A 121,896-nucleotide genomic window follows, 5' to 3' on the forward strand; every position below is an offset into this window, starting at 1 on the left:
TTCTGGGGGCCCCGTTGTATATTGCCTGGAAAGATGTCTTCGCGAAAAAGCCTCGGATGCATTTGAGAATCTCTCCAATATGACAGTGCGTCCCTAAGAGTGCCTGTGAGTGTCTGACTCTTACTCGGCGAGTGCCTACATCCAGGAAAAACATTTGTTAATACCATTTGCAACAGTTTTGAAGGACCATAAATGAATTAGTACGGTATAATTTTATTTTTCATTGTAAAAATGTCCATACAAATAACAAATGCCAAAAAAGACAAAGGCTCGGGAAGGTAAAACTGAGAAAAATCATTTCTCTCGCCCTTTTCTCGTACTATTTCACTTTAGCTTGTTTCCTATGTTTCTTTCACAAGGTAAGCTCAGTAGAGACATACTATGACAAGCTTTGGAAATAGGCACAGTCGAACAAAACATCTAAAGTTTTTACAAATATGCATTGATGAACTCCAAATATAGACCTTTGTTATGATTAAACTATGGCTATAGCCGAGCTATTTTCAAAATTCATATTTTTAGAAAGAGTAATTTAAAATCGCGCGCTTCTCCAAATGCATTCCCAACAAAATTAATATCTATTCGCCTTCTTTTTCTCCCTCCATAAGTTGTCGATTTCAGATGCTTCAATAGTGACAAAAATTCGGAGGTCCTTTGTCGTCAGTCTGTTTTCGAAATGCTATTACGGATGATGGTATCAACAAACATGACAAAACGTTTATTAGCTTAATTGGTGAGTTTCCTCAATGGTTTGTTTGTTGTCACTCCTTGGTCCGTGAACGAATCTTAAAAAAGTTGTACGAGCGTTAAAATTGGTACATTAGGCATCCAATGAATTTTACTAGCATGAATGGAACATTTGTCAGCTTTATTTTTTCCAATTCTAAATAGTTGCTTTATCTCACCCCTTGGTCAATAATAAAGTTGTACAAGCAGGCAAAAATGATTGGCAAAACAGAGCTCAAAACATATTTATCATGAACGGCACATTAACACCATCTTTTCAAGTGTTGCTCATTTTTTCAATTTGAGTGTCTCAAATACTTACAATCATAAACAGTCAACACGCGTTTCCTCTCTTTTCAGCTTAGATAGGAAGTTTAATTCCTCTATGAGCATGGCGTGTTAACTGTATGGCAATATTAAACTTGCTTAAGTAAGAGCACAGGAATTAGATTGTCCCAAGATTTCAACACAGTGATAAATTTCCTTCCAAATCTTACCGAGGTGTTTTTTTTCCGCTCTCATTCTATTTTAACAAAGTTGATATCCTTCACAAGATTTGAACCCTAATTGCGTCAGATTGGGATAGTTATTCTACTACTTTTACATGAACACAATCATAATGGTAACTTTTAAATTTGCACAGTAAAGTAGATAACAGATTAAAACAATCGTTTTATGACAACGTATGTCTTGAGAAAATAAATGACTTGCTTACACTTGCAAAGAACTTTACAGTAAAGGGAACATTTTTCAAATTGGTAATTTCCAAACCTTCACTTCTTTGTTTTTGAGCAAATTGAAAAGTTCGTGCAGGCGATAAAATTGTAGGATCAGACTTCAACTATTTTTTTGTTGTCCTAATCATGTGTCACCTTAGCCATTTATCTTGCTGAATAGTAGCTTGTTTTCGCACTTTAGTCCGTACACGACATGAGGTACCAAAACTTAACTTGTCCTGTGTTACATTTGACCTTTATTCGGCCGAAAACGCCTTCTTGCTCATTCTATTTTAACAAAGTTGATATCCTTCGGAAGATTGAACCCTAATTGCGTCAGATTGGGATAGTTATTCTACTACTTTTACATGAACACAATCATAATGGTAACTTTTAAATTTGCACAGTAAAGTAGATAACAGATTAAAACAATCGTTTTATGACAACGTATGTCTTGAGAAAATAAAGCACTTGCTTACACTTGCACTTACATCCGAAGTCGCAATAACTGAGAAGTAGTCACCTGAGTCACCCTGGTTATTGCCTGACACAATTGAAGATCATAATTGAAAATCCTAACAAATCATAATACTTAATGAAGTACTTGTTGGCTAAGAACGGAAAAATTTCTCCAAAATATCACCAGCTTGCCAACTTTTGACGGCACGCGTGATAGTACGTCGCCTATTGCACAAGTTCGGGGGGGGCATTGTATTTTGCGTAGAAATATGGCTTTGCGGCAAAGCCTCCGATGCATTTGAGAATCTCTCCACTATGACAGTGCGTCCCTAAGAGTGCCTGTGAGTGTCTGACTCTTCCTCGGCGAGTGCCTACCTCCAGGCAAACATTTGTTAATACCATTTGCAACAGTTTTGAAGGACCATAAATGAATTAGTACGGTATAATTTTATTTTTCATTGTAAAAATGTCCATACAAATAACAAATGCCAAAAAAGACAAAGGTCCGGGAAGGTAAAACTGAGAAAAATCATTTCTCTCGCCCTTTTCTCGTATTATTTCACTTTAGCTGTTTCCTATGTTTCTTTTATGAGGTAAGCTCACTAGAGACATGGTATGACGAACTTTGGAAAAAGGCAAAGACAAATAAAACATCTAAAGTTTTTACAAACATGCATTGATGAACTCCAATATAAACCTTTCTTATGATTAAACTATGGCTATAGCCGAGCTATTTCAAAATTCATATTCTTAAGAAAGAGTAATTTAAATCGCGCGCTTTCTCCAAATGCATTCCCAACAAAATTAATATTTATTCGATCTTCTTTTTCTCCCTCCATAAGTTGTCGATTTCAGATGCTTCAATAGTGACAAAAATTCGGAGGTCCTTTGTCGTCAATCTGTTTTCGAAATGCAATTATGGATGATGGTATCAACAAACATGACAAACGTTTATTTAGCTTAATTGGTGAGTTTCCTCAATGGTTTGTTTGTTGTCACTCCTTGGTCCGTGAACGAATCTTAAAAAAGTTGTACGAGCGTTAAAATTGGTACATTAGGCATCCAATGAATTTTACTAGCATGAATGGAACATTTGTCAGCTTTATTTTTCGAATTCTAAATAGTTGCTGTATCTCACCCCTTGGTCTATAATAAAGTTGTACAAGCAGGCAAAATGATTGGCAAAACAGAGCTCAAAACATTTTATCATGAATGGCACATTAACACCATCTTTTTCAAGTGTTGCTCATTTTTCAATTCGAGTGTCTCAAATATTTACAATCATAAACAGTCAACACGCTATCCTTTTATTTTAGCTTAGATAAGCCAGTTTAATTCCTCTATGAGCATGGTGTGTTAACTGTATGGCAATATTAAACTTGCTTAAGTAAGAGCACAGGAATTAGATTGTCCCAAGATTTCAACACAATGATAAATTTCCTTCCAAATCTTACCGAGGTTTTTTTTTCCACTCTAATTCTATTTCAACAAAGTTGATATACTCCACAAGATTTGAATCCTAATTGCGTCAGATTGGGATAGTTATTCTACTACTTTTATATGAACACAATCATAATGGTAACTTTTAAATTTGCACAGTAAAGTAGATAACAGATTAAAACAATCGTTTTCTGACAACGTATGTCTTGAGAAAATAAATGACTTGCTTACACTTGCACTTTCATCTGAAGTCGCAATAACTGAGAAGTAGTCACCCGAATCACCCTGGTTATTGCCTGACACAATTGAAGATAATAATTGAAAATCGTAACAAATCATTATACATGGTGAAGTACTTGTTGGCCAAGAATAGACACTTTTTTCAAAAATATCACCAGCTGCAACATTTTGACGAACCGCGTGATAGTACGTCACCTACTGCACACATTCTGGGGGCCCCGTTGTATATTGCCTGGAAAGATGGCTTCGCGAAAAGCCTCGGATGCATTTGAGAATCTCTCCAATATGACAGTGCGTCCCTAAGAGTGCCTGTGAGTGTCTGACTCTTACTCGGCGAGTGCCTACATCCAGGATAAAACATTTGTTAATACCATTTGCAACAGTTTTGAAGGACCATAAATGAATTAGTACGGTATAATTTTATTTTTCATTGTAAAAATGTCCATACAAATAACAAATGCCAAAAAAGACAAAGGCCCGGGAAGGTAAAACTGAGAAAAATCATTTCTCTCGCCCTTTTCTCGTACTATTTCACTTTAGCTTGTTTCCTATGCTTCTTTCACAAGGTAAGCTCAGTATAGACATACTATGACAAGCTTTGGAAATAGGCACAGTCGAACAAAACATCTAAAGTTTTTACAAACATGTATTGATGAACTCCAAATATAAACCTTTGTTATGATTAAACTATGGCTATAGCCGAGCTATTTTCAAAATTCATATTCTTAAGCAAGACTAATTTAAAAACGCGTGCTTTTTCTAAATGCCTTTCCCACAAAATTAACATCTATTTGATCTTCTTATTTTCTCTCAATAAGTTGTCGATTTCAGATGCTTCAATAGTGACAAAAATTCGGAGGTCCTTTGTCATCAGTCTGTTTTCGAAATGCTATTACGGATGATGGTATCAATGAACATGAAAAAACGTTTATTTTGCTTAATTGGTGATTTTGCTCAATGGTTTGTTTGTTGTCACTCCTTGGTCCGTGAACGAATCTTAAAAAAGTTGTACGAGCGTTAAAATTGGTACATTAGGCATCCAATGAATTTTACTAGCATGAATGGAACGTTTGTCAGCTTTATTTTTCTAATTCTAAATAGTTGTTTTATCTCACCCCTTGGTCAATAATAAAGTTGTACAAGCAGGCAAAATGATTGGCAAAACAGAGCTCAAAACATATTTATCATGAACGGCACATTAACACCATCTTTTTCAAGTGTTGCTCATTTTTCAATTTGAGTGTCTCAAATACTTACAATCATAAACAGTCAACACGCGTTTCCTTTTATTTTAGCTTAGATAAGCCATTTAATTCCTCTAGTAGATAGTAGATAACAGATTAAAACAATCGTTCTATGACAACGTATGTCTTGAGAAAATAAATGACTCACTTACACTTGCAAAGAACTTTACAGTAAATGGAACATTTTTCAAATCGGTAATTTCCAACCTTCACTTGTTTGTTTTTGAGCAAATTGGAAAGTTCGTACAGGCGATTAAATTGTAGGATCAGACTTCCAACTAATTTTACTTGTGCTAATCATGTGTCTCCTTAGCCATTTATCTTGCTGAATAGTAGCTCTGTTTTCGTTCTTTAGTTCGTACACGACATGAGGTACCAAAACTTAACTTGTCCTGTGTGACATTTGACCTTTATTCGGCCGAAAACTAGGTCTTACTGGAGTGTAAGACATTGTTGAGCTTTATCTAAAAGGAGTGACAAAAATTACATTTTCTTCACTTACATGTTGCAATAAAACAGCAAATCTCAACACATCTATAACAGAGGCAGTACATTTACGTTCTCTGTTGTTATTTATCGACTGCCGACATGATGACATGTGCACAAGAAGGTAGAAAAACAGATAAAATTGTTCTAGTACGAAAAGTATGTGTCAAAGAAAATGAATAATATGCCCATCCTTCTTCATGCCGGGAGAATAGGCCTGTCACCTTAGCAATCCTTCTAATCACGGAAAAAGTCAGAAGATATGGCGTGAGAGGTCCTCACTGTTCCATATTTTAAATGTCTAAGAACGCGTACATGGTAGAACATAAGTGTAGGGCCTCACAAGACATTCCTTTGCAATTAATATTCTTGGCGCCAAATTTGGTCGAAGTCGCAATAACTGAGAAGTAGTCACCCGAATCACCCTGGCCTGACAGAATAGAAGATCATAATTGAAAATCCTAACAAATCATAATACTTCATGAAGTACTTGTTGGCTAAGAATGGACACCTTTTTCCAAAATATTTCCCGCTTTGCGAAATTTTGACTACCCGTGTGACAGTGCGTCGGTTACTGCAGAAGTTCTTGGTGCCCGTTGTATTACGCGTCGAAAGGTCGCTTCGAGGCCCAGCCGGCGATGCATTCGAGAATCTCTCCAATATGACAGTGTGTCCACGAGTCTGTTGAGAGTAAGTCTGCCTGTGAGTGTCTGACTCTGCCTCCGTGAGTGCGTACCTCCAGGGAAAAATATTCGTTAATACCATTTGCAGCAGTGTCGAGGGACCATAAATAAATTTGTGTGCTCCAATTTTATTTTTTATGGATAAAATTGTCCATACTAATAACAAATGACAAAAAAGACAAAGGCCCGGGGAGGTAAAACTAAAAAAAAAATCATTTTCTTGTACTATTTAGTTTAGTTTGTTTGCGAGGTTTCTTCTATAAGGTAAGCTCAGAATAGATATGCTATGACAAGCTTTCGAAAAAGGCAAATTCGAACAAAAAATCTAAAGTTTTTACAATCATGCATTAATGAACTGCAAAATAAACCTCTGCCATGATTAAAATCTGGGTATAGCCGAGCTTTTTAAAAAATTATCTTCCTGACCAAGACTTATTTCAAAAACGCGCTTTTTCGAATACTTCTTCCACAAAATTCATATTTATTCTGTGTTCTTTCTCTCTGTCAATACGTTGTAGATTCAGAAATACGCAAATATTGACAGAGACGGAGGTCCTTTGTCATCAGCCTATTTTCGAAATATCATAACGGCTGATAGTTTCAATGACCAGAACGTTTGTATAGCTTAAAGTTGATTGATCTTGCTCAATGGTTTGTCTGTTGTCACTCCCTGGTCCGTGAACAAATCTTAGAAAATGCACCAGCGTAAAAAGAACTCAAAGGATGTTTATCATGAGCGAAACATTTGACACAGTAATTATTCATCGTTTGCTGTAGTTGCTCTGTTTTCGCTTTTACTCCCTGAAAACGTTACAAGCACAAACAATTAGCATGTCTAACTTTTGACTTAGATAAACTAAAATGATTCCTCTACGAACAGGGTGGCCTAACTATATGGCAATATTAAACTTGCTAACGTACGAGAACAGTAATTAGATTTTCATAACCTTTGCAAACAGCGACAAATCTACTTCCAAATCTTACAGGGAAGGTATTTTCCATTTTTGTTTATTTTAACAAAGTTTATGTCCTTATCATTTTAATTCTAACAGTGTCAGATTGGGTTGTTATTTGTATATTGTTACATGACCACAAGGATATATTAACTTTTACATATGCGCAGAAAAGTAGATAACAGATAAAACAGTCGTTATAATAATAATAATAATAATTTATTCATTTATAAAGCGACTAAATCCACACGAATAGTGTGATCAGAGACGCTGGGTAAAATACAATCAATTTTAAAAAGGTTACAAGAATTAAAAACAAAACAAAAACAAAAAATACAATGAATGAGTTCAGTTAAAAGCAGAATTAAAAAGAAATGTTTTGAGACTTGATTTAAAACTTGGCAGGCTTGGGGAGCGACGAACCTCAGTTGGAAGATTGTTCCATAAAAAGGGGGCAGCAATACTGAACGCACGGTCCCCATATTTCTTTTTGCGCGACCTGCTTTGACACAGTTTAAATTGGTCAGCGGACCTTAGATTACGGGTTGGGACGTACAAATTAACCATGCTAGAAAGATAAGCTGGACCGAGTGAATGGATACATTTATAGATGAAGATAAGAATCTTAAAAACAATACGTTGAGAAACAGGCAGCCAATGCAACTGAAACAAAATCGGGGTGATATGCTCAGTGACTCTTGAGCGAGTTACAATTCTGGCAGCTATATTTTGGATACGTTGAAGGCGATTAATTGAGTATTTTTGAAGACCATAAAGAAGCGAATTACATGAATCAATGCGTGATGTCACAAAAGCGTGAATCAACTGTTCCTTGTCTGATCTAAAAAGATATTTGCGAATATTTGCAATGCGTCGTAAGTGAAAAATAGCTGAGCGGCAGATATTGTTGACATGAGAACGTTATATGAGAACGTATGTCTCAATAAATTAAATGACATGAGTACACGTTCAAGGAATTTTACAATGAATGGAATTTTTTTTAATTCATAATTGCCCAGTCCTGTTTGTCTTTGAGCAAATTAAAAAGGTCGGACGGTCAAAATAATTGTAGGACCTGACCTCCAACTAATTTTACTGTGTCCTAAAGAGGTGTCACCTTAGCCATTTGTCTTACTGAATAGTAGCTCTGTTTTTATTCTTTATTCCAGAAACGACATGACGTCTCAAAACTTAGCGTGTCCTTTATGACATTGGGCCGATAGTCAGCTTAAAAATCATTCTTGCCGGAGTGTAAGACATTATCGAGCTTCGTCACCGAGAAGTAAAAAAGTCACATTTTCTTCACTCACTGATGAAGCGGTAAATTGCACAGGAATGTATAAAGCAGATAAAATTGTTCTAGTGTGAAAAAGTAGGTGTCATAGAAAATGAATACTATGTCTGTTCGTCCTAATGCGGGAAAACAAGATAATCACCTGTTTAATCCTGCCAATGAAAGAAATCAAAGAATATGGCGTGGAAAATTCTAATGTCCTAAGACTTTTAACTGCTCAAGAAGCGCATACACTGAAAAACTGCAGTGTGTCACAATAAAATTGCGGATGTATTCCCTAAATGAAAGACCCTGAACGAAACTAGTTCATATACAATTTATAGGCCGCGATAAACAGCAAAATCTGCAACATTTGATGATTTTAATAATTTAAATACTAATAGTTTCTTGTACTATTTAGTGAAAAATATCGAAAATGATATTTCAGTGACATGCATTTCATGCAAAGAAGGTTTAGTAAGCGCATTAGGAAGGGACTGAGAAATTCCTTCGAAACATAAGAAAGCTCACATAAGGTGTAAGACAACAGTATTCTGATCAATGTTAAAAAAAGAAGAATTCACAACATTCTTTTCTCGCAGCCTACGCCTGCGTTCACAGCTAAGTCTTACGCCTTGTCACATCTCGCTTTGCAAAATAGAGTACGCCCAAGGATAATACTCAGAAGGCATAACCTACAACCAGTCGCTACGCCTTCTTAAGAACACCTACGCTTATTGACGACGAAATCCCAACACAAACGCACCGGACCAAAGTGGTAAAGTCTGGCATACAAATTCGTAAAACTTCCTATTCTACACACCATTAACAACGATGACAATGTGGTAATGCGAATCCATTATTTGACCCAAACTGTATTATTACGGAATATTATATATGTTTGAAATAATCACTTAATGCGAACTGCGTCTGCTTGTCTAGTGAGATAACAGTCGTCTCTTTCAAAAATCAATATATTGTTTTCACAACGTACCCCGATAATTTCGGCAAGAAAAATGTAACTAGTCATATACAGAAATTTTGAAGTAAGTTTTGGACAGAAAACAATGTATAAACTTAAAAGTCTTACAATTTTTATAAAGACTTTGAAAGTATGCGTTCGTAAAAAGTAATATATGATTTATTTCATGTTTAATGTCGTAAGTAGTGCTGTTAAGGACATATTCCTTTTCAGCCTCGAATGGACTAGATTTCAAAATATGTATTATTTGATTTGATCTGTCCCCTTTACCATTTCTCATTCTTGATTCTCTATCCTTATTTTTCGAGTTAATAGACGAGATGAGAAGACATGAGAAAAGGCGAGACGAGAAAAAATACTAAATTGAGCATTTATCGTGTTTGAATGCAATCATTGTCTTTTACCGTTATTGTTCAGTACACTTCAGATGGGCGGTTCGATGAAGAATTTTACCAAAAACGGAACATTTCTTCCCGCCCACATGCCCAGTCCACCTATCTTTTTTATTGCTTAGATTTGGCAAGGACCATTCAATTTACAGGAGGCATGGAGATCTATTTTTTCATAGCCTTCTTTCGGAGCGATACATCTTTCAAAGCGATTCTAATTTTGAGGTCTTATTATATCTCAAAAAAGAGATGTAAGTAATGCTGAAAGTATTCTATAAACGACGAAGTCCATGGTCTCTTTTATGACAGCAACTTTCCGGTGTTTGTGCTAACTTTACTCCTGTGTCAGGTTATATTCAATGGAAGTTTCCCCTCCGATGTAAATTATGCCCGTTTATACAATGGTTGGACCTTTTGTTTACGCACGGTAAACCTGCATTGTTTGATTGTTGTTGATCCCTCCCACAAAACCTTTAAAATCTAGCAGAGACACATACTAGCTCACTTGACTGAAGAACAGTACAACTGAAGTGATTGTGGTTCCTGTAAGCTTGTCCTCCGGAACGTGCCGCATTTCCTTCGATCGCTTGAAAATACTGGTAAGTTAAAGTTATGTGCTTCAAATCTGGTATACAGTGAAAGTCATTTGTTCTACATTTTATATATATATATATATATATATATATATATATATATATATATATATATATATATATATATATATATATATATATATATATATATATGGAAAACATAATTACCATTTGGTCCAGGAACGGCATTAAACAGAACGTTGACGATCTCAGAAATGATAAAAACATGTGATTGCCGTGATCTGGATATCAGTGATCGGGAATTCCTATTTATAATGTCGCATAACGACGGATGACTAGTTATGGACGTACGATATGTCTGGCCTGACTTCGCGATAATACTACAGCACAAATGTGTCACTTTAAAAGATAGATAAAAAGTTTACAGAAGAAAAAGAAAGTATCGATAGATTAAGTTTGAGTGCATGGGCGAACGACCAATTTTGACATTCTGAAAATGCATAAATCATAAGGAATGTATATATTAGGGAAACCCAAAAACAAGAAAGGAATTGGATTCCCGTATAACGTATTCGGGATGCCTGAGTGAAGAACTTTTTTATAATACGCTTTGCTGGCTTTAGCAACTGGATTGGGCAATTATGCAATAGTTTTATTATTTTACAATTTAAAACTACAATAACTATTTGTAGGCTTTTAATTTGAAAGCATAGGTAACATCACAGAAGTTGTTTTACCGTAGCGCGAATGTTAGTTCAGTTGTACGACAGACATCATTAAGTTAATAGCATTTTGAAGAATTACAATGATCTGTTTCTTTAAAAGTGTCGCATGCATATGTACACAGAAAAACCTGAATTATCATTATGTAAAAAGAACAAATATTCCATGCGCAATAACAAATTTTGTGGCAATACCGTAGCCAGAGTTTGAATCACATTGTTTACCATATGAAACAGTTTAGTTGTAAATTGTAATGACAATATCATAATACATACATGCCAGGAGAAATGTTTGTATTTGATAGATACAAATTCAGCAAATTTCGATAGAATTCGAACCACAATGTAGGCATCTACTTACCTAGCGAAGACGCCATATATTCTAAGATTGAGTCAGCATATTATTTGGTGTACTCATAAGCCCATCTCAGCCATCAAATTTCTCACACAACGAGATAAGCGTGAATTTTCACAAAAAAATGAAATGATAGCCTTAAATCGTAAAATGTTCGCGATTTTTTCGGTGGGTCGGAGAGGGTTTTTATACTACTAGTGATAGGAAGCGGCGAAATATTACTTTCACCCGACAACTAAATTAGAAGAAGGCAAGCAAAATGTTGCTAGGGGAAATATTGAGTTTCGTATTAGGCTTTGCTGAGCCACGAGCAAAATAATTTTATGGCGAGAACACGATGTTGATCTTTTGTTACTGAGAGATTAGTAGCATGAAGTTCCCTAGTGTTCCCAATAGGGCCGTCCATAATAAGGAGAGGTAAACGTGAGGTAATGTCGCAAAGAAGGAAAAAAATTGAAAAGTTCAACCCTAAATAGCCAATTTGGCAAGCACTATTGCCATAACTTTTCTTCATTTCGTTTTTTTTCCAATCTGTATTTTGCAAACACTAAGATTCGGAAAAAAAATTAGTCTAGTTGTACTGGGGTAAACAGCAAAGTGAAAAAAAACCCGGTAACTCCATCTGCGTTACACGTAAGTTTTCGAATATCGTCTTCAATCCATTGCAGTTGTTTTCTCATTTCTTTAATAAAGTTAATTTTTACTTTCTTTCATAATGTACAGTTTTTGTAAAAAAAGATACAGGTTGCAATAGAACTTCACGTTTTTATCCGCCAAAATTTGTATTTTTGTCCAATAATGTAACATTTTGAACATATATCCAGATCGATTGTTCAAAAGCGTCGCATGCATATGAAGAAAGGAAAATTCGCAAGCAAGGCAAACTTTGTGTTTTTTATCAGGTGGAAACTCTACCGAATATGTACAAAAGAGCTGGTGGGAAACGCTGCGAGCTTGGAACCTTTTAAGACCAAAAAATTGTCAGATATCCTCAAAGACCAGACCAAGTCTGATCGGTCTTTATTCATGACAATTGAGAAAAGTAGTTATTCATTGCGATAATTTTGTTTTGATGAAAATTAAACTACAACTTCTCTGTATTTGGATATATCCTAAATACCACACAACGTTAATAAACATAAATTCAGTGCATAAGCAGTACAGTAACTTCATGTACATGAAATTAGCAGCAGTGAAAACCCAAATAGGAAACGAGATTGGAATTATTGAAGTCTACACCGTTCATACCTTTCTCAGATTTAAACGCTATTGTCATTTTGACATCAAATGTATCGAGAGTACTACAAACCTTGGATGACCTTGCTCGTTGTGCCCTACAAAATTTTCCTTTAACCCGACAAAATATGTACATTCATTGAACAAAACGTGTTTCATTTTATCCATCAAAAGTTTTGTATTTATCGGACAAAATTTGTTTTATTTTATAAGACAACTTCTTTTTATCCGCTGACAATATTTGTATTTTTTATTGAACAAAATGTTTTTATATCCGGCTTATATTGTTTTTTATATCAAACAAAATTCGTTTTTTTTTCATTCGACAGATTTATTTTATTATATTCAACGAAATGTGTACGTTTCTTGATCCTACACGACGTGTTTTCTGTCCTACAAAACGTGCATTCAGATGGAACAACTTGTTTTGAATTGATGCAGTGACCGTTTGCAAAAACTCTCAGCTGCCTGCAAAATCCTCTGAGGGAATATGGATGTGGAGCAAACAAACTAGTTGGTTCAATTCGTTTGTCTGTGGCATTTTCAATCTTGGACTGGCTACGGCGCGCCAAATGTTTCAAAAGTACTTATCGAGTTAGTGTCAAAAAATGCCTCTCTCAATTTAAATAAAAACTCGGTGCCATTACGGAAGGAAAAAAGCAATAAAAGTATAATTTAAAAAACCTAAAGACAGAAATGTCATGATTTAATATTTAACTGTGACTTCAGAATATTCTTTAAAGCGTAAATAGGAAATAAAGTTTTCAACGATTTAAAAAAGTCTAAGATTCACGTAGAATATCACGCAACAAGTGCAATGAGTGCTGATTTAACAAAAAAATGAAGTATCTTCAAGTTAAAATGAAACGTACACAAAAACACAAGAACATAAAAAAACACTACTACCACTTGGAGAAATAAAACAAAAGATAAAAAAAATGAACCACATTTGGCTTGACTGTGAGAAAAGACAAAAAATCATTATATAAGAATCAAACAGACAAAACATGTTATGGACACAGAAAAATATTTACGTAATTAAGAAAATTACAAAGTACTACTAACATCTCATAAAAAAACTATTATGGATTATTTAAAATATATCATGTACCGCCAGCCGCTTTGACAGTACAGGGAGAAAATCAGAGAAAAGAAGCGACATTGATGTCCCAGACAAAAGTGGGCATCATCTTCTCAAAAACCATTTAAAAAGACACGCACACACGCAAATACAAAAAACGCGTGGGCCCCTTGAGGGAAAAACAAACAGAACACGCAAGAGAAAACCAGATATGAACTGAATATGCTCACGTGTTTTACAACAGGTTCATTAATAGTAGTACGCTTCACAGAACAATTAGATATATGTTATCACTATATGTAGCAGGTTTTTTTCAACTTCGCACAGTACTCTCAGAGTTTAATCACTAATTACAAAACTTTATTTAATATGCAAATGAGCTGTTCATTAATTTGACACTGCTCAATGCTTTATGGGACAATTAGATATCCATCAGATCAACATTTGTAGCACGTTTTATTTAATTTAATGAATTAATGCTATAATTTTAGAGTAAAGTCACTAATTATAAAAATCATTAAATATGCAAATAAACCCTAAATTAACTTGACACTGTTTAATGATTCATAACACAATTAAATATTTATTAAATCAATATCTGCAGCACGTTTCACAAAATTTTGATGCCGAAATTTCAGAGTTATATACCTAATTACAAAGTTTATTAAATATGGAAATGAACCCTTAATTAACTTTACACTACTAAATGCTTTACAATTCAGTTAGATATCTGTCGTGTCAGTATGTGCAGCAGTTTTCATCACATTTGATACAGTTATTTCGGAGTTATATGACTTATTTTAAGACTTCATGAAATATGCAAATAAGCTAATTATTAACTTGACACTGCTCAATGCTTCTCAGTACAATTGGATATTTATCAGATCAACATCTGTAGCAAGTTTCATCAAATTTAACGCTGTAATTTTGGAGTAATATCACTAATTACAAAATTCATTAAATATGCAAATGAACACTTAATTAACTTCACACAACTAAATGCTCGACACCACAATTGGATATATGTCGGATCAGTATCTGCAGCAGATTTCATCACATTTGGCGCAGTTATTTTGGAGTTATATCACTAATTACAAAACTTCATAAAATATGCAAATGACCTATTTGTTAACTTGACACTGCCAAATGCTTCTCAGTACAATTAGATATTTATCAAAACAATATCTGTACCCAATTTCACTGACTTGGGTGCCGTAATTTCAGAGTTATATACCTAATTACAAAGTTCATTAAATATGCAAATGAACCCTTAAATAATTTCACACAACTAAATGCTCTACACTACAGTTAGATATCAGTCGGATCAGTATCTGCAGCCGATTCATCACATTTGATGAAGTTATATCGGAGTTATACGACTAATTACAAACCTTCATAATATGTGCAAATGAACTATTTATTAAATTGACACTGCGTAATGCTTCTAAGTATAATTAGATATATATCAGATCAATATTTGTTGCAAGTATCATCAAGTTTGGTGCAGGAATTTCAGAGTTATCTCACTAATAACAAAAGTTCATTAGATTGAACTAGATTGTCATCTGTGAAAAGTTTCATGAAATTTTGTGCAGTACTTCTTGATATATGTCTACACTGTCATTACCGTCTCCATGGGGAAACCATTGTACGGAAAAAACGATATTGCATAACTTCATTAATATGCAAGCCACACTAAACCAAAATCTAATCAGTTCTTGCAATTAGCATATGGTACCTGTGTACAAAATCTGACTTGAATCTGTTCAGGCGTTTATGAGTTCTTGTGTAAACAGACAGACAGACACACACGACAGACACACACACACACACTAAAACACACACACACACAATAGAAACTGCACTTAAGCGTTAGAGAGGACTGTTTCACTCAAAAAACTCTCGAAAGTTTTTTGACAATTCTAATTTTGAGTGGAATCCCTGTCATTTCTATGGAGCAACGCGAAATTCTCGACATGCACAATAAGACTGCACTTAAGCGTTAGAGAGACAAACTTCGTTTATTCTAATCATATCACAGATTTCTGTGTGACAGGAAATGTGATGATCGATTTAATTTGATATCAGCGACAGTAGGATATGAACTACAGTATTCAAAGGGGTCGAATACTGCTAAAAATATGGGGAAATATTCCAAGAGTATGGTATAATGTAACATATTCGGTTTTATCCCGCCGTAAAGCCGTGATTCGATCAGCCGCTGGAGCTCGCTAGTCTTAAAAATGTGGAGACGAATCTGGACTATTTGTCAAAATAAAAAAATAAAATTTTTCTCTGGTCGGCGTTTGATTTCTTAGTATTTTTAAAAACTTTCATAATGAGAACGTCCCTCTTAACCGAGAGTTTAAATGAAACATATTTACTTTGCTCACTGTTCACTTTACCCAAAGGGGAATGAAATCTGAATATCTCGTGGTTGTTATTAGAAAAAATTAATCTAACGCATAGGTTTTACATATCTCGAATGATTAATGACGTTGTTGTTATTAAGACTGTATCGCAGTAGGGGGTTATTCGACCTTCACGTGTCGTTTATCGATACGTTACGACGTCTAGTTAATGAAAAACAAGCCCCGAGACGGAATATAAGTTGTAAGCCTGATGAGAGAATGTTTGCCTTACTTTCGCGCTAGTTCCGTTTCCTCGAGTACCATAAATGTCCGCCAGCTGGTGCATAGCGGTGGCTGAGTGGATAAGATGCAGCGCTTAAGCTCGCGTAATGTCACCGAGTCCAAGGTACTGGGTACGAATCCCAGTGGCGTATATTAGATCTAACGGCCTCGTTGTCTAGGTAACGGGTCGTTGTATTCAGAGAAGATTACGTGATATTTTATACTTTACACTTTTACATCAAATTTTATCTTTTCTGGAACGTTTAACGACCGATCGATCGACTTTATCGGGGTCTAAATGTGTGATATTTAAACAAATTTTTTTACTCGATGATATTAGGCAGTTGAGACGTTTTACTTTTAGCATTGTTCTCCTAAGAGTGATCGCTAGCAAACTTTAAATACGAATCTTTTTAATAATTACGACGTTCGTTGAAAGAATGACTCTTTATTACTACGGAATTAAATCGATCAAAACTGTTACCCCGTGCGGCGTCGAGGAGGAAGCTGCACAACAGACCATCGCTGTTCGTGAGCTCTTGTAATCACATTGCTCTCACGAAGGATGCTACGTGTTAAGGAGCATGTTTTGAGCTGTAAATTTAGGCGAAGGCGTTACAGTGTCGAATTCAGTTCGACAGAAGCTTTATAGACGATTCTTCACAACACTTGTCTCGCTTCGACATACCACTCTCTGTTTTAACTCGAATGGGTCACTCACCATGCCAAGCGTGGGCACAATTGAGGAGGAAGATGACACTGGGGTTACGATACGAGCCCGCAGGAAATCCCGCTGATTTTGGCCAAGGCCGGGTTCGAACCCGCGACCTTTTAGCGATTCCAAACGCTCTGTGTCATAGCCATCGGGGCTCGCGGTAAGCGAGGCTTAAAAATGCAATAGGAATCTTGAGTATTTCGTCGAAATAGAGAATTTCGATTATTGTATTGCAGTAGTGGGTTATTCGACCTTCCCGTGTCGTTTATCGACACGTTACGACGTCTAGTTAATGAAAAACAAGCCCCGAGACGGAATATAAGGCGTAAGTCTGAGAGAATGTTTGCCTTACTTTCGCGCTAGTTCCGTTTCCTCTAGTACCGCAAATTTGCGCCAGAGTAGTCGCCTCGAGCAGACATACTCACGAGCGTCTAAAACGACGGCTCAAGTCGCGTCGTATAGGTTTTACATATCTCGAATGATTAATGAGGCTATTATTAAGAAAAAAATATTCGTAGGCCTATATTAGATTTAACGGACTCGTTGTCTAGGTAACGATCAGAAATACTCACAAATGATCATTCCCCAAAGCAACCCAACCCTGCTAGCATGGATCTAACCAGCGCAAATTAGCACGACTGATTTGTTTTGGTAAACCCACCCCCAGACGTGCCCGGACACGTTTAAATGAAACGTCCAATTGGATCCTCTCAAAATGTCACGCATAACTGATTACTGGGAATATATTAGATTTCTTTACACTACACGTCCGTGGATTATTCGAACGGTTCTAGTCGAAGTATGTACACCGTTTACTTCATACAAAAAACTACGAAAAAATGTAAAACTGACGAGACTTCTTATCGAGTAAAATGTCGACCTTTTTCGCGTATATTATTCGAATTCAGAACTCAAATAATATACGCGAAAAAAAAAATCCACAGTTTACTATACAACAAAAAAAAACTGGCTAGAACCAGTCTGACGTTCCATTCGAATGGTCACCGATCAGTCGAATGGAACGCGTGACCCAGAAATCCCCCTTCCCCCCCCCCCCCCCGAATAATCCCTTCACGAATATTCGTAATATAAAACTTGACGAATAACTATCCGCCTCGAATGTGGGTGCTATATTTGACTACTTATGTTGAGTCCTCATACTTTCTGGAGGGCTCACGTCCGGGGAGTGGGACGTTAAAAGGGCTTCCGTGTGCCTGGCATATCACAGGGCACGTTTGAAGATCCTACTGGTAGGAGGGACCTCTGCGTTCGCGTGTTCACCCTTGGGTGATCCCCGAATACCATGTAGACCAGTCATGTAAATTTACAACATTCATGACATAGCTCAAAAAGAAATTATCTATCTGGCCCTTGGACCTTCCATACTTTACCCAAAATCCAAATTATCTTACATCTGATCCTACCTTCCAAACTAATCCAGTCTTATAATCATTGAAACTTTTCCCACTTTCAAGACCCGGTTTGGTCTCAACAGAGACGTAAAGGTGGTCGTTAAAATCAATCAATCATAGCGACTGCTCCAAGATGCTGTTTATTCAAATGTATGCAGAGAGGCTGTACAAAATAATTGCTTATCTGACAGAAGCCATACATTTTTTGGGGTGCTTGACCGAATTATTATAATTGTCACCCAGATACTGTTTAAAGTTCATCTGTCCTTGTGCTTTGATGCTCCAGCTACATGTAGGGGCCATTTTCACTATGTAGCCTAAGCATGTCGAATTGTATTTTGGAGTTATTCTCATCTGTTAATTTTGAAAACGGGTATGGAAAACATTCTTGGGCTTTAGAGTTGGTGTTTTGAAGTAAATTAAATCCACCGACAAATCAGCCTATTTATGTAAATTTGCAATAAACTCAGTCTTGGTATCATAAACCATGAGGTGCAGCATACGTACTACATACTGCTTTTCAGCATTTTTCCTAAACACCCTTACTTTATTGTCAGTCGTTTGCTAAGTTTCTTAATGTAACGAATTTTGGTGACAAATAATGCGTTGGAAATGAGTAAATTGGTGTCCCGAGATTGAACATATTTATGTCCACTTCTGTTAAATTTCAACTAGAGAGAAACAAGACTGAACGCTCCATTTCCCATCCACAATGACCAGATATAAATACCCAGGTATAATAAAACTTCCTTGCTGTAATGGTTTGAGCCTTGTCCGGTCTTTCTAGCAATAGTCGCGGTGAATGTTTGGGCTCGGAATATTGTTGATTTGATATAAGGTATGTTTGGAAATTGATTATGATTTGGACATTATTAACATTCCTACATGTGTACCGTATGTATAATAAGGTGAAATTTGTAAATTTCTGAAGCTATATATATATATAGAGAGAGAGAGAGAGAGAGAGAGAGAGAGAGAGAGAGAGAGAGAGAGAGACATAGTATTCATAAGTATGCGAACACTTTTGACAGTGTCGGACAAATAGCTGTTGAAAAAATTCTAGTTTTCATTTCTTGAAAACTTGGTATTCCTCCCTATCAGTTCTTTATAACCCAGGCTACAAGATAAGAAACCAGTCCTAGATATCAAATCTCTTCATAAATAGTCATAAATGTCCATTATGGTGATATAGTACCCTGCTTCGCATCGGGCATTATATGGTTTTTCGGGCAATTTATAAGCGGGCCGTTGTATGAAATACCGTACATTATCTACTACATTTGATTTACATAATGTGAATCTCACGTTTGTATTCAAATATTAAATGTTTCAGAGGGAAATCAAATCACCACTTTTCGCTGACCATATCCTTATATCAGTGTAATCTAATTTGATCATATTGCTTTGCATTTTATTTGCATCTCCACTCTTCAAATGTGTGACATATTTTGTGATTCAATCATCTCTCCAACTGTGTATAGTAACGTTTTTCCTTGCGCCACTTTTTGCAGAATCATGGTGTCTTGTCGTTTCCAAGTAGCGGTCAATTGCCCGGAGATAAAAGGCATAAAGATCGTGGGTGAGGCTACCAAGAAAGACTATGAATTGCATGAAACTTCTAAACTCAAATTAACGGCTAAAGAAGGGGATAACGACGACATCGTCCTAGTTCCGGTGAGCGGCATTTTGTGGATAGAATGCGGTGTAGGTTGTAACTTCAAGCTGCAAGTGTACGTGCTTGAGGGGACGGAGCGCCAGAAGCATATCGGGGAAATCTGCGGCATGATAGACCTTCCAGCCAGCGGCACTGGTATGTTGGAAATAACCAAGAACACAACGAAGATTCCTATTAAGATTGAGTATTTGGGCAAAGGCGGCGAATACAATGCTCACCAGTACAAAATGTCAGTGAGCACCCAGCTCGGGAAACACGGCTGCAAGACGGCAACTCTCATCACGGAGGACGGGAGGCTCAACAAAGTTGAGAATATGGGGTGGAATGCGGCCGAGTTTGCCCAGGAAACCGTCAAGGGTATTTTCAAATAATAGTAGTAAGAAATAATTACCAAAGCGAGGGCCTACCTACTAGAGGTTACGAATCAAAATAAAATTTTTGAACAATTTTCACTTCATATTATTAACATAATATTTGTCTATTGTAAATTCGCATCTACTCATCCTTCCTTCCAAGGAAAAAGACTGAAAATGACAGCTCCTCTTCCGGGTCTTATTCCTCCTCAGATTCTGATTCTTCCTCCTCAGATTCTGGATGACGAATGACACTTCAAACGACTAAAGACGGCATTGTGAATCTTTCATTAAGCGACTTATTTTTAAAAAAGTAATTATGAATTGATAATACATTAAATACTTACTTGTTATTGTCTCGATATTACCATCTTACATACTAGTTGTAGATGCACATTATTTTAAAGAAATTAGGTTTGAACATTTTGATATTAAAATATCGAGATTTTATTAATGATCTATTTCAAGTTAATCTACATGTTCTAATTTCGAATATAATCTGACTTGGCAGCGCTGTTTTTTCAGGTGCAAATGTATGGAATAATATTCCAGTTCATATTAGACAAATTGTCTCACTGTACAAATTTAGACAATATCTCAAACCCAATCTTTTGTATGGAATTTGATTGGTTCTGTGACAGCTATGTAGCTTTTGTTTGATAGACACCTTTGCATGTTTTCCATACTTTTTTGTTTTTGTTTGTTGTTTGTTTGTAAATTATTTTTTATTTCTTAAATGTATTCATTCTGTGAGCCCTCGTTATGTATTTTTTCACCACAATTTTCACATGTCGGGGTTCAGGCTCGACTAGCTACCAGCTATATCCTGTTTCCCTTTTGCCCAGATCGTTTTTGACTTATTCAAACTTGTTGCTGTCTTTGATATTGTATGTAACTTTTCTGGGTAATAAATATTGTATTGGTTATTGGTTTATAGCTGACTGCAATTGCTGTGTTTGAAACACAGTTATAGCAGTACTGCTATCTGACTGCTAATGACTGTGATTCAGCCTTTCCTGTACCCTCCATTCGTAGTTACTGCAATTGCTGTGTATGAAACACAGTTATAGCAGTACTGTTATCTGACTGCAAATGATTGGGACTGAGCCTGTCCTCTACCCTCCATTCACAGCTACTGCAATTACTGTGTATGAAACACAGTGATACCAGTAAGTATAGCTGACTGCAATTGCTGTGTTTGAAACACAGTTATAGCAGTACTGCTATCTGACTGCTAATGACTGTGATTCAGCCTTTCCTGTACCCTCCATTCGTAGTTACTGCAATTGCTGTGTATGAAACACAGTTATAGCAGTAGTGCTATCTGGCTGCTAATGACTTGGACTGAGCCTGTCCTCTACCTTCCATTTACAGCTACTGCGATTATTCACAAGAAACTCAACATGAGCCAGCTGTCTTTATATTAGAAAGGGACTGATTTAGAGTTGAATTAATTTCAGCAAGCTTATTCATTTTTGGCTCATTCAATTCAGATATTTCATATTTTCAAGGTAATAAAGAAGTAATCTTTGTGACTTGGATGCTGTTTTCTCTGACTCAGATATGATGCAACTGGCATCCATTCAAATCAATGTGTACCAAGGCAAATATTAAATGTGTTGTTATGGTTACATACTGTACATGTACACTTCATTGAGATACCAAATACTGTGGATAGCCTATCATTGATGTCTTGAGAAGCCATCGATTATGCTAAATAATGGCCTCTTCTAATTTACATACACAAAATGGCTATCCATGTCAAAGGTCGGTAAGTGATGAATACTCATATCAATCTTGTAAGAGTATAACCTCTTTGCCAGCTAGACATTGTGGTATGTTGTTTCATCTCTGAAGCACACAGTCAGTTTGAACGGGAAATCATCGGTAATACTGTTAGTGGTGTTCTATTTTGTGGTACATTGTTCAAATAAAAAGATGCCAAGCACTTAATCTTTTTGAAAAAATGTCTAGAATTATTGCTCTCTATTTTGATATTCACTTTGCAATTGAAGTGAAGTACTGCTTGACTGGGTGCATGGCAATCTTCAGGACTCAGTGAAGTAATGTCTCTATCCAACTGATTTTCTATTGTGTATTTTCTTGTTTATCGTGATTGCAATGTTTCAGGCAGTTGTTTTTCACAGCAGCTTTCCAGGATTCTTGATAACAATAGACATGATAAAGGTTAAAAATCAGGTTGTATATAGGGCCTAGTTTACAATCATCAATATTTATCTGAGTCAGGTGTTATTGTTTTATGTGTACCATTGAGAATCATTAAAGAATAGACAGGTGTAATTTGATGGTAAAGCACTCATGGGGACAAGATTTATCCCTCTAGGACCAGTAATTTCATTCATCAAACAGACATACTTGATTGTTGGAGAGAAAAGTATGAGAAGCATTAACTGATGAATAGCATCACTTGAAATGAATCTTGTTTGCCAAATCGTGTCAAGCCCCGAGTTCATATGTAGGAATTTGCCATTTAGCTTCTGAATATTTGAGTGATTAGATTGTTGGTAATTGCTGAGTATGATAACGATGATAATGATGATGATGATGATGATGATGATGATGATGATGATGATGATGATGATGATGATGATGATGATGATGATAATGATTCAGTTGGTAGTGATAGGTTTTACTTTTCTCCTTAGATTTTCCTTTGAAATTAAGAAGTTTTCCCAGTTTAATATTTGGAACGAGTTGGTAAATTTATCATTATAAATAACACAAAAATTTGAAATCCATTTGTGCCAGATAAAGTTTAATATTGAAATTACTATTAAGAAGATAAAATATTTATGCCATTTTTGTTTGGTTATCAATTAAACCTAATATTGACAACAACTTGAAAGCTCTCTTCAAGTTTTTGCCGCAAGTATTAAAGTGAGTCAAAATTTTCACACCTACTGGCATACATGCTCTTAAACTTTAATGCCTGTGAGCTTAATGAGTGTCAACTGAGTTCCAAGTAGAGGGCGCAAGCCAATATCCAGTCAGCATAACAAAAATTCCAATGACCTGGTTAAAACTTTGCAAAGAGATGGGAGTCTAGAGTGAAGTAACTTTATGAAGAATGTGACTTTTACATTGGAAGATACTATCTGCAAAATTTCCTGAATCCAAGTGGATCCTTTAGGATTGTATTGATTTGTACAACTTCTTGGCTTCCCTTCTGTGACTGCTTTAACATGTTTGAACATGTTTGTAGAATTCACCTGCACAGATATGATATGTGTTGACATGTATACCGTACTAGCACTCCATTTATTACAAAACAGATCATCAGGTACTCAGCCAGTCAGGGTTTTTTATCTTTGCCAATCTTCACACTATATTTCCAAGAGATTGGCCAGGTAAATGTGAAAAATTGTTCTTCAGCATCACCACTTCTCTCCTTTTGCGTTTTTTTTTAAATTTTGTTTTCAAAATTCTATCAAATCAATCGTATATACGTCCACATTACAATTTTTTGTTGTGTTGAATTAATAACGGTGTTCTTTTTGCTCTAGTACATACTGAATATCTCTCATTTTGTTGGACAGTTTCCGTTCCATGACATAGCTTGTAGTACTGACCAAACATTTTTTTTTCTTCCTTCTCATATAAACCTTTTCCCCAGTCGGTCAGATTTCAAAGTAAGTCTCGTGCACAAATGGGGAAAATTGAAACCGATTGACTGTTTTTTAAGACTACTCAAACTGCACTTACAGTGTACATTATAACTATCATACAAATCTGGTTCTTGGAAAATGTTGAATGACAGATATGATTGTACAGATGATATGAGATGAAAATAAGAGGTATTGACGGCCCAACATATTACTATCACTTCCCATTAGTCATAGTACATAGCTGGCTATGTAGTATAGTGTCACTCACAGAACTGGCTGTCAAGGGGGCACCTGCAGGGCTTCCTGAATTATCAGGCTTGCTTACGTCATCATCCCTTTTAAGTTATAATCATAACGTGATGCCATTGGTTTTCTAAAATGCTTTTACAAAAGGAAATTAAAAGGCTGCAGGAAAGAATATCCATTTCCTGAGTGAGTACATGTACCGCTATTATCAAATTATTACAAGTGGTTTTTGGAAAATTGAAATTTTATATTTCATGTTTGTTTGCATGATAATCATTATTCTTACTGCTATTTTAAGGTAAAGGGCGACGAATTCGGACGCGCACACGCTTTAGAACGTTTCTGCGCAGATTTAACTCCAGCTTGTCGCAAATGGGTTATTTTGTAGCGCTTGTATTTAACATCACCTGTCATTGTTGAAATTGCGCTTTTACTTAATTTTTTGACCCAGTGTCTTAGAAATACATGTGACCTATAACCTTGTCATATTTTGACCCCCTAGGAAGCTGGTTTTTATTCAATATGAGCGAAAAATTAACATTTCTCTTCCATTTATATGGCGCAAATTACCCATTCACCTGGAGATATTGTAAAAAGTAGCGTGGTGACACCCTTTTATTAAAGTGTAAACTAAATGGTATTATGTCAGGAGTTTATTCGCCAAGTTTGGTCAAAATGACACCATTCAAAGCGACAGGAAAAAAGTTCGAAAATTATGTAGTGATATAATTTCGATATCGTCACTTTGTAATTGATACTTATGTTAAAATTTCTTCACAAACATCATGAAAACTATACATTCGATAGATATGGATCTTAAGTCTTGGTATTTATTAAATTAACTCATTTGCTAAGCGTTTTATAATTGCTTTCTTTAGTTTCAGTAAATTATATCATTTTTATTTATTTCTAACGACGCCATTTTCACGTCCGTTTCCATGGAAACGAGCGTGGTGACCCCCATTTTTTATTTCATTTTTGCACTTGCAAAACTTCCAAGAATATTTGTGTAGTATTGCTTGGATCGAAGTCCCAGGATCGAAATGCGATGCCGAACCTCACTAGTGGTTCAACGAATGGAAGGTCTGATATACCAAATCGGCGAAAAGTCTAAATTCACCAAAACAATCCCACCCTCAAAAATAATAACATCGGTCGGTCAAAAATACCTTTGAAGATAAAATCTTTACTCAGGTACATGTATTATATTTGACTGATACATGCAAAAATTTAGGCGAAAATTTACTGTCAGGCAACTTTATAGTACTACTACCATAGGGGAGCCAAGAAAAAACAAAACAAAACAAGCATACAAACAGAAAACCAAATAAATAATCAAATAAACAAAAAATATACAAAAATACAAACAAGCATACAAATACATTTAAATAATAAACAAACATACGTACAAACAGAAACAAATAGATAAACCAACGAACAGACAATATCATCGAACATTGAATAAATAACACATACAAATGCAAATGTATACACACACGCACATAATATAGATTACACACACAGATATATATATATATATATATATATATATATATATATATATATATATATATATATATATATATATATATATATATATATATATATATATATATATATACACACACACACACACACAATGTATGTGTGTGTGAGTGTAAGAGACAACGGTATATTGAAACAATATTGAAATGATTGACCGAACAGCTCATGCAACATATTCAAGTTTCAACATGTGACAGCAGTACCTATATACCTTTGAATTCACTGAAATACAAATTTGTATCATGCACCACAGTCCACTGAATGGTCTGTGAGCAACAGTGTTGACAACTGGAGCTCTTCTCAATGGTCTGCTATGCCAAAAAAAATTGTGCTCGCTTGTATAGCACAGCTGAAAATACAATTTTTACGCTCCACAACATGTAATTGGCTGCACATAATCAATGGTGGAATAGTGCATCCTAGATGAAATACTGCTATATCTCTTGTTTCAAATTTTTGTTGATGCAAGAGTTCAATTCAATTCAATTACTTTATTGTCCACAAATACATGTAGAAATTTGCCTTTGGACCCATCAAATACAAATTAAAATAGTAGTACAAATAGCAAGAGCATTCTATAAAAGGGACACTATAGTACAGTGAAAAGTTTTAAAAAACAAAGAAAATAGCGATATCGATACAAAAATTGAAACAGAAACAACTACTGGAAGTTTAAAACAACTACATGGAGTTTGAGTTTTAAAAATTGACACTGCTGATGAAAGAAATGGTTTTAGTTGAAGATGTGTTTCTTTGCACGAAGGACCCGATAACGTCTCCCTGATGGGAGTTTCTGGAAGTAACTATGAAGAGGGTGGTCAGAATCATTGACAGTGTTGTACGCTTTCCTTTTCACTGCCAGATGGTGAAGGTTTATGAGGGAATTTTGACGACAGCCAATAATTTTTTCTACAATCTTCGCAATGCAATACCTCAGTTTTTTTGACACTCAACTTGTCATACAACAAAATAATATTATAGGTTAAAACACTCTCAATGAGGATCTGTACAACCCCAGTTGTATAATATTTTGACCCACATTGTACGATTTGAGTTTCCTGAGAGGGTATAATCTTTGTTGGGACTTTTTCACTGTATAGTCAGTATTTTCATTGAACGTGCGTTTCATCTTGAAATAAACCTAGGTATTTAAAACATAAAACGACTTCATCGTCGATTGTGACAGGAGTAATATCCGGGCAAAACTTTATGACCACAAATAAGCTCTAAAGTAACTCAACAACAGCCATGTCATCAGCAAATTTAAACAAACAAGATATTGCAGTTTTACACTTCATGTTAAATGTGTTAAATAGAAAATAGAGTAGGTGATAACGCACAACCTTATGGAGCACTGACATTCAGTACAATTTCCTCTAACATGTGGCCATGAGTTGCCAAACTTTGGACAGCAAGTCTTGTCAAGCTCTCAAACATTTAATGCATATTTAAACTATTTATCATGAACCAGTAAATGTCTCTTCACTTTTGCAGGAGATTTGAATCCTTTACCGCACACATGGCAATGATGAGGTTTTTCTGATGAATGGATGTTCCATCGATGACTGTTCAAATTATTTGTACATCTGAATGATTTTCCACAGTGTTCACATTGGTAAGGCCGTTCACCTGTGTGAACACGTTTGTGGATGGCCATGTACTTTTGTTCAGGAAAGGATTTCCCACAGATATCACACAAATACAGTTTTACCTTAGCATGTACTCTTTGGTGTGTTAAGAGATTACCTTTCTGTGTAAATATCTTATCACATTCAGAGCATGACCAGGGTTTCAAAGTAGTGTCACCACTGTGGTATACTACTCGGTGTTTTTCAGCTGAGTATTAGACTTGAAACACTTATGACAGACAGGACAACTGTACGGTTTGATACTTGAATGAGTACGAAAATGCTTTTCAAGGGTTCCTTTTCTATTAAAAACTTTCCCGCATTCTTCACAGGGATAGGGCCTCTCATATTTGTGGCGTTTCAAATGCCCATCTAAGCTTTCTTTCCTTCCAAAAGTTTTGCCACACACATCACACGAATACAATTCTTCAACGCTCCCACATTCTTTACAACTCAATGGCTGTTGAGAATGCATTTTCTTTTTGTGCCATGAAAGCTTATTCTTGCTGTCAAAAATTACTTTGCAATTTACACAGGGGTAATCTCTTAACTTATGCACTTTCTGTCTGTGCTGATACAGTTCATCTTTTGTGGGGAATACTTCATTACACAATTTACACTGCTCCAGGACTGCATGCATCTTTGTGATGTGAAGTTGTAAACTCAAAGTTTTATTGAAACTCTCATCACATTCTGGGCATTTGTACATTTTTTCAGTGGTGCGGGATGTTTCTTTATGTTTCGACAAGTCAACTTTAACTGATGTCTTCCTTTCATGCATGTTCATGTGTGCAACATATCTGGCATTCACATGAAAAACTTTATTGCAGATTTTACTCTCAATGGATTTCTCTAATCTGTGCCTCTTCATATGGCCTTCATAGCTTTCCTTCCGGCAAAACCATTTCTAACATTTCTCACACTGATAGTTTAAATCTTGATCATGCGTCTCTCTGTGCTTCTTCAATGATTTGTAATCATTAAATTCTTCACCACATTCTCCACAGTTCCACACCCTTTTCTCATGTTTCCTATATCTGTGATCCTTAAGTAATTTCTTGTAGTGAATGACTTTTCACAAATCTGGCATTTGAATGGTCTCCTATTTTCATGTATGTTCATGTGCTCAACATAGCTGGCTTTCAAACGGAAAATTTTGTTGCAGATTTCACATTCAATGGATTTCTCTAATTTGTGCCTCCTCATGTGGCCCTCATAGCTATCCTTCCGGCCAAACCATTTGTTACACTTCTCACACTGATACTTTAAAACTTCATCATGTGTCTCTCTATGTTCCTTCAGAGATTCATAATCACTAAATGCTGCACCACATTCTCCACAGTTCCATACCCTTCGCTCATGTATCTTATATCTGTGCTCCTTGAGGTATGCCCTTGTAGTAAATGACTTTTAACAAATCGGACATTTAAATGGTCTCCTACTTTCATGCATGTTCATGTGTGCTACATAGCTGGCATTCACATGAAAAACTTTGTTGCAGATTTTACACTCAATGGATTTCTGTCTTCTGTGCCTCTTCATGTGGCCCTTGTAGCTATTGTTCCGGCCAAACCATTTCTTACATTTCTCACACTGATACTTTAAATCTTGATCATGTGTCTCTCTGTGCTCCTTCAATGACTTGTAATCATCAAATGCTGCAACACATTCTCCACAGTTCCAAACCTTTCTTTCATGTATCCTATATTTGTGATCCCTTAGTAACCTATTTAGAGTGAATGACCTTTTGCAAAGCTGACACTGGTGCTGGTTTGGATGTTTGTCCTTTACATGTTTCCTCAGCTGCAACCTTGAGCAGAGAGTTTCCTTGCATAAAAGACAGCAGAGGTTATCTTGCCTTGAGCTACGTGTATGCTTAGCAATTTGATGATGTCTTAAAAGACTACTGCTTGAAAATCTCACTTTGCACACTCTGCATGACAGATAACCACCGGTCGAACCATGAACTTTCTTTTTATGAAGTTTCAGTGTACAATATAGCTTGAAATCTTTCTCGCAGACATCACACTGATGCAGAATCTGTCTTATCCATGTATTGGCTGATTGTTCAGTGAAAATTTCTTGTGGACCAATGATAGATGTTGTACTATGTTCTTTTGTTTGCTGATGACTCTTATTATGAACTGAAAGATGGTCCTGCAGAAGACCTTTGCTTCCAAACTCACATTTGCATTCAGTACACAAATATTTGTGTTTCTCATCACAGTCACTGCTACTATGACCTAGAATTACATCACCATGCTCTCGATTTCTGTGTTTCTGAAGCAGATGATTCCTTGGAAAACTTTCTCCACAAAATTCACATTTGAATGATATAAACTCTTTCTCTTTGATGACCTTCGACTTTTCCTTTTCAGCATGTTCATTCTGGTCAGTGTGAAATATGGTGTTGTGGACCACAGCATCAGAATGATTGATATTGCCATTTAAGTCAGCATATTTCTCCCCTAATAAACTTTGATCATTCTGAATGGGACTTTGTGGTAAATTCATATCTGCAACAGAGCTACCTGTATCATAAAGGTGAGGGCAAAATAAATTCGCAGGAGTCAAGGTTTTTACTACATCAGCCATGTTGCCCCTTTCATCGTTCCCGAAAACAATCATATCATTACTCCCTGTTAAAAGTTCTGGAACATCTGTTTCCTCCTGTTCTTCGTTTTCTATCTTACATTTGACTTCTTTTATATCAGGCTCTCTATGTTTATTGGTCCACGCACTTCCTTCATTAGCCATATCTTCCTCATCCAGGTCATCATCATCATCATTCCCATCACTACCACTATCAAATACATCAGCGTCATCACTACCTACAGTGATATGTCTGTCTTCATCATGTGCATATTTCAACAACTTGCTAGCATCACGTTTGCTTCCACATTGCAGCCCTTGTCTAGTGTCTACCGATATCTGGTCAGCTTCACTTGTACAGTGTTGCATGGGTTCACCTGCCCATTCATTCCTTCTACAGCTAGTAGGTAATGTGTAAACAGCCTTGTTCGGACAATCATATGCACTGTAAAACTTCTCCTGGCACTGTGCACAGCCAGTGGCAAGCTCCTCAATTTTCAGTTCACTTGATACTTTCAGCAATTGCTCAACATTTTGCAAGGAAATGGTTACTTTACCGGTACGGTGTATATGAAGTCTAGCAGATCTTTCACAGTATTGGCATTCAAAACACCTAAAAATTCCTTGATTTTGTCCTTGTGTGCATCTGAAGTTAGAACGGAGGTCAACATCGGACTGCAACTTGCTAGGACTGCCTGGTGACAAGCAAAACTTTGCTCCTCTGCGCAAAACTCAATGTCTGTATTCAGGGACTGTTTCCTGAATTCATTCATTCTCTTCAGAATTGATGAAGATAGGTTCTTTATTCTGTAATCCATTTCCATCTGTCTTGTTGTCATGGTAACAGAGAACACTGATGTGTCAAGCTCTGGTTCTAGCCTATTAAATATCAAAGAACATTCCTGAGTTACCATATTTTTTATTACCCAGCACTGCTGCAAGGAAGCATTCACAAGTAGCAAAGTTCTAAACAGGGGAATCTTTGGGGTGGGCCACCCTTCAGTTTTTGGAGCAGTCTATTTATAATATACGTGCACACAAGAATATATTTCACAACAAAAGAATATGCAAATTAGCAGTGTTAATCAACACTGCTAAATTGCATACTCTTAAGACTGATAAGTAAATTGGCTGCCCCTCTGCACATCCAAGCACAGGGTTTTATTCAGGGACAATAAATACTAATATGATAAAAACCAAATAAGTTTCGTTGTCTACAAGTTTTTATTTTTGTAAATGTTGTAATGTTGTAAATAACATAAAACATTCAGTGTTTATACTAAGGTTGGGGAACACTGGTAAATGATTTGGGAACCCTGGGAACATTCTTACTGTCACCTAATCTAATTGATATACCAGGAGGAACCCAGTAAAATGACTGGGGAACCCCGGTAACATTTACCAAGGTACCAGCCTTAACAAAAATACCGACATATAATAGACAACATCACTATATGATATTGTCAATGATAGCCGATAGTACATATATTATATATAGTACATATGGCCGTCTGCAAAGTGTCCACTCACTAATTGAGCTCCCCGTAGTGGCTTGATTTATTACTGTTCCAGGCATTTATTTGCATATAGTTTAACTTTTTTTTTATTTCTATAACTCTGTCTATCATGGGTAAGCGCAACAAAAGAAGAAAGAGTGACCCGGATTTTGTCTACGGAGACTTTGTTATCTCCGATGATGAACACGTGCAGCGAGACAGCGAGAGCAGCAAAAAGGTCACGTCGTCGTCTATCAAGAAGAAATCCCGAAAAAAGTTCCATGCCTTCGCAATCGGAAGACAAACTGGTGTCTTTTCTAAGTGGAATGTTTGCCATAAGCTTGTCGACGGCTTCTCTGGTGCATGCTTTAAAGGATTTAACAATCGCGAAGAAGCAGAAAATTTTTTGAAGAATTTCCAGAGTCAGAGCTCAACAGGCGGGAACTCGGACGCTGAAGCCATACAAAGTTGCAATTCTACGCCAAGCCCAGACAACATGCACATCCCAGTGGAAAATTTTGTACTGGAAAACGACTCAGACCCATACACTTCTGTTTCCATGAATGAAGATAGCATCTGTGACTCACAAGAGACTTGTGTTAAAGTTTTGAAATTAGATGCTGATTCTGTTGCCGCGGCATCGTGCGCGGAACCGAACGATGCAGATCGTGTAACTGTTGACTCGCGTGACCGAGACAAGACAATAGTGCAAAGTATGTCAATTTATTGAGTTCCTTCGAAACCCTCCAAGACAACTTCATTTTTGTTGTCTGATCGTTTTAATAACCTCCAAGATGTGGTGGACAATATGAAAGTGGATTTGCAGTGTACATGTGATGAATTCTACAGAAAGTTGGTGGCGACTCAAACAGCTGTTGAATCGCAGTGTAAAACTCATGTCGATGCTCAGGTCAAAGATTTGAAAATGCAGATTTCGTCAATGAAAACTACCTTCGGAAAGAAGTTTACCACTATTGAAGACAAGCTCGATACTGCAAAGTTCACCACAGATGATAACATTAACAATGTTTCTCGTATTGACGATAAACTATCATCTGTTCACACGGTCTTAGAAAAAGTTTCAGCAACCATTGTGACGTCATCTGTTGATCAGAGTGTAGACAGCAGTCACGCAGCTGGTCATGCTAGTGTAACCCGAGACTAGCATCACCTACCGCTGATCGTCGCTACAGTTTGAAGGGTAATTCTCCGACCACGGTAAATGCACCCAATGACAAGACTGTGTGTCCTCTGCCTCCCGCGGCCGCGTTGAATACTCCATTGAATCAGGGTCCAGCGAAACCCATGTATGGGACTATGCCCTCCATTCCATCAAGTCCTACCGATATCAGCGATAGACAGCGCCATGAGTATGGGGGCCCGTTCTAGTCAAAGTTATGTTTTATTAATTTTAGTACGTTAGAATTAATTTTATGTAGACTGGAATTAATTTACTAGCACCTCGAATTAATTGCATGTTTCTTTTAATTATTTTTTATATCCTTTAATTAACTTTGTGAAGTCATGCCGAATTAATTTTATGTGTTCCAATTAATTATTTCTGCTTATCTTTGCTGTAATTAATTTTATGTAGTCTAGAATTTATTTTGCTAACATTTCAAATTATTTATATGTTTTTATGTGCCGGAATTAATTTTATGTAGTCTAGATTTAATATATTAATTCCTTCAATTGACTTTTGGGTTCAAAATGTTTTCACGTGCTGCAATTAGTTCAAGCGGTCTCTTAAATTGAGAGTCTCAAATATTGATGAAGCCCATGCGCGTATTAGAAATATGAGAAATGTTGATGCGGGGATTGTATTATTGCATGTAGGATCAAACGATGTTGGTAGCATGCGTGATGATATGATAGTTGATGGTCTTGTTTCATTGTGTAATTAAATTAAATATCTCTGCCCCAAGGCACTTACTGTAGTGTCAGGTATTTTACCTTTTCATGGTAAATATGAGTTGTTGAATAATCAAATCCAGGTTATTAATGGAAAGGTCAAGAATGCATGTTCCAATATTGACAAATGTGTTTTTGTGGAACACCACAGATTGGGTAATAATAGTGATATGTATCACCGGGATGGATTCCACATAAATTCACGAGGCACTTGTCTCTCGGTGGGTGACATCAAACAGTGTGTAAGAGCATTTCATAGAGGTGATTACGCTTCCCCTTCACATAGGTATAGGTCCACATCACATTTCAGACCAGTTGATGTTCGTGATTACCAGATGTATAGACCATACCGTAACAGCCCATACAACTATGGCAATTACATTCATACTGATTACAGGCGCAATGAGAATTTTCGTGATTGGTAATGTTGTCAAAATATCATAGATATTAACTGCATTACTTAACTGAATTAATTGCATTACAACCTGTTGTACGTAGTTTCAGAACTTCTTTCTTTCCAGGTTGTTTATGTTTTTGTCCTGGAACTGTTTTTGATAAAAGCCACTACGGTGTGAAAGTAATGGAGTTACTGGTTGATTAACTGCTTTTTGTCCTGTTACCTTTAATACTGGAATTTTTCCTATTGTTAAACTTTTGCCAAATTTCTATTGAGTGGTATAGTGTTACTACATCTCTATTTGGCTACAAACTGACACTTCGTTTTTGTTGGTGTCATGTGTTTTACTACTCAAAGGCATATAACTTTTGATAGTGTTGTATTAAGAAAAAACTCTTATTGGAAGTTGGAATATTCAAGGTGGTTAATCAAACAAATGCAGAGATGATGATTTCATTTCAGTTATTAATAAGTTTGATGTTATGTGTATACAAGAAACATGGCTTTCTAAGTCACAGAATGTTGCCCTAGATGGCTATTGTTATTTCAGATCTGATAGAAATTTTCAACATAAGCGAAGTAAGCGTGCTGCTTGGAGATCAGTTGTTCATTTTAAATCAAGCCTAAAGGCTGGAATTACAAATCTAAAGTCCAATATTACTGACTTTCTCTGGTTTAAACTTGATGAGGATTTTTTCTCATTCAGAAGAGATTTTCATATGTTGTGTATACTTACCTCCACAAGGATCTGTCATGCATATACATAATGATTATTTTGAAACTCTACAATCGGAAATTCTCAACTTTTCATGTTAAGGCGACATAATTCTTGTAGGAGATTTCAATGCTTTATAGGATAGGTAATTTGCCAGATTACATTCATTACGATGATATTAACCACTGTCCTACATCAAGTGACTATATGCCTGACTTCATAAAGGATAGAATTTCTAGAGATGATGGTACATGTAGTGTCAATTCTTTCGGCAGACACCTTAGTAATTTTTGTATTCAAAATGGTCTTCTTATTTCAAATGGCAGAACTACAGGTGATCTTTATGGTAAGCCAACTTGTTACAAAAGAACCGGGTTCAGCACTGTAGATTATGGTATTGTCACAAAGAATCTCACTGTCCTTATTGATTATTTTAAAGTTTATGATTTCACACATTACTCTGATCACTGCCCTGTAGGTTTTTCTATAAATGTAAGAAATATTTTAAAGCCTGCAATAGATGTTGAATGTAAACCATGTCCTAACAAATACATTTGGAATGATTCTGCCAAACAAAAGTTTTTAGAAACTTCTTAAAGTCCATCTATTCAAGAAGAATTTAGAATGTTTCGCAATAATTGTTCTATGTCTCAAACTTGTGATGACATTCTGGAAAAGTTTGAGGGTATCATTCACAAAGTTTCAAATTGTTGTTTATGTAAAGTTACTCCCAAAGTGAAAATTAAGAAGTCAAGGCGTATTATACAGCCATGGTTTGATAAATCATGTCTTTCACTTCGTAAAGATTTTAAGGATTCCTGTATATTGCTAGGCCGCTATCCAAATGACCCATTTATTAGAGGGAGATGTTTCACACTGAAGAAAAATTATAAAAACTGTTGAAATATAAAAAAGCAATTTTTAAACGTGATCAACTTGCCAAATTAGAAAATGCTCATTCTGAGAACAGTGATCAATATTGGAAATTGTGGAAAGATATTTCAGGTACTAAAATTGAGATGAAAATTGACTCCTCTATTTCTCCAAGCGAATGGTTTGCTCACTTTAAGCAATTGGGAGACTTTTCTATGGAAGAAAACGACAATTTTTCTAGACATATCTGTAAAGACTTGCATAATATGGAGGCAGCTAATGAGGAAATGAAGATGTTATTCTTAATTCTGCTATTAATGATTCAGAATGAAATCTTGAAAGCCTTACGTAAACTAAAATCTGGGAAGTTCAGGTACAGATGGAATTTTAAATGAAATGTTAAAATATGGGGGTTCTCGTTTACTTACTCCACTTTGCATACTCTTTAATACCATTCTCAGATCAGGTAGATTTCCAAATGCTTGGAAAAGGGCATTTTTGGTCCCAATTTTCAAATCTGGAGATACAAGTGATCCATCTAACTATAGAGGGATATCTGTCAATAGTTGTCTAGCAAAACTTTTTACTTCAGTGTTGAATAATAGGCTTATCGATTACTTAAGCAAAAATAACTCTCTTTCACCTTTCCAGTCTGGTTTCAGATCAAAGAGGAGAACTGCTGACAATCTCTTTGTGTTACGTTCTGCTATCGAAAGACAGGTATATTCTAAATCCTGTCATTCGAGCAGTAATCCCAGTCATAGATATCTTCACTGTTGTTTTGTAGATTTTCAGAAGGCGTTTGATAGAGTTTGGCGTACAGGTTTACTATGGAAATTGAAGAAATATGGAATTGATGGCAAGTTTTAAAACAATATCAAGTCAATGTATAGTAATGTTCAATATTGTGTGAAAAGCAATAATTGTCTTACTGGTGATTTTGAGTCCAAAATAGGTGTCAAGCAAGGTTGTAATTTAAGTCCAACTTTATTTAATGTTTTTGTAAATGATCTTCCTTGCATTTTTGGTGATGATGAGTCTGGACTGTCCTATTGATTTGAATTCACTCCATTTAAATTGTCTGATGTATGCCAATGATCTCCTGTTGATGTCAGAAACTAGAGTTGGCTTGAAAAGTTGTCTTAATAAGCTGCGTGATTTTTGCTGTAATTGGAACTTATCTATTAACACAAAGAAGACAAAAGTAATTGTATTTAAGAAAAGTAATCATCTTGTAAAAGGAGTTACCCTTACTTACAATGGAATAGCGCTTGACTTAGTGAAAGAATACTGTTATCTTGGTTTTGTCATTACTCCAAATGGTGAATTCAAAGGTAATTTTCGTAATCTTAAATTGAAGGCAATGAAAGCACTTTTTAGCCTTCGAAAGGGTCTATTTCAGAATTGTTCACTCTCTGTAAAAGTAGCATTAGCACTTTTTGATACGTTAATTGTACCTATTATGACTTATGGCTGTGAAATATGGGGGCATGAAATTAATGACAAAGTTAATTTTCTTGATGATGTCAGTATCTCTTTCTATAAATTCATTCTATGAGTTTCAAAACATGCCTCAAACGCTGGTGTTATTGGAGAGCTTGGTAGATATCCAATTCGGTTTACATTATAAAACACATGCTCAAGTACTGGCATAGACTGGTTTTGACTGATGACATTTTACTTAAGTTTGCATACATATCATCGAGGTTTAATTAAAAATGGTCTGATTTTGTGTATAACATTTTGAATTCTTACAGTGAAAGTAATGTATGGACTTCCGTATGTAATATAAATTCCACAGTAAGTGTTGTTGTTGATAATTTTTGTAAGAGTTATCATCAGACCTGGCTCAGAAATTTGCATAATGATTCACGAAACCCGGATTCAGGAAAAAATAAACTCAGAACGTATAGAGAATTTTAAATTTCTTTTCACTATGAAAATTATTTATTGGATATAAGACATGTTACTTATAGGAAGGGGCTTACAAAACGTCGAATCTCTTATCACAACTTACAAATTGAATTAGGTCGGAGATCAATCCCAAAAGTCCCTGCAAATGAGAGATTTTGTAAGTATTGTCAATCTTCAGTAGAGGATTAATTCCATTATGTAATGATCTGTCCAGAATATAGCACTTACAGAGAGATGCTATTTTCCTCAATAACTATGTGCAGTCCTGGTTTCGTTGACTTAGACCAGAAAGAGAAGTTCATTTACATCTTTAGTCAGTCAGATAAATTACCCCTTGTTAAGTATATGTCAAGTACTTTACTTTCTCCCCAGCAGCAGCTACAACCAGTGTTTGTTAATCCTTGTAACGTTTAACTGTAAAGGTATTTTTGCCTTACCACACTTCGTTGAACTGTACAGGTATTTTTGCCTTACCACACTTCTTAAGTGTGTTGTTGTGCAATAAACATTATTATTATTATTATATCAGAGGTTTTTCATAGTTAATATGGCATTTTCTAGGAGAGTTGAGTCAAAATCTGAGATATTTTTTTTGATATGAGTGTGGTCATAAAATATTAAACATATATGATACTTGACAGCACCTTTAGGTATTTAATATCTTGCATGTGCAGAATGACTGTCTAGTCATAAAATTAAATTCTGTGCATGATACGAGACAATATTACAGAAGGTACATTATTGAGGGTGATAGTCTTGAGATTAAATTAAATAAACAATACTAAATGATATGTTTGTTTACTTCTGATAGTATTGATGAGCCATTTTGCATAACTGACAATTTATCTACGTGATATGACTCAAAGTGACATTTTGTGAAACTTAATTGAGAGCATCAATAGTACTGATAATTTCGAACACTACACAAGATTTTTTCCAATATTGTCAGCATATTTCATGTGCCTCCCAACTTTCAACCTTTTGCCTTATCCCTCTAAGCTAGCGGATTTGTAAGCACAGGTGCAGCATCGTTCTACTTTATATACTGCTCACTAGAAACTTTATGACTGAGTGTCTTTTCCTGAAAAGTTCATATTTCACCATCAGGTCAGGTTTGTTGAAAGTAGTGAAGCACAATATGTCCAATTTTGGTGAATTTCAACAAAAAATGAACATTTGACGGCCCCTGAAATCACAGATACTGTAAACATGATTTTTATGGACTAAAGCTGTTTGAACACACCAAGCCAAAAGGGTGGAAATACATATGGATGTAGCTCAACACTATTTTTCACTGAGTTGGCTGATTAGTAAGTGATACTGTTTGGCATGAAGAGGGTTGATGGCTTGTAGCAAACATTCAATTTGCTGCCATCTGCAGTCCTACCACTCCACTCATGTTCACCTGTGTTTGCTCCCTAAAGATCAGACAACACTGCAATAAGCTGCAAAATAGTAGTACTTAGTAGGGGCACTATCGCCATGGTAATACGAACAGAATCTGTAGCATACACTTCACAGCAAGCTGCCATATTGCTAGCCTGCTGTGTCACGGGACCCCTCCGTCCCCACCACTCCCTAATGCTGTCTATTGCTGGAGACTGAAACCAATATTGGTTATGATGGGGTGTACTCCCAATGACACAAAACAGTACTGGGGCACAGCAAATGGACTCTCTCTTAGTCCCTTATCGGCTACATGCAGTGTAGCTGATGTAACCCAGCTCAGGGTCAGCAGGTAAAGTTACTATTCTATTGTGGTATTTCATAGGTTACCAATTGTTGACCCACCCTTAACTCTTACACGTTGACAGCTTTTTGGTTCATGCACAGTCCCTCCACCCATGGAGGGACTGTAGTTCATGTCTCTTAATTATCAGATGAACTCATCTTCAAATAAGTTGTGTAGCAGAGATGTACTGCTGTTATCACAATAGCACTAAATAGGTAACATTTGATAAATATTATGTAATCGCCTATAGGTTGAATAATCAGTGCACCATGGCCTGCACTCAAATGACATTGTCGAAATGCCAATATGTATAAAATAGAGGAACTCCAACAGTTTTCAGAAGATGTGATCATCTTTCACCATAGCTGACATGTACTTTTTGTCGATTTTGTGGTTAGATATCTCACCATGTTGTACAGAATACAACTGATTGTATAGTAACCGTGACTACAAATACATACATGTATCTTCACTGGAGATCAATGGAGTTCATCGGCTTCTGGGATGCCATATAAATAACTGCTGTTGCTACATTTTTCAGCACTTTATGTACTTGTCAGGAGTAGCCGGTCAGTGTTTGTTCTTCAAGAGATATCGTTATTCTTATACCAAGCGCCTAATCATGTTTACACCTACGAGCACGTGTGGTTGGAAATTCAACGGCCACCAGCCACTGCACACTCAATTAAAGTTATCTTGCCGAAAACTGGGAAGCCTGTGGAGACTCCATACTCCTGTGATAAATGCAGAAAATTCAAAGGCTTTATAACCAGTTACTCATTGGCGTGCCAGCTAATTGAGCAAGACTAGCCAAGTACTGGTCAAGCCTTCCTTCCTTCCTTGTGATACGGTGAAGGCTCCTGTGTAAACATCAGAAAGATTTGCCAATCTTTGTAATGCTTACAGCTGTTTGGCCAATCTTTCTAACGCTAACAGCATGAACTAGGGCCAAATTCCATGGCGTGTTTAGAACCAAACTTAACTGTGAGGAACACCAGCTAATGGTACGTAGTCGGCGCGGGGCTTTGAGAGAGTATTAGCGCCAGCGGCAAAGGGGAATGACGAACATGGCCATGGCATGGCTATCTCCTTCAGCTGGCTTACAGGTGTGCCCACAGGCGACCCAGTCACTATTAATAAGCTTATTTTTGAGTTTTTCTCACTGTTTTCTCTATCATTTCCTCTCCTTTTCTTCGTACAGTCCCTATATGGATAGAGGGACTGTGTTTTCAGGCTCTGACTGATCGGAGTAAATAAAATAAATGGTTATAAATATGTAACGTAATCTAGCCTTTTGACTCTTTATTCATTTCCCATTAAAAGGAGGCTTATCTCTCATATACACAAAAATATTAATATCTGTGCATTTGCAGACGTTTTATATCTGATATAAATGTACATGGTAAGATTAAGGTTGTTACAAGTACATATGGCTACAAGAGATTTGAATTTAGAATTCCACAAAAAAATGTCGTTCGACATACATATAAGCCTATGAGAAAAATGTGAATGATATTTTACCGATACAAAATTTGCTTAAGCTGTGCACTTATAGACGTTCGATTATTGCATTAACATGTATTAGGATTAGACTAGGTTGGTTACAAGTAACTGTAATAAAATGCACCCATAAATGTAATATCACCCATAAATGACACAAAAATCAAACATAAATGTAAAAAAAACACCAACCACAATTGTAATAAATGGTAACCATAAATGTAATAAAAAAATCACCCATAAATGTAATACATGTCAACCATAAATGTAATAAATATATTTTGTCAATGCAATTGAGGAATTAGCCCTTAAATATTTATCTCTTTAATCGGGAAAGCAACTCTACACATTATTCATATCTTAATTGTTTGCGTTTAGTGTGTTTTGTATATTTGAAAGTGTATTTTACGTTTCCCTATTCTGTGTACAAAACTGATTGGCCATGGCGAGACACAGCTGTAATCTGAACGTCAGAGCAGTCTGTACTCAAGAGCATAGACCCTCGAGAAAAGTGGGTCCAGCTTCATTCCGTCCCCGACCCATTAACACCTCTTAATTATTCCAAGTAGGATCGCACGCTGCTAATCCCATAGACCCTTTGTTCTTTATCGCAGTTGCCTGTCCCGTTTTTCTCGAGGGTCTATGTCCAGAGTTGGGGAGACTGTATAACACTACGATCCTTTCACGTCGTTTTTTCGAAATTTGCCGTACTTTCTTAATCAGTCGCCTCAGATTCATCTTCAGCGTATAAATAATCGATAGATTTTCTTTATCCCTATGTTGTCCCACTTGAAGTTTGATCCTTCACTGGGGATGTTAGGATGTCTTATTTTGTTCTACTATGTTCAAGGTAGTGTTCGATTTAAATATGGATACACATTCTTGTCAACATGCTTTGTGTCGTAAGTTTCTGTTATAAGGTTGTATATTTCTCTGTTATTTATTCTGAGTCATGTGTCATAAACTTTGTGTTGTATCACTAGTTGACGAGTTATTTTGACACTTCCTTATTATGTAAAACACCAACCACTATTGTAATAAATGGTAATAAATGTAATATCACCCATAAATGTAACAAAAATCAACCATAAATGTAATAAAAACACGAACCACAATTGTAATAAATGGTAACCATAAATGTAATAAAAAAATCACCCATAAATGTAATATTTGTCAACCATAAATAGATAAATCTATTTTGTCATTGCAATAAGGAAAGCAACTCCATACATTATTCATATCTTAATTGTTTGCGTTAAGGGTGTTTTCTATATTTGAAAGTGCATTTTACGTTTCTCTATTTTGTGTACTAAACTGATTGGCCATTGATATTACATTTATGGAGATTATTACATTTGTGGAGATTATTACATTTATGGAGGTTACAAGGGCCTATAACCTCCACAAATGTAATAATCTCCATAAATGTAATATCAACCATCAATGTAATAAAATGCACCCATAAATGTAATATCAACCATAAATGTAACAAAAATCAACCATAAATGTAATAAAAATATCAACCACAATTGTAATAAATGGTAACCATAAATGTAATAAAAAAATCACCCATAAATTTAATACTTGTCAACCATAAATGTAATAAATTTAACTTGTCGGTGCAATTGAGTAATTAGCCCTTAAATATGTATCTTTGTAATAAGGAAAGCAACTCCACACACTATGCATATCTTAATTGTTTGCGTTTAGTGTCTTTATATATTTGAAAGTGCATTTTACGTTTTCCTATTTTGTGTACAAAACTGATTGGCCATGGCGAGACACAGCTGTAATCTGAACGTCAGTGCAGTCTCTACAGTCTCTACTCCAGAGTGGAGGAGACTGTATAACACTACGATCCTTTAACGTCGTTTTTTCGAAATTTGCCGCACTTTCTTAATCAGTCGCCTCAAAGTCATCTTCAGTGGATAAAATGTGTGGAATAATCGATAGATTTTCTGTATTCCTATGTTGTCCCACTTGATGTTTGTTCCTTCACTGGGGATTTTAGGATGTCTAATTTTGTTCTACAGTGTTCAAGGTAGTGTTCGTATTGTTTTTACTAGATTTAAATATGGATATATGTTCTCGTTAACATGTTTTGTGTCGTAAGTTTCTATTATAAGGTTGTATATTTCTCTGTTATTTGTTCTGAGTCATCAGTCATAAACTTTGTGTGGTATCACTGGCTGACGAGTTATTTTGACGCTTCCTTATTATGTAATTATCAGTTTCTAGAACTGCTGTGCCACTTCCATTATCTAATCTATTACATTTGTGGAGGTTACAGGGCCACTGTTTCTGAATGAAAAGTTCATCTTGGATAAGCACCTTTCATGCTACTTTTTCTGTATAATTTATAGAACAGAATACAGCAGTGCAATTTACATTCCCGATTTATCTACATTGATAAATCCCATAAGGGCTTCAACAGCGCCTGTCGACGTCGATGATTGAAGTAATGACCTACGATATGGGTTTACAATTTCTACAGTAAGGGACAGGGCAGAATTTCAAGGGAGAGGGGCCAGTGTTTCCGAATGAAGAGTACATATTTCTTTCGGAGTCTAATATACCTAGAGAAATAATGTCTTGATTAAGCACATTCCATGCTGTTTTTTTTTTATAATTTATAGAACAGAATACAGCGCGAGATATCTAAGTGCAGATGGGCAAGCCTAGAAATAGACATCCATATAGCCAATGAGGTAAACGGAGAGAGTGTGATAAGATGTTTCATCCCATAAAGTCCTTCACTTCACCAAGAATCGATGCTGCAGTATTTGCAGCTACTGATTAATAATATTTTATGCATATTTGTGATTCGAGGTAAAAGATCATTCTGGTCACTTGAGGTATTTGCAGCAAATTGTACGTTCCATAACAACAACTGACCACCAAATATCAGACCTGAAGCGCAATAGGGTAGCCCAGAATTAGATAAACACAAATTAATGTTTTACAGGATGATATGAGTGGCAATGGTCGGCAGATACCCCAAAATTCAGCAGCGCATCTTGGTCCCCTACCAGCCATCGTTAAATAGATACCAGCCCTCTCGGACACTTACATAGGATAAGAGATTGGCAAAGCTTAGTTGCAGAGGTGTAAGGTAGGTCAAAGGTCATAAAATCTTTAAAACAATACTTTACAAATCATCCTCTCAAACTTGACTTGGCTTAAGGCTTGATGTCGACAATTAAGCACCTGACCATATGGTCTTCTAGGTTATAGTACAGAATTTTGGTCGATCAATTTCTTATAATAAGATCAATTTTAAAATTAAAATAGGAGATGGACACAAGAAAAAGGCTTCAAATATTATTTATGTAAACTGTTACACACAGGAGGAGGGTCACTGTTTGTTGCTCGTAAAATTTGGGAGGGTCATTGTGTTACTTTGCAAACAGTTTTGAAAGGACACTATTTTACGTCATTTTGAAAAACCAGGCCCTTCCTCCCTGTAATTTCTATCCAGTCCTTTAGTGTAGGAGCCTTGGCCCCAACATGTAGGAAACACGTACAGCAGGTTATCATTTTATGCATATAGAAGGCGCTGAATGGTGATTTATCAGCGTAGATGAACCGATAAAGTAAATTGGAGTAAAAATGCATCCGTTCGTACCTTAACGTTGCGACTCATGTTAAAAGGTCAATTTTAGCAAGTTTTTATTAATTTCAAAGTTAGAACCCCTGACAATGGTCTTTCTTTTGGCAAAGATAACGGGTCACATCATCACACAGCGTGCTACTGGTTTTACCGACCACGATAGTAAACGTGCAGAGATTATGTATTCTTCGCTGTTCAGTGCGCATGCGTGATTTCAATGCAATACTGAGTGTTCCTAACTCGGCCGGTATCGGCAGGAGGCATTGGCAAACAAGTCCAGCATACACACCACAACCGACGCTCGCACTCAAATCCGTCGAAAACAGTCCGACCTTGACTCATACTGCGACAACAATCGAGAACGTACTGAGAAGCCTGATTTTGCCAAGGACGTCTCATAGGCAAGATCGCAGACACAAAAGGATACGTGTCCAATTCAACAACAATGAAAGTATATCATAAAGTTGTGCTGTCTGAATTTGTCAATTACCCACACACTTTGCAGACTTCTGCTTGATCTTCACCCGAAGCAAACTAGAAATTCGAAGTGCTGAAACTAGCATATTTGCTATAAACATGATTGGATCTAATTTGGGATAATTGGATGGTTAAGCGATGCCGATTTAATCTACAAATGTAATTTCAACTGCTTTTTACATTACACACTTGTCTATATGAGTAATTTGTAAGATTGCAACATTCAGCTATATATGGTACCTGACACTTTTTAATTTTAATTTCAAATTTGAAAAATATGTAAATCCAATCATTCTAAATTAGTTCCAATCGTGTTTATTTGAGGTCAGGTTCACGTAAGGTAACATATACTCAAAAATATTTGTAAGAGTTTTGTATTCATGCTCTGCGGAACTTCATTAACTATTTACGTTCACGTTGACCGCTAGACAACGATTGGTACAGTCTGCATTAGTTGACTTACATTAGACTTAGCTTTTCATTTATTTTAGCTGTTGCTGTTCGTACGATGGTGAGATTAGTGGTGCAGAGAATTTCAACTTACGACGAATAAAGAGTTGGCGATAAAATATAGTCGGACATTCAAATTTCGATTAGGAGTAACCACGAGAAAAATCTCAAAAATGGTAATGTGAGCGCTGGTATTGCAAGCCCTGGGCATAATTCCGATTGAGTCACTCCCACTATAGACTGCAGACGATGCCCTCTCGAAACACACCATCAATGACAGCCCGTGCCTGTCATCGAATGTTGCAGCCCTTGCCGTTCATCGTGGCTGAATTGCATTTGAACTAGTTTTGTTCAAAGTCTTTCATTTGAGGAATACATCCGCAATTTTACTGTGATACTCTGACGTTCTACAATGTACGTGTTCTTGGACAGTTAAAAATCTAGGACGGTAAGGACCTCTCCCGCCATATCTTCTGATTTCTTGCATTTTAGCAGGATCGCTAAGGTGACAGGATTATTCTCCCCGCATGAGGAAAGATAGGCATACTTTTTCATACAAGAACAGTTTTATCTGTTTTTCTACATTCCTGTGCACATGAGGTCATGTCGGCGTTCGGTTAATGCAGAGAAAGTACTATCCGTGTAAAAGATGTACAAAGATTTACTTCTTAATTACTACATGAAGGTGAAGAAAATTTACGTATTTTTTGTCCTCCTTGTGAGCAAGCTCGATAATGTCCTATACCCCAGCAAGAATGATTTATCGGCCGAATATAGGCCAAATGTCATACAGGACACTTTAAGTTTTGCGACGTCATGTCGTTCATGGTCTAAGGCATGAAAACAGAGCTACTATTCAACAAGATAAATGGTAAGGCGACATTGAGCTGGCAAGCGTCCCATTCATTCAAGCAATGATATATACTTATTTATTGAATACGGAACCATGACCACGCCTAACGGCGCAGTCAATGATACATGAATCTGCCTGTGTGTCAGTCGGACCAAGTTAGTTTGTCCTCTGTTGAGTCTTGGTCACTCCACAGAGGAGTGACTGTGGTCCAAGTTCTTGTTTCGGTCAAAGTTCTAGTTTCTGAGTGAATGTCCTGTCTCGGTCACTTTACAAGAGAGTGACCGTGGTTATCGGTCCTCGTTGTTTCGGTCACTCCACTAGAGAGTGACCGTGGTCCAAGTTAAGTCCTCCCCTAGTTTCTGGGTTAGTGTGTCCATTTATACAGTATCTTGGCTATGTCGGATGCCGACGCCATAAAGAATATAATAAGACAACACTTTGACTCACCGACATTAGAAAAGACCACAAAAGTAGAAATCATCACTTGCCCGTGCGTGGCCTGCCACAATTCCCCTGTTTCAAACCCACGCCATGAATAAATTAAAATGATAACAACGGCTCAATATTACGATTGGTTGAAACAAAATAGAACATGGGGGTAGTATGCAGAATACCTCCATGAGAAAAATTAGTTACTGGGTAATTCTTTCAAATGTGTAAATGAGCGAGATCATGTTGTCGATACTGTGCTGGTATTTCGTGGCGCCAGCATTGTCAGAGTCCAAACAAAGAAACGTCAGCTTGATCACTCGCGTCCCAGAACGCTAATGTATTTTGAGCGTGAAATATTACTATTCTGTGCGCCAATTTGGAAGATTATGACAGGTGCCTAATTCCAGGGCGAAATATTTCTTGGTACCATTTGCATTAGGGTCGATGGCCCTACGTGAATGCCCTAGTAAATGACAAAACATTTTAAAAAGGCGATATATAGTACATAATCTAAAATTTTCACAAAAATGCATAATCGAACCCCGAAAAATAATCTCTGTCATCAGTAAAATCTGGCTGTTATCGAGCTTTGTTTCTGTTTTTCAAATTTTTCTTCTTGAGTAACACTTATTTCAATAAACGCGCTGTTTCGAAATGCAGCTTCAACAAATATTTGCTCTTCTTTCTCTCCGCCCGTAAGTTGTTTATGTTAGATGCTAAAATATTGACACACATTTGGAGTTTTCTTTCTCATCGGTGATGTATAACATGTAATCAAACATTTTCTAATGGCCGATAGCTTCAATGTAAGGAACGTTTGTAAGCTTAACTGATGGAATGTTTGTCTGCTCATTTTTCACTTTGTAAACAGTTGCTCTATGTCCACTCTTTGGTCTTTACGTGAATTACACATGCAAGTCAAAATTGTTGGCGGATCAAACCTCCAAATATGTGCTTTTGCTTTTAACTTTTTCACGGACACATAGTGAAAATAGAGCAATATTGGGGCGAAATAATTAAAAATGGAGGCAACTGTTCTGTCCTTGGTAATGATTAGAGAGCAATGTGTCAGATTTGGCTTTCATTAGGCTGCGTTCACAAATAACGCTGGGGGGAGGGCTGGAGGAATCGTGATTGAAATCTTATTTTATTTCCCTTCCCCAATCACCTGCAGTCTATTAAGGGAGTAACGGAATGGGAAGGTTGCGCTGGGCTTGTAATATCAGCGCACATATTACTTTTTCGGAGATTTTCTCGCGGTTACTCCTAATCAAACTTTGAATGACCAACTATATTTTATCGTCAACTCTTTATTCGTCGTAGGTCGAAATTCTCTACACCGCTAATCTCACCACTGGATGACTAGCAATAGCTAAAATAAAAGAAAACCTAAGTCTAATGTAAGTCAACTAATGCAGACCGTACCAATCGTTGTCTAGCGGTCAACATGAAACTTACAGATAGTTAATGAAGTTCCGCAGAGTATGAATGGAAAATTCTTGTTAATAATTTCGGAGTATATGTTTTCTTGCGAGAAATCAATCTCATACAGTAAATATGCTAGTTTCGGAACTTCTCGAAGTGTGTGGGCAATTGACGAGTTCAGATAACACAACTTTATAAAATACTTTTATTGTTGTTGAATTGAGCACGTATCGATTTGCGTCTGCGACCTTGCCTAATAAGACATCCTCGGCCAAATCAGACTTCTCAGTACGTTCGTGATGGTTGCCGTAGTATGAGCCAAGGTCGGACTGTTTCAAATCGACCTTTGCGCACTGCTTTTATGGCCATCGATTGCGTTTTCGACGGTACTGAGCGCGAGCGCCGGCTGTGTGTGCATACGGGAAATGTTTGCCAATGCATCGTGCCGATTCTGACCGAGTTAAAACACTCAGCAGTGAGTTGAAGATCCATGCGTTTTTCAGTATAATTTATAGTGCAGAATACAGCTGCATGGCAGCGCCGGGTTTCGAGATATCTAAGTGCAGATGGGCAAGCCTAGAATTAGACATCCACATAGCCAATGAGGTAAACAGAGAGAGTGCCATAAGGTGTTTCATCCCACAGGTGTCCGGAGTTGCCGGTGTACAGGCATAGAGAGAAGGGGCCCCTTCTCTCTACGTATACTACACGGCAACTCCACGGACCTGTGTTTCATCCAATGAAGTCCTTCACTTCACCAACAATGCATGCTGTAGTATTTGCAGCTACTGATTAATATGCATGAATGTGATTCTAGGTCAAAGGTCATTCTGGTCACTTGAGAGTTTTGCAGCAAATTGTCCCTCCCATAAGAATCACTGTCCACCAAAAAATCAGACCTGAAGCTCAATAGGGTAGCCCACAATTAGATATACACAAATTAATGAGTTACAGGATGATATGAGGGTCAATGGTCAGCAGCTACCCCAAAATTCAGCTGTGCATCTTGGTACCCTACCAGCCGTCGTTAAATAGATACCAGCCCTCCCCATTCCAGCGCCGCAATCACACAAAAATTGACCCATTCGGGATTATGGCCAGTCAACCAATTCTATTGTTCCTGATGTTTTCCGTCAAATGTTGGGTTAGTTCCATGTACTTGACACCTTTCGGGAAACTTGTACCTGTTTTGTCTGAAGGGCTCTTCCTGTAATTTCGTATCGCTCCTTGTACTGTGTTTATAGTGATTTAACAGTACCTAAATAAATTACAGAAAAAGGAAGGTCAACAAAAATTCTTAAAAGGATCAAACTGGATGACAAAAATAGAAAAATCAAACAAACAGTAAAAAGTCGCAACCGAAAGGAAATGGCACGAAAAATAGAGGATACAAAATTTAATTTTCGTGAATCACACATAGAAATGCTGGAAATGTGAGCTCTGAACAAAGGCCACTATGCATGATGATTGGTCTTCCTATACATATGTTGCACTGGGAGGGGGAGCTTTGTTTACTGTAGGCGATAGATACCAATGTGGTGTTCATGTAGTTATATTTGTAGGATCAAAGTCCATGTATTTGTATGTATCGCGAACAATGTACTCTTTTTTGTACAATTCTGAAGCCAGATTAAGTTCTTCCATGTTATAGTGTCAGAGTTGATCGCTGTTAGTCGCCTGTAGTATCAGAGACGACATTGTCATCTTTTACGGATCCGGAACACAACAGGAACTAGTCGAATTCATTGCAAAATCAATTATCTACGCCAAACATTCGAATCTTCATATGGAAGTTCAAATCGACACAAAAGGAAACTTATCTTGATAAAGTCATTTTGAAGGGCCAGAGATATAACAGCAAACAAATTCTTGACACAAGGACGCACACAAAAACAACCGATACATTCCAGTTCCTACAAAAAAGATTCATGTCACCCTACAACCACGTGATGTCGTAAATATGTAATTAGGTTGACAGTGATCGACGACAGTGGCGTTGTTGAGTGAAACTGTAATTAGAACAGCCTATCGTTTTGCAAAGACAACCAAAAGGTGCCAAGTACATCTTCCATTAAAGTAGTAAAGGAAAGGATGTATAACTAATTGACGGGGTGCAGAACGTCGTTTCAGGCCAAATCAACGGTTTGCACACCTACAAGTTCTGTGTGAGCGCACGGCTGTCATGTCGGACACTTACATAGGATAGGAGATTGGCAAAGCTTAGTTGCAGATGTGTAAGGTAAGTAAAAGGTCATAAAATCTTAAAAGTAATACTTCACATATCCTCCTCCCAAACTTGACGTGGCTTAAGGCCTTGATATCGACAATTTAACAACCTGAGCATATAGTCTTCTAAGTTATAGTAGAGAACTTTGATAGATCGATTTCTATTTAATAAGATCAAGTTTACAATTAAAAGAGGAGATGGCCGAAAGAAAAAGAATTTAAATATTAATGGTGTAAACTGTGACACACAGGAGGAGGGTAACTGATTTCTGTAATTTTCTCATTTGCTGTAAAATCATCTTCTTAAAAGGGGCATGGGCGTGAGATTATGTCCCGTATATCTTTCGAAATTGGCGCGAAGATGCATTTTCACAATTCTTTGTTTTAATTAAATGGTGGCGCCATTCAGGTACCCGTATAGTATGAATTCTTATGATTATTCTAGTTGCCTTTGTGTACAAAGTTGGACAAAAGAAAGACGCTGGTAGGGTGCTTTTCATACTTTCACGGCTTGGATCTTAAACAATAGTGTTATGTGGGCAAACTGATAACTTGTACATTGTTTCTTTTCAAAAATTGGTAGAACTCAAAGCTATATTTATTGTACTTTCTAAGACGATTGAGCCGATAAAGAACTGTAAATGTATAAATTGAGGTTACTTTCGTGATAATGGGGATGCACTCGAGATTCTGATTTACACAGAGCCCCATCTCTCACGGAGGCCTAGGGTCGGCCGAGATAGGCCATGCCCGCAAGGCACAACAGTCAATAGACCTGGTCAAGTTCGAACCGTACATCTGTTGTCGCCGTATTTCTACGTTCTAGCTGCATTTGCCTTCATTTCAAAATTATTACAGTTTGTTGCTCGTAAAATTTGGGAGGGTCACTGTGTTACCTTGCAAACACTTTTGGAAGGGTACTATTTAAAGTCATTTTGAAAAACCAGGCCCTCCCTCCCTGTAATTTCTATCCAGTCTCTTAGTGTAGTAACCTTGGCCTCAACATGTAGGACACACGAACCGCAGGTCATTATTTTATGCATATAGAAGGCGCTGAATGATAATTTATCAGTGTAGAGTAGATGAACCGATAAAGTAAATTGCAGTGAAAATGCATCTATGTGTAGCTTAACGTAGAGACTCATGTTAAAAGGCCAATTAATAGCAAGTTTTTTAATTTCAAATTTAGAAAACCTAACACATGGTCTTTCTTTTGGTGTACCGGGAAATTCCTGAAATATTATTAAAATGGCAAACTATCAGCTACACAGCGTGCTATTGTTTTGACCGACCACGATAGTAAACATGCAGAGATTATGCACATTCTTCGCGGTTCAGTGCGCATGCGTGATCTTCAACGCAATACTAAGTGTTCTGAACTCGGCCGGTATCGGCAGGAGGCATTGGCAAACAAGTCCAGCATACACACCACAACCGACGCTCGCACTCAAATCCGTCAAAAACAGTCCGACCTTGACTCATACTGCGACAACAATCGAGAACGTACTGAGAAGCCTGATTTGGCCAAGGACGTCTCATTAGGCAAGATCGCAGACACAAAAGGATACGTGTCCAATTCAACAACAATGAAAGTATATAATAAAGTTGTGTTGTCTGAACTTGTCAATTACCTACACACTTTGCAGACTTCTGCTTGATCTTAACCCGAAGCAAACTAGAACTTCGAAGTGCCCAAACTATCATATTAACTATATAAGGTTAAGTTCACGTAAGGTAACATATACTCCGAAATTAGCAAGAACTTTGTATTCATGCTCTGTGGAATTTCATTAACTATCTGTAAGGTTCATGTTCACCGCTAGACAACAATTAGTACGGTCTGCATTAGTTGACTTACATAAGACTAAGGTTTTCTTTTATTTTAGCTGTTGCTGTTCATATGGTGGTGGGAATAGCGGTGCAGGGAATTTCAACTTACGACGAATAAAAAGTTGGCGATAAAATATAGTCGGTCATTCAAAGTTTGATTAGAAACAACTGCGAGAAAAATCTCCGAAATAGTAATGTGTGCGCTGGTATTGCAAGCCCAGTGCAACACTCCGATTATTAAGTAACTCCCATTATAACACGCCACATGCTCATTCCGTGTCGCGATTCGCCAGAATACGTCACGTGACGAGAAAATAGATACGTCTAGTCCCCATTGAATCGACAAAAGTGACGTCAGAGGGCATTTTTTGAAAGACTATTTCCCTAGGGAAATAGTCAACACGAAAGTGTCACGTGACTAAGTCCGAGGTGCAGGTGTCGTCTGCGCTTTTTGAATGATGGCGGGCGGTCACAGTGACGAGCCTTTAGCAAAACAGGCGAGATTTTGCATTCCGTCCGCAGAGGAACTTGAAGAGCTCATCAACAACAAAGATTCAAGTGCAACCAAAGATGTCATTCGGTATGCTAAGGACATTTTCGCTTCTTTCTGCGAAGAAACTAACACCACTATGGCCGCTGTGGAAAAATCGCCCGGTGAACTATGCTCGTTCTTGGGAACTTTCTATGCAGGGGTTCGGCAGAGTAACGCAGAGCTGTATTCCAGAAAATCAATGATAACTATACGGTGTGGCCTACAAGATACTTTCTGAGACAGTGTGGCATCGACATTATCAATAACGAGAATTTCAAGAAGGCGAATGACGTGTTTTCTGCAATGCTGGTGAAACTGAAAGTTGAGGGAAAAGGAGCGACTCAACACAAAGAACCGATAACAAAGGAGGACATGACAAAAATTATGCTGTCGTCTGCTCTTGATCGTTCAACACCACGGGGACTTCAAAACAAGGTATTTGTTGACATTATGATCTACCTTTGCAATCGTGGACGGGAAAACCTGCGCAACATGACCAAATCTCATTTAACCATCAAGACTGATTCGGTAGGCTTGAAATATGTATCATTTTGCCGAGATATGCAGACCAAGAATCATCGCGGTAGTGTCGAAGACGGAGAATTTAGCCAGTGTGGACGCATGTACGAGACGCCAACAAATTCGCTTTGTCCTGTCAGGTCATTCGAGCAATATTTGCAGAAGCTCAACCCCGACTGTCAAGCTTTGTGGCAACGGCCAACATCGTCGTTAAAAAAACCAAGATGTTGATATCTGGTACGACAACATTCTAGTCGGTAAGAATACCCTTGCGAACAAAATGAAAAAAAATATCCATGGAAGCCGAGTGTTCTCATATCTATACCAACCACTGTCTACGCGCTACCACTGTGACAACATTGGACGACCAAGGATTCGAAGCCAGACATATCATGGGAGTTAGCGGTCATAAATCAGAATGTAGTATCAGGAGCTACAGTAGAGTCAGCGAGCAGAAAAAGAGACAAATCAGCCAAGCACTCTCAAGTAACTTCCAAGATAATTCGCCTGTAGAGCAGGAACCGTCCTCGAGTGACCCTGTTCAACACCCAACCCCGTCTCTCGCTTCCTCGCCACGACGACAAAGTATTCAAGTCACGGACATGAATTCACCTGTCTTGCCGATCAATGTTCTATCTCAACTAGAAGTAACCCGTAGAAAAAAGACCATTAACTATCATTTTCATGGATGTGTTGTAAACATCCATAATAACTAGACATTCATGGATAGCATTGTCACTGCACGAAATAATACGTGCGTTCACTAGCCCGTGTTGGACACTGTTTCGGTCCCCAGTTCAATATTGTAAGCCTAATTATTTTAAAATTTCATGACATGTTACTGTTTAGAATACATTAAAGCACATAAAAACAATGATAACGTCATGAGCATGTGGTGTGTTATAAAACACCTATAACCTGGTCTTTATTCGGGCTATAGCGCCCGTTTATTACCCCTCGCGGCCGTGCGTTACCAGATTGAAACACATCGCTATTCCCCTCGGCCCATCATCGAATGTTGCAGCCCTTGCTGTACATCTAGCGCTGAATTGCATTTAAACTAGTTTTGTTCAAAGTCTTTCACTTTAGGAATACATCCGTAATTTTACTGTGATACTCTGAAGTTCTACCACATACGTGTTCTTAGACAGTTAAAAATGTACGACAGCGAGGACCTCTCCCGCCATATCTTCTGACTTTTTCCATGATTAGAAGGATTGCTAAGGTGACAGGAATGAGGAATGATAGGCATACTTTTTCATACTAGAACAGTTTCATCTGTTTTTCTTCCTTCCAGTACACATGACATCATGTCGGCATTCGAGAAATAACTACAGCGAACGTAAAAGCAATATCTCTATAATACATGTATAAAGATTCATCGCTTTATTACTACATCTAGGTGAAGAAAATGTAATTGTTGTCCTCCCTAGCGAGCAACCTCGACAATGTCTTACACTCCAGCAAAAATGATTTTTCGGCCGAATATAGTCCAAATGTCATGGCGATGTATAAGACGGAATCTAAAATTTTCTAAAGGCCGATAGCTTCAATGTACGGAACGTTTGTAAGCTGAACTAATGATCTTGCCAAATCGTAAAAAAGTTTTACAAGCGTAAAAGGGGTGGATTGGACATCTAAAGAAATATTATCGCTGCCATGAATGGAACGCTTGTCAGTCCATTTTTCACTTTGTTTATAGCTGCTCTATCTATACTTTTTGGTCTTTACGTAAATTGCACCTACAAGTCAAAAATGTTGGCGGGTCAAACCTCCGAATATGTGTTTGTGCTTCTAACATTTTTCACGAACACATAGTGAAAATAGAGCAATATTTGGGCGTAAAATGTTGTTAACTGTTCCGTCCTTGGTAACGATTAGAGAACAATGTCTTACATTTGGCTAACATAAAGCTGCGTTCACAAATAACGCTTGGGGGAGGGGCTGGAGGAATCGCGATGGAAATCGTATGTTATCCCCAATCATTACCCTTAGAACAATTCAAATTCCACCTTTATATGATCCAAATTTTTCAACCCCCCTCCCAACTAAATATCCGAAAAGGATGTGTGCGCAGAAAAAAATAAACATGTATCGCGCCATTCCGCTCCCAGATGTTAAACACTACCTGTTATTAGCAGTTTGTAAGGTCATATTTCGAAGGCGAGTTCTTAAACTGATTCATTTTTAAACGCATCAAGTAACTTTTCGAATTTATAAGTCTAAGCAAACCTGAGTCAATCCAATGATGGCCTGGTCCCTTGCTCCTGCCGAAATCGGAGCACACACTTTACAATCATGACAGAGTGGGGAAATCGTGAATTCTGGCTAGCTGTCTTATTGTAAAAAAAAAACTGAACACAGTGACACACCAAAACTTTGTTTCAAAAGTACAAGACATATATGAATTCGATGCTACTAAAATTGATAATACTGGAAGGTTAAAATATTCCATCAAATAAAAGTTTTAATCTTTGAAATTTTGGGTGTCACAATGGCAAATTTGGTTAAAAAAATAAGTAATTCCATTTCGTCATATATGTTTTTATTTAGACTTTACTGTTCAAAGTTTGCCTTTGTGTTAATTTATGATGAGAATGTGAAAATGTAGAAAATCAAGTATGGTGACCCTATCTTTTTTCTTTGATATTTGATTATTCTCATATACAATAATTCAAAAATTCCCGATAACTTTCCAAGTCTCCTGGTCTTCCATGTGTTGCTCTTTGGCTTGACATTGGGTACAAGTATGTTTCACTGTCAAGAGCGTCATTTGCCCCAAACTCTTCTTCAACTACCATGTACATCAGAGTCAGAGCTATCTCTATCACCGCTCAGGTATGCAGTTACAGTGACACTGCAGTAGCAGGGCGGAACCTGACAGTGACATTGCCCGCAGGGAGTACACTACCTGTATAAACTTTGTAACAAGATTTTTGTTCAGTTTATCCAACTGTGTTCTCGTTCTACTCCCTGCAATATGTTGAACTGTCAAGTATTCCGCTTGCTAACACAGCCTGTGTATCACTGACAACTGACTGTCAGTCTGGATTGTAATTAATTTCTCACCTAACACATATTTGTATATACAGGCTTTGTTGACAAAATGAATATTTTGTGTTTGAGGATGCTGTACGGAAACAGCAAGAAACTGTAGTTGATATATTGCTCAGAAATATTGCAAAGTCATCAAAAATTGGAGCTTCTACCCTGTTACTAGGCTCAAGTTTTGTTTTTTACGACAAATCATACATGTTTAGATTTTTTCAAGATGTGACAAAATGGTTCTATATTTTATTAAACATTACAACAATTGGATGACATAACAATGGTATTCATTTTTTACTCATTGAATTACCTAAAAAAACTTGGAAAATGTAAAACGTAATCGGGAACCAAAACATTTTTAAGTCACCCCCTGCAGGCAGAGCAAAATTTTCAAGTGCCCCTCTAATATTTCCGAAATTTTCTACTCCCCCTTGAATTCCTTCCCTGACCATTTTTTGTGAACGCAGCCTCAGGCCAGAACCATTCTTTTATAAACAGGGTGTGCGGACTATATGGCAATATCACACCTGTTGACGCCGGAGGACAGGAATTAAATTTTCACAAGCTTTGCGCAAAGCGATAAAAATCCTTCCAAATCCTACCAGGTGGTATTGATGTCTTTTACAACAGTTACGCCCTAATTGCGTCAGATTTAGATCGTTATCCGATTACTATTGAAATGAGCACAAGGGCATAGAAACTTGCCATGCTTACACTTGCGAAGAATTTACAATGAACGGAATGTTTTTCAATTGATAGTTGCCCGACCTTCCTTTTTTGTCCCTGAGCAAATTGAAAAGGTCGAACAGGCGCAAAAATTGGAGGACCAGACCTTCAATAAATTGTACCGTGTCCTAAACATGTGTCACCTTACCATTTATCTTGCTGAATAGTAGCTCTGTTTTCATGCCTTAGACCATGAACGACATGACATTTCAAACTTAATGTGTTCTATATGACATTTGACCTTTATTCGGCTGAAAACTCATTCTTTCTGGAGTATAAGACATTATCGAGCTTGCTCACCAAGGAGGACAAAAATTTGTCTTCACCTAGATGTAGTAATAAAGCGATAAATCTCCGTACATCTTTTAAAGGTATAGTACCTTTACGTTCTCTGCAGTGATTTATCGAACGCCGATATGATCTCAAGTGCACAGAAAGGTAGAAAAACAGATAAAACTGTTCTAGTGGGAAAAAGTATGTGTCAAAGAAAATGAATAATATGCCTATCCTTCATCTTGCTGTGGGTCTATAGCTGTGGAGTTTTCAGACGGGATTTCTGCCTTTTACTGGCTGGTTTTGACTTTTACGACTTTAAACCTCACCCTTTGCGCAAGTTTGTACGACAATATTTCGGAAAACTTCGATGATCTCCAAATTACAAAATGTAAACACTCATCGACAGCTTGGATATTAGGGACTCACCACGATCAGAAATCCGCTCAAAATTCACTGATATATTACCTTTTTTCTAGCTTTACCCGACTTTACTACCCGGAGACCGTCATTTTGCTAGCGTAAAACTGTTGGTCGAGGCTAATTGCAGGGCGTAACGATAAGTTGACCTCTCAACTTATAAACACAAACTGAGAGAGATTATGGCCGGCATCTGCGCCCAATGAACAACCACAGATCCTAGGACTCACCTTTTATTCCCAAAGTAAAAGTTTGACTTCAGTTATGTGAGTCTGGCAATGTCCAGAAGACGAACAATGCGATGGTCATCGATATCACTCGTTGAATTTATACTCAGTTTGTGTTATAAGTTGAGAGGTCACCCTTAAGTCATTGTAGCCAACATAATCTCATGTGCACAGAAAGGTACAAAAACAGATAAAACTGTTCTAGTGTGAAAAAGTATGTGTCAAAGAAAATGAATAACATGCCAACATGGGGGCGAATAAGCCTGTCACCTTAGCAATCCTGCTATTAACCATGGAAGAAATCAGAAGATATGGCGGGATAGGTCCTCACTGACGTAGATTTTTAACTGTCTAAGAACACGTACATTGTAGACCTTCAGAGTATCACAGTAAAATTGCGGATAAACTCCTCCAGTGAAAGACTTTGAACAAGACTACTTCAAATGCATTTCAGCCCGCCATAAACGGCAATTGCTGCAACATTCGATGACGGACACGGACTGTCATCGATGGCGTGTACCGAGAGAGTATCGTGGGAGTTACGGAATCAGAAGGTTGCGCTTGGCTTGCAAAATCAGCGCACACATTACTTTTTCGGAGATTTTTCTCGCGGTTAGGGGGGATGGATTATTTTTTGTCGACGTCAAAAAGTGGCTACCCCCCCCCCCCCCCATTCCAAATTTCAAAAACAGAGTGATCCCCCTATTCCAACTTTCAAAAACAGGGTGACCCCCTGCACGCGATAAAGGTAAAACAAAAGGTGGAAAATAAATTTAATAATTCAGTGTGTGTGTGTGTGTGTGTTTATGTGTGTTTATATATATATATATATATATATATATATATATATATATATATATATATATATATATTGGTCATTCGGTGTTTCAATATAACTGTTGCCGTGGCAGTTGTATGATAGAAACTTAAAAGTGTCAATTGTAAGGTTCGAACACTGTATTTTGAATGAGCTGTGAATGTACTCCACTCTATTTATGGATAACCAGATGTCCAGAATTTTTGTAAGAAAAATATGATTGTAAAATATTAGTGCATATTGCTTTCTAATACTGAATTCTCATAGAAGAAATAGTAAACTATCAGTTAAATTGTCATGCTTTTCATATGAACTGCAGATTTCATAATGCAAGGTATCAGTTATACCTTGCTGGTGCGTTCGTTGTTGACTTTGTCAAATTTAATCCGGTGATAATCTGGTGAGAGCGTCCACAGATTAGTAATTTACCCTTGATTACTTTGGCTAATTAGGCACTCAAACTCATCAGATAATAGACGCAGCATGTCGATAAAACGTATACGCAAGATTGTCAAGGGCAGTGCTAAGTTAAGACCGAAACACCAAAGGTTGGTAGAATATATCTTTATTAGCGATACAACGAAACACCTACCCACCCCTGGGGACGGACATGTAGACAATCCCCTGTGACTAAACCGCGAACAATAAACATAATCTCTGCATGTTTACCAAAGATATCAAGGTCAGTAATCCGGGATTGTAAAGAAAAAAAAAACAATAGCACTTGGTGAAGCTGATACTTTGCCATTTTAGTAATATTTCAGGAATTTTCCGGTACGATGTGAAACAACTCTGTTCGCCAAAAGGAAATCTATGTGTCAGGGGTGCGAAACTTGAAGTTAAAAAAATTGATAAAATTGACCTTTTAACCTGAGTCGCTACGTTAGGCTTCAAACAGATGCATTTTCATTCCAATTTACTTTATCGGTTCATCTACGCTGATAAATCACTATTCAGCACCTTGTATACTCATGAAATGGTGACCTGCAGCATGTGTGTCCTACATGTTGGGGCCAAGGTTACTACACTGAGGGATTGGATAGAAATAACAGGGAGAGAGGGCCGGTTTTTCAAAATGACGTGAATAAGTGTCCTTTAAAAGCGTTTGCAAGGAAAAACCGTGACCCTCCCAAATTTTACGGGCAACAAACACTGACCCTCCTCCTGTGTGTCACAGTTTACATCAATACTTTTGAACCCTTTTTCTTGTAGCCATCTCCTATTTTAATTTTTAAATTGATCTTATCATATCTGCAACTAAGCTTTGCCAATCTTTTATCCTATGTAAGTGTACGAGAGGGCTGGTGTGTATTTAACGACGGCTGGTAGGGTACCAAGATGCACAGCTGAATTTTCGGGTAGCTGCTGACCATTGACCCTCATGTTATCCTGTAACTCATTAATTTGTGTATATCTAATTCTGGGCTACCCAATTAAGCTTTAGATCTGATTTTTGGTGGAATGTGATTGTTATGGAAGGGAAACTTTGCTGCAAAACTCTCATGTGACCAGAATGACCTTTGAACTCGATTCACAAGATGCATATTAATCAGTAGCTGCAAATATTACAGCATGCATACTTGGTGAAGTGAATGACTTTATATGGTGAAACATATTATCGCACTCTGTCCGTTAACCTCATTGGCTATGTGGATGTCTAATTATAGGCTTGCCCATCTGCACTTTGATATCCCGAAACCCGGCCATTGCTGCCATGCAGCTGTATTCTGTTATAAATATTATAGGGAAAGGAGCATGGAATGTGCTTAATCAAGACATTATTTCTCTGGGTATATTAGACTCGAAAAGAAACATGTACTTCTTATTCAGAAACAATGGCCCTCCTCCCTAGAAATTCTGCCCAGTCCCTTACTGTAGAAAAAAGTAACCACACATATCGCAGGTCATCACTTCATGCATTAACAGGCGCCGTTGAAGCCCTAATGGTATTCATTTGTGTCTACAGATGAATCGATAAAGTAAATTTTGATGAATATTATGAAAAACTGAAAGTTATTTATATATGGGCTTCAGTAAAAGATGTTTCTTGATTTCATGCTGCCGCTATTAGGGCCCGCTGTTGATTTCGTGTAAGCGAGAGTATCTGCTACTGAATATGTTGAATTAGCCATCTATCATTTGAAGTACAAAAATGTGATCGGAGTTGTCCGTATAGCTTGTCTCGAATCCGCTTTAGTGTACGATTGATCTGGAAAGGTTTCATCCATTACAGAGACAGATACAGGGTTTTTGCTAAGGGGCTGCACAGAAATTACTGACGTGGTGTTTTTTAAACAGACGCAGCGCGAAAAATAGTGACCCTTCAAAAGCTTTCGCTAGAAAAAGAGAGACTCAAAAACAATTTTTGTGCCCAAAATACAGTGATCCTTCCCTGCGTGCAACAGTCCGTATCAATAATATCTTAAATTGCTTGACATATAACTTTTCATTTGACCCTGAACTTTCAAAGAATACCTTTTAACGTTTACAAATAATCGCTAGAGTTAAATTCCGAAATCATGTTTGTTGTTCACATCTACTATTTCAAACACCCCATTCTCATCACATATATTGATATCAACGGTCAAACATTTATTAAAGCACAAACTTAGTTAGCTTTGTATTCTGTTGTAAATATTTAGAGTTTCCTCCTACAGTAGAATGTATAGTGAATCAATGTTTCGGTGAAATTCTACTGAAAATGAAATTTCTTGCACACACATGCACTTATCACCAATCTTGTCTAATCAAGTACATTAATAGTCGCGCCAGCGGCTAACTGACAACGCACGGGGAATCGCTCGTACACGTGGCACGTCGCAGCCACACTCGTTCGGAATACGGGGGGATTACATATAATTATCCACCTTGTCGCTGGTACAAAAGATCATTAATATCACGCATAAAAAATAGAAAAGGGGAGAAAACTGTCGTGCATATGAACGGGGGGGGGGCATTCGCAAAGAATGCTGGGATTGAATTTTAGAAAAGCACCCCTGTGTCAATAACTAGATTCAAAAATTACCAGTTTTTAGACGGAACACTGTAGTTTTCAGCTTGCAAGTGGAAGGTGGACAGTGAGGTTACCATTGCAATGATAATGATGGCATGATATGTCCCTTGTTTAACACAACAGGCTGTTATCATGGTAAAAATTGCCACTTTTTGTCCAACATTTTTACACAATACAGAAAATCTATACCTGCACTGCTGCAGGGTTTGACGTCGTGTTCGTACGTGAACTGCCTTCATCAGAGGGAAATAGGGCATTGTTGTCATACAAACAGTGTGTGAAGCTCACACAAAATCTCTACTGGCCAAGCGGGCCAGCAACTTTAGAAAATCACTGGCCCTGAAGGAAATCAACTGGTCCGATCCTCAAGTCAAATCCAAACATAGAGCAGATTTTTTACCCGCGCTCAGTATAGGGGCCAAGTAACTTTAATCGAAAAAATAAAAAGACACCACTTCTCAAACTGATTTTGTGCCTTTCAAATTATTTAGAGGAAAGCAAGTGAAGATGACTATCAAAACCAAAAGTTTGGGCAACTGATCTCAGTGCAAAAAACATATGAAATTAGTGAAAGGTTAAGCACAAACACATAAAACATTTCTATTTCTTAAAAAGTCGTTAACAACAAGTATTTCTACTACTTTGAGAAAACGAGCTCAAGCGTGGGCTTGAAATATGTGCAAACATGAAAAACTAAGCGTCCAGAACTCCGATCAGGGATGGGTATAAGTTTTGGCACCACAAACACCGGATCACACACAAATAGAGTCATTACAACAGTTGACTCTTTCAAAAACAATTCTGGCTTCTCCTCTTTGAGGGAAGATAACTATCATCAAATTCAAGGAAGGGAATACAAAAAACTAGGGCAACTGATTAACCCTTTCAGGGCTAAACCCCTATGTATAGGGGTTGCTGTGGTAAGTTACCAGAAAGTCAGGCCTGAAAAGGTTAAGAGAAAAAATACTGAACTGTCAAAACCCACGTGAAAAGATGAATCACAAAAATGTAATCCTTTACAGGTGACCAAGGCAAATGGCCATCAAGGTCAAGTTACAATCACGGCGCGATTTTGCACAATGTTTAAATATCGGACGTTTACTTTCCAGTGTCGAAGTTTGACGTCAAAAATATTTCTGTCATACATAACAATCTATACACCGTTCTAATATCGGTACTGGACCATACAAGAATGACTCGCCTTCTGTTGTGGCACGCCGGGTTTGCGAAGTTGCCGATATTTTACTTCAGGCTGCTACCTATCGGCGATTTTGGGACTCTAATAATCGATACTGGACAATTCTAGAATGACTTGCCTCGATACATGAAATCAAAGATATTTACTTGATATTTATTGGCTGTGACTCTAACGTCGATACTTAGTATACAGTGACTTGCCTTGTGACTCTTGCACGTGTGTGGTGGCGGGGTTAAAAGTGTAAAGGCCAAAACCAGCCCGTAAAAGACAAAAATCCTGTCCGAAAAAACCACAACTATGGACCCACAGCTCGTGACTCCAATATCGATACTAGTCAACCCTAGACTTTTAAATCGCGGGCAAATATCCAATGAATATCGGAGATTTTACCACCTAACAGATCTTGACAAGCCCGACTTCCTCAATCCGATCCTAACTTCGATACTTGACGATTCTATACTTGTCAAATCGCGGGTAAATATTCGATAAAATATCGGGGTTTCACTTGTACCTTGCAGATTTGGCCCCGCGGTCTCGCCAAGCCCAATTTTCGTGGTCCAACTCTACTAGACTTGTCTAAAACTGAGGGTACATATCCTATGTTGGAGATTTCACCACCTCACTTACCTGACCAAACAATGCTAGTTTCTATAACGTGTTGTCCAGTAGCTGTAAACATCCGATATCATATAAAAGTGCAATGTCGCGGCGCAGTGTCTGTCTGTGAGCTTTTGCGATTTTCACGTTTTGCAAATCTCTTAAAAGAATAAATTTCTTTTCTTTGAATAATTTTGTCAGGTATTTAGCTTAGCAAAACATTTGAGTTACCTCCTTTCCATATAGTGAAAGTTACTGGCCCGCGTCTTTAGGAATAACAGGACATCTTTCAAGAGTTACTGGCCCGGCATAAAAATAACTGGTCTTGGGCCATCGGGTTAGCGTGAATTTCGCACGCTGCATACAAACGTATATAGCAAGTAACAATTAATTCTATTTTATCATGAATCAATACAAATAACATTGCCAATCTTAATCCCTGGCGCGACACCAAAGGCTGAGCCCTATATAATATTAGCAATGATTAAGCGTCTATAAATACACAGATTTAGCTAGTTTTGTATTGGAAGGAAAAAGTTATTGATAGCTTCATTATAGACTACAATTTATAGTGAATCAGAATTTCGGTGAAATTCTTAAAACAAATTTATTACACACACATGCACTTGTAACCACCCTAGTCTAATCCATGTATATTAATGCACAGTTTTAGCAAATTTTTCATGTGTAAAATGTCATTCACGGTTTTCTCATAGGCTTTTATGATGTTGATCAACATATTTTGTCTAATTCTTAAATCAAATTTCTTGTAGCCATATGTACTTATAAAAACATTATTATTACCGTGTACATTTATATCAGTTATCAAACATCTGAAATTCACAGATATTGATATTTTTGATATTTTTAGAAGCACTATATAGGCCACATTTTGACTTCTTCTAGTTATTATGTTGCACAAAAATGATGACCTTCCGAAAAAGCATGCGTGAAATTTCATGATTCTTCAAAAACGCTTGTGCGGAAAAAAGCGTCCACTTCCCCCACAAATACAGGCCCACCTCCTTGTAATTTCTCTCCAGTCCCTGAGACTCGCTGGAATATTATGTCAACGTTTGCCTTCATGACTTGTGTGGTACCACGATTATCTGTATCGGTAAACCTTAGCACATCTTCTTCTGCCAACGTGGTCCAAATTAAATCGAAATTCGCTGTAGACAGAAGAATTACACTGGGGCGGTTACTCTGCCTAGTTGATAGGGGTTCGGCCTTCGGCATCACACTTCGATACCGGACCTTCGATCGACTATCCAAGCAACGCTGCACACACACACACACACACACACACACACACACACACACACACACACACACACACACCTGTGTATACAGGCATGTACAAATTGCCAAAGTCTAACACGTATAAGAGCAGCGAACCGTACCCCGAAAATGGGCGATTTTCTCGCAAAATGACCGGCAGGAATACAGGTCTCACATCCAGACTCCTGCAATACCTATTATGAGGTCGTTTCTACCGAATTGGCAGAAGTGCGTGCAGCTCGCTGGGTAGGAAGTATTGCTTTTACAGACTCGAGTATTTTGTGGGCTTGGAGCTCGACCTATGTCCGTAGCAGTGATAAATAGAGGGTGATTGATTTCACAGGGGTAGATGAAAGCCCTGGGGTGGGGAGGAGGGTTTTTTGTGCAACGGTTTACCTTATTTTATTTTATTAATTTTGACTGTGATATTTCAAATAAAGTTCAACTCCAAACCGTCTGACTGCTTCCTTTATTACTACAAGTAATTTTATTAATTTTGACTGTGGTATTTCAAATAAAGATTTCGACTCCACACCGTCTGACTGCTTTATATATATTACCGACAAGTCCTTATCTCCTCTTCAACTTGTGTATACACCACTGTAATTGCTCCGGAACATTGCCAACTTGCTAATCCGCTGTCGGTATCAGCGGATTAAGTGATTGGGTAAACACCACAGTCGTCCCACGCACATTAAAATAAGGAAAGGGTTGAAGATCACAGACACAGTGTCACGATGTCGTCCGTAAAACTAGTGGACGCTTAAAATATTCATGAATTCGTAAATAAACAGGAAGGTAAACAACTTATTATTCACAAATAAACGGTAAAGGAGCTCCCTAGTGACCGGCCATTGAGAGAAATTACTGAAAAAAGTCGAAAACCTAAAAGCCACAACCTCGCGACCGGTCGTGTAGACAAATGTTGGCAAAAATTCAACACTTTACACTTACAATTACGACCTCACGATCGGTCGTTGAGAAAAATTACCCGGAAAAAAGTCAAAGCCTTAAAGCCATAACCTCAAGACTGATCATTGAGAAAATTTCGGGCTAAATTCAACACTATATAGCCACGACCTCATGACCGATCGTCGAGAAAAATTATCGGGAAAAAAGTCAGACACAAAGCTTAAAAGCCGTAACCTCATGACCGATTGTTGAGAAAATGTCGGGAAAAATTTAGCACTTTACGGCCACGACCTCAACCGGCCGTGGACAGAAAATGAAGTCGAATACCTGAAAGCCACGGTCGTTGAGAAACTTGTCGTGAAAATTCAACACTTTACAGCCACGACCTGGCGCGATCGGTTGTGGAGAGAAAATATTGGGAAAAAATCGGAAACCTGAAATCTACGACCGTAGACGCTTAAAATATTCTCCTTGAGAGAAATTGAAGCTCCTTGTCTGTGATGAAATCAACTAGGCTACCGTCCCACCGATCAGGAGAGAAAATGTAGAAAAGTTAAAAAGTCAATAGAAACAGCCATGTGGAGAGACAGCTCAGAAAAAAATTAAAATAAATCTGAACGGCCTGAAGGAGAACAGCAACCTTTACGTTACAAAATTTTTGATGACATAGATTAAGTTTCTGACTGCATTTTCCTACCCTAGGACTTTAAAAAGCTAAGTCCATGCTTTTAGCTCATTCATATTATGTTCTGCCGTCGTTGAGTTGCGTGTTTGAAGAATGATAATGGTGGAAAGTGCATAACAATACAGCGAAAATATATAAAAGTCAGCGTGGACCCTCTGTTGTGCCGCGCAACAACCTAAACGCAGCCGCTGACGTTTTTACAGACAGAATACATAGACGATGTATCAAATACCATGAAATCGTTTTTATTGAAAAGGCGTGCTTGCAGTACCAGCACCTTAACAAACAAAAAACTGAACTTATTATATATATATATATATATTTATAACACGCCACATGCTCATTCCGTGTCGCGATTCGCCAGAATACGTCACGTGACCAGAAAATAGATACGTCTAGTCCCCACCGGATCGAAAAAAGTGACGTCAGAGGGTATTTTTTGAAAAGCTATTTCCCTAGGGAAATAGTTTTGACCAAATTTGGAAAAGTGCCCGGTCACGTGACCGTAGTGTCGTCTGCAGCTTTGCAACAATGGCGGGTGACTGGAACGTGATGTGCGTCCGGGATAGGTGACGACACATTCTCTAAAACAGATTTTCCAACATTTTCCAACATTCCAACAGCGTAGGAACTTGAACAGCTCATCGACGGAAAAGATTAAAGTGTAACTAAGGATGTCGCTAGGTATGCTTAGAATATTTTTTGAAAGAAAGTGGTACCACGTACAACTGAAACCGCTGTACATCGCCAAGTAAACTTGTCACAATGGATTGTTGCGGTGCAAAATATCAAAACACATTAAAAACTATATAACAATACAACATGAGCATGTTGTGTGTTATAAAACACCTATAGCCTGGTCTTTTTTCGGGCTATAGCTCGTCTATTACCCCTCGTGGCCGTGTGTTACCAGAAACACATCGCTATACCCCTCGGCCTACGGCCTCGGGGAATAGCGATGTGTTTCTGGTAACACACGGCCCCTCGGGGTAATAGACGGGCGCTATAGCCCTCATGACCAGGCAATAGGTGTTTAATATATAATGTCCATACAAATAACAAAGACAAAAGAAACAAAGACCCGGGGAGGTAAAACTGAGAAAAATCATTTCTCTTGCCCGTACTATTTCTCACACAATTCGTACATTTCTCTGTCGTACTATTTCAGTTTAGCTTGTTTCCAATGACTATAGACATGCTATGACAAGCTTTAAAAAAGGCAAAGTCGAACAAAAAATGTAGACATCTGCTATGATTCAAATCTGGCTATAGCCACGCTATTTTTAAAATTCATCTTCTGAAGCAAGACTTATTTCCAAAATGTGCTTTTTCCAAATGCTTCTTCCACAAAATTAATATCTATTTGGTCTTCTTTTTCTCCGTCCATAAGTTGTCGAATGTCCATAAGTTGTCGATTTCAGATGCTAAAATATTGACAAAAAGTAGAAGGTCCTTTGTCATCAGTCTGTTTTCGAAATTCTATAGCGGATGATGCTATAAATGAACATGACAGAACGTTTGTTTAGATTAATTGGTGATCTTGCTTAATGGTTTGTTTTTTGTCACTTCTTGCTTCGTGCAAATATCTTAAAAATGATGTACGAGCACTAAAATTGGTGGTTTAGAAATCAAAAAGAATTTTACTACCATGAATGGAACGTTTGTCCGCTTTATTTTTCCATTTCTAAATAGTTGCTTTATCTCACCCCTTGGTCTATAAATAAGTTGTACAAGCAGGCAAAAATAATGGGCGGAACAGAGCTCCAAATATGTTTTTCATGATCGGAACATTTTACATCTTTTTCAAGTGTAGCTGTGTTTTTAATTTGTGTCCCTCAAATGGTTACAAACATAAACAATAAGCACGTGCTTCTTACTTTTTATCTTAAATAAGCAAGGGTCATTCCTCTATGAGCATGGTGTGTTAACTGTATGGCAATATTAAAAACTTGCTTAAGTAAAAGGACAGGAATTAGATTGTCACAAGATTTCAACACAATGATAAATCTCCTTCAAAATCTTACAGAGGTATTTTTGCCCATTCTCATTCTATTTTAACAAAGTTGATATCCTTCACAACATTTGAACCCTAATTGCGTCAGATTCGGATAATTATCCGATTACTTTTGTATGAGCACAATGATATGGTAACTTTTAAATATGCACAGTAAAGTAGATTACAGATAAAACAATCGTTATATGACAACGTATGTCTTGAGAAAATAAATCACTTGCTAAGAATTTTACAGTGAAGAGAATGTATTTCAAATTGATAATTGCCAAACCTTCACTTGTTTGTCCTTGAGCAAATTGAAAAGTTCGTAAGGGCGATAAAAATGCAGGACAAACTTTCAACTAATTGTACTTGTCCTAATAATGTATCACCTTAGCCATTTACCTTGCTGAATAGTAGCACTGTTTTCGTGTTTAGTCCATCAACGACTTTGCCTCTTAATACTTAATGTGTCCTGTATGACAGTTCACCTTTATTCGGCCGAAAGGTCCTTCGAGCTTGCTGTCCAAGGAGGAAAAACATTACATTTTCTTCACTTACATGTAGTAATAAAGTGGCAAATCTCCATGCATCTATAACAGAGGCAGTACGTTTACGTTCCCTGTGGTCATTTATCGAATGCCGACATGATGCCATGTGCACAAGAAGGTAGAAAAACAGATAAAACTGTTCTAGAGTTAAGAAGTATGAGTCAAAGAAAATTAATATTATGACTTACCTTCCTCATGCCGGGAGAATAAACCTGTCACCTTAGCAATCCTTCTAATCATGGAAAAAATCAGAAGATATGGCGTGAAAGTTCCTCACTGTCCTAATTTTTTTAACTGTCTAAGAACACATACATTGTAGAACATAAGTGTATGGCCTGACAAAACATTCCTTTGCAATTAAATCATTCTTGGCGCCAAATTTGGTCGAAGTCGCAATAACTGAGAAGTAGTCACCCGAATAACCCTGGTTATTGCCTGACACGATTGAAGATCATAATTGAAAATCATAACCAATCACAAAACTTAATGAGGTAGTTGTTGGCTAAGTATAGACTCTTTTTTACAAAATATTATCAGCTTTGCGAAATTTTGACGGCCCGTGTGACAGTCCGTCGTCTATTACACAATTTTTGGGGGCCCGTTGTATTTTTCGTAGAAAGTTGGATTGGCGGCCAAGCCTCTGATGCATTAGGGAATCTCTCCAATATGACAGTGCGTCCCTTATTCTGCCTGTGAGTGTCTGACTGTCCTTCCGTGAGTGCCTACCTCCTGGGCGAAACATTTGTTAAAACCATGTGCATCAGGGTTGAGGGACCATATATAAATTCGTATGCTCTAATTCTATTTTTAAAAGGTTAAAATGTCCATACAAATAACAAATGACAAAAAACACAAAAGCCCGGGGAGGTAAAACTGAAAAAAATCATTTCTCTCGCATTTTTTGTCGTAGTTTTTCTGTTTAGCTTATTTTAAATGGTTTTTATAGGGTAGGCTCAGTATAGACATTGTATGACAAGCTTTGGAAAAAGGCAAAGTCGAACAAAAAATCTAAAATTTTTACAAACATGCATTGATGAACTCCAAAAATAAACATCTGCTATGATTAAAATCTGGCTATAGCCGAGCTGTTTTTAAAAATCATCTTCTGCAGGAACACTAATTTAAAAAACGCGCTTTTTCCAAATGTTTTTCCCACAAAATTAATATCTATTCGGTCTTCTTTTTCTCCGTCCATAAGTTGTCGATTTCAGATGCTTAAATAGTGACAAAAATCCGGAGGTCCTTTGTCGTCAGTTTGTTTTCGAAATGCTATTACGGATGATGGTATCAATTAACATGACAGAACATTTATTAGCTTAATTGATTTTGTTAAATGGTTTGTTTGTTGTCACTCCTTGGTCCGTGAACGAATCTTAAAAAAGTTGTACGAGCGTTAAAATTGGTAGATTAGGCATCCTATGAATTTTACTCCCATGAATGGAACGTTTGTCAGCTTTATTTTTCCAATTCTAAATAGTTGCTTTATCTCACCCCTTGGTCTATAATAAAGTTGTACAAGCAGGCAAAAATGATGGGCGGAACAGAGCTCAAAACATATTTATCTTACCGAGGTGTTTTTTCCGCTCTCATTCTATTTTAACAAAGTTGATATCCTTCCCAACATTTGAATCCTAATTGCGTAAGATTGGGATAGTTATCCTACTACTTTTACATGAACACAATCATATGGTAACTTTTAAATTTGCACAGTAAAGTAGATAACAGATTAAACAATCGTTATATGACAACGAATGTCTTGAGAAAATAAATATCTTGCTTACACTTGCACTTACATTCGAAGTCGCAATAACTGAGAAGTAGTCACCTGAGTCACCCTGGTTATTGCCTGACACAATTGAAGATCATTAATGTAAATCATAACCTATTACAAAACTTAATGAAATACTTGTTGGCTAAGTATAGACACTTTTTTCCAAAATATCTCCAGCTTTGCGAAATTTTGACGGCCCGCGTGACAGTGCGTCGCCTACTGCACAAGTTCTGGGGGCCCGTTGAATTTTCCGATGCATTAGAGAATCTCTCCACTATGACAGTGCGTCCCTAAGAGTGCCCGTGAATGTCTGATTCTGCCTCCGTGAGTACCTACCTCCAGGGCGAAACATTTGTTAATGCCTTTTGCATCAGGGTTGAGGGACCATAAATGAATTCATATAGTCTGATTTTATTTTTAATGATTAAATTGCCCATACAAATAACAAAAGCGAAAAGAAGCAAAAGCCCGAGGAGGTAAAAGTGAAAAAAATTATATTCTTGCCCTTTTCTCGCACTATTTCAGTTTAGCTTGTTTTCAATGTTTCTTTCATAAGGTAAGCTCAGTATACATGTATACATGGTATGACAAGCTTTGGAAAAAGCTAAAGTCGAAAGAAATCTAAATTTTTACAAATATGCATTCTTGAACACCAAAAATAAACCTCTGCTATGATTAAAATCTTGCTATAGCCGAGCTATTTTTAAAAATCATCTTCTGAAGCAAGACTACAATTTGAAAAAAAAAACGCACTTTTTCCAAATGCTTTTCCCACAAAATTAATATCTATTGCTTTATCTCACCCCTTGGTCTATAATAAAGTTGTACAAACTGGCAAAAATAATGGACGGAAGAGAGCTCAAAAAATGTTTATTACGAACGGCACATTTAACACCATCTTTTTCAAGAGTTGCTCTGTTTTCAATTTGAGTCCTTCAAATAGTTACAATCATAAACAATTAACACCCGTTTCTTATCTTTAGCTTAGATAAGCCAGTTCAATTCCTCTATGAGCATGATGTGTTAACTGTATGGCAATATCAATATTGATTAAGTAAGAGGATATGAATTAGATTGTCACAAGATTTCAACACAGTGATAAATCTCCTTCCAAATCTTACCGAGGTGTTTCTTTTCCGCTCTCATTCATTCTATTCTAACAAAGTAGATATCCTACACAACATTTGAACCCTAATTGCGTCTGATTTTGATAGTTATCCTACTACTTTTACATGAGCACTACGATATGGTAACTTTAAAATTTGCACAGTAAAGTAGATTACAGATAAAACAATCGTTATATGACAACGTTTGTCTCGAGAAAATAAATGACTTGCTTACACTTGCAAAGAACTTCACAGTGAACGGAACGTTTTTAAATTGATAATCGCCAAACCTTCACTTGTTTGTTTTTGAGCAAATTGAAAGGTTCGTACGGGCGAGAAAATTGTAGGACCAGACTTCCAGCTAATTTTAATATGCTAAATAGTAGCTCTGTTTTCACACTTTAGTCCATAAACGACATGACGTTTAAACCTTAACGTGTCCTGTATGACATTTGACCTTTATTCGGCCGAATACTCGTTCTTGCTGGAGTTTAAGACATTGTCGAGCTTGTTCTCCGAGGAGAACAAAAATTACATTTTCTTCACTTACATGTAGCAATTAAACGGAAAATCTCCATACATCTAATACAGAGACAGTACGTTCACGTTCCCTGTTGTCATTTATCGAATGCTGACATGATGTCATGTGCACAAGAAGGTAGAAAAACTGATAAAACTGTTGTAGTGTGAAAAAGTATGTGTCAAAGGAAATAAATACTATGCAAATCCTTCCTCAAGCCGCGAGAATACACCTGTCACATTAGCAATCGTACAAATCATGGAAATAATCAGAAGATATAGTCACACGAACCACCCTGATTATTGCCTGACACAATTGAAGATCATAATTGAAAATCATAACCAATCATAAAGCTTAATGAAGTACTTGTTGGTTAAGTATAGTACTTTTTTGGAAAATATCACCAGCTTTGTGAAATTTTGAAGGCCCGCGTGACAGTGCATCGCCTACTGCACAATTTTTGGGGCCCCGTTGTATTTTGCGTGGAAAGTTGGCTTCGCGGCCCAGCATCCGATTCATTAGGGAATCTCTCCAATATGACAGTGCGTCCCTAAAAGTGCCTGTGAGTGTCTGACTCTGCCTCCGTGAGCTCCTACCTCCAGGGCGAAACATTAGTTAATACCATTTGCATCAGGGTTGAGGGACCATAAATGAATTCGTATGGTCTAATTTTATTTTTAATAGTTAAATGTCCTTATAAATAACAAATGACAAAAAAGACACAGGCCCGGGGAGGTAAAACTAAAAAAAAATCATTTCTCTTGCCCTGTTCTCGTACTATTTCAGTTTAGCTTGTTTCCAATGTTTCTTGTATAACAAGGTAATGCAAGTATACACATGCTATGACAAGCTTTGGAAAAAGGCAAAGTCGAACAAAAAAATTTCAGTTTTTACAAACGTGCATTGATGAACTCCAAAAATGAATTTCTGTTATCATTAAATATGGCTATTGCCGAGCTATTTTCAAAATTCATCTTCTGAAACAAGACTTTTTAAAAAAAAACGCGCTTTTTCCAAATGCTTTTCCCACAAAATTAATATCTATTCGGTCTTCTTTTTCTGCCTCCATAAGTTGTCGATTTCAGATGCTTTAATAGTGACAAAAATTCGGAGGTCCTTTGTCGTTAGTCTGTTTTCGAAATTATATTCCGAATGATACTATCAATGAACATGACAGAACGTTTATTTAGTTTAATTGATGATTTTGCTCAATAGTGTCTCAAATAGTCAAAATCATAAACAATCAACACGCGTTTCTTATGTTTTAGCTTAGATAAGCCCGTTTAATTCCTCTATGAGCATGGTATGTTAACTGTATGGCAATATTAAACTTGCTTAAGTAAGAGCACAGGAATTAGATTGTCCCAAGATTTCAACACAGTGATAAATTTCCTTCCAAATCTTACCGAGGTGTTTTTTTCCGCTCTCATTCTATTTTAACAAAGTTGATATCCTTCACAAGATTTGAACCCTAATTGCGTCAGATTGGGATAGTTATTCTACTACTTTTACATGAACACAATCATAATGGTAACTTTTAAATTTGCACAGTAAAGTAGATAACAGATTAAAACAATCGTTTTATAACAACGTATGTCTTGAGAAAATAAATGACTTGCTTACACTTGCACTTACATCCGATGTCGCAATAACTGAGAAGTAGTCACCTGAGTCACCCTGGTTATTGCCTGACACAATTGAAGATCATAATTGAAAATCCTAACAAATCATAATACTTAATGAAGTACTTATTGGCTAAGAACGGACACTTTTTTCCAAAATATCACCAGCTTGCGAAATTTTCACGGCCCGCGTGATAGTACGTCGCCTACTGCACAAGTTCTGGGGTTCCCGTTGTATTTTGCGTGGAAATATGGCTTTGCGACAAAGCCTCCGATGCATTTGAGAATCTCTCCACTATGCCAGTGCGTCCCTAAGAGTGCCTGTGAGTGTCTGACTCTTCCTCGGCGAGTGTCTACCTCCAGGGCAAAACATTTGTTAATACCATTTGCAACAGTTTTGAAGGACCATAAATGAATTAGTACGGTCTAATTTTATTTTTAATTGTTAAAATGTCCATACAAATAACAAATGCCAAAAAAGACAAAGGCCCGGGAAAGTAAAACTGAGAAAAATCATTTCTCTCGCCCTTTTTTCGTACTATTTCACTTTAGCTTGTTTCCTATGTTTATTTTACAAGGTACGCTCAGTATAGACATAGTATGATAAGCTTTGGAAATAGGCACAGACGAACAAAACATCTAAAGTTTTTACAAACATGCATTGATGAACTCCAAATATAAACCTTTGTTATGATTACAATATGGCTATAGCCGAGCTATTTTCAAAATTCATATTCTTAAGCAAGACTAATTTAAAAACGCGCGCTTTCTCCAAATGTGTTTCCAACATAATTAATATCTATTCGATCTTCTTTTTCTCCCTCCATAAGATGTCGATTTCAGATGCTTCAATAGTGACAAAAATTCGGAGGTCCTTTGTGAGTGTCTGACTCTTCCTCGGCGAGTGCCTACCTCCAGGGCAAAACATTTGTTAATACTATTTGCAAGTTTTGAAGAACCATAAATGAATTGGTACGGTCTTATTTTATTTTTTATGGTTAAAATGTTCATACAAATAACAAATGCTCAAAAAGACAAAGGCACGGGAAGGAAAAACTGAGAAAAATCATTTCTCTCGCACTTTTCACGTACTTTTTCACTTTAGCTTGTTTCCTATGTTTCTTTTACAAGGTAAGCTCAGTATAGACATACTATGACAAGCTTTGGGAATAGGCACAGATCTTCGGAAACAAGACTAATTTAAAAACGCGCGCTTTCTCCAAATGCGTTTACAACAAAATTAATATCTATTCGATCCTTTTTTTCTCCCTCAATAAGTTGTCGATTTCAGATGCTTCAATAGTGACGAAAATTCGGAGCTCCTTTGTCGTCAATCTGTTTTCGAAATGCAATTACGGATGATGGTATCAACAAACATGACAAAACGTTTATTTAGCTTATTTGCTCAATGGTTTGTTTGTTGTCACTCCTTGGTCCGTGAACGAATCTTAAAAGAGTTGTACGAGCGTTAAAATTGATAGTTTAGGCATCCAATGAATTTTACTAGCATGAATGGAACGTTTGTCAGCTTTATTTTTCCAATTTAAAATAGTTTCTTTATCTCACCCCTTGGTCTACACTAAAGTTCTACATGCAGGCAAAAATAATGGGCGGAACAGAGCTCAAAACATATTTATCATGAACGGCACATTAACACCATCTTATTCAAGCGTTGCTCATTTTTCAATTTGAGTGTCTCAAATAGTTACCATAATAAACAGACAACACGCGTTTCCTCTTTTTTTAGCTTAGATAAGCCAGTTTAATTCCTCTATGAGCATGGTGTGTTAACTGTATGGCAATATTAAACTTGCTTAAGTAAGAGCACAGGAATTAGATTGTCCCAAGATTTCAACACAGTGATAAATTTCCTTCCAAATCTTACCGAGGTGTTTTTTTCCGCTCTCATTCTATTTTAACAAAGTTGATATCCTTCACAAGATTTGAACCCTAATTGCGTCAGATTGGGATAGTTATTCTACTACTTTTACATAAACACAATCATAATGGTAACTTTTAAATTTGCACAGTAAAGTAGATAACAGATTAAAACAATCGTTTTATGACAACGTATGTCTTGAGAAAATAAATGACTTGCTTACACTTGCACTTACATCCGAAGTCGCAATAACTGAGAAGTAGTCACCTGAGTCACCCTGGTTATTGCCTGACACAATTGAAGATCATAATTGAAAATCCTAACAAATCATAATGCTTAATGAATTACTTGTTGGCTAAGAACGGACACTTTTTTCCAAAATATCACCAGCTTGCGAAATTTTCACGGCCCGCGTGATAGTACGTCGCCTACTGCACAAGTTCTGGGGTTCCCGTTGTATTTTGCGTGGAAATATGGCTTTGCGACAAAGCCTCCGATGCATTTGAGAATCTCTCCACTATGCCAGTGCGTCCCTAAGAGTGCCTGTGAGTGTCTGACTCTTCCTCGGCGAGTGTCTACCTCCAGGGCAAAACATTTGTTAATACCATTTGCAACAGTTTTGAAGGACCATAAATGAATTAGTACGGTCTAATTTTATTTTTAATTGTTAAAATGTCCATACAAATAACAAATGCCAAAAAAGACAAAGGCCCGAGAAGGTAAAACTGAGAAAAATCATTTCTCTCGCCCTGTTTTCGTACTATTTCACTTTAGCTTGTTTTCTATGTTTCTTTTACAAGGTACGCTCAGTATAGACATAGTATGACAAGCTTTGGAAATAGGCACAGACGAACAAAACATCTAAAGTTTTTACAAACATGCATTGATGAACTCCAAATATAAACCTTTGTTATGATTACAATATGGCTATAGCCGAGCTATTTTCAAAATTCATATTCTTAAGCAAGACTAATTTAAAATCGCGCGCTTTCTCCAAATGCATTCCCAACAAAATTAATATTTATTCGGTCTTCTTTTTCTCCCTCCATAAGTTGTCGATTTCAGATGCTTCAATAGTGACAAAAATTCGGAGGTCCTTTGTCGTCAGTCTGTTTTCGAAATGCTATTACGGATGACGGTATCAACAAACATGACAAAACGTTTATTTAGCTTAATTGGTGATTTTGCTCAATGGTTTGTTATTTGTCACTCCTTGGTCCGTGAACGAATCTTTAAAAAGTTGTACGAGCGTTAACATTGGTAGATTAGGCATCCGACTGATGCCGTATGTTGTGGGTTCGAACCCGATTGAAAACTTGCTGTATCCAATGAATTTTACTAGCATGAATGGAACGTTTGTCAGCTTTATTTTTCCAATTCAAAATAGTTGCTTTATCTCACCCCTTGGTCTATAATAAAGTTGTACAAGCAGGCAAAAATAATGGGCGGAACAGAGCTCAAAACATATTTATCATGAACGGTACATTAACACCATCTTTTTCAAGTGTTGCTCATTTTTCAATTTGAGTGTCTCAAATAGTCAAATCATAAACAGTCAACACGCGTTTCCTCTTTTTTTAGCTTAGATAAGCCAGTTTAATTCCTCTATGAGCATGGTGTGTTGACAGTATGGCAATATTAAACTTGCTTAAGTAAGACAACAGGAATTAGATTGTCCCAAGATTTCAACACAGTGATAACTTTCGTTCCAAATCTTACCGAGGTGTTTTTTTCCACTCTCATTCTATTTTAACAAAGTTGATATCCTTCACAAGATTTGAACCCTAATTGCGTCAGATTGGGATAGTTATTCTACTACTTTTACATCAACACAATCATAATGGTAACTTTTAAATTTGCGCAGCAAAGTAGATAAGATATTAAAACAATCGTTTTCAGACAACGTATGGCTTGAGGAAATAAATGACTTGCTTACACTTGCACTTTCATCTGAAGTTGCAATAACTAAGAAATAGTCACCTGAGTCACCCTGGTTATTGCCTGACACAATTGAAGATAATAATTGAAAATCCTAACAAATCATAATATTGAATGAAGTACTTGTTGGCTAAGAACCGACACTTTTTTCCAAAATATCACCAGCTTGCGAAACTTTGACGGCCCGCGTGATAGTACGTCGCCTATTGCACAAGTCCTGGGGGCCCGTTGTATTTTGCGTGGAAAGATGGCTTCGCAACAAAGCCTCCGATGCATTTGAGAACCTCTCCAATATCATATTCTTAAGCAAGACTAATTTAAAAACGCGCGTTTTCTCCAAATGCGTTTACAACATAATTAATATCTATTCGATCTTCATTTTCTCCCTCCATAAGTTGTCGATTTCAGATGCTTCAATAGTGACAAAAATTCGGAGGTCCTTTGTGAGTGTCTGACTCTTCCTCGGCGAGTGCCTACCTCCAGGGCAAAACATTTGTTAATACCATTTGCAAGTTTTGATGAACCATAAATTAATTAGTACGGTCTAATTTTATTTTTTATGGTTAAAATGTTCATACAAATAACAAATGCCAAAAAAGACAAAGGCCAGGGAAGGAAAAACTGAGTAAAATCATTTCTCTCGGACTTTTCTCGTACTTGTTTACTTTAGCTTGTTTCCTATGTTTCTTTTACAAGGTATGCTCAGTATAGACATACTATGACAAGCTTTGGGAATAGGCACAGATCTTCGGCAACAAGACTAATTTAAAAACGCGCGCTTTCTCCAAATGCGTTTCCAACAAAATTAATATCTATTCGATCTTCTTTTTCTCCCCCATAAGTTGTCGATTTCAAATGCTTCAATAGTGACAAAAATTCGGAGGTCCTTTGTCATCAGTCTGTTTTCGAAATGCTATTACGGATGATGGTATCAACAAACATGACAAAACGTTTATTTAGCTTAATTGGTGATTTTGCTCAATGGTTTGTTTGTTGTCACTCCTTGGTCCGTGAACGAATCTTAAAAGAGTTGTACGAGCGTTAAAATTGATAGTTTAGGCATCCAATGAATTTTACTAGCATGAATGGAACGTTTGTCAGCTTTATTTTTCCAATTTAAAATAGTTTCTTTATCTCACCCATTGGTCTACACTAAAGTTCTACAAGCAGGCAAAAATAATGTTCGGAACAGAGCTCAAAACATATTTATCATGAACGGCACATTAACACCATCTTATTCAAGCTTTGCTCATTTTTCAATTTGAGTGTCTCAAATAGTTACAATCATAAACAGCCAACACGCGTTTCCTCTTTTTTATGCTTAGATAAGCCAGTTTAATTCCTCTATGAGCATGGTATGTTAACTGTATGGCAATATTAAACTTGCTTAAGTAAGAGCACAGGAATTAGATTGTCCCAAGATTTCAACACAGTGATAAATTTCCTTCCAAATCTTACCGAGGTGTTTTTTTCCGCTCTCATTCTATTTTAACAAAGTTGATATCTTTCACAAGATTTGAACCCTAATTGCGTCAGATTGGGATAGTTATTCTACTACTTTTACATGAACACAATCATAATGGTAACTTTTAAATTTGCACAGTAAAGTAGATAACAGATTAAAACAATCGTTTTATGACAACGTATGTCTTGAGAAAATAAATGACTTGCTTACACTTGCAAAGAACTTTACAGTAAAGGGAACATTTTTCAAATTGGTAATTTCCAAACCTTCACTTCTTTGTTTTTGAGCAAATTAAAAATTTCGTACAGGCAATAAAATTGTAGGATCAGACTTCCAACTATTTTTTGTTGTCCTAATCATGTGTCACCTTAGCCATTTATCTTGCTGAATAGTAGCTCTGTTTTCGCGCTTTAGTCAGTACACGACATAAGGTACCAAAACTTAACTTGTCCTGTGTTACATTTGACCTTTATTCGGCCGAAAACGCCTTCTTGCTCATTCTATTTTAACAAAGTTGATATCTTTCACAAGATTTGAACCCTAATTGCGTCAGATTGGGATAGTTATTCTACTACTTTTACATGAACACAATCATAATGGTAACTTTTAAATTTGCACAGTAAAGTAGATAACAGATTAAAACAATCGTTTTATAACAACGTATGTCTTGAGAAAATAAATGACTTGCTTACACTTGCACTTACATCCGAAGTCGCAATAACTGAGAAGTAGTCACCTGAGTCACCCTGGTTATTGCCTGACACAATTGAAGATCATAATTGAAAATCCTAACAAATCATAATACTTAATGAATTACTTGTTGGCTAAGAACGGAAACTTTTCTCCAAAATATCACCAGCTTGCGAAATTTTGACGGCCCGTGAGATTGTACGTCGCCTATTGCACACGTTCTGGGGGCCCCGTTGTATTTTGCGTGGAAAGATGGCTTCGCGACAAAGCCTCCGATGCATTTGAGAATCTCTCCAATATGACAGTGCGTCCCTAAGAGTGCCTGTGAGTGTCTGACTCTTCCTCGGCGAGTGCCTACCTCCAGGGCAAAACATTTGTTAATACCATTTGCAACAGTTTTGAAGGACTATAAATGAATTAGTACGGTCTAAGTTTACTTTTAATGGTTAAAATGTCCATACAAATAACAAATGCCAAAAAAGACAAAGGCCCGGGAAGGAAAAACTGAGAAAAATCATTTCTCTCGCACTTTTCTCGTACTTTTTCACTTTAGCTTGTTTCCTATGTTTCTTTTACAAGGTAAGCTCAGTATAGACATACTATGACAAGCTTTGGAAATAGGCACAGATCTTCTGAAACAAGACTAATTTAAAAACGCGCGCTTTCTCCAAATGCGTTTACAACAAAATTAATATCTATTCGATCTTCTTTTTCTCCCTCCATAAGTTGTCGATTTCAGATGCTTCAATAGTGACAAAAATTCGGAGGTCCTTTATCGTCAGTCTTTTTTTCAAACATCAACAAACATGACAAAACGTTTATTTAGCTTAATTGGTGAGTTTGCTCAATGGTTTGCTTGTTGTCACTCCTTGGTCCGTGAACGAATCTTAAAAAGTTGTACGAGCGTTAAAATTGGTAGATTAGGCATCCAATGAATTTTACTAGCATGAATGGAACGTTTGTCAGCTTTATTTTTCCAATTCTAAACAGTTGCTTTATCTCACCTCTTGGTCTATAATAAAATTGTACAAGTAGGCAAAAATGATGGACAGAGCAGAGCTCAAAACATATTTATCATGAACGGCACATTAACACCATCTTTTTCAAGTGTTGCTCATTTTTCAATTTGAGTGTCTCAAATAGTTACAATCATAAACAGTCAACACGCGTTTCCTTTTTTTAGCCTAGATAAGCAAGTTTAATTCCTCTATGAGCACGTTGTTAACTGTATGGCAATATTAAACTTGCTTAAGTAAGAGCACAGGAATTAGATTGTCCCAAGATTTCAACACAGTGATAACTTTCCTTCCAAATCTTACCGAGGTGTTTTTTTTTCCGCTCTCATTCTATTTTAACAAAGTTGATATCCTTCACAAGATTTGAATCCTAATTGCGTCAGATTGGGATAGTTATTCTACTACTTTTACATGAATACAATCATAATGGTAACTTTTAAATTTGCACGGTAAAGTAGATAACAGATTAAAGCAATCGTTTTATGACAACGTATGTCTTGAGAAAATAAATGACTTGCAAAGAACTTTACAGTAAATGGAACATTTTTCAAACTGGTAATTTCCAAACCTTCACTTGTTTGTTTTTGAACAAATTGAAAAGTTCGAACAGGCGATAAAATTGTAGGTCAGACTTCCAACTAGTTTTTGTTGTCCTAATCATGTGTCACCTTAGCCATTTATCTTGCTGAATAGTAGCTCTGTTTTCGCGCTTTAGTCCGTACACGACATGAGGTACCAAAACTTAACTTGTCCTGTGTGACATTTGACCTTTATTCGGCCGAAAACGCCTTCTTGCTGGAATGTAAGACATTGTCGAGCTTTTTCTAAAAGGAGGACAAAAATTACATTTTCTTCACTTAGATGTTGCAATAAAGCGGCAAATCTCAATACATCTTTTACAGAGACAGTACATTTACGTTCTCTGTAGTCTTTTATCGAATGCCGACATGATGTCATGTCCACAAGAAGGTATAAAAAAAGATAAAACTGTTGAAGTGTGAAAAAGTAAATAACAAAGGAAAATGCATAATATGCTCATCCTTCTTCAAGCCGGGAGAATAAGCCTGTCACCTTAGCAATCCTTCTTATCATGGAAAAAGTCAGAAGATATGGCGTGATATGTCCTCGCTGTCCCATATTTTTAACTGTCTAAGAATACGTACATGGTAAAACATAAGTGTATGGCCTGAAAAGACATTCCTTTGCAATTAAATCATTCTTGGCGCCAAATTTGGTCGAAGTCGCAATAACTGAGAAGTAGTCACCCGAATAACCCTGGTTATTGCCTGACACGATTGAAGATCATAATTGAAAATCGTAGCAAATCATTATACTTAATGAAGTACTTGTTGACTAAGAACGGACACTTTTCTCCAAAATATCACCGGCTTTCGAAATTTTGACGGCCCGCGTGACAGTACGTCACCTACTGCACAAGTTCTGGGGGCCCCGTTGTATTTTGCGTGGAAAGATGGCTTCGCGACAAAGCCTCCGATGCATTTGAGAATCTCTAAAATATGACTGTGCGTCCCTAAGAGTGCCTGTGAGTGTCTGACTCTTCCTCGGCGAGTACCTACCTCCAGGGCAAAACATTTGTTAATACCATTTGCAACAGTTTTGAAGGACCATAAATGAATTAGTACGGTCTAATTTTATTTTCAATGCTTAAAATGTCCATACAAATAACAAATGCCGAAAAAGACAAAGGCCCGGGAAGGAAAAAATGAGAAAAATCATTTCTCTCGCCCTTTTCTTGTACTATTTCACTTTAGCTTGTTTCCTATGTTTCTTTTACAAGGTAAGCTCAGTATAGACATACTATGACAAGCTTTGGAAATAGGCACAGATCTTCGGAAACAAGACTAATTTAAAAACGCGCGCTTTCTCCAAATGCGTTTACAACAAAATTAATATCTATTCGATCTTCTTTTTCTCCCTCCATAAGTTGTCGATTTCAGATGCTTCAATAGTGACAAAAATTCGGAGATCCTTTGTCGTCAATCTGTTTTCGAAATGCTATTACGGATGATGGTATCAACAAACATGACAAAACGTTTATTTAGCTTAATTGGTGATTTTTCGAAATGGTTTGTGTGTTGTCACTCCTTGGTCCGTGAACGAATCTTAAAAAAGTTGTACGAGCGTTAAAATTGGTAGATAAGGCATCCAATGAATTTTACTAGCATGAATAGAACGTTTGTCAGCTTTATTTTTCCGATTCTAAATAGTTGCTTTATCTCACCCCTTGGTCTACAATAAAGATGTACAAGCAGGCAAAAATGATGATCGGAACAGAGGTCAAAACATATTTATAATGAACGGCACATTAACACCATCTTTTTAAAGTGTTGCTCATTTTTCAATTTGAGTGTCTCAAATAGTTACAATCATAAACAGTCAACACGCGTTTCCTTTTTTTAGCTTAGATAAGCCAGTTTAATTCCTCTATGAGCATGGTGTGTTAACTGTATGGCAATATTAAACTTGCTTAAGTAAGAACACAGGAATTAGATTGTCCCAAGATTTCAACACAGTGTTAAATTTCCTTCCAAATCTTACCGAGGTGTTTTTTTCCGCTCTCATTCTACTTTAACAAAGTTGATATACTTCACAAGATTTGAACCCTAATTGCGTCAGATTGGGATAGTTATTCTACTACTTTTACATGAATACAATCATAATGGTAACTTTTAAATTTGCACAATAAAGTAGATAACAGATTAAAACAATCATATTATGACAACGTATGTCTTGAGAAAATAAATGACTTGCTTACACTTGCACTTACATCCGAAGTCGCAATAACTGAGAAGTACTCACCTGAGTCACCCTGGTTATTGCCTGACACAATTGAAGATTATAATTGAAAATCCTAACAAATCATAATACTTAATGAAGTACTTATTGGCTAAAAACGGAAACTTTTCTCCAAAATATCACCAGCTTGCGAAATTTTGACGGCCTGCGTGATAGTACGTCGCCTACTGCACAAGTTCTGGGGGCCCGTTGTATTTTGCGTAGAAATATGGCTTTGTGACAAAGCCTCCGAAGCATTTGAGAATCTCTCTACTATGACAGTGCTTCCCTAAGAGTGCCTGTGAGTGTCTGACTCTTCCTCGGCGAGTGCCTACCTCCAGGGCAAAACATTTGTTAATACCATTTGCAACAGTTTTGAAGGACCATAAATGAATTAGTACGGTCTCATTTTATTTTTAATTGTTAAAATGTCCATACAAATAACAAATGCCAAAAAAAGACAATGGTCCGGGAAGGTAAAACTGAGAAAAATCATTTCTCTCGCCCTTTTCTCGTACTATTTCACTTTAGCTTGTTTCGTATGTTTCTTTTATAAGGTAAGCTCATTAGAGACATAGTATGACGAACTGTGGAAAAAGGCAAAGACAAGCAAAACATCTAAAGTTTTTACAAACATGCATTGATGAACTCCAAATATAAACCTTTCTTATGATTAAAATATGGCTATAGCCGAGCTATTTTCAAAATTCATCTTCTGAAACAAGACTAATTTAAAAACGCGCGCTTTCTCCAAATGCGTGTTCAACAAAATTAATATCTATTCGATCTTCTTTTTCTCCCTCCATAAGTTGTCGATTTCAGATGCTTCAATAGTGACAAAAATTCGGAGGTCCTTTGTCGTCACTCTGTTTTCGAAATGCTATTACGGATGATTGTATCAACAAAGATGACAAAACGTTTATTTAGCTTAATTGCTGAGTTTGCTCAATGGTTTGTTTGTTGTCACTCCTTGGTCCGTGAACGAATCTTAAAAAAGTTGTACGAGCGTTAACATTCTTAGATTAGGCATCCAATGAATTTTACTAGCATGAACGGAACGTTTGTCAGCTTTATTTTTCCGATTCTAAATATTTGCTTTATCTCACCCCTTGGTCTATAATAAAATTGTACAATCAGGCAAAAATGATGGGCGGAACAGAGCTCAAAACATATTTATCATGAACGGCACATTAACACCATCTTTTTCAAGTGTTGCTCATTTTTTCAATTTGAGTGTCTCAAATACTTACAATCATAAACAGTCAACACGCGTTTCCTTTTATTTTAGCGTAGATAAGCCAGTTTAATTCCTCTATGAGCATGGTGTGTTAACTGTATGGCAATATTAAACTTGCTTAAGTAAGAGCACAGGAATTAGATTGTCCCAAGATTTCAACACAGTGATAAATTTCCTTCCAAATCTTACCGAGGTGTTTTTTTCCGCTCTCATTCTATTTTAACAAAGTTGATATCCTTCACAAGATTTAAACCCTAATTGCGTCAGATTGGGATGGTTATTCTACTACTTTTACATGAACACAATCATAATGGTAACTTTTAAATTTGCACAGTAAAGTAGATAACAGATTAAAACAATCGTTTTATGACAACGTATGTCTTGAGAAAATATATGACTTGCTTATACTTGCACTTTCATCTGAAGTCGCAATAACTGAGAAGTAGTCACCCGAATCACCCTGGTTATTGCCTGACACGATTGAAGATCATAATTAAAAATCGTAACAAATCATTATACTTAGTGAAGTACTTGTTGGCTAAGAATAGACACTTTTTTCAAAAATATCACCACCTTGCGACATTTTCACGACCCGGGTGACAGTACGTCACCTACTGCACACGTTTAAGGGGCCCTGTTGTATATTGCGTGGAAAGATGGCTTCGCGACAAAGCCTCCGATGCATTTGAGAATCTCTCCAATATGACAGTGCGTCCCTAAGAGTGCCTGTGAGTGTCTGACTCTTCCTCGGCGAGTGCCTACCTCCAGGGTAAAACATTTGTTAATACCATTTGCAACAGTTTTGAAGGACCATAAATGAATTAGTACGGTCTCATTTTATTTTTAATTGTTAAAATGTCCATGCAAATAACAAATGCCAAAAAAAGACGAAGGCCCTGGAAGCTAAAACTAAGAAAAATCATTTCTCTCGCCCTTTTCTCGTACTATTTCACTTTAGCTTGTTTCCTATGTTTCTTTTATTTGGTAAGCTCAGTAGAGACATGGTATGACGAACTTTGGAAAAAAGCAAAGACAAACAAAACATCTAAAGTTTTTACAAACATGCATTGATGAACTCCAAATATAAACCTTTCTCATGATTAAAATATGGCTATAGCTGAGCTATTTTCAAAATTCATCTTCCGAAACAAGACTTATTTAAAAACGCGCGCTTTCTCCAAATGCGTGTTCAACAAAATTAATATCTATTCGATCTTCTTTTTCTCCCTCCATAAGTTGTCGATTTCAGATGCTTCAATAGTGACAAAAATTCGGAGGTCCTTTTTCGTCACTCTGTTTTCGAAATGCTATTACGGATGATTGTATCAACAAAGATGACAAAACATTTATTTAGCTTAATTGGTGAGTTTGCTCAATGGTTTGTTTGTTTTCACTCCTTGGTCCGTGAACGAATCTTAAAAAAGTTGTACGAGCGTTAACATTCTTAGATTAGGCATCCAATGAATTTTACTAGCATGAATGGAACGTTTGTCAGCTTTATTTTTCCAATTCTAAATAGTTGCTTTATCTCACCCTTGGTATAATAAAATTGTACAAGCAGGCAAAAATGATGGGCGGAACAGAGCTCAAAACATATTTATCATGAACGGTACATTAACACCATCTTTTTCAAGTGTTGCTCATTTTTCAATTTGAGTATCTCAAATTCTTACAATCATAAACAGTCAACACGCGTTTCCTTTTTTTAGCTTAGATAAGCCAGTTTAATTCCTCTATGAGCATGGTGTGTTAACTGTATGGCAATATTAAACTTGCTTAAGTAAGAGCACAGGAATTAGATTGTCCCAAGATTTCAACACAGTGTTAAAGTTCCTTCCAAATCTTACCGAGGTGTTTTTTTCCGCTCTCATTCTACTTTAACAAAGTTGATATACTTCACAAGATTTGAACCCTAATTGCGTCAGATTGGGATAGTTATTCTACTACTTTTACATAAACACAATCATAATGGTAACTTTTAAATTTGCACAGTAAAGTAGATAACAGATTAAAACAATCGTTTTATGACAACGTATGTCTTGAGAAAATAAATGACTTGCTTACACTTGCAATTACATCCGAAGTCGCAATAACTGAGAAGTAGTCACCTGAGTCACCCTGGTTATTGCCTGACACAATTGAAGATCATAATTGAAAATCCTAACAAATCATTATACTTAATGAAGTACTTATTGGCTAAGAACGGAAACTTTTCTCCAAAATATCACCAGCTTGCGAAATTTTGACGGCCCGCGTGATAGTACGTCGCCTACTGCACAAGTTCTGGGGGCCCGTTGTATTTTGCGTAGAAATATGGCTTTGCGACAAAGCCTCCGAAGCATTTGAGAATCTCTCCACTATGACAGTGCTTCCCTAAGAGTGCGTGTGAGTGTCTGACTCTTCCTCGGCGAGTGCCTACCTCCAGGGCAAAACATTTGTTAATACCATTTGCAACAGTTTTGAAGGACCATAAATGAATTAGTACGGTCTCATTTTATTTTTAATTGTTAAAATGTCCATACAAATAACAAATGCCAAAAAAAGACAATGGTCCGGGAAGGTAAAACTGAGAAAAATCATTTCTCTCGCCCTTTTCTCGTATTATTTCACTTTAGCTTGTTTCCTATGTTTCTTTTATAAGGTAAGCTCAGTAGATACATAGTATGACGAACTTTGGAAAAAGGCAAAGACGAGCAAAACATCTAAAGTTTTTACAAACATGCATTGATGAACTCCAAATATAAACCTTTCTTATGATTAAAATATGGCTATAGCCGAGCTATTTTCAAAATTCATCTTCTGAAACAAGACTAATTTAAAAACGCGCGCTTTCTCCAAATGCGTGTTCAACAAAATTAATATCTATTCGATCTTCTTTTTCTCCCTCCATAAGTTGTCGATTTCAGATGCTTCAATAGTGACAAAAATTCGGAGGTCCTTTGTCGTCACTCTGTTTTCGAAATGCTATTACGGATGATTGTATCAACAAAGATGACAAAACGTTTATTTAGCTTAATTGGTGAGTTTGCTCAATGGTTTGTTTGTTGTCACTCCTTGGTCCATGAACGAATCTTAAAAAAGTTGTACGAGCGTTAACATTCTTAGATTAGGCATCCAATGAATTTTACTAGCATGAACGGAACGTTTGTCAGCTTTATTTTTCCAATTCTAAATATTTGCTTTATCTCACCCCTTGGTCTATAACAAAATTGTACAAGCAGGCAAAAATGATGGGCAAAACAGAGCTCAAAACATATTTATCATGAACGGCACATTAACACCATCTTTTTCAAGTGTTGCTCATTTTTTCAATTTGAGTGTCTCAAATACTTACAATCATAAACAGTCAACACGCGTTTCCTTTTTTTAGCTTAGATAAGCCAGTTTAATTCCTCTATGAGCATGGTGTGTTAACTGTATGGCAATATTAAACTTGCTTAAGTAAGAGCACAGGAATTAGATTGTCCCAAGATTTCAACACAGTGTTAAATTTCCTTCCAAATCTTACCGAGGTGTTTTTTCCGCTCTCATTCTACTTTAACAAAGTTGATATACTTCACAAGATTTGAACCCTAATTGCGTCAGATTGGGATAGTTATTCTACTACTTTTATATGAATACAATCATAATGGTAACTTTTAAATTTGCACAGTAAAGTAGATAACAGATTAAAACAATCATATTATGACAACGTATGTCTTGAGAAAATAAATGACTTGCTTACACTTGCACTAGCATCCGAAGTCGCAATAACTGAGAAGTACTCACCTGAGTCACCCTGGTTATTGCCTAACACAATTGAAGATAATAATTGAAAGTCCTAACATATCATAATACATAATCAAGTACTTGTTGGCTAAGAACCGACACTTTTCTCCAAAATATCACCAGCTTGCGAAATTTTGACGGCCCGTGTGATAGTACGTCGCCTACTGCACAAGTTCTGGGGGCCCGTTGTATTTTGCGTAGAAATATCGCTGTGCGACAAAGCCTCCGAGGCATTTGAGAATTTCTCCAATATGACAGTGCGTCCCTAAGAGTGCCTGTGAGTGTCTCACTCTTCCTCGGCGAGTGCCTACCTCCAGGGCAAAACATTTGTTAATACCATTTGCAACAGTTTTGAAGGACCATAAATGAATTAGTACGGTCTAATTTTATTTTTAATGCTTAAAATGTCCATACAAATAACAAATGCCAAAAAAGACAATGGTCCGGGAAGGTAAAACTGAGAAAAATCATTTATCTCGCCCTTTTCTCGTATTATTTCACTTTAGCTTGTTTCGTATGTTTCTTTTATAAGGTAAGCTCAGTAGAGACATAGTAAGACGAACTTTGGAAAAAGGCAAAAGACGAGCAAAACATCTAAAGTTTTTACAAACATGCATTGATGAACTCCCAAATATAAACCTTTTTATGATTAAAATATTGCTATAGCCGAGCTATTTTCAAAATTCATCTTCTGAAACAAGACTTATTTAAAAACGCCCGCTTTCTCCAAATGCGTGTTCAACAAAATTAATATCTATTCGATCTTCTTTTTCTCCCTCCATAAGTTGTCGATTTCAGATGCTTCAAAAGTGACAAAAATTCGGAGGTCCTTTGTCGTCAGTCTGTTTTCGAAATGCTATTATGGATGATGGTATCAACAAACATGACAAAACGTTTATTTAGCTTAATTGGTGATTTTGCTCAATGGTTTGTTTGTTGTCACTCCTTGGTCCGTGAACGAATCTTAAAAAAGTTGTGCGAGCGTTAACATTCTTAGATTAGGCATCCAATGAATTTTACTAGCATGAACGGAACGTTTGTCAGCTTTATTTTTCCGATTCTAAATATTTGCTTTATCTCACCCCTTGGTCTATATATAAAATTGAACAATCAGGCAAAAATGATGGGCGGAACAGAGTTCAAAACATATTGATCATGAACGGCACATTCACACCATCTTTTTCAAGTGTTGCTCATTTTTTTCAATTTGAGTGTCTCAAATACTTACAATCATAAACAGTCAACACGCGTTTCCTTTTTTTTAGCTTAGATAAGCCAGTTTAATTCCTCTATGAGCATGGTGTGTTAACTGTATGGCAATATTAAACTTGCTTAAGTAAGAGCACAGGAATTACATTGTCCCAAGATTTCAACACAGTGATAACTTTCCTTCCAAATCTTACCGAGGTGTTTTTTCCGCTCTCATTATATTTTAACAAAGTTGATATCCTTCACAAGATTTAAACCCTAATTGCGTCAGATTGGGATGGTTATTCTACTACTTTTACATGAACACAATCATAATGGTAACTTTTAAATTTGCACAGTAAAGTAGATAAGATATTAAAACCAATCGTTTTATAACAACGTATGTCTTGAGAAGATAAATGACTTGCTTACACTTGCACTTTCATCGAAGTCGCAATAACTAAGAAGTAGTCACCTGAGTCACCCTGGTTATTGCCTGACACAATTGAAGATCATAATTGAAAATCCTAACAAATCATAATACTTAATGAAGTACTTGTTGGCTAAGAACGGAACTTTTCTCCAAATTATCACCAGCTTGCGAAATTTTGACGGCCCTGCGTGATAGTACGTCTCCTATTGCACAAGTTCTGGGGCCCGTTGTATTTTGCGTGGAAAGATGGCTTCGCAACAAAGCCTCCGATGCATTTGAGAATCTCTCCAATATCATATTCTTAAGCAAGATTAATTTAAAAACGCGCGCTTTCTCCAAATGTGTTTCAAACATAATTAATATCTATTCGATCTTCTTTTTCTCCCTCCATAAGTTGTCGATTTCAGATGCTTCAATAGTGACGAAAATTTCGAGGTCCTTTGTCGTCAGTCTGTTTTCAAAATGCAATTACGGATGATGGTCACAACAAACATGACAAAACGTTTATTTAGCTTAATTGGTGAGTTTCCTCAATGGTTTGTTTGTTCTCACTCCTTGGTTCGTGAACGGATTCACAAGATTTGAACCCTAATTGCGTCAGATTGGCATAGTTATTCTACTACTTTCAAATGAACACAATAATAATGGTAACTTTTAAATTTGCGCAGTAAAGTAGATAACCGATTAAAACAATCGTTTTATGACAACGTATGTCTTGAGAAAATAAATGACCTGCAAAGAACTTTACAGTAAAATGGAACATTTTTCAAATCGGCAATTTCCAAACCTTCACTTGTTTGTTTTTGAACAAATTGAAAAGTTCGTACAGGCGATAAAATTGTAGGATCAGACTTCCAACTATTTTTTGTTGTCCTAATCATGTGTCACCTTCGCCATTTATCTTGCTGAATAGTAGCTCTGTTTTCGCGCTTTAGTCCGTACACGACAAGAGGTACCAAAACTTAACTTGTCCTGTGTGATATTTGACCTTTATTCGGCACATTAACACCATCTTTTTCAAGTGTTGCTCATTTTTCAATTTGAGTGTCTCAAATACTTACAATCATAAACAGTCAACACGCGTTTCCTTTTTTTAGCCTAGATAAGCCAGTTTAGATCCTTTATGAGCAAGGTGTGTTAACTGTATGGCAATATTAAACTTACTTAAGTAAGAACACAGGAATTAGATTGTCCAAAGATTTCAACACAGTGTTAAAGTTCCTTCCAAATCTTACCGAGGTGTTTTTTTCCGCTCTCATTCTACTTTAACAAAGTTGATATACTTCACAAGATTTGAATCCTAATTGCGTCAGATTGGGATAGTTATTCTACTACTTTTTCATGAACACAATCATAATGGTAACTTTTAAATTTGCACAGTAAAGTAGATAACAGATTGAAAACAATCGTTTTTCAGACAACGTATGTCTTGACAAAATAAATGACTTGCTTACACTTGCACTTTCATCCGATGTCGCAATAACTGCGAAGTAGTCACCTGAGTCACCCTGGTTATTGCCTGACACAATTGAAGATCATAATTGAAAATGCTAACAAATCATAATACTTAATGAAGTACTTGTTGGCTAAGAACCGACACTTTTCTCCAAAATATCACCAGCTTGCGAAATTTTGACGGCCCGCGCGATAGTACGTCGCCTATTGCACAAGTTCTGGGGCCCCGTTTTATTTTGCGTGGAAAGATGGCTTCCCAACAAAGCCTCCGATGCATTTGAGAATCTCTCCAATATCATATTCTTAAGCAAGATTAATTTAAAAACGCGCGCTTTCTCCAAATGTGTTTCAAACATAATTAATATCTATTCGATCTTCTTCCCCCCCCCCCGTAAAATGTCGATTTCAGATGCTTCAAAAGTGACAAAAATTAGGAGGTCCTTTGTCGTCAGTCTGTTTTCGAAATGCAAAAACGGATGATGGTCACAACAAACATGACAAAACGTTTATTTAGCTTAATTGGTGAGTTTCCTCAATGGTTTGTTTGTTCTCACTCCTTGGTTCGTGAACGGATTCACAAGATTTGAAGCCTAATTGCGTCAGATTGGCATAGTTATTCTACTACTTTTACATGAACACAATCATAATGGTAACTTTTAAATTTGCGCAGTAAAGTAGATAACAGATTAAAACAATCGTTTTAGGACAACGTATGTCTTGAGAAAATAAATGACCTGCAAAGAACTTTACAGTAAATGGAACATTTTTCAAATCGGCAATTTCCAAACCTTCACTTGTTTGTTTTTGAACAAATTGAAAAGTTCGTACAGGCGATAAAATAGTAGGATCAGACTTCCAACTATTTTTTGTTGTCCTAATCATGTGTCACCTTAGCCATTTATCTTGCTGAATAGTAGCTCTGTTTTCGCGCTTTAGTCCGTACACGACAAGAGGTACCAAACTTAACTTGTCCTGTGTGACATTTGACCTTTATTCGGCACATTAACACCATCTTTTTCAAGTGTTGCTCATTTTTCAATTTGAGTGTCTCAAATACTTACAATCATAAACAGTCAACACGCGTTTCCTTTTTTTAGCCTAGATAAGCCAGTTTAGATCCTTTATGAGCAAGGTGTGTTAACTGTATGGCAATATTAAACTTACTTAAGTAAGAACACAGGAATTAGATTGTCCCAAGATTTCAACACAGTGTTAAAGTTCCTTCCAAATCTTACCGAGGTGTTTTTTTCCGCTCTCATTCTACTTTAACAAAGTTGATATACTTCACAAGATTTGAATCCTAATTGCGTCAGATTGGGATAGTTATTCTACTACTTTTTCATGAACACAATCATAATGGTAACTTTTAAATTTGCACAGTAAAGTAGATAACAGATTGAAACAATCGTTTTCAGACAACGTATGTCTTGACAAGATAAATGACTTGCTTACACTTGCACTTTCATCCGAAGTCGCAATAACTAAGAAGTAGTCACCTGAGTCACCCTGGTTATTGCCTGACACAATTGAAGATAATAATTGGAAATCCTAACAAATCATAATACTTAATGAAGTACTTGTTGGCTAAGAACGGACACTTTTCTCCAAAATATCACCAGCTTGCGAATTTTGACGGCCTGCGTGATAGTACGTCGCCTATTGCACAAGTTCTGGGGCCCCGTTGTATTTTGCGTGGAAAGATGGCTTCGCAACAAAGCCTCGGATGCATTTGAGAATCTCTCCAATATCATATTCTTAAGCAAGATTAATTTAAAAACGCGCGCTTTCTCCAAATGCGTTTCCAACATAATTAATATCTACTCGATCTTCTTCCCCCCCCCCCCCGTAAAATGTCGATTTCAGATGCTTCAAAAGTGACAAAAATTAGGAGGTCCTTTGTCGTCAGTCTGTTTTCGAAATGCAAAAACGGATGATGGTCACAACAAACATGACAAAACGTTTATTTAGCTGAATTGGTGAGTTTCCTCAATGGTTTGTTTGTTCTCACTCCTTGGTTCGTGAACGGATTCACAAGATTTGAACCCTAATTGCGTCAGATTGGCATAGTTATTCTACTACTTTTACATGAACACAATCATAATGGTAACTTTTAAATTTGCGCAGTAAAGTAGATAACAGATTAAAACAATCGTTTTAGGACAACGTATGTCTTGAGAAAATAAATGACCTGCAAAGAACTTTACAGTAAATGGAACATTTTTCAAATCGGCAATTTCCAAACCTTCACTTGTTTGTTTTTGAACAAATTGAAAAGTTCGTACAGGCGATAAAATAGTAGGATCAGACTTCCAACTATTTTTTGTTGTCCTAATCATGTGTCACCTTAGCCATTTATCTTGCTGAATAGTAGCTCTGTTTTCGCGCTTTAGTCCGTACACGACATGAGGTACCAAAACTTAACTTGTCCTGTGTGATATTTGACCTTTATTCGGCACATTAACACCATCTTTTTCAAGTGTTGCTCATTTTTCAATTTGAGTGTCTCAAATAGTGAAAATCATAAACAGTCAACACGCGTTTCCTTTTTTAGCCTAGATAAGCCAGTTTAGATCCTTTATGAGCAAGGTGTGTTAACTGTATGGCAATATTAAACTTACTTAAGTAAGAACACAGGAATTAGATTGTCCCAAGATTTCAACACAGTGTTAAAGTTCCTTCCAAATCTTACCGAGGTGTTTTTTTCCGCTCTCATTCTACTTTAACAAAGTTGATATACTTCACAAGATTTGAATCCTAATTGCGTCAGATTGGGATAGTTATTCTACTACTTTTTCATGAACACAATCATAATGGTAACTTTTAAATTTGCACAGTAAAGTAGATAACAGATTGAAACAATCGTTTTCAGACAACGTATGTCTTGACAAGATAAATGACTTGCTTACACTTGCACTTTCATCCGAAGTCGCAATAACTAAGAAGTAGTCACCTGAGTCACCCTGGTTATTGCCTGACACAATTGAAGATAATAATTGGAAATCCTAACAAATCATAATACTTAATGAAGTACTTGTTGGCTAAGAACGGACACTTTTCTCCAAATATCACCAGCTTGCGAAATTTTGACGGCCTGCGTGATAGTACGTCGCCTATTGCACAAGTTCTGGGGCCCCGTTGTATTTTGCGTGGAAAGATGGCTTCGCAACAAAGCCTCGGATGCATTTGAGAATCTCTCCAATATCATATTCTTAAGCAAGATTAATTTAAAAACGCGCGCTTTCTCCAAATGCGTTTCCAACATAATTAATATCTACTCGATCTTCTTCCCCCCCCCCCGTAAAATGTCGATTTCAGATGCTTCAAAAGTGACAAAAATTAGGAGGTCCTTTGTCGTCAGTCTGTTTTCGAAATGCAAAAAGGATGATGGTCACAACAAACATGACAAAACGTTTATTTAGCTGAATTGGTGAGTTTCCTCAATGGTTTGTTTGTTCTCACTCCTTGGTTCGTGAACGGATTCACAAGATTTGAACCCTAATTGCGTCAGATTGGCATAGTTATTCTACTACTTTTACATGAACACAATCATAATGGTAACTTTTAAATTTGCGCAGTAAAGTAGATAACAGATTAAAACAATCGTTTTAGGACAACGTATGTCTTGAGAAAATAAATGACCTGCAAAGAACTTTACAGTAAATGGAACATTTTTCAAATCGGCAATTTCCAAACCTTCACTTGTTTGTTTTTGAACAAATTGAAAAGTTCGTACAGGCGATAAAATAGTAGGATCAGACTTCCAACTATTTTTTGTTGTCCTAATCATGTGTCACCTTAGCCATTTATCTTGCTGAATAGTAGCTCTGTTTTCGCGCTTTAGTCCGTACACGACAAGAGGTACCAAAACTTAACTTGTCCTGTGTGACATTTGACCTTTATTCGGCACATTAACACCATCTTTTTCAAGCTTTGCTCATTTTTCAATTTGAGTGTCTCAAATAGTTACAATCATAAACAGTCAACACGCGTTTCCTTTTTTTAGCTTAGATAAGCCAGTTTAATTCCTCTATGAGCATGGTGTGTTGACAGTATGGCAATATTAAACTTGCTTAAGTAAGAACACAGGAATTAGATTGTCCCAAGATTTCAACACAGTGTTAAAGTTCCTTCCAAATCTTACCGAGGTGTTTTTTTTCCGCTCTCATTCTACTTTAACAAAGTTGATATACTTCACAAGATTTGAATCCTAATTGCGTCAGATTGGGATAGTTATTCTACTACTTTTACATGAATACAATCATAATGGTAACTTTAAATTTGCACAGTAAAGTAGATAACAGATTAAAACAATCGTTTATGACAACGTATGTCTTGAGAAAATAAATGACTTGCTTACACTTGCACTTACATCCGAAGCCGCAATATCTGAGAAGTACTCACCTGAGTCACCCTGGTTATTGCCTGACACAATTGAAGATAATAATTGAAAATCCTAACAAATCATAATACTTAATGAAGTACTTGTTGGCTAAGAACGGAAACATTTCTCGGAAATATCACCAGCTTGCGAAATTTTGACGGCCCGCGTAATAGTACGTCGCCTATTGCACAAGTTCTGGGGGGGGCGTTGTATTTGCGTCGAAATTCGGCTTTGCGACAAAGCCTCCGATGCACTTGAGAATCTCTCCACTATGACAGTGCGTCCCTAAGAGTGCCTGTGAGTGTCTGACTCTTCCTCGGCGAGTGCCTACCTCCAGGGCAAAACATTTGTTAATACCATTTGCAACAGTTTTGAAGGACCATAAATGAATTGGTACGGTGTAATTTTATTTTCAATGGTTAAAATGTCCATAAAAATAACAAATGCCAAAAAAAAGACAATGGTCCGGGAAGGTAAAACTGAGAAAAATCATTTCTCTCGCCCTTTTCTCGTACTATTTCACTTTAGCTTGTTTCCTATGTTTCTTTTATAAGGTAAGCTCAGTAGAGACATAGTATGAGGAACTTTGGAAAAAGGCAAAGACGAACAAAACATCTAAAGTTTTTACAAACATGCATTGATGAACTCCAAATATAAACCTTTCTTATGATTAAAATATGGCTATAGCCGAGCTATTTTCAAAATTCATCTTCTGAAACAAGACTTATTTAAAAACGCGCGCTTTCTCCAAATGCGTGTTCAACAAAATTAATATCTATTCGGTCTTCTTTTTCTCCCTCCATAAGTTGTCGATTTCAGATGCTTCAATAGTGACAAAAATTCGGAGGTCCTTTGTCGTCAGTCTGTTTTCGAAATGCTATTACGGCTGATTGTATCAACAAACATGACAAAACGATTATTTAGCTTAATTGGTGAGTTCGTCAATGGTTTGTTTGTTGTCACTCCTTGGTCCGTGAACGAATCTTAAAAAAGTTGTACGAGCGTTAAAATTGGTACATTAGGCATCCAATGAATTTTACTAGCATGAATGGAACATTTGTCAGCTTTATTTTTCCAATTCTAAATAGTTGCTTTATCTCACCCCTTGTTCTATAAATAAAGTTGTACAAGCAGGCAAAAATGATTGTCAAAACAGAGCTCAAATATATTTATCATGAACGGCACATTAACACCATCTTTTTCAAGTGTTGCTCATTTTTCAATTTGAGTGTCTCAAATACTTACAATCATAAACAGTCAACACGCGTTTCCTTTTTTTCAGCTTAGATAAGCCAGTTTAATTCCTCTATGAGCATGGTGTGTTAACTGTATGGCAATATTAAACTTGCTTAAGTAAGAGCACAGGAATTAGATTGTCCCAAGATTTCAACACAGTGTTAAATTTCCTTCCAAATCTTACCAAGGTGAATTTTCCCCTCTGATTCTATTTTTTAACAAAGTTGATATCCTTCGCAAGATTTGAACCCTAATTGCGTCAGATTGGGATAGTTATTCTACTACTTTTACATGAACACAATCATTATGGTAACTTTTAAATTTGCACAGTAAAGTAGATAACAGATTAAAACAATCGTTTTATGACAACGTATGTCTTGAGAAAATAAATGACTTGCTTACACTTGCACTTTCATCTGAAGTCGCAATAACTGAGAAGTAGTCACCCGAATCACCCTGGTTATTACCTGACACGATTGAAGATAATAATTGAAAATCATAACGAATCATTATTCATGGTGAAGTACTTGTTGGCCAAGAATAGACACTTTTTTCAAAAATATCACCAGCTGCAACATTTTGACGAACCGCGTGATAGTACGTCACCTACTGCACACGTTCTGGGGGCCCGTTGTATATTGCGTGGAAAGATGGATTCGCGAAAAAGCCTCGGATGCATTTGAGAATCTCTCCAATATGACAGTGCGTCCCTAAGAGTGCCTGTGAGTGTCTGACTCTTACTTGGCGAGTGCCTACCTCCAGGATAAAACATTTGTTAATACCATTTGCAACAGTTTTGAAGGACCATCAATGAATTAGTATAGTACGGTCTAATTTTATTTTTAATGGTTAAAATGTCCATACAAATAACAAATGCCAAAAAAGACAAAGGCCCGAGAAGGTAAAACTGAGAAAAATCATTTCTCTCGCCCTTTTCTCGTACTATTTCACTTTAGCTTGTTTCCTATGTTTCTTTTACAAGGTAAGCTCAGTATAGACATAGTATGACAAGCTTGGAAATAGGCACAGACGAACAAAACATCTAAAGTTTTTACAAACATGCATTGATGAACTCCAAATATAAACCTTTCTTATGATTAAAATATGGCTATAGCCGAGCTATTTTCAAAATTCATCTTCTGAAACAAGACTTATTTAAAAACGCGCGCTTTCTCCAAATGCGTGTTCAACAAAATTAACATCTATTCGATCTTCTTTTTCTCCGTCCATAAGTTGTCGATTTCAGATGCTTCAATAGTGACAAAAATTCGGAGGTCCATTGTCGTCAGTCTGTTTTCGAAATGCTATTACGGATGATGGTATCAACAAACATGACAAAACATTTATTTAGCTTAATTAGTGAGTTTGCTCAATGGTTTGTTTGTTGTCACTCCTTGGTCCGTGAACGAATCTTAAAAAAGTTGTACGAGAGTTTACATTCTTAGATTAGGCATCCAATGAATTTTACTAGCATGAATGGAACGTTTGTCAGCTTTATTTTTCCAATTCTAAATAGTTGCTTTATCTCACCCCTTGGTCTATAATAAAGTTGTACAAGCAGGCAAAAATGATGGGCGGAACAGAGCTCAAAACATATTTATCATGAACGGCACATTAACACCATCTTCATCAAGTGTTGCGCATTTTTCAATTTGAGTGTCTCAAATACTTACAATCATAAACAGTCAACACGCGTTTCCTTTTATTTTAGCTTAGATAAGCCAGTTTAATTCCTCTATGAGCATGGTGTGTTAACTGTATGGCAATATTAAACTTGCTTAAGTAAGAGCACAGGAATTAGATTGTCCCAAGATTTCAACACAGTGATAAATTTCCTTCCAAATCTTACCGAGGTGTTTTTTCCGCTCTCATTCTATTTTAACAAAGTTGATATCCTTCACAAGATTTGAATCCTAATTGCGTCAGATTGGGATAGTTATTCTACTACTTTTACATGAACACACTCAAAATTGTAACTTTTGAATTTGCACAGTAAAGTAGATAACAGATTAAAACAATCGTTTTATGACAACGTATGTCTTGAGAAAATAAATGACTTGCTTACACTTGCACTTTCATCTGAAGTCGCAATAACTGGGAAGTAGTCACCCGAATCACCCTGGTTATTGCCTGACACGATTGAAGATCATAATTGAAAATCGTAACAAATCATTGTACTTAGTGAAGTACTTGTTGGCTAAGAATAGACACTTTTTTCAAAAATATCACCAGCTTGCGACATTTTGACGACCCGCGTGACAGTACGTCACCTACTGCACACGTTCTGGGGGCCCCGTGTATTTTGCGTGGAAAGATGGCTTCGCGACAAAGCCTCCGATGCATTTGAGAATCTCTCCAATATGACAGTGCGTCCCTAAGAGTGCCTGTGAGTGTCTGACTCTTCCTCGGCGAGTGCCTACCTCCAGGGCAAAACATTTGTTAATACCATTTGCAACAGTTTTGAAGGACCATAAATGAATTAGTATGCTCTAATTTTATTTTTAATGCTTTAAATGTCCATACAAATAACAAATGCCAAAAAAGACAAAGGCCCGGGAAGGTAAAACTGAGAAAAATCATTTCTCTCGCCCTTTTCTCGTACTATTTCACTTTAGCTTGTTTCCTATGTTTCTTTTACAAGGTAAGCTCAGTATAGACATAGTATGACAAGCTTTGGAAATAGGCACAGACGAACAAAACATCTAAAGTTTTTACAAACATGCATTGATGAACTCCAAATATAAACCTTTGTTATGATTAAAATATGGCTATAGCCGAGCTATTTTCAAAATTTATATTCTTACCAAGACTAATTTAAAAACGCGTGCTTTTTCTAAATGCGTTTCCAACGTAATTAATATCTATTCGATCTTCTTTTTCTCCCTCCATAAGTTGTCGATTTCAGATACTTCAATAGTGACAAAAATTCGGAGGTCCTTTGTCGTCAGTCTGATTTTCGAAATGCTATTACGGATGATGGTATCAACAAACATGAAAAAACGTTTATGTAGCTTAATTGGTGATTTTGCTCAATGGTTTGTTTGTTGTCACTCCTTGGTCCGTGAACGAATCTTAAAAAAGTTGTACGAGCGTTAAAATTGGTAGATTAGGCATCCATGAATTTTACTAGCATGAATGCAAGTAGGCAAAAATGATGGGCGGAGCAGAGCTCAAAATATATTTATCATGAACGGCACATTAACACCATCTTTTTCAAGTGTTGCTCATTTTTCAATTTGAGTGTCTCAAATACTTACAATCATAAACAGTCAACACGCGTTTCCTTTTATTTTAGCCTAGATAAGCCAGTTTAATTCCTCTATGAGCATGGTGTGTTAACTGTATGGCAATATTAAACTTGCTTAAGTGAGAGCACAGGAATAAGATTGTCCCAAGATTTCAACACAGTGTTAAATTTCCTTCCAAATCTTACCAAGGTGAATTTTCCCCTCTGATTCTATTTTTTAACAAAGTTGATATCCTTCGCAAGATTTGAACCCTAATTGCGTCAGATTGGGATAGTTATTCTACTACTTTTACATAAACACTATCATAATGGTAACTTTTAAATTTGCACAGTAAAGTAGATAACAGATTAAAACAATCGTTTTATGACAACGTATGTCTTGAGAAAATAAATGACTTGCTTACACTTGCACTAGCATCCGAAGTCGCAATAACTGAGAAGTACTCACCTGAGTCACCCTGGTTATTGCCTAACACAATTGAAGATAATAATTGAAAGTCCTAACATATCATAATACATAATCAAGTACTTGTTGGCTAAGAACCGACACTTTTCTCCAAAATATCACCAGCTTGCGAAATTTTGACGGCCCGTGTGATAGTACGTCGCCTACTGCACAAGTTCTGGGGGCCCGTTGTATTTTGCGTGGAAAGATGGCTTCGCGACAAAGCCTCCGAGGCATTTGAGAATTTCTCCAATATGACAGTGCGTCCCTAAGAGTGCCTGTGAGTGTCTCACTCTTCCTCGGCGAGTGCCTACCTCCAGGGCAAAACATTTGTTAATACCATTTGCAACAGTTTTGAAGGACCATAAATGAATTAGTACAGTCTCATTTTATTTTTAATGGTTAAAATGTCCATACAAATAACTAATGCCAAAAAAGACAAAGGCCCGGGAAGGTAAAACTGAGAAAAATCATTTCTCTCGCCCTTTTCTCGTACTATTTCACTTTAGCTTGTTCCCTATGTTTCTATTAAAAGGTAAGCTCAGTAGAGACATGGTATGACGAACTTTGGAAAAAGGCAAAGACGAACAAAACATCTAAAGTTTTTACAAACATGCATTGATGAACTCTAAATATAAACCTTTCTTATGATTAAAATATGGCTATAGCCGAGCTATTTTCAAAATTCATCTTCTGAAACAAGACTTATTTAAAAACGCGCGCTTTCTCCAAATGCGTGTTCAACAAAATTAACATCTATTCGATCTTCTTTTTCTCCGTCCATAAGTTGTCGATTTCAGATGCTTCAATAGTGACAAAAATTCGGAGGTCCATTGTCGTCAGTCTGTTTTCGAAATGCTATTACGGATGATGGTATCAACAAACATGACAAAACGTTTATTTAGCTTAATTGGTGATTTTGCTCAATGGTTTGTTTGTTGTCACTCCTTGGTCCGTGAACGAATCTTAAAAAAGTTGTACGAGCGTTAAAATTGGTACATTAGGCATCCATGAATTTTACTAGCATGAATGGAAAGTTTGTCAGCTTTACTTTTCTAATTCTAAATAGTTGCTTTATCTCACCCCTTGGTCTATAATAAAATTGTACAAGTAGGCAAAAATGATGGGCGGAGCAGAGCTCAAAATATATTTATCATGAACGGCACATTAACACCATCTTTTTCAAGTGTTGCTCATTTTTCAATTTGAGTGTCTCAAATACTTACAATCATAAACAGTCAACACGCGTTTCCTTTTTTTCAGCTTAGATAAGCCAGTTTAATTCCTCTATGAGCATGGTGTGTTAACTGTATGGCAATATTAAACTTGCTTAAGTAAGAGCACAGGAATTAGATTGTCCCAAGATTTCAACACAGTGTTAAATTTCCTTCCAATCTTACCAAGGTGTTTTCCCCCTCTGATTCTATTTTTAACAAATTTGATATCCTTCGCAAGATTTGAACCCTAATTGCGTCAGATTGGGATTGTTATTCTACTACTTTTACATGAACACAATCATTATGGTAACTTTTGAATTTGCACAGTAAAGTAGATAACAGATTAAAACAATCGTTTTATAACAACTTTGTCTTGAGAAAATAAATGACTTGCTTACACTTGCACTTACATTCGAAGTCGCAATAACTGAAAAGTAGTCACCTGAGTCACCCTGGTTATTGCCTGACACAATTGAAGATGATAATTGAAAATCCTAACAAATCATAATACTGAATGAAGTTTTTGTTGGCTAAGAACGGACACTTTCTCCAAAATATCACCAGCTTTGCATAATTTTGACTACCCGCGTTACAGTACGTCGCCTACTGCACAAGTTCTGGGGTCCCGTTGTATTTTGCGTGGAAAGATGGCTTCCCGACAAAGCCTCCGATGCATTTGAGAATCTCTCCACTATGACAGTGCGTCCCTAACAGTGCCTGTGAGTGTCTGACTCTTCCTCGGCGAGTACCTACCTCCAGGGCAAAACATTTGTTAATACCATTTGCAACAGTTTTGAAGGACCCATAAATGAATTAGTATGGTCTAATTTTATTTTTAATGGTTAAAATTTCCATACAAATAATACATGCCAAAAAAGACAATGGTCCGGGAAGGTAAAACTGAGAAAAATCATTTCTCTCGCCCTTTTTTCGTATTATTTCACTTTAGCTTGTTTCCTATGTTTCTTTTATAAGGTAAGCTCAGTAGAGACATGGTATGACGAACTTTGGAAAAAGGCAAAGACGAACAAAACATCTAAAGTTTTTACAAACATGCATTGACGAACTCCAAATATAAACCTTTGTTATGATTTAAATATGGCTATAGCCGAGCTATGTTCAAAATTCATATTCTTAAGCAAGACTAATTTAAAAACGCGTGCTTTTTCTAAATGCCTTTCCCACAAAATTAACATCTATTTGATCTTCTTATTTTCTCTCAATAATTTGTCGATTTCAGATGCTTCAATAGTGACAAAATTTCGGAGGTCCTTTGTCATCAGTCTGTTTTCGAAATGCTATTACGGATGATGGTATCAATGAACATGAAAAAACGTTTATTTTGCTTAATTGGTGATTTTGCTCAATGGTTTGTTTGTTGTCACTCCTTGGTCCGTGAACGAATCTTAAAAAAGTTGTACGAGCGTTAAAATTGGTAGATTAGGCATCCAATGAATTTTACTAGCATGAATGGAACGTTTGTCAGCTTTATTTTTCTAATTCTAAATAGTTGCTTTATCTCACCCCTTGGTCTATAATAAAGTTGTACAAGCAGGCAAAAATGATCATCGGAACAGAGCTCAAAATATATTTATCATGAACGCCACATTAACACCATCTTTTTCAAGTGTTGCTCATTTTTCAATTTGAATGTCTCACATAGTTAAAATCATAAACAATCAAAACGCGTTTCTTATGTTTTAGCTTAGATAAGCCAGTTTAATTCCTCTATGAGCATGGTGTGTTAACTGTATGGCAATGTAAAACTTGCTTAAGTAAGAAGACGTGAATTATATTGTCACGAGATTTAAACACAGTGATAAATTTCCTTCCAAATCTTACCGAGGTGGTTTTTCCGCTCTCATTCTATTTTAACAAAGTTGATATCCTTCGCAAGATTTGAACCCTAATTGCGTCAGATTGGGATAGTTATTCTACTACGTTTACATGAACACAATCATAATGGTAACTTTTAAATTTGCACAGTAAAGTAGATAACAGATTAAAACAATCGTTCTATGACAATGTATGTCTTGAGAAAATAAATGACTTACTTACACTTGCAAAGAACTTTACAGTAAATGGAACATTTTTCAAATCGGTAATTTCCAAACCTTCACTTGTTTGTTTTTGAGCAAATTGGAAAGTTCGTACAGGCGATTAAATTGTAGGATCAGACTTCCAACTAATTTTACTTGTCCTAATCATGTGTCTCCTTAGCCATTTATCTTGCTGAATAGTAGCTCTGTTTTCGTTCTTTAGTTCGTACACGACATGAGGTACCAAAACTTAACGTGTCCTGTATGACATTTGACCTTTATTCGGCCGAAAACTCGGTCTTACTGGAGTGTAAGACATTGTTGAGCTTTATCTAAAAGGAGGACAAAAAATTACATTTTCTTCACTTACATGTTGCAATAAAACGGCAAATCTCAACACATCTATTACAAAGACTGTACGATTACGTTCTCTGTAGTCTTTTATCGACTGCCGACATGATGACATGTGCACAAGAAGGTAGAAAAACAGATAAAATTGTTCTAGTATGAAAAAGTATGTGTCAAAGAAAATGAATAATATGCCCATCCTTCTTCATGCCGGGAGAATAAGCCTGTCACCTTAGCAATCCTTCTAATCATTGAAAAAGTCAGAAGATATGGCGTGAGAGGTCCTCACTGTCCCATATTTTTAACTGTCTAAGAACGCGTACATGGTAGAACATAAGTGTAGGGCCTCACAAGACATTCCTTTGCAATTAATATTCTTGGCGCCAAATTTGGTCGAAGTCGCAATAACTGAGAAGTAGTCACCCGAATCACCCTGGTTACTGCCTGACAGAATAGAAGATCATAATTGAAAATCCTAACAAATCATAATACTTCATGAAGTACTTGTTGGCTAAGAATGGACACCTTTTTCCAAAATATTTCCCGCTTTGCGAAATTTTGACTACCCGTGTGACAGTGCGTCGGTTACTGCAGAAGTTCTTGGTGCCCGTTGTATTACGCGTCGAAAGGTCGCTTCGAGGCCCAGCCGGCGATGCATTCGAGAATCTCTCCAATATGACAGTGTCTGACTCTGCCTCCGTGAGTGCGTACCTCCAGGGAAAATATTCGTTAATACCATTTGCAGCAGGGTCGAGGGACCATAAATAAATTTGTGTGCTCCAATTTTATTTTTTATGGATAAAATTGTCCATACTAATAACAAATGACAAAAAAGACAAAGGCCCGGGGAGGTAAAACTAAAAAAAAATCATTTTCTTGTACTATTTTAGTTTAGTTTGTTTGCGAGGTTTCTTCTATAAGGTAAGCTCAGAATAGATATGCTATGACAAGCTTTCGAAAAAGGCAAATTCGAACAAAAAATCTAAAGTTTTTACAATCATGCATTAATGAACTGCAAAATAAACCTCTGCCATGATTAAAATCTGGGTATAGCCGAGCTTTTTAAAAAATTATCTTCCTGACCAAGACTTATTTCAAAAACGCGCTTTTTCGAATACTTCTTCCACAAAATTCATATTTATGCTGTGTTCTTTCTCTCTGTCAATACGTTGTAGATGCAGAAATACTCAATATTGACAGAGACGGAGGTCTTTGTCATCAGCCTATTTTCGAAATATCATAACGGCTGATAGTTCAATGACCAGAACGTTGTGTATAGCTTAAAGTTGATTGATCTTGCTCAATGGTTTGTCTGTTGTCACTCCCTGGTCCGTGAACGAATCTTAGAAAATGCACCAGCGTAAAAAGAACTCAAAGGATGTTTATCATGAGCGAAACATTTGACACAGTAATTATTCATCGTTTGCTGTAGTTGCTCTGTTTTCGCTTTACTCCCTGAAAAAGTTACAAGCACAAAACAATTAGCATGTCTAACTTTTGATTTAGATAAACTAAAATGATTCCTCTACGAACAGGGTGGCCTAAGTATATGGCAATATAAACTTGCTAACGTACGAAACAGTAATTAGATTTTCATAACCTTTGCAAACAGCGACAAATCTACTTCCAAATCTTACAGGGAAGGTATTTCCATTTTTGTTTATTTTAACAAAGTTTATGTCCTTATCATTTTAATTCTAACAGTGTCAGATTGGGTTGTTATTTGTATACTGTTACATGACCACAAGGATATATTAACTTTTACATATGCGCAGAAAAGTAGATAACAGATAAAACAGTCGTTATAAATAATAATAATAATAATAATTTATTCATTTATAAAGCGACTAAATCCACACGAATAGTGTGATCAGAAACGCTGGGTAAAATACAATCAATTTTAAAAAGGTTACAAGAATTAAAAACAAAACAAAAACAAAAAAATACAATGAATGAGTTCAGTTAAAAGCAGAATTAAAAAGAAATGTTTTGAGACTGGATTAAAACTTGGCAGGCTTGGGAGCGACGAACCTCAGTTGGAAGATTGTTCCATAAAAAGGGGGCAGCAATACTGAACGCACGGTCCCCATATTTCTTTTTGCGCGACCTGCTTTGACACAGTTTAAATTGGTCAGCGGACCTTAGATTACGGGTTGGGACGTACAAATTAACCATGCTAGAAAGATAAGCTGGACCGAGTGAATGGATACATTTATAGATGAAGATAAGAATCTTAAAAACAATACGTTGAGAAACAGGCAGCCAATGCAACTGAAACAAAATCGGGGTGATATGCTCAGTGACTCTTGAGCGAGTTACAATTCTGGCAGCTATATTTTGGATACGTTGAAGGCGATTAATTGAGTATTTTTGAAGACCATAAAGAAGCGAATTACATTAATCAATGCGTGATGTCACAAAAGCGTGAATCAACTGTTCCTTGTCTGATCTAAAAAGTATTTGCGAATATTTGCAATGCGTCGTAAGTGAAAAATAGCTGAGCGGCAGTATTGTTGTTGACATGAGAATGTATGTCTCAATAAATTAAATGACATGAGTACACGTTCAAGGAATTTTACAATGAATGAATTTTTTTTAATTCATAATTGCCAAGTCCTGTTTGTCTTTGAGCAAATTAAAAAGGTCGGACGGTCAAAATAATTGTAGGACCTGACCTCCAACTAATTTTACTGTGTCCTAAAGAGGTGTCACCTTAGCCATTTGTCTTACTGAATAGTAGCTCTGTTTTTATTCTTTATTCCAGAAACGACATGACGTCTCAAAACTTAGCGTGTCCTTTATGACATTGGGCCGATAGTCAGCTTAAAAATCATTCTTGCCGGAGTGTAAGACATTATCGAGCTTCGTCACCGAGAAGTAAAAAGTCACATTTTCTTCACTCACTGATGAAGCGGTAAATTGCACAGGAATGTATAAAGCAGATAAAATTGTTCTAGTGTGAAAAAGTAGGTGTCATAGAAAATGAATACTATGTCTGTTCGTCCTAATGCGGGAAAACAAGATAATCACCTGTTTAATCCTGCCAATGAAAGAAATCAAAGAATATGGCGTGGAAAATTCTAATGTCCTAAGACTTTTAACTGCTCAAGAAGCGCATACACTGAAAACTGCAGTGTGTCACAATAAAATTGCGGATGTATTCCCTAAATGAAAGACCCTGAACGAAACTAGTTCATATACAATTTATAGGCCGCGATAAACAGCAAAATCTGCAACATTTGATGATTTTAATAATTTAAATACTAATAGTTTCTTGTACTATTTAGTGAAAAATATCGAAAATGATATTTCAGTGACATGCATTTCATGCAAAGAAGGTTTAGTAAGCGCATTAGGAAGGGACTGAGAAATTCCTTCCAAACATTGAGAAAGCTCACATAAGGTGTAAGACAACAGTATTCTGATCAATGTTAAAAAAAGAAGAATTCACAACATTCTTTTCTCGCAGCCTACGCCTGCGTTCACAGCTAAGTCTTACGCCTTGTCACATCTCGCTTTGCAAAATAGAGTACGCCCAAGGATAATACTCAGAAGGCATAACCTACAACCAGTCGCTACGCCTTCTTAAGAACACCTACGCTTATTGACGAAGAAATCCCAACACAAACGCACCGGAGCAAAGTGGTAAAGTCTGGCATACAAATTCGTAAAAACTTCCTATTCTACACATCATTAACAACGATGACAATGTGGTAATGCGAAATCCATTATTTGACCCAAACTGTATTATTACGGAATATTATATATGTTTGAAATAATCACTTAATGCGAACCGCGTCTGCTTGTCTAATGAGATAACAGTCGTCTCTTTCAAAAATCAATATATTGTTTTCACAACGTACCCCGATAATTTCGGCAAAATGTAACTAGTCATATACAGAAATTTTGAAGTAAGTTTTGGACAGAAAACAACGTATAAACTTAAAAGTCTTACATTTTTTATAAAGACTTTGAAAGTATGCGTTCGTAAAAAGTAATATATGATTTATTTCATGTTTAATGTCGTAAGTAGTGCTGTTAAGGACATATTCCTTTTCAGCCTCGAAATGGACTAGATTTCAAAATATGTATTATTTCGATTTGATCTGTCCCCTTTACCATTTCTCATTCTTGATTCTCTATCCTTATTTTTCGAGTTAATAGACGAGATGAGAAGACATGAGAAAAGGCGAGACGAGAAAAAATACTAAATTGAGCATTTATCGTGTTTGAATGCAATCATTGTCTTTTACCGTTATTGTTCAGTACACTTCAGATGGGCGGTTCGATGAAGAATTTTACCAAAAACGGAACATTTCTTCCCGCCCACATGCCCAGTCCACCTATCTTTTTTATTGCTTAGATTTGGCAAGGACCATTCAATTTACAGGAGGCATGGAGATCTATTTTTCATAGCCTTCTTTCGAAGCGATACATCTTTCAAAGCGATTCTAATTTTGAGGTCTTATTATATCTCAAAAAAGAGATGTAAGTAATGCTGAAAGTATTCTATAAACGACGAAGTCCATGGTCTCTTTTATGACAGCAACTTTCCGGTGTTTGTGCTAACTTTACTCCTGTGTCAGGTTATATTCAATGGAAGTTTCCCCTCCGATGTAAATTATGCCCGTTTATACAATGGTTGGACCTTTTGTTTACGCACGGTAAACCTGCATTGTTTGATTGTTGTTGATCCCTCCCACAAAACCTTTAAAATCTAGCAGAGACACATACTAGCTCACTTGACTGAAGAACAGTACAACTGAAGTGATTGTGGTTCCTGTAAGCTTGTCCTCCGGAACGTGCCGCATTTCCTTCGATCGCTTGAAAATACTGGTAAGTTAAAGTTACGTGCTTCAAATCTGGTATACAGTGAAAGTCATTTGTTCTACATTATATATATATATATATATATATATATATATATATATATATATATATATATATATATATATATATATATATATATATATATATTGGTCCAGGAACGGCATTAAACAGAACGTTGACGATCTCAGAAATGATAAAAACATGTGATTGCCGTGATCTTATATCAGATTGATCGGGAATTCCTATTTAATGTCGCATAACAACGGATGACTAGTTATGGACGTACGATATGTCTGGCCTGACTTCGCGATAATACTACAGCACAAATGTGTCACTTTAAAAGATAGATAAAAAGTTTACAGAAGAAAAAGAAAGTATCGATAGATTAAGTTTGAGTGCATGGGCGAACGACCAATTTTGACATTCTGAAAATGCATAAATCATAAGGAATGTATATATTAGGGAAACCCAAAAACAAGAAAGGAATTGGATTCCCGTATAACGTATTCGGGATGCCTGAGTGAAGAACTTTTTTATAATATGCTTTGCTGGCTTTAGCAATTGGATGGGGCAATTATGCAATAGTTTTATTATTTTACAATTTAAAACTACAATAACTATTTGTAGGCTTTTAATTTGAAAGCATAGGTAACATCACAGAAGTTGTTTTACCGTAGCGCGAATGTTAGTTCAGTTGTACGACAGACATCATTAAGTTAATAGCATTTTGAAGAATTACAATGATCTGTTTCTTTAAAAGTGTCGCATGCATATGTACACAGAAAAACCTGAATTATCATTATGTAAAAAGAACAAATATTCCATGCGCAATAACAAATTTTGTGGCAATACCGTAGCCAGAGTTTGAATCACATTGTTTACCATATGAAACAGTTTAGTTGTAAATTGTAATGACAATATCATAATACATACATGCTAGGAGAAATGTTTGTATTTGATAGATACAAATTCGGCAAATTTCGATAGAATTCGAACCACAATGTGGGCATCTACTTACCTAGCGAAGACGCCATATATTCTAAGATTGAGTCAGCATATTATTTGGTGTAATCATAAGCCCATCTCAGCCATCAAATTTCTCACACAACGAGATAAGCGTGAATTTTCACAAAAAATGAAATGATAGCCTTAAATCGTAAAATGTTCGCGATTTTTTCGGTGGGTCGGAGAGGGTTTTTATACTACTAGTGATAGGAAGCGGCGAAATATTACTTTCACCCGACAACTAAATTAGAAGAAGGCAAGCAAAATGTTGCTAGGGGAAATATTGAGTTTCGTATTAGGCTTTGCTGAGCCACGAGCAAAATAATTTTATGGCGAGAACACGATGTTGATCTTTTGTTACTGAGAGATTAGTAGCATGAAGTTCCCTAGTGTTCCCAATAGGGCCGTCCATAATAAGGAGAGGTAAACGTGAGGTAAGTTCAACCCTAAATAGCCAATTTGGCAAGCACTATTGCCATAACTTTTCTTCATTTCGTTTTTTTTCCAATCTGTATTTTGCAAACACTAAGATTCGGAAAAAAAATTAGTCTAGTTGTACTGGGGTAAACAGCAAAGTGAAAAAAACCGGTAACTCCATCTGCGTTACACGTAAGTTTTCGAATATCGTCTTCAATCCATTGCAGTTGTTTTCTCATTTCTTTAATAAAGTTAATTTTTACTTTCTTTCATAATGTACAGTTTTGTAAAAAAAGATAGAGGTTGCAATATAAATTCACGTTTTTATCCGCCAATATTTGTATTTTTGTCCAATAATGTAACATTTTGAACATATATCCAGATCGGTTGTTCAAAAGCGTCGCATGCATATGAAGAAGGAAAATTCGCAAGCAAGGCAAACTTTGTGTTTTTTATCAGGTGGAAACTCTACCGAATATGTACAAAAGAGCTGGTGGGAAACGCTGCGAGCTTGGAACCTTTTAAGACCAAAAAATTGTCAGATATCCTCAAAGACCAGACCAAGTCTGATCGGTCTTTATTCATGACAATTGAGAAAAGTAGTTATTCATTGCGATAATTTTGTTTTGATGAAAATTAAACTACAACTTCTCTGTATTTGGATATATCCTAAATACCACACAACGTTAATGAACATAAATTCAGTGCATAAGCAGAACAGTAACTTCATGTACATGAAATTAACAGCAGTGAAAACCCAAATAGGAAACGAGATTGGAATTATTGAAGTCTACACCGTTCATACCTTTCTCAGATTTAAACGCTATTGTCATTTTGACATCAAATGTATCGAGAGTACTACAAACCTTGGATGACCTTGCTCGTTGTGCCCTACAAAATTTTCCTTTAACCCGACAAAATATGTACATTCATTGAACAAAACGTGTTTCATTTTATCCATCAAAAGTTTTGTATTTATCGGACAAAATTTGTTTTATTTTATAAGACAACTTCTTTTTATCCGCTGACAATATTTGTATTTTTTATTGAACAAAATGTTTTTATATCCGGCTTATATTGTTTTTTATATCAAACAAAATTCGTTTTTTTTTCATTCGACAGATTTATTTATTATATTCAACGAAATGTGATCCTACACGACGTGTTTTCTGTCCTACAAAACGTGCCTTCAGATGGAACAACTTGTTTTGAATTGATGCAGAGACCGTTTGCAAAAACTCTGATCAGCTGCCTGCAAAATCCTCTGAGGGAATATGGATGTGGAGCAAACAAACTAGTTGGTTCAATTCGTTTGTCTGTGGCATTTTCAATCTTGGACTGGCTACGGCGCGCCAAATGTTTCAAAAGTACTTATCGAGTTAGTGTCAAAAAATGCCTCTCTCAATTTAAATAAAAACTCGGTGCCATTACGGAAGGAAAAAAGCAATAAAAGTATAATTTAAAAAACCTAAAGACAGAAATGTCATGATTTAATATTTAACTGTGACTTCAGAATATTCTTTAAAGCGTAAATAGGAAATAAAGTTTTCAACGATTTAAAAAAGTCTAAGATTCACGTAGAATATCACGCAACAAGTGCAATGAGTGCTGATTTAACAAAAAAATGAAGTATCTTCAAGTTAAAATGAAACGTACACAAAAACACAAGAACATAAAAAAACACTACTACCACTTGGAGAAATAAAACAAAAGATAAAAAAAATGAACCACATTTGGCTTGACTGTGAGAAAAGACAAAAAATCATTATATAAGAATCAAACAGACAAAACATGTTATGGACACAGAAAAATATTTACGTAATTAAGAAAATTACAAAGTACTACTAACATCTCATAAAAAACTTTATGGATTATTTAAAATATATCATGTACCGCCAGCCGCTTTGCAGTACAGGGAGAAAATCAGAAAAGAAGCGACATTGATGTCCCAGACAAAAGTGGACATCATCTTCTCAAAAAACATTTAAAAAGACACGCACACACGCAAATACAAAAAACGCGTGGGCCCCTTGAGGGAAAAACAAACAGAACACGCAAGAGAAAACCAGATATGAACTGAATATGCTCACGTGTTTTACAACAGGTTCATTAATAGTAGTACGCTTCACAGAACAATTAGATATATGTTATCACTATATGTAGCAGGTTTTTTTTCAACTTCGCACAGTACTCTCAGAGTTTAATCACTAATTACAAAACTTTATTTAATATGCAAATTAGCTGTTCATTAATTTGACACTGCTCAATGCTTTATGGGACAATTAGATATCCATCAGATCAACATTTGTAGCACGTTTTATTTAATTTAATGCTATAATTTTAGAGTAAAGTCACTAATTATAAAAATCATTAAATATGCAAATAAACCCTAAATTAACTTGACACTGTTTAATGATTCATAACACAATTAAATATTTATTAAATCAATATCTGCAGCACGTTTCACAAAATTTTGATGCCGAAATTTCAGAGTTATATACCTAATTACAAAGTTTATTAAATATGGAAATGAACCCTTAATTAACTTTACACTACTAAATGCTTTACAATTCAGTTAGATATCTGTCGTGTCAGTATGTGCAGCAGTTTTCATCACATTTGATACAGTTATTTCGGAGTTATATGACTTATTTTAAGACTTCATGAAATATGCAAATAAGCTAATTATTAACTTGACACTGCTCAATGCTTCTCAGTACAATTGGATATTTATCAGATCAACATCTGTAGCAAGTTTCATCAAATTTAACGCTGTAATTTTGGAGTAATATCACTAATTACAAAATTCATTAAATATGCAAATGAACACTTAATTAACTTCACACAACTAAATGCTCGACACCACAATTGGATATATGTCGGATCAGTATCTACAGCAGATTTCATCACATTTGGCGCAGTTATTTGGAGTATATCACTAATTACAAAACTTCATAAAATATGCAAATGACCTATTTGTTAACTTGACACTGCCAAATGCTTCTCAGTACAATTAGATATTTATCAAAACAATATCTGTACCCAATTTCACTGACTTGGGTGCCGTAATTTCAGAGTTATATACCTAATTACAAAGTTCATTAAATATGCAAATGAACCCTTAAATAATTTCACACAACTAAATGCTCTACACTACAGTTAGATATCAGTCGGATCAGTATCTGCAGCCGATTCATCACATTTGATGAAGTTTATCGGAGTTATACGACTAATTACAAACCTTCATAAATATGCAAATGAACTATTTATCAAATTGACACTGCCTAATGCTTCTAAGTATAATTAGATATATATCAGATCAATATTTGTTGCAAGTATCATCAAGTTTGGTGCAGGAATTTCAGAGTTATCTCACTAATAACAAAAGTTCATTAGATTGAACTAGATTGTCATCTGTGAAAAGTTTCATGAAATTTTGTGCAGTACTTCTTGATATATGTCTACACTGTCATTACCGTCTCCATGGGGAAACCATTGTACGGAAAAAACGATATTGCATAACTTCATTAATATGCAAGCCACACTAAACCAAAATCTAATCAGTTCTTGCAAGTAGCATATGGTACCTGTGTACAAAATCTGACTTGAATCTGTTCAGGCGTTTATGAGTTATTGTGTAAACAGACAGACAGACAGACAGACACAGACAGACACACACACACTAACACACACACACACACACAATAGAAACTGCACTTAAGCGTTAGAGAGGACTGTTTCACTCAAAAATCTCTCGAAAGTTTTTTGACAATTCTAATTTTGAGTGGAATCCCTGTCATTTCTATGGAGCAACGCGAAATTCTCGACATGCACAATAAGACTGCACTTAAGCGTTAGAGAGACAAACTTCGTTTATTCTAATCATATCACAGATTTCTGTGTGACAGGAAATGTGATGATCGATTTAATTTGATATCAGCGACAGTAGGATATGAACTACAGTATTCAAAGGGGTCGAATACTGCTAAAAATATGGGGAAATATTCCAAGAGTATGGTATAATGTAACATATTCGGTTTTATCCCCGCCGTAAAAGCCGTGATTCGATCAGCCGCTGGAGCTCGCTAGTCTTAAAAATGTGGAGACGAATCTGGACTATTTGTCAAAATAAAAAAATAAAATTTTTCTCTGGTCGGCGTTTGATTTCTTAGCATTTTTAAAAACTTTCATAATGAGAACGTCCCTCTTAACCGAGAGTTTAAATGAAACATATTTACTTTACTCACTGTTCACTTTACCCAAAGGGGAATGAAATCTGAATATCTCGTGGTTGTTATTAGAAAAAATTAATCTAACGCATAGTTTTACATATCTCTAATGGTTAATGACGTTGTTGTTATTAAGACTGTATCGCAGTAGGGGTTATTCTACCTTCACGTGTCGTTTATCGATACGTTACGACGTCTAGTTAATGAAAAACAAGCCCCGAGACGGAATATAAGTTGTAAGCCTGAGAGAATGTTTGCCTTACTTTCGCGCTAGTTCCGTTTCCTCTTGTACCATAAATGTCCGCCAGCTGGTACATAGCGGTGGCTGAGTGGATAAGATGCAGCGCTTAAGCTCGCGTAATGTCACCGAGTCCGAGGTACTGGCACGAATCCCAGTGGCGTATATTAGATCTAACGGCCTCGTTGTCTAAGTAACGGGTCGTTGTATTCAGAGAAGATTACGTGATATTTTATACTTTACACTTTTACATCAAATTTTATCTTTTCTGGAACGTTTAACGACCGATCGATCGACTTTATCGGGGTCTAAATGTGTGATATCTAAACAATTTTTTTTACTCGATGACATTTAATAGGCAGTTGAGACGTTTTACTTTTAGCATTGTTCTCCTAAGAGTGATCGCTAGCAAACTTTAAATACGAATCTTTTTAATAATTACGACGTTCGTTGAAAGAATGACTCTTTATTACTACGGAATTAAATCGATCAAAATTGTTACCCCGTGCGGCGTCGAGGAGGAAGCTGCACAGCAGACCATCGCTGTTCGTGAGCTCTTGTAATCACATTGCTCTCACGAAGGATGCTACGTATTAAGGAGCATGTTTTGAGCTGTAAATTCAGGCGAAGGCGTTACAGTGTCGAATTCAGTTCGACAGAAGCTTTATAGACGATTCTTCACAACACTTGTCTCGCTTCGACATACCACTCTCTGTTTTAACTCGAATGGGTCACTCACCATGTCAAGCGTGGGCACAATTGAGCAGGAAGATGACACCGGGGTTACGATACGAGCCCGCAGGAAATCCCGCTGATTTTGGCCAAGGCCGGGTTCGAACCCGCGACCTTTTGCGATTCCAACGCTCTGTGTCATAGCCATCGGGGCTCGCGGTAAGCGAGGCTTAAAAATGCAATAGGAATCTTGAGTATTTCGTCGAAATAGAGAATTTCGATTATTGTATCGCAGTAGTGGGTTATTCGACCTTCCCGTATCGTTTATCGACACGTTACGACGTCTAGTTAATGAAAAACAAGCCCCGAGACGGAATATAAGGCGTAAGTCTGAGAGAATGTTTGCCTTACTTTCGCGCTAGTTCCGTTTCCTCTAGTACCGCAAATTTGCGCCAGAGTATCGCCTCGAGCAGACATACTCACGAGCGTCTAAAACGACGGCTCAAGTCGCGTCGTATAGGTTTTACATATCTCGAATGATTAATGAGGCTATTATTAAGAAAAAAATATTCGTATATTAGATCTAACGGACTCGTTGCCTAGGTAAGATCAGAAATACTCACAAATGACTCATTCCCCAAAGCAACCCAACCCTGCTAGCATGGATCTAACAATCTCCACACAGAGATTGAAGCGCAGTGGGGCAGCAGCGCGGCGTGGATAATTCGAACCAAGCTAGAGGGTCTCCGAGTCGTTGACCGCGCCCCCACCAATCTCTGCTGCAGGCAAATTTAAATATTCCAAACTCGGACTTCTTTCAGTCCTGCGCGCGCCCAACTGGCTAAATAAACGTGGCGGAAATAGTAAACGGATAGGAGCAATCCAGCTAGAGATCGCACTTTCCGCACACTGGTAAAAATAATACATTAATACACTAGTAAAAATAATAAATAATCTGCTAAAACTTTGACAATCGCGTCTGCAAAGCTGACAGCCGTTGGGGCATACATTTTGAATCATCGATTCACATCCCTGTAACCTAGAGCAAGGTCTATGTTTTGCAAGTGTTCACAGAATCGACTATCGATATTGAAAACCAGTGTATTATTCACTTATGTAATTATTTTGTTCCAAGTATTATATATATATAAAAGACAAAAAATGTATATCATGGAAAACGCACAATACCCAAAAAGTTGGTGAAATCCGTCTCCTGTGGCAGAGATTAGTGTAGCTACTGCTGAGACTCCCCAGCTAGCTTATAATTTTCCACGGCGCTACAATCTCTGTACGGAGATTGGATCTAACCAGCTCAAATTAGCAAGGCTGATTTGTTTTTGGTAAACCCACCCCCAGACGTGCCCGGACCCGTTTAAATGAAACGTCCAATTGGATCTCTCAAAATTCACGCATAACTGATTACTGGGAATATATTAGATTTCTTTACACTACACGTCCGTGGATTATTCGAACGGATCTAGTCGAAGTATGTACACCGTTATAGTCTGGTTCCCTGCCCCCTTTCTACATGAGTGTAGCGCAGCCAACGGTAGAAAGGGGCAGGGAACCAGACTACACCGTTTACTTCATACAAAAAACTACGAAAAAATGTAAAACTGACGAGACTTCTTATCGAGTAAAATGTCGACCTTTTTCGCGTATATTATTCGAATTCAGAACTCAAATAATACACGCGAAAAAAAAAATCCACAGTTTACTATACAACAAAAAAAAACTGGCTAGAACCAGTCTGACGTTCCATTCGAATGGTCACCGATCAGTCGAATGGAACGCGTGACCCAGAAATCCCCCTTTCCCCCCCCCCCGAATAATCCCTTCACGAATATTCGTAAATATAAAACTTGACGAATAATTATCCGCCTCGAATGTGGGTGCTATATTTGACTACTTATGTTGAGTCCTCATACTTTCTGGAGGGCTCACGTCCGGGGAGTGGGACGTTAAAAGGGCTTCCGTGTGCCTGGCATATCACAGGGCACGTTTGAAGATCCTACTGGTAGGAGGGACCTCTGCGTTCGCGTGTTCACCCTTGGGTGATCCCCGAATACCATGTAGACCAGTCATGTAAATTTACAACATTCATGACATAGCTCAAAAAGAAATTATCTATCTGGCCCTTGGACCTTCCATACTTTACCCAAAATCCAAATTATCTTACATCTGATCCTACCTTCCAAACTAATCCAGTCTTATAATCATTGAAACTTTTCCCACTTTCAAGACCCGGTTTGGTCTCAATAGAGACGTAAAGGTGGTCGTTAAAATCAATCACCACAGCGACTGCTCCAAGATGCTGTTTATTCAAATGTATGCAGAGAGGCTGTACAAAATAATTGCTTATCTGACAGAAGCCATACATTGTTTGGGGTGCATGACCGAATTATTATAATTGTCACCCAGATACTGTTTAAAGTTCATCTGTCCTTGTGCTTTAATGCTCCAGCTACATGTAGGGGCCATTTTCACTATGTAGCCTAAGCATGTCGAATTGTATTTTGGAGTTATTCTCATCTGTTAATTTTGAAAACGGGTATGGAAAACATTCTTGGGCTTTAGAGTTGGTGTTTTGAAGTAAATTAAATCCACCGACAAATCAGCCTATTTAAGTAAATTTGCAATAAACTCAGTCTTGGTATCATAAACCATGAGGTGCAGTATACGTACTACATACTGCTGAGTCATAGTATTCATAAGTATGCGTGCACTTTTGACAGTGTCGGACAAATAGTTGTTGAAAAAATTCTAGTTTTCATTTCTTGAAAACTTGGTATTCCTCCCTATCAGTTCTTATAACCCAGGCTACAAGATTAGAAACCAGTCCTAGATATCAAATCTCTTCATAAATAGTCATAAATGTCCATTATGGTGATATAGTACCCTGCTTCGCATCGGGCATTATATGGTTTTTCGGGCAATTTATATACGGGCCGTTGTATGAAATACCGTACATTATCTACTACATTTGATTTACATAATGTGAATCTCACGTTTGTATTCAAATATTAAATGTTTCAGAGGGAAATCAAATCACCACTTTTCGCTGACCATATCCTTATATCAGTGTAATCTAATTTGATCATATTGCTTTGCATTTTATTTGCATCTCCACTCTTCAAATGTGTGACATATTTTGTGATTCAATCATCTCTCCAACTGTGTATAGTAACGTTTTTCCTTGCGCCACTTTTTGCAGAATCATGGTGTCTGGTCGTCTCCTAGTTGCGGTCAATTGCCCGGAGATAGAAGGCATTAAGATCTTGGGTGAGGCCAAGAAGCACGACTTTAGTTTGTATGGCACTTCTAAACTCGCATTAAACGCTAAAGATGGGGTTAACGACGACTTCCTCCTAGTTCCGGTTAACGGCTGGTTCTGGATAGAACGCGGTGTAGGTTGTAACTTCAAGCTGAACGTGTTCGTGCTTGAGGGGGCGAAGCGTGAGAAGCAAATCGGGGAAATCTGCGGCAGGATGGACGTTCCATGCATGGGCAATGGTATGTTGGAAATAACCAAGAACACAACGAAGATTCCTATTAAGATTGAGTATTTGGGCAAAGGCGGCGAATACAATGCTCACCAGTACAAAATGTCAGTGAGCACCCAGCTCGGGAAACACGGCTGCAAGACGGCAACTCTCATCACGGAGGACGGGAGGCTCAACAGATTTGAGAATATGGCGTGGAATTTGGGCAACTTTGGTGCCAAGGAAGCCATCAAGGATGTTTAAAAAATATTGTAGTAAGAAATAATTACCAAAGCGAGGGCCTACCTACTAGAGGTTACGAATCAAAATAAAATTTTTGAACAATTTTCACTTCATATTATTAACATAATATTTGTCTATTGTAAATTCGCATCTACTCATCCTTCCTTCCAAGGAAAAAGACTGAAAATGACAGCTCCTCTTCCGGGTCTTATTCCTCCTCAGATTCTGATTCTTCCTCCTCAGATTCTGGATGACGAATGACACTTCAAACGACTAAAGACGGCATTGTGAATCTTTCATTAAAAGACTTATTTTTAAAAAAGTAATTATGAATTGATAATACATTAAATACTTACTTGTTATCGTCTCGATATTACCAGCTTACATACTAGTTGTAGATGCACATTATTTAAAAGAAATTAGGTTTGAACATTGTGATATTAAAACATCGATATTTATCAATGATCTATTTCAAGTTAATCTACATGTTCTAATTTCAAATATAATCTGACTGGTTTGGGGCCATGTGTTGGCTAATAGATTACACACATAAAATGCATATACAAGCTTTTTGTTTCGTTTGTCTGATGGGAGTTAGTATGATACAACCAAACATAAACAAGTAACAATCAGTGGTTGTTCATAGCATTGCACGGTGTGCAATTGCAATCAGTTGGATTCATAGCAATTATTGGGGCAGTGTGGTTTGCTCTGTCCCAAATCCAACAGAAACAACCAGTGGTTGTTCATAGCACTGTACGGTATGCATTAGCGATTTGTTGGATTCATAGCAATCATTGAAATCAGGAAAAAATTTTGAATATTCTGGATGGCCCCTTAATTGCAATCATTTTTTTGCCTTCCTTCAAGGCATCTGTGGACCTAATTTGAAGCGAAGCCGGCTATCCTAACTCGAGTTATGATGATGACAAGCTTTCTGCACAAAAAAATCGCGAAAATTCCAGCTATGTCCAGAGTTAACCACATTTCTAATATCTGACTGCGATAACTGTGTATGAAACACAGTAATAGCAGTAGCTATCAGTACTGCGATTGAACTATGACTCAATATTAAAAATGGAGTGGCCTCCCCAGTCAACCATTTTATGAAAGAACCATAGCCTGTCTTTAACCGTACATTAAGAGTTACTACCATGAGTGAAACGCAGTGATACCATTACTGATATCTGACTGATAATGACTGTGACTCAGCCTGTCCTCAACCCTCCATTCACAGCTACTGCGATTGCTGTGTATGAAACACAGTGGTACCAGTAAGTATACTGACTTCAATTGCTGTGTATGAAACACAGTTATAGAAGTACTGCTATCTGACTGCCAATGAATGGGACTTAGACTGTCCTCTACCTAGCTACTGCAATTGCTGTGTATGAAACACAGTGATACCAGTAAGTATAGCTGACTGCAATTACTGTGTATGAAACGCAGTGATACCAGTAAGTAAAGCTGACTGCAATTACTGTGTATGAAACGCAGTTATAGCAGTACTGCTATCTGACTGCTAATGACTGGGACTCAGCCTGTCCTCTACCCTCCATTCACAGCTACTGCGATTGCTGTGTATGAAACACAGTTGTAGCAGTACTGTTATCTGACTGCCAATGAATGGGACTGAGCCTGTCCTCTACCTTCCATTCACAGTTACTGCATTTGCTTTGTATTAAACGCAGTGATGCCAGTACCTATAGCTGCCTGCAATTACTGTGTATGGAACGCAGGGATAGTTCTTAAAAAGCAAAGCAGAGTTATTATGCAAATTTATTCACTGTAAATCAGGGCAACAAAATGTGGAATGTTGTGAATATCTCCTGGGAAAGAAACGTAGTCCTGATAAACTGCCAGATGACTTGAAGGTATTTGCTAATGGTAATGTAAAACACGTAACAGACCCAGCTGATGTGGTTCAGAATTTTCATGATTTTTCGTTAGCATTGGTGAAGATTTAGCGCGCAATATTCCATAAACCTCAAAAAATTTTCATGATTATCTTGGCAAACCCCTCAAGCATTCTTTTTTCTTAATCCCGTCATGGCTGCTGATATTTGTAAGATTTTAGCTACACTGGACAGTAAGAAAGCTTGTGGATGGGATAATTTACCTCCGCGGCTGCTTATTGACGCAGCCAGTATTATTTCTCAACCTTTGGCCCATATTGTCAACTTGGAACGTTTCTTTTTCAACTGGTGTATTCCCTAGTCATTTAAAGATTGCAAAAGTTACAACCATTTTTAAGAAAGGAGATAGCGATTTTATTGGAAATTATAGACCTGTATCAATCTTGTCCATTTTTAGCAAAGTAATTGAAAAGATTATTAATGGGCAAATTATATCGTATCTTGATAAATTTAACATTCTGTACAATCAT

At 36.8% G+C, this 121,896-nt stretch overlaps 2 protein-coding genes across 2 annotated transcripts; one reads left to right on the forward strand and one right to left on the reverse strand.

The window, feature by feature from the left end:
• Positions 1 to 28,782: 28,782 nt before the first annotated feature.
• LOC139116386 (zinc finger protein 596-like) lies at positions 28,783 to 30,333 on the reverse strand. The gene has a single exon (XM_070679023.1). It carries the CDS (start codon positions 30,331 to 30,333, stop codon positions 28,783 to 28,785), a length of 1,551 nt encoding a protein of 516 aa, XP_070535124.1.
• A 19,305-nt stretch (positions 30,334 to 49,638) lies between these two features.
• LOC139116088 (uncharacterized) lies at positions 49,639 to 121,460 on the forward strand. The gene is made up of 2 exons (XM_070678607.1): positions 49,639 to 49,988; positions 119,000 to 121,460. Exon 2 carries the CDS (start codon positions 119,004 to 119,006, stop codon positions 119,529 to 119,531), a length of 528 nt encoding a protein of 175 aa, XP_070534708.1. The 5' UTR covers positions 49,639 to 49,988; positions 119,000 to 119,003; the 3' UTR covers positions 119,532 to 121,460.
• The last annotated feature ends 436 nt before the right edge of the window (positions 121,461 to 121,896 follow it).

This window comes from Ptychodera flava, chromosome 17 (assembly GCF_041260155.1).
Source record: "Ptychodera flava strain L36383 chromosome 17, AS_Pfla_20210202, whole genome shotgun sequence".
Taxonomy (NCBI): Eukaryota; Metazoa; Hemichordata; class Enteropneusta; family Ptychoderidae; genus Ptychodera; species Ptychodera flava.

Coding starts and splice junctions, on each gene's coding strand:
- LOC139116386 (XM_070679023.1), bottom strand. CDS start 30,333: ATGCAACACTGTACAAGTGAAGCTGACCAGATATCGGTAGACACTAGA.
- LOC139116088 (XM_070678607.1), top strand. CDS start 119,004: ATGGTGTCTGGTCGTCTCCTAGTTGCGGTCAATTGCCCGGAGATAGAA.